At 38.5% G+C, this 144,179-nt stretch overlaps 4 protein-coding genes across 7 annotated transcripts; 1 reads left to right on the top strand and 3 right to left on the bottom strand.

Annotated features, from left to right (window-relative positions):
- Positions 1–11,184: 11,184 nt before the first annotated feature.
- LOC311093238 (uncharacterized protein) lies at positions 11,185–23,924 on the bottom strand. 3 transcript variants are annotated; one of them, XM_084130485.1, is made up of 3 exons: positions 23,746–23,924; positions 20,867–21,006; positions 11,185–16,182 (listed from the first exon to the last, which is right to left on the bottom strand). In XM_084130485.1, the coding sequence occupies exons 2-3, from the start codon at positions 20,922–20,924 to the stop codon at positions 14,396–14,398; spliced, it is 1,845 nt and encodes a 614-aa protein (XP_083986611.1). In that variant the 5' UTR covers positions 20,925–21,006; positions 23,746–23,924; the 3' UTR covers positions 11,185–14,395. The 3 variants fall into 3 exon arrangements, with proteins under 3 accessions (XP_083986611.1, XP_083986610.1, XP_083986612.1); XM_084130484.1 differs by having other exon boundaries at positions 20,867–21,211; XM_084130486.1 differs by lacking the exon at positions 20,867–21,006.
- Positions 23,925–35,409: 11,485 nt separating this feature from the next.
- On the bottom strand, positions 35,410–44,231 carry LOC311093237 (uncharacterized protein). Its single transcript, XM_084130483.1, has 4 exons — positions 44,089–44,231; positions 42,938–43,077; positions 39,503–40,815; positions 35,410–38,696 (listed from the first exon to the last, which is right to left on the bottom strand). The coding sequence occupies exons 2-4, from the start codon at positions 42,993–42,995 to the stop codon at positions 36,882–36,884; spliced, it is 3,186 nt and encodes a 1,061-aa protein (XP_083986609.1). The 5' UTR covers positions 42,996–43,077; positions 44,089–44,231; the 3' UTR covers positions 35,410–36,881.
- Positions 44,232–51,620: 7,389 nt separating this feature from the next.
- Positions 51,621–79,515, bottom strand: LOC311077814 (sucrase-isomaltase, intestinal-like). The gene is made up of 26 exons (XM_084106443.1): positions 79,466–79,515; positions 79,298–79,379; positions 76,708–76,829; positions 76,386–76,589; positions 68,345–68,499; positions 67,160–67,328; positions 66,529–66,625; positions 63,829–63,941; positions 63,562–63,687; positions 63,346–63,477; positions 63,044–63,163; positions 62,130–62,192; positions 61,614–61,730; positions 61,153–61,243; positions 60,118–60,256; positions 59,669–59,802; positions 59,514–59,548; positions 59,223–59,339; positions 58,799–58,947; positions 57,278–57,362; positions 57,018–57,074; positions 56,791–56,915; positions 55,823–55,911; positions 55,588–55,637; positions 54,278–54,439; positions 51,621–51,787 (listed from the first exon to the last, which is right to left on the bottom strand). The coding sequence occupies exons 2-26, from the start codon at positions 79,353–79,355 to the stop codon at positions 51,713–51,715; spliced, it is 2,784 nt and encodes a 927-aa protein (XP_083962569.1). The 5' UTR covers positions 79,356–79,379; positions 79,466–79,515; the 3' UTR covers positions 51,621–51,712.
- Positions 79,516–89,411: 9,896 nt separating this feature from the next.
- On the top strand, positions 89,412–110,454 carry LOC311077863 (uncharacterized protein). Of its 2 annotated transcripts, none has more exons than XM_084106500.1 (9): positions 89,412–89,451; positions 91,117–91,368; positions 101,297–102,464; positions 104,255–104,486; positions 106,447–106,542; positions 106,777–107,007; positions 107,086–107,108; positions 107,190–107,308; positions 107,648–110,454. In XM_084106500.1, exons 2-9 carry the CDS (start codon positions 91,311–91,313, stop codon positions 107,881–107,883), a joined length of 2,163 nt encoding a protein of 720 aa, XP_083962626.1. In that variant the 5' UTR covers positions 89,412–89,451; positions 91,117–91,310; the 3' UTR covers positions 107,884–110,454. The 2 variants fall into 2 exon arrangements, with proteins under 2 accessions (XP_083962626.1, XP_083962627.1); XM_084106501.1 differs by having other exon boundaries at positions 89,434–89,451; positions 91,122–91,368.
- Positions 110,455–144,179: the final 33,725 nt, after the last annotated feature.

A 144,179-nucleotide genomic window follows, 5' to 3' on the forward strand; every position in this document is an offset into this window, starting at 1 on the left:
GTCTGTACAGTTGCTTTTGAATAGCCTATGGGGGTCAAATTGACCTGTGAACATCACAAACGTAATAGTAATTTTGTTTGTATATGTCAAAAAAAAAAAACACCAGCATGTTGAAACTTTGCATGCATGTTCATGAAGATAAATGCAAAAAAAGTCACAAAATATCACGAAAAAAAAAAAGATTTAATATTATTTCAGGTAGCTTGAAAAAATAAATGATAGTTAATTTTTACCATCAGTGGCTGACAAAATATTTTTCTGTAATGAAATAAGTGTGGAAAACCTAATTTTTTAGCTTCATAAGGTAGTAAAAAAATAAAATAACAAAGTATAACCAAGACATGTTATTATTTTGGATCCGTACAGTTGCCTTAGAGCGTTAAAATATGCGGGTCAAATTGACCCGCGAACATCACGAAAGGAACAGTAATTGTGTTTGTATATGTCAAAAAACACCAGCATGTTGAAACTTTGCATGCATGTTCATGATGATAAATGAGAAAAAGTCACAAAATATCAAGAAAAAAAAACAGTATTTCCAGCAACTATAAAATCTAAACGGGTCAAATTGACCCGCAACATAACACAAGAGTTATTGTAACCTCAATTTGTAGTAAGATGTGTGTGTGTTATTACGCCTGATAGCAAGGCTTAGAAGCTTGTGTCGAGAACATCTCACACAGTAACATTTTGGTGTGACATTTGCGATTTATTTTATCAAATGTTATGTGAATCCTATCATTTTTAATTTACATAGAAATGTAATTTTTGGCTTTCATGAATGTGAAAAGAAAAATTATATTTATTTTTATAAACCATATTTTTCTGTTATCCAAATATCACAATCATTTCTATAAAATTGCTAAGGTAGTGTGTCGAATCAATAAAAAAATAGTAAAAAGTATAATACACCAATCAATCATCATCGGCACAAGAAGTTCAAATTATATTGGACAATGTGAATTAAAGCGATAATTTTCCAGTCATTCATAAATCGTTTGAAAATTACAGACAAATTTACATTTATGAAGGATCTGAATCTGCGTCGTTGAAACAATGGATGTTAATTGACTACAAAGCACTGCACAAAACCAGCAACAAATTTCACATTAATGGTAAGTAGTAGGTGAACGTGATTTCACCAAGTACCACATGTTCCTGGATCAACATCTTTGTTGATCCTGGAACAACTTTCCAATCAACCAATCAGATTTGAGGAACAAGTTTACAGTTTATGTCAAGTTTAGGCTTAAAACCAGGGTGAGGTGCTTCAACATCAGTGTCATTCACCTATCATTTCCCTCAGATTTTATGGAAAAGTTTGGGTAGGGTTAGGTTTAGGGGTAGGGATATATTTTGGGGCAGGAATGTTATTCCAGGGTGAACAAAATATGTTGATCCAGGAACATGTCTTACTTGGCAAAATCACGGTGACCATAAGTAGTATTCAAGTTACTTGTGTTTAGCCAATGTATTTTGATACACTGTTCACCATTTGAAAACTATCATAGTTGGTTCAATGCAGCCCAGGCCCCACCTATAGGCCTATTATGTGAAATGCAGGCTGACAACAGCAAAATGGTTATCAATGTTGGAAACAGTTGCTACTTAATGCTTTTTTGGAACCTCTGATACTTTATTAAGAATTCATTGATGAATAAATGGTTAAAAAGAACAGCATTTAATTAAAATAGAAATTTGTCTTTATTATATTACAATAGAAAACTATTATTTTAAATTGTAGTAATATTTCACAATATTAAGTTTTTTTCTGTGTTTTTGATCAAATAAATGGAGCATTGATGAGCATAAGAGGCTTCTTTCAAAACATTAAAAATAGATATGTTTCCAAACTATTGACTAGTTCTGTTGTGGATCCTCTCATGTCTTTTCAGATTTGATGACTGAATGAATCTCTTGTCACAGTGTGAACACTTGTAAAGTTTTTCTCCAGTGTGAATTCTTAGGTGCCGTTTTAAACTGTTCGCTGTAGTAAAAGTCTTCTCACACTCAAAGCACATGTACTCTCTCACACCAGTGTGAATTTTCTCATGTCTTTTCAGAATTTCTGTATGACTGAATCTCTTGTCACAGTGTGAACACTTGTGAGGTTTTTCTCCAGTGTGAATAATCTGGTGCCGTTTTAAATTGTTCGCTAAATTAAAAGTCTTCTCACACTCAAAGCACACGTACTCTCTCACACCAGTGTGAATTTTCTGATGTATTTGTAAAGTTTGTCGCAGTGAAAAACTCTTTCCACACACAGAACATGAATGCGGCTTCTTCTTCGTATGAACTCTCAGGTGTCTCTTCAGGTTTGATGCACAGAGAAATGTTTTGCTGCATTGATCACAAATGAACGGCTTTTCTCCAGTGTGGATCCTCATGTGAAGATTAAGAGATGATGATCGTGCAAAACTTTTTCCACACTGATCACATGCGTACGGCTTTTCTCCAGTGTGGATCCTCATGTGACCTTGAAGGTGTTGTTTTTGTGTGAAGCTCTTTCCACACTGATCACAGGTGTGCGGCTTCTCGCCTGTATGAACACTCATGTGGATCTGAAGACTTGGTTTGGTTGTGAATCTATTCTCACACCGATCACAAGCGAACGGCTTTTCTACAGTGTGGATCCTCATGTGAACATTAAGACTTTGTTTGCGTGTGAAACTCTTCCCGCAATCATCACATGTGAACGGCTTCTCTGGATTCTCAAAGGTTTTTCTTCAGGTTTGACATCTTCCTCCTTCACTTCACTCAGTTCTTCACTCTCCTCCTTCACTTCACTCAGTTCTTCTCTCTCCTCCTTCACTTCACTCAGTTCTTCACTCTCCTCCTTCACTTCACTCAGTTCTTCTCTCTCCTCCTTCACTTCACTCAGTTCTTCACTCTCCTCCTTCACTTCACTCAGTTCTTCTCTCTCCTCCTTCACTTCACTCAGTTCTTCACTCTCCTCCTTCACTTCACTCAGTTCTTCACTCTCCTCCTTCACTTCACTCAGGTCTGAAATCAAAGAGAAAAATTTATTTCATTTTCAGTACAACAAAAATAATTCAAAGAGAGGAATATGAAGTGAAAGGACATAAAAAGAGCTCTGATGTAATAGCAAAAACTACTTTCCATAAATGAGGTACATTGATCTTCTAATAATATTTGTTAAAACATTATAGACACAAATAACATGTTTCTGTAGCAAACAACTATTACATATATTTGATCAATGACACAATTATCTAATGTAATATTAGCACTACAAATTATACAATAGTTTCATAATGTTGATACCAATGTTTAGATTGATATTTAATTTATTTTACTTAAAGCTTTTTAATTATTACAGTCCAGTCACACTAGACACTTTTAATTCAAATGACTCCCATTCATTCGCATGTGAACGTGGGAAACCAGAAACACAAGCTTCGCTGCGTTCAAGTTCAAGTTGGAACGCCAATTCATTATTAGTCATTTATATCATATAGACTCTTGATTATTCTATTTAACTCTTTACATTATATTTTACTGGTTCATTTGGATTCCAGTGTTACATAGAGTTTCACCCCGGCCAATAATGCTGATCTCACGGTCACAAACTCATAAGTCTGATTATTAGTCTGAGTTTATGACTAATACTGGGCGGTAAACCGATTTCAGTTTCGAAACGATATGTATTTTTCATAAACTCATCCATCCCCTGGATTTTTCATAAACTCAACAGGAGATCATTTGGATGGAAAAAGGAAAAAGCATCTCTAAACTCCCTCACTTCTATTTCATTTTGGTCTGTTTCTCTGGAAATTAGAGCATTGTACCAGTCGAACTGAGACATTTCAAATGATACCAAACATGACTGTTAATTCACTAGCATTGACAGCGAACATTATATTCTGCTATGATCACTCTGAGTAAACTGAGTGAAGGAGAGAATGGGTAGAGGGACTGAAGGGGGAGAAGGAACAAATGAGAAGGAAGAACCGGAGGGAAAAAGCTTTCCTGCATCTTCTCTCTGTGGGCTGTGAAACAGAAGCCTGTGTGTGTTTGTGGTGTCCGTATCTCAGAAGATCAAAGTATCTGATGTTATTTCAGCCTTAAAGATGAACTGAACTGGAATTTTGAGTAAAGGTGATATAACAGATGTATTTTATTTATTCTCATTGGTACAATTATTAAAGTGGCAGAATTTATTAAAAGGGATAAAATGGTACGTTAAAAATGTTATTGTTGTTACACGGGCGCCGCCATGTTAGATTCAAACATTCGGCTACGTCACTGGCATGGTAAGCTGCTCCGTTGCTAACCAACACTAGCAGAGCAGCCATTGCATGCAGCCCCTGGATTTCGAGTCTGTAGTGAGCATTTTTTAGCGACAGACTATTTAGAGAGTTGTACTTTCAATACAACAGGTTTACTGGTGAGGGTTAAACCTGAGGCCATTTCGTCAATGTTAAACTTTTCAGGCTATAGTACAGGGCAGACCGATAGACCAATGGCAAGAACTAACACCACCGATGCTATCTATGTTACCGCAGAGACAGGGCGCTGAAACGCTCACGTCAAGCAGAGGACAGAGAAGTATGTTAACTGTTATCATGATAGCAAGTTACTAAGCAAAGTGCTGGATGTAACGTTGTCACATACACAAAACATGTACATATTCACTTACACACACATATAACGTGTAACGTTAGGCTTTATAGCATTCAACAAAACTGAGAAACTCAGCATTAATTGAAATTGAGTCACAAAACCAAGCTAGATACCAAACGATCCAACCTAGGGAAAGAGCTAGCAGCTAAACACGTTGAAAGCACTTTTGCCAAACTCCACAAGCTAGCCACCACTCCGACCATATAAACTGTATAAATCATGACTCGTCTCCGACAATATCACAGATCGATAATAATGCGTTTACTACCTGCTAATTAAACCACAGCAGGTCTGTAAACAGATTCCAATGTTCCTCTCTACTCACCCTGAAGCTAGCTGATGTTTATCGTCTCAGGGCACATTGTTGATGCAGAGGGAGTTCACGTTTTTTTGTTTGTTTGTTTTGTTTTTTTTTTACGTTTCTTCATTCGGCAATCCATTTCATTCTGAATAAACAAACAACACAGTTTACATGCTTCATCCTTGTTGCATTATTCCTTAAGATAATAATTAATAAATGCATGCACAATTATCCGGTAACTTGATAAATGTTGCAGATATGTTTTACTATGCACAAACAAATGCCTTTCAACTTATGTGTGCAGAATTCAGAAGTAAATGAATGTGCAGGAATTTGTACATATAGAGAGTCTGTAAGCCTACTATATGTGTTGTAGCCATTAAAAAGCTCATTTAGTTTCATATTTGTTAAAATCTTATAATGTTTTTTTTTTTCATCTATGTTGAATATAAAAAAAAATAACAGCATGAGTAAGATAGGATGCGCAATATATCGAGAGTTATGGAGCGGGTCAGACATGATGTTGACCACTTCATTAAGTTTTGTAGAAAGCCTTTCTTTAAAGTGAATTTCGTTTTGTATAAATTGTATCTTAATTTTTTATATTTTTTCATCAATGAATTGCCTGTATTTAATAAATAAGAAGCAAATATAACAGACAATATAATCATGGAAGGGCGGGCGCCCGCACGGTCACTTGCATTACACGTGAACTGGAGCGCATCTCATCCTAACTTAACCAAAACTAAGTGTATGCCTCACATAGACATGAGAAATATAGAAAGCTTGAAATGTCTTTAAACGAAACAATTAAAAACGAAAAGAAATAGGCTACTCTCTGATTATGTAATCCATGATGTGCATTTCTTTCTATAGGCGCGTTCACTACGGAGATGGCGATCGTCAACTTCATCTTTGCAGTCAACACTGTTTATTAATAAAAATCAATGCACGCGCATCACCGGATTTACAAATGCACATCTTGCTTGTTGCACGCACACATATTATGTACATATTACGTAATAATGAGAAATGTTGAAATAATTCATTATTAATTATCATTATTAATAATAATACATCTTTAAGAATATTTGATTGAATGCGGAATGTTGTGCTTGTTCAATTGAATAAAATTAATACTTTAATTGTGATAATTAAAATAATTGAATATTAAATATTAAGTGGCCTGTTTGCTCATTTATTAATAATAATAATAATAATAATACATTTTATTTATAATGCGCCTTTCACATACTCAAAACGATAGGTTAATACTATTTATATATAATATCTAGCACCCCCTCAGCACCTGCGTTAAAAAATTATCTGCCGCCGCCTCTGGTTATAACGGCCCACGTATTAAAAAAATGGTCGGGTTAAAATCGGGCTCGGGTTCATAATTACAGTTAATGTGTTGGGCCGGGCGTGTGGTGGTAGTCAGATACCCATGCCATTAAAATTACTCTTAATGGCATGGGTAATAATAATTACATAATGAAATTATTTTCATCTGTATATAGGACCTGCAGCTGCAGCTGCCTATATACCTTCGCAGGTCCTACCATGCCAGTGACGTCATCGGAATTGCCAGTGTTCTTATACCAACAAACGCAACTTTTGTGTTGCTTAAAAAAAAGAGCTATATTGATATTTTTAATTCAAATTTTTTGTGTAATTTACTTTTAATTGTCATAAACAACACGTTATCAACGTTGATTCTTTCAGTTCAGTCCATCTTTAAACTGTTACTTCTAACATGATTTTCCTCTTTTAAAAACAGAGCATTTCTAAAATTGTGAAACACTCAGGAAGTGACATCATCTGGCTCATGGGAGGACAAGAAAATAATCTCAGTTTTTACACAAACTGTAGCATTGACTGTATTCATCAACCCTGTTACCAAAGTTATGTTAGAAGAATGATCTCTATAACTGTAGAAATTATATAATTTATGATAAACACAACTTAAGTCAGATATTGCTTAAGTTACACTTACAACCCTGTCAGTCATTCTGGAAATGTAATTTACTTGATACAGTTTACTGTTTATTGCTTAAATATAATATTTAAAAAAGTGTAAACTATATTGAGAAATGTCCAACATTTCTGTGACATGGTTGCATAAACTTGTGAACCAAATATAAACTTATACTTTGTTTGATGTTGACAATCAATATGACAATCCAACCTCCCTCTACTGAACATTTATTGAAAATCTGTACTCATTTCATAGTTTAACTGTTTATCTAAATGTGATGAAGTGCTTGAATGTTTCTAACATGAATGTTCTTCAGCATCATGAATGAATGAAGAATAAACACCAACCTCTTTGTTCTTCAGGATCTTCAGTGTGTTTCATTCTGCAGGGTTCTGGATCACTCATGTTCTCACTGTCCTCTTTAATAAACTCAGTCTTTGCAGATTTCAGCTCTTCCTGATGCTCTGATGCTCGTCTTCACTTGTAGCTGATGGGAATTTACAGCATTTATTGGGGAAATACAATGGGCTTCGCTGATGATGTAATTGTTGTGGGAGGAGCTTCACTGATGATGTGAATTGGTGTGGGTGGAGCTTCACTGGTGATGTAATTGATATGGGAGGGGCTTAAATTGTGGTAAATTTTAGTGGGAGGAGCTGATCTGCCCAAAATAAAAAAAAGTTATTTATACTTATTGGTAAAAGAATATAAATAATGTAATGAAATTATTCCAAATATAAATAATAGTAAGAAAAATAGTTCAACGCAGAAAGACTAAATAATAAATGTAGCCTACATAGTAACCAACAAATACCCTCAGTCTGACACCAATGAAATTAACTTTAAGTGTCAATTTACAGGAGATCTGAAGACATCAGCATAATAAATGATGTGAAAACAGGAACTATTGACATGAAATAAAGAGTGTTTTCAGCAGATCTGTTAATATTGATGAGCCTCAGACTATCAACACTCATTCAACAAGTCATTCAGGATCATCAGCAGATCATCTCACTTTGAATGAATGAATGAATGAGGCATTTATATAGCGCTTTCATATGTACTACTGAAGCGCTTTACAATCATATCAGGGGATCTCTCCTCAACCAACACCACTTTATTCTGAGTGTTTGCTGTTAGAAACACATTATTTGAGTCAAGATACATGATAAAAGCCTGTAAAACTGCTCTATTGGAAAACTTGATAAAGTTTGATTTTATGATAACTACATTCATCACAATAAAGTGATTAGTTCATTAAAGTGTGCAGAAACTGAAAACGATCATAAAACTTTTACAAATAGAGAGCACCACAAGAAACATTATTCCAAGTGTAATAGATAGAATATTATTTATGTATAGATTTAAAATGTCTCATGTGAGTCATTTTAGACTCAATGTAAAGTATTTAGCAGTATCTGTTGCAGTTTATTTTAACAATTTAAAGTAACTAACAAATCCAAAACTTTAATCCAAATGTGTCAAAAGAGTAGAAATAAAATGGCAGCAGCAACACTTTAGATCAAATCAATTCCCCTCACAGATCTCAAACCAGTAACAGTTCACCGATATAAAGTTGGTTTGACGTTGGAAGTTTGACATTTGTCAATGATTCAGATCCGAATACATACATCAATAACGATTTGGCATTAAGAACAAAAAAAAGGTTGTGTTCAAACTGTTTTAAATTGTAGATGAGAACACACAGTGTAGTTTGTGTTTTAATTGGTTTAACTGTATATCTATACATTTTGTTATGTAAAACAGCAGATAGGGATCATCTATAAAGTACAAAACAAAGAGGAAAAACGCTCAATTGTTCCAACCATATGCTTTACTCTTGAAAAAAGGTACTCAAACTGTGCACACAAAGCCCTTTAAACACACACACTCAATCTCACCTGTTTCTCACCCAATCTTCGCCAAGGCGGTGCGGAAACGCTCTTTATTGGGCTCACAGATGGATCTGACAGAGGATCTCGAGACTGCTGAGGCACATTTTCGGAATTCCTCTGCCAGTTCTGATGTTCTCCCCCCGCGGCTTCTGCCCACTAAACCATGCAGGGATACATCATCCTTAGTGGTTAGAGCTTATATGGCTGCGGGTCGGGATGGCGCTTGTCTGCACACAATGGCAGTACTCTAAGCTTACCAGACCGACCTTCTTAAAGATATTGATGAGGGCGAGGGCCCAACTCCGGAAGATATTGCGGAGTTGAGAAAGGCTGCAGACCTGTCTCTCTGAGTCACCAAGGATACGACCTGTGCTATCGGCCGATCCATGGCGGCGATGGTGGTCTCGGAGAGACATCTAAGGCTACATTTATCGGGCATCAAGGAGAAAGACAGGGCTTTCCTCCTTGATGCCCCAATTTTGCCTTCTGGCCTGTTTGGCGACGCTGTAAATACCGTCGTTGACAGGTTTCAGGAGGCGAAGAAGCATTCTGCAGCCTTCAAACAATACATCCTTCACTGCACCAAATCTAAGAAGTCTGCCCCCAGTAGGCAGCCGCAGCCATCCACCAGCTCCCCCGCCTACAGACAGGCGCAAAAAGAGAGCATCGCGTCTAGAGCTTGGGGGCACAGACGGCGCTCTCAAGCGAAGCCTCAGCAGAAGCAGGGCGACCTGAGGGCCGTCCTGCAGGCTAAAAAGGCTTTGTCATAGAGATCCTAGCCAGCCTAGGTTCTCTGCAGGCGGCCCCACACATGGCGGAGCGATCAACCGAAGTTTAACGGGGTGGTCTGGACTGTTGTCGACCCAGAGCAGGGTCAGGTATTGGAACAAGAAGTAAACTCCCTGTTGGTAAAGGAAGCTATAGAACGTATTCCTCCACCAGACAGGGAATCCGGGTTTTACAGCCGATACTTCATAGTTCCCAAGAAGGATGGGGGTTTGCGTCCAATAATACATTTCAGGCACTTGAACCGGTCTCTAAGGAGGTTCAGGTTCAAGATGCTCACCATTCCTATCATCGTGAACCAAATTCAATCCGAGGATTGGTTTGTCACGATAGATCTAAAGGACACTACTAACACATTTCCATCCTTCCATCTCACAAGAAGTTCCTGAGGTTCGTTTTCAGGGGTGAAGCGTACCAATCGATCAGACATATTGGCACCAGCCTTACACATCTGACCTAAGAATGTATCAATCTCTGCTTTCTTCCTTTTCTGTTGATGTTCATGCCACAAAATCTTCATATTTCCACAACAAGATCAACAGCTCCTCCAACACACGATCACTCTTCAAGACATTCAACTCTCTCCTCTCTCCACCTCCACCACCACCCACCTTCTCTTTAACTGCTGATGATTTTGCTAACTTCTTCACCAACAAAACTACAACTATCAGCAGTCAGTTCTCAGCTCCACAGACACAGGAACCCAGACTGACCCCTTCAACAGCCAATAACCCTCTCTCCTCCTTCTTTCCGCTAACCGAGGAAGAAGTATCTAAACTTATCCTCAGTCTGTTCACACCAATGAAATGAGCTTTAAGTGTCAAAGAAAACAGTCTCAACAAAACCTATTTTTGTGAGTGTCACAAATATTTGTAACCAACAATTACCCTCAGTCTGCTGACACCAATTAAATGAACTTTAAGTGTCAATTTACAGGAGATCTGAAGACATCAGCATTATACATGAGGTGAAAACAGGAACTATTGTCATGAAATAAAGAGTGTTTTCAGCAGATCTGTTAATATTGATGAGCCTCAGACTATCAACACTCATTCAACAAGCCATTCAGGATCATCAGCAGATCATCTCACTTTATTCTGAGTGTTTGCTGTTATTCTGAGTGTTTGAAAACACATTATTTGAGTCAGGATAGACGATAAAAAAGCCTGTAAAACTGCTCTAATGAAAGACAAAACCGTTATGTATCACAAATTAACATGGATCAGTGGTTCCCAACCTTTTTTACCTTAAAGTTCATAGTAATTGTTCTGGCTTCATGAAGCCTCATGGTGTGAATGAAACATCAAACTGGCTAGAACAAACTCTTTGAAATGTATATATGATACTGCATATCAAGGGTGAAACTGTTAATAATGTAGACAGACAGCAATCTCATTCAGTGTCAGTCATGTGTGGGTGAAATATAATTTATTAGACATTTATAAGCTATTTTGAGAAAATGAAAACATGGAAAGCTCAAAAAGCAATCATATCAGGATACTTCATAACTTTCAGATCTAAAATTATTCCTGATTCAAGCAGAATCAGCAGAAAATAAAAAACAGACAATAACAATGAGGTGTTGATAAAGATTATAAAGTTTAATCAATCATTACATGAAGCAAATACAAACATTAAGTAAAAGTGAAGGAGAATGAGACAGATCTCTCTCTTTACTGACTTATAAGAGCCAAAGCATCTCAAGAGAAGAAGAGAAGTGTCCAGTTTCAAAGATACATGAAAGTATATCTTGAGTTTGCGTGGAAGAGTAGAAGTGGAAGAGAAACTAGATGTTCTGATGAAAAACAATGAAGAACGAGTTAAAATTATTTTCTGCTGTAATATTACGAATGAATCTTCTCTGTGTGAATCTTCAGGTGTTTCTTCAGGACTGACGCCCAATGAAACTGTTTACCGCACTGATCACAGTTAAATGGTCTTTCTTCAGAATGAGAAGAATGTGATTTCAGAGCGAAAGCCTGAGCCGCTTCTTCCCAGTGTGAACTCTCATGTGAACCTTCAGACTTGATTTATATGTGAAATGATATATGCGTTTTTTACACTGAGGGCAGGAGACCTGAAGCAGTGACTGATTTTTAGCTGATTTAGGTCTTGTTCACGTCCATCAGGTCAAAAAGAAACATTAAATCAAATGAGATTTCAAATGAGAGACAAACGTGAAATGAAAAGTGAAGCTCAAGATCACTGATGAGTTAAACAGTCATTTTAATCTCATCAAATCCGGTCAAAAACTGCTGTGCACGATTATGATCTATTTTACTGTCAAGAAGATGATTTGTGTTATAAGTCACTAGTTTAGTCATGAAACAATGTAAATCTGGTGAGCATCAGCATGTCATAATAATGAGATAATTTTATGTAATAATGAGATATTTTCTTATAATTATAACTCAATATTAGCCTGGGTTTGAGCACTTCTACAGTTAGTGTTATGACTTTAAGACATTCTCTTCAAATGATATCGAGCTTTAAATGATTGTGTATTTTGTATTAGCCTGGGTTTCCCCATACTGCCTTGCTCGCAGCGCGATTTTATTCACGCTGCTAGGCAGTCTGGACACCATGGCCCAGATTTTCCCCTGAAAAAGGGAACCAATCACAGAACGGGGAGGGAGCAGCAAGACGATGACGACACCGAAGCAGTTTGTTTATATCTATGGATCCAACATGGCATCAGACTCGACGTTACCTTCTACCCTCATGTTTATCTTGCACAAACGGTAATATTCACTAAACGCCATCGTGTACAAATAAATCTTTGACCCATCGTCTTTTTCCTCGAATTTCTGTCGCTCTACATACGTCATGTGGTATAATTGAAGCGATTGGCTATGAGCTACGTTCAGGCGCATTTGATAGACATTCATAGCGCCCAATAAACGGCTCTGGGCATTCGTAAACCACGCCTCAAATACGAGAAAATGAACACGTAGTTCCCAGACCAAGTCTCAAATGAGACTTGGTCTGACGTTAGCCAGGCTAACTCAATATCTCCTAATAATGTAAAAAAAATGTGAATCAGATAGCAAGCAACCACCAAGATGTCCTGTTGCTCATCATGGCTGTTAGGAAACTAACTTACACAGGAGAGACTTTATTGCTCAGCACATAAAGATGAACTTCTTACTGTGATCTCAGACTGTGATTGTTTTCCATTTGAGTGAGTCACTGAAGATACAGACTGATCTCATGAAATGGCGTATGTATGACACGCCAATTCGATTTCCATTTTTGGCGTGCTATCAACACGCATAATCGCTTTTCAGCGTGTTTATCAATGCCGTTGACTTAACGTTACATTACTGTATAAATATGACCTACCCCAACTCCGTCCCTAAACCTACCCGTCACTGGGGTTAATACCATGAGTCTTCTCCTACCATCCTAGGAAAAAAAATATCGATTCCCCGGTATCACGACAAGACGTGAAATAATCACGTTGTTGGTCCCCTTTGGAAAACGTGTAACAGTTAGATGTCACAGTTTAATGTGTCTAACCCTAACCCTCAAACGTGAATCATACACGTTTGCCATATCTTGAAGATATCTGTACAATTTCCTATACCATTGTTTAGATTATAAATGTAAGATCCCTTAACTCTACTCCCACACCTAAACATACCCATTTTATGGACAATATTAAAATGATAAAACTTAATGGACAGATATGTAGGAAAATGGCATTTTTATGAACAATATGGCATTAAAAGATAGTTTGAGCCACGAATCCTACCCCTAAACCTAACCATAACCATTTCTTAAAACTACCTAGGCAACAATTATAAAGAAAAACAACAGACAGACGAGTCTATGGTATACTCACAATAATTTATTTCTGGTTCCTATAGAACCATAATATACTAACCTTACAACACAACATCGATTCACAAAATACACAAATATTATTAGCTTGATGTAATCCAAACCTTCAGAATCCATATATTATTTGCAAGAAAAAGATCCAAACTCAGCCCTTTATCCAGTAATCGATGCCATGCACATTCACATTTAAAAAATGAAGCGCGCACTGCCGCGCAGCCCTCAGAGCGAACCGAACCGAAGAAAGATTAACATTTTCATGGATTTGAATTAATAACTTAAATTCTGCTCTGTAACCTCATACAAAACCACTGCCAGAGAGGACTGCGACTCATCGTCACGTGAACAACTTTTGGTACCGATTTTGACATTTTCTCATTAAATAAATTATTGTGATTATACTTGTCTGTCTGTTGTTTTTCTTTATAATTGTAGCCTACGTAGTTTTAAGAAATGGTTATGATTAGATTTAGGGGTAGGATTAGCAAACGTCCGGGGATAATGGTACGTGTAAGATTCACGTCTGAGGCTGTTAAACTGCGACATCTACACGTTTTCCAAAGGGGACCAACGTGATTATTTCACGTACATTTTGCTCCGTTTCGCTCGGACATTTAACGGCGTAGACATACACGTGGAAGATGACGGTTCGTTTCAGCATGAACATACACGCGGATAGCTCAAAATGCGTATGGATAACACGCCACTTTTGACTTGAAAGTGGCGTGTATGTTTACGCAAAGTCATGATGTCATGTTGGAAGATAACTGAAGGAATCTCTCTCCACATGGATCATGGTGATCCGGTTTATCCACTGCATGGATCTTCAAGTGATGCTTCAGGTGACTTTTAAAAGAGAAAATCTCTCCACACTGATCACACGTGTGCGGCTTCTCTCTGCTGTGGATCCTCTCATGGGTTTTCAGATTTGATGACTGATTGAATCTCTTGTCACAGTGTGAACACTTGTACGTTTTTTTCTCCGCTGTGGATCCTCTCATGTGATTTCAGAGATGATGACTGAATGAATCTCTTGTCACAGTGTGAACACTTGTAAGGTTTTTCTCCAGTGTGAATTCTCTGGTGCACTTTTAAATTGTTCGCTGTAATAAAAGTCTTCTCACACTCAAAGCACATGTACTCTCTCACACCAGTGTGAATTTTCTGATGTACTTTTAAATATGAAAGCGATGAAAAACTCTTTCCACACACAGAACATGAATGCGGCTTCTCCTTCGTATGAACTCTCAGGTGTGACTTCAGCTCTGATGTACAGAGAAATGTTTTCCCACACCGATCACATGTGAACGGCTTCTCTCCGGTGTGGATCCTCATGTGAACATTAAGGGATGATGATCGAGTGAAACTCTTTCCACACTGATCACACTTAAATGGCTTCTCTCCAGTGTGAACTCTCATGTGAAACTCAAGACCTTGTTTGGTTGTGAAACTCTTTCCACACTGATCACACGTGTGCGGCTTCTCTCCGCTGTGGATCCTCTCATGGGTTTTCAGATGTCCTGACTGACTGAATCTCTTGTCACAGTGTGAACACTTGTAAGGTCTGAATTCTCCAGTGTGGATCCTCTGGTGTTTTTCTAAACTATACGCTGTAATAAAAGTCTTCTCACACTCAAAGCACATGTACTCTCTCACACCAGTGTGAATTTTCTCATGTCTATGTAAATTTTGCAGCACTGAAAAACTCTTTCCACACACAGAACATGAATGCGGCTTCTCCTTCGTATGAACTCTCAGGTGTGTCTTCAGGTCTGATGCTCTAAGAAATGTTTTGCTGCATTGATCACATGTGAACGTCTTCAGTCCGGTGTGGATCATCATGTGAATCTTAAGAGAATGTTTGGTTGTGAAACTGTTTCCACACTGAACACACATATGTGACTTTTCTCCAGTGTGGATCATGATGTGAACATTAAGACTTTGTTTGCTTGGGAATCTCTTTCCACACTGATCACACGTGTGCGGCTTCTCTCCAGTGTGGATCCTCTCATGTGTTTTCAGATCTGCTGATCGACTGAATCTCTTGCCACAGTGTGAACAATTGTAAGGCTTTTCTCCAGTGTGCATCCTCTCATGTCTTTTCAGATTTGATGACTGAATGAATCTCTTGTCACAGTGTGAACACTTGTAAGGTTTTTCTCCAGTGTGGATCCTCTGGTGCAGTTTTAACTTGTCCGCTGTAAGAAAAGTCTTCTCACACTCAAAGCACATGTACTCTCTCACACCAGTGTGAGTTTTCTGATGTCTATGTAAATGTTGCCGCAGTGAAAAACTCTTTCCACACACAGAACATGAATGCGGCTTCTCCTTCATATGAACTCTCAGGTGTTTCTTCAGGAGTGATGCACTAAAAAAAGTTTTGCCGCATTGATCACATGTGAACGGCTTCTCTCCGGTGTGGATCATCATGTGTTCTTTAAGGGATGATGATCGAGTGAAACTATTTCCACACTGATCACACTTAAACGGCTTCTCTCCAGTGTGGATTCTCATGTGAAACTCAAGACCTTGTTTGGTTGTGAAACTCTTTCCACACTGAGTGCAGGTGAAAGATTTTTTGGCTCTTCTTTTCTTTAAAAATGTCTGTTTAGTCTTTGAGCGACTCAAAGGTTTTTCTCCAGGTTTGACATGATGTTCCTCCTTCACTTCACTCAGTTCTTCACTATCCTCCTTCACTTCTCTCAGTTCTTCTCTCTCCTCCTTCACGTCCATCAGGTCTGAAGTGAAAGAAAAATATTATTCATCAAAATAATACAAGAGAAAAACAATTAAGTGAAAGAACATTAAAGTAGACAACTGCTATAAAATATTACCGTTTTGCTGTTTTTATTTTTTATTTTTATTAATTACAGTTAAATAAAGCGAGTTCCCCTGTGTTCCAGTTCGAGTTTGGCGGACTCAATTCCTGCTCTTTTTGCCACAGAAACGTCACCCCGTGTCCTCTTAGTTGAATTAACACAAGCTTTTTGCAGTCCAGTGGAGCAGATTGTCTATTGTTATCATATTTTGTATTTATTATTATTTTTTATACATTAAATTTATCTTTGTAAAAAATACACAGCAGAGTGCGACCAGTGATGGGAATAACGGCGTTATAAATAAACGGCGTTACTAATGGCGTTATTTTTTTCAGTAACGAGTAATCAAACTAATTACTGTTTCCTCCGTTACAACGCCGTTACAGTTATTGTCAATAAAATGTGGCGTTACTATAAGCTCACTGAAGCGGTTTTCATCCGAGTAGGCTTTCTCTCAGCCATAGGAGCTGCAAAGTTTTTTCTCTGGTGTGTGTGTTTGAGGCAACCGGTCAAAAGCGAGGCGAACGCCGCGAGCGCGCTGACAGTGCGCGAGTGAGACCGAGTCGAGTGTGTCCGAGAAAACGCTCGACAGTGCGCGAGAGAGACGGAATGTGTCCGAGCAGTATAACAACTTTATTTATAAATAATTTACACATTTCAGCATTAGAATAATCTCTGCAGCATATTGGTATCATATGCAATGTTGTAATTAGTTTATATAACAAACTCCACCAAAATAACCTGCAGGGAACGTTCAAAGAAAACATCTTTGTTTGACCAGTTGAGAACACGACTAGAATTTGGCTAAAATAACCGCTGATGATGACGTTCTCTGTAGGATATAAAAATAAACCCCCAAAAGATTATATTTTCTTATTATTCTTTATGTACATTGTTCAGTATTAGAGAACTTTTTGTTAAACTTACTACTGTGAGGGAGAAAATACTTCAAGTAGGCTATACAGAATGTCTACCAGTTGTAAAGGTGTGTGAGTTTGATCATTTTAAATATATGCACTAGTGTATGTGTATGTATATTTTTAATATGTAATAAACTATTTATTTATTTTTGGTATATTTCTTAAGAGGTATAATTTATTTTTAGACTTATTTGTTGGCCAGTTGTGGTCTGTGCAATAAATATTAAAAGATCTAAACCATCTATTGTGTTTTGTTGTTCCACTATAGCAGGGGTCGGCAAGTAACTTTGGTCGCGGGCCAATATTTTTTTTAGCCAGTAGATGGCGGGCCAGCTACACAGAGTAGGCCTGGATACAAATTAAATACTCTTATATAGGCCTATAATCGCTGAATATGATGGGTCCGTCACGTCCGTGGATCATCCGTTCAATCGTTTTTTTTTGTTGTTTTTTTCAAATTAAAACCAAAAATAAAAAGATGAAAAACGACTTGTTTTTCCATTATTTATTTATTTATTTATTTATAAAAAAAAAAAAAAAAGAATAACGACGGGTTTTCTGATTGTGCTCAGATCAAAAATAGAAAAAATTAATTACTGGATTAGACAAATTTTAATTTTGAATTTAACACCTTAGGCATGATATATCAAGGAAATCATTTTAAACAGATCAAGTAGCCTACTATTGTGGTAACAGATTACAGCCATTTTAATAAAGGTGCATGTGAATAGCAATCATGCCTCATTCGCTTACAGTCCGACTTTTGAACTTTATTCCTTTTTTATTATTATTATTTATTCGGGACACACACCTAAGGTTTAAGAAGGTCTGCGCGGGACTGTTTTTTCCGTCCCGCTCCCACAAGGTTCTATTCAGCAACCGCTTAAAATACACTCGGTGTTCACCCGCTTTATTTCCCGACCTGACGGTCCGCAAAATTTAGATCTTGTTTCCATAATCTCACATTCAAATGTCTCTAACGGAAAGAGAGAGATTAAGTAGCCTATAACAATTATAAATGGCTATACAAAAATTGTGTTCGTGTCAACATAAAATATTATTTTAACATTGTAGCCTACTGTCAGCAGAGAAAAAAAAATGCCACAGGAAAAATGTATGAAATATAAATAACATAAATTGAATAGGACAAAGCCCACTCAAATTTCAAAGCAACATAAACGAAAATCATATTGCCCTACTGAGAAATGAAGTAGGCTATTTTCTGCCGAACTATTTCAAACATCCTTGCAAAAAAAGAATGTTGTTGACTGACAGCTCCTCAGAGGTGTACAGGTGGTCAAGAATTAAGCGCGGATACGCTGTCAAAAGATGTTGGAAGTGGGCTATTGTCAGTCAGACCGCCCGCTCCGTCCAAAGTACACCAGACTTCTGACCGCTACCGTCTTTTGACGCGCGAATGCACACAAAGTGGTCAAGCATTTAACTAGACGCGGCAGGCGCGAATTTTACGCGCTATTCGCGGCCGGTGTGAACGCACAGTTATAGCCTACTTTAAAATGTAATCCCGCTCCGCATGGCGGTGAAATCGCCGCGCGACTACGGCTTTTCTCAAGTATTGGAAGAGTTTTGTGCAGCATTTAGGACTTCCAAAATAATCCGGTGGGCCAGAAAATATTGCTGGCGGGCCAGTTTTGGCCCGCGGGCCGCCAGTTGTCGTTCCCTGCACTATAGTAATGATAATATTTTATTATTTAATTAAATAGGTGTCTCTCACACTAAGATGTTATATTTAGTGTCCATTTCATTCATTTAACATTTCACATTGGAGGTATCCAAGAAATTTCTTATATTTAAACTTTTTTTTTTTAAGTAACGCAATAGTTACTTTTCCTGGTAATTAGTTACTTTTGTAATGATGTAATTCAGTTACTAACGCAGTTACTTTTTGTAAGAAGTAACTAGTAACTAAGGGTGTCACGATTTCGATTTTAAATCGAAATCGATCGAAATTAATGCTCAATCTCGATCATCGAATCAAAAAATGGAATCGTCGATGCTGCCACGCCCCATAGGTCACGTCAGCTCGTCTTGCCTGTAATAGGTAAAACAAACTCCTTTTCTCAAGAACATTGAAGCCTTTATTTTAAAACACATTGCAGCTGCACAGCGAGAGCATCATAGCTCGTCTGAGCGAGCTGTTTGCCTGTGCTGCGGCAACTGCACGAACCTATGGCGAGTTAGCAGTGGCGTGCCGTCCAACGGGAGTGCTTGGCGCCCTGCCAGCCTCGAGCGCGCCAATTTTGGACGCGGCTGAAGTGTATAAATTCAGAGAAAACTCGCCAAAGGACTTTCGGTTTAAATCGACTGAAGCGTACCTGATATGAACGAAATAGCACGGCAAGGCAACGCAGTACTCGTTCCCTTATATCTAAGGGAACCGAGGTTACGCAAGTAACCAAGTACGTTCCCTTACGAGAATGCTCTCTCGTACTGCGTTGCAAACGCTGTGGGAACCCAATTTTAAACGCCGTGCTATTCGCCTGTGACTGCTCTGAGGAGTCCAGGGAGCCCCGGGACTATAATAGGTAATAGGTTATATTGTTTAAGTTTCCAATTGAATTAAGATATAAGTTATTGTTACATTATGTTGTTAATAAACGTTTTCAATTTGACAATGTAGTGTGTGGTACATTGCGAACAAAGGTCAGATATTATTATATTGCATAAAAGTCTAAAATAGCTTGCATAGCTTGTGCTTTCACATTTTATTTTATTTTTAAATCGAGAATCGAATCGAACCGTGACTTTAGAATCGAAAATGTAATCGAATCGAGGATTTGGAGAATCGTGACACCCTTACTAGTAACTATAACTAATTACTTTTTTAAAGGTGCATTAAGCAAGATTCTGAGTTTTTGCAGAACTATGCCCCAAGCGAAACTGCAGCCAGAGATGTGCACGCTCACTAGACAAAAGTTTTCTTTTTTTTTATCTTACGTGGAGTTTGCGTTGGTGTTTGAAATGAACTATAAGCAGGTCTCTTACAATCCATCTTCTACGGAGAATGCCGGCGAATACACAAACCTGCCAGACATAGCTATGTGAGCGTGCCGTGAACGTGCATGACGTCACGCCCAGTCTAAAATTCCGGCCCGAATCCCTCTTATTTATTTTACTTTACAGGATTATAGAGACAATCTCAGTGATCAGAGAAGGGCTCATTCAGCCCATCAGGCAATTGTTTAAGCATGTATGGGTTAGAAAACGGGTATTTTTAACATGAAAAGTTGCTTAATGCACCTTTAAAGTAACTTCCCCAACACTGAGTGCGACATATCACGACAATGTCTGTAGAAATGTCATATTCTGAAAGTCTAGACTGACCTCGGCTTTAACTAGTTTTAAATTAACTATTTTTGAGAATTATCTGTGTCCTACATGTGTCACTCAACCCTGTTACTTAGTTGATTTAAAAAAAACTTGTGAACCAGATATAAGTTAAATTAAATAAAAGCTAAAATTATATTTAGTTTGACCTGATGTTGACAATAAATATGAACAGTTCTCAAACCTCGCTTTACTGACCATTGTTTGAAAACCAAAAATTAAACTTTTGTACCCATTTCATAGTTTAACTGTTTATCTAAAAGTGATGAAGTGCTTGAATGTTTCTAACATGAATGTTCTTCAGCATCATGAATGAATGAAGAATAAACAGCAACCTCTTTGTTCTTCAGGATCTTCAGTGTGTTTCATTCTGCAGGGTTCTGGATCACTCATGTTCTCACTGTCCTCTTTAATAAACTCAGTCTTTGCAGATTTCAGCTCTTCCTGATGCTCTGATGCTCGTCTTCACTTGTAGCTGATGGGAATTTACAGCATTTATTGGAGAATTACAGTGGGAGGAGCTTCATTGGTGATGTAATTACTGTGGTGGTGGTGGGGTTCAATTATGGTAAATTTTAGTGGGAGGAACTTCTCTGCCAAATATATATACTATTTGCCCAAAATAAAAAAATAAAAATATATCTTAGTTTGTTTTATACTGGTGGTGAACAGATTGACTCCTGTAACACAGGAGAGGAATGAGGAGACAGTGTGTCAGGTTTGAGCTCTCTGCAGTAATTTAAGAATTTTCTTCAGCAAATACATCTCTATTGTTAAGAGTCATTTTATGTTTCAAACATTAATTATTCAGTGTCTTTTTAACATTACAATGAATTTCAGTGTCCATGTCAATACAAAATCCATAATAAAATAAATCTCTAAGTACCAAATGCATGCTCACTTAGATGCATGTTCACTCTCAGTGCTTGTATTTTACACTATCAAAATGAAATGTAAAGACAATGGTAATATTCACCAGATATTTTTAGGATACTTAGAAACTTTCATTCACAGTATTTTATCAGTATCACGTCAATACAGTACTGCAAATCATGCTCGGAACTAATAAAGTGCTCCAAGTGTAACTTAAAATCTCATTTTAAACTGTAACCATTCTTGTCTAAAATCATTGAGCAAAAAAAACAAACATTTTTAACCGATGGTGGGGAGTTAACATACAGTGAGCTAAACAATAGGCTACTCGTTAACATTGCAAGCTCATAAAATATCCCAGCCAACACAGCCATGTGGGGCCCAAATGGGTTTGACCTGGGCTATCTAACTGGGACCCAGCCAGTTTTGTCCTCGGTTTCCATGTAGGCCCCACATGGGTTTGCCCAGATGAAGTGAACACTGCTTAGTGTGCACAGTACAGGCTGTTTAATGTAACACTGAATCAGTGTTGGAGGTAATGAGATAATTAAGTGATTGAATAATGATTAACCTGCTGTTAACAAGCAGAATCACTGAAGGAAAGAGAAACACAAGAACTAGGCCTACTTCCAGCCACAACCTTCGATGAAATCAACTGAAGATAAAATACATTACATCTCTCAAGATCTGATTAAACAACTTCACAAACAGCATTACCAGCTTCACTTATTAGTAACTAGACTGACTTTATTTCTGTCAGACGTCTACAGAAGTTCTTATTGAGAATTAACAGAGGTTTAGATGTTGATTACTTATTTGAAAGTAATAGTTTGATTTGATGTTACCATTGTGGCGATCAGTGTGTGCTTTAGTCAGGCTCTTGACTTTTTAACATTAGTTTTTCTCAGGCAGCTGTGTCTGTTTGTTATGGCGAGAACAGCAAGAGAAAATATAATCAGATGCTGTAAGCTGATTGATGATAAGAGTATAATCATCATGTAGTGGCTTAGCTCATTGATTATGTGTGAGGTTTATACAGGTAGTATGTCATTCATTTTGTTTTATTGTTGTGATTCTACAGCAAGAGAATAATAGAATTTAATCAGAACGTCAAATGATTTTTAACACACCATTTACATATTTTGGGCTCCTGTAAGATTTACTTGCACACAGATATCAAGAATCAGCATATGAATCTCAACAATGGTGACATGCTTCATGGTGCAATGCATTCTGGCATGTCAATGCATGTCACCATTGTTGAGATTCATATGCTGATTCTTGATGTCTGTGTGCAAGTAGAACTTTCGGTAGTCTAACGTGTAAATGGGGTTTTAAAAATCATTTGATGTTCTGATTAAACTGTGCTGGATCTCTTGCTGTAGAATCACAACAATAAAACAAAATGAATGACATACTACCTGTATAAACCTCACACATAATATCAGTGAGTTAAGCCACTACATGACGATGACTATATTCTTATCATCAATCAGCTTACAGCATCTGATTATATTTTCTCTCACCATAACAAGCAGACACAGCTGCCTGAGAAAAACTAATGTTTAAAAAGTCAAGAGCCTGACTAAAGCACACACTGATCGCCACAATGGTAACATCAAATCAAACTATTACTTTCAAATAAGTAATCAACATCTAAACCTCTGTTAATTCTCAATAAGAACTTCTGTAGACGTCTGACAGAAATAAAGTCAGTCTGGTTAGTAATACATGAAGCTGGTAATGCTGTTTGTGGAGTTGTTTAATCAGATCTTGAGAGATGTAATGTATTTTATCTTCAGTTGATTTCATCCAAGGCAGTGGCTGGAAGTAGGCCTAGTTCTTGTGTTTCTCTTTCCTTCAGTGATTCTGCTTGTTAACAGCAGGTTAATCATTATTCAATCACTTAATTATCTCATTACCTCCAACACTGATTCAGTGTTACATTAAACAGCCTGTAGTGTGCACACTAAGCAGTGTTCATTTCATCTGGGCAAACCCATGTGGGGCCAACATGGAAACCGAGGACAAAACTGGCTGGGTCCCAGTTAGATAGCCCAGGTCAAACCCATTTGGGCCCCACATGGCTGTGCTGGCTGGGATCTTCGTGTGCATTTGCACGTGGGAAAGTGTGTGTGTTGAGCTGACTTGATCTCTAACGTAATGTGTGCCTTGTCAGTAAATTAGACAGTTACTCTGCCGAACTTTGCCCTCTCGTTTCAAACTGGTTACAAACAAAATCAGAAACAGACCCTAACGAAAATTACTTCACTAAAACAGTCCACTCATATCCCAAACACATTTCTGCATAGCTAAAGGTCTTTTTTGTACATTTACCCACCTGTAACACAGGAGAGGAACGATGCGTCCAAATTCGCGTCCCAATTCGCATACTATCCGTCCTAAATAGTATTCGAAAATAGAATTAGTAGTACATCCCAAATCGTAGCATGGAGCCTGTAGCACGATGACGTAGCTGGATCAGATCCGACACGTACTGGACGCGCATGCGCGGTGGTGTGTTTTGGTCTGTAAAAAAAAGTTAGTTTACTGGTATTTTAAGTTGTTTACAGACCGTATTGTACAAATTACATGACTATTTTTTGATTTTTAATCATAATTTTTTCACTCAAAAGCAAATATGACCTGAATAAAATAAAATGGCTTTATTTTAAAATGTTCTGTGTACACACATTATATCCATCACATTTAGGTTTAAAATCATGTTATTTAAAATATTGTAAAATTAACTATTTTGCATGTAGGTAGAGAGAAACTAAGAGCATCACATTTATGTAAATAATTACTTATTCATCAATAAATACTTATTACTATTTATTATTAGGCAACTACTACTACACAGGTTAGAACATCATCTCAATACAATATTGAGCACGTCACTTAAGACCAGCGCATGCGAATTATGTTCATGAAAGATCCGTTCATTGCGTTTGTCATGTGACAAATGAATGAAAGACTCGCAAGGTAAAGTAATTATTTATGTTCCCTGTAAATTATTTTTGACTGCATTATAATGATTTCTTAATTCAGAATATTATCAAGATTGCGTAGGTGGATGTGTTCAGGGAATTTACCAGTTAAAAGTAGGCTATAATAACATTTAAAACCCCTTAAATGAACAAAATGACTCGAAAAAAGATTCATTCATTTTGATGAACGAGATCGAACAAGAGAGTCAGTATATTGATCCGAACTCCAGTGTTGCCAGATTGGGCGGGTTCCGGCCCAATTGGGCAGTTTTAAATTTGATTGTGCCGGTAAAAAAGGGTTTGGGCGGGAGGACAAAATTTGGGCTGGTTTGGGGTCAGTTCGGCGGTTTTCAAACATCTACATTTTAAAGTCTAATTGGTTAAAAAACTAAACTAAAGTGTGCATGTAGTCCATAAAATCATCATGACATTACTGTACACACACGCCCATGCAGAGTCAGCTGGCGTTAGTGTTGACATCACAAACGAGCACGCACTTTTAGCCATAAGTTGTAGCTGTATATTCAAGTGATCGCTAATGCCAAAGTGATATAGCCTACTAAACAGTAAGTAGTATCTACACAGTAAAGAGTGAGATAGTGAGAAAAACGTAAACCTGGTGGGGGATATCGATGGTGAATATAACTCTGAGGAGAGCACAGTTGAAGTACTTGAAATGAAATCAAATATGGGACGTGAAATATGTCCATGGTCATGTGCACACTAGCCTAACCTTACATCGGCAACTTTTACACCATCCAGACTGCACAATACTCGACCCTGACAGCTGCTGAAAAAGGTTTGACTCAACGATGAATGAGTTTGACTGCTAAATTCTGCTTTATGTTCTGCAATGTGTACTTCCGAGGGTTAATGTCATCGGTTCATTTCTTGATTGCCGTTTTGACAGTGTCCATCTGGACATTTTAGTCATATTGGCTAATTCTCCTTAAAGGGGCATTCCACCCACTTGAACATCGTTTTTTATTTAAAGTGGGTCATATATGTAGTCGAAATGTAAAATAAATTTTGAATTTGGTGCCTTCGTGACCGAGGAAAGACAAAAAATAACTTCAGGACGCATTTGTATGAAAGACAACAACTCCCACAATGCACCACATTGCACAGCTCCGCAAGCCACTCCCACTAATCCAGAAAGCGCATATCTGCCTATAAGAGAAATCACTCTTCCGTCTACAAGGCTAGCTACCACCAGAGCTTGAAATTCATTTCACATTCACACAAAATGTCTAGTTAGTTGGCGAACTCATTAGTGCATTACTCCTCGTTTGTATTTCTTTCGAAAAGGTGAATTATTGCATGGTACCTGGATGTTCAGTCAGAACATATGCGGTGCGAAACTAGGATAGTTCTCAACACAAACGTCCGTGTCCTCGTCTGATTCAGAGATTTCGTCAAGGAGAAATTGTCATCATTAAAATTCTTTGCCGCAGACGGACTCTATCTCTGTGTTCGTAGCGGTTTGTAGTTGCATAGTGAGATCACCGGCGCCACCAGTCCGCCCTAACTCAAGCCAGTCCGGGCTCCTCGTCCGCGGCAGGCAGGTCTTCTGCCTCGGCTGCTCTTCGCTATAATGCGGCTTGTAAAGGTAGCCACAAACACCTGATTCAAGCATCAGACTTCATCTTCACCGAAATCCTCTTCTTCTATATCATATTGAGTACTCTCCTCCGCTATTGTCATAACTGTACATCTGTCTCCACAGCGCCTGTTAGCTTAGCTTCAAACAAGATGGAGGATATTGCTTTCAGTTTCAGAGAGTAATGTCCCACCCACTGATCTGTAATAGGTCTGTAGCGTGAGCGGGTCCCGCCCCCTGGGAAAGATGAGGAACGAGTGTTGTAGTCTCAACAGAAATCCCCCCCTCTTACACTTCCTCCTACAATGACGCAAAATGACGATTTTTGCGTCATTGTAGGAGGAAGTGTAAGAGGTAAATAACGGATTTCTCCCGTCTCAGGGGAAAATGAGAGAGTGTTGCACGACCATTAAACAGTATGACTGGGTTTCTAACAATGCAAAGCTTAATGCAAATGGGTGAAGTGTCCCTTTAATTATTGCCCTGTTTTGATCTGTTTTCCTGGAATTTTATTTTATTTTTTATTTTATTTTATTTTATCATTGTTATTTTGTTTTAAGGAGATACAAATTGTGCTTATCAACCTTGAATGACATGGTAATGAAATTATATCATATTATTTTGGCAGTAAAATTTTGGGCGTTTTTTTCTTGTAGTGTGCGGGTTTTGGTGAGCTTTTGGGCTGGAAATCACCGTCCCAATCTGGCAACACTGTCGAACTTCCTCATTCAGTATGTATTGGATCATCCAGCAACGTCATCGTGCTACAGGCTGCAGCGAGGGGTGTCTCAATCAATGCGCACTCTAACGGCTAATATTGCCCACAACCCATCGACACAATCCCATTGGACGAGTGTTAAAAAACTACAGACATGGAGGACGCGCGAGTCCGGCGGTTATGTAGAGAGGTTTAGATCTTTTACTGTCTATGGTTTAAAGGGGGTTGAGTGATTATTATCATTATCTAACCTAGCGAAAATGTATTTATTCAATCTTGTCTATATTATATATCTGCAGCAGCATTGTGAACTTTTGTAAAAATACATTTAGCCATTAACTTTTAAATGCATCATTATATTCAAATTGCAAACACATGAGGAGAGTCTGAAAGACCCACGGCTGGCAGATCAACGTGCAACTACATTTCTCTTCGAAACAGTAGGAAATTAAATTAGAGTGAATGGAGGATTTTAACTGTGACCAAATGATTGACAGGGCACAGTTTGCGGTGACAGGATGCATGCGACAGATCTGTCCGTTAAGATGACGAAGTAGTATGTCCCAAAAGCTTGCCTACTCTTTTGCTACACACTCAAAAGTATGTACTTTTTCTTCACAAAAAGAGTACATACTTTTAGGGTGTAATATAAGTAGGTGAATTGGGATGCAGCAAATGTGTCAGGTTCGAGCTTTCTGCACTAATGAGAAACTCACAACTCACGCAGCTAAACCCGTCACCCGACCCTGCCCCTGCTGGCCCGGAGCAAACACTACACAATTTACTTTGAAGAAGGAAAAACACATTAAAATAAAAACCCTTCGGATACCTTTTTTCCAAAATAAAATACAATAACTTGTGTTAAAATAAAATACAATAATTCTGAATATTCTTATAACACAAATACGACACTTTTGTGGTCGCCACACCTACATAGTTACCAACAAATCCCCTCAGTCTGCTGACACCAATGAAATGAACTTTAAGTGTCAATTTACAGGAGATCTGAAGACATCAGCATAATAAATGAGGTGAAAACAGGAACTATTGTCATGAAATAAAGAGTGTTTTCAGCAGATCTGTTAATATTGATGAGCCTCAGACTATCAACACTCATTCAACAAGCCATTCAGGATCATCAGCAGATCATCTCACTTTTATAGGCATTTTCACGATTATAGGCATTGCGTTAACCATGTTTGCAATTTAATGCATTGCATTTTTAGGGCTTGCATTTTTAATGGGCTGAAATTCAACATGGTTGAATATTTAAGCTGTGAATATTTCAATTAAAAACATTTCAAACACATTTTCATTATTAAAAATTCAATAATCCATATTCACCATTCATATTTCACTTCCAAAATATTCAAACTGATTAAAAATACAACCAATAATATTTAACAGGCAATTTTCTGTCCATTTTATTTCGCTTTGCAAATTCGCTTCCAGTGCCCTACCAACGCTGTTTACAGTAGCGGTGGGCAGCTGTTGACCTCGACTGGGGATATCACCGGACGGTGGAAGGAATACTTCGAGGATCTCCTCAATCCCGCCGTCACGTCTTCTAGTGAGGAAGCAGAGGCTGAGGGTTCGGAGACGGACTCGTCCATCACCCAAGCTGAAGTCACCGAGGTAGTTGAGAAACTCCTTGGTGGCAAGGCACCGGGGGTGGATGAGATCCGCCCTGAGTACCTCAAGTCTCTGGATGTTGTGGGGCTGTCTTGGCTGACACGCCTCTGCAGCATCGCGTGGCGGTCGGGGACAGTGCCTTTGGACTGGCAGACTGGGGTGGTGGTCCCTCTTTTCAAGAAGGGGGACCGGAGGGTGTGCTCCAACTATAGGGGGATCACACTTCTCAGCCTCCCTGGGAAAGTCTATGCCAGGGTACTGGAGAGGAGAATCCGGCCGATAGCAGAACCTTGAATTCAGGAGGAACAGTGTGGTTTTCGTCCCGGTCATGGAACACTGGACCAGCTCTATACCCTCTACAGGGTGCTGGAGGGTTCATGGGAGTTTGCCCAACCAATCCACATGTGCTTTGTGGATTTGGAGAAGGCATTCGACTGTGTCCCTCGCGGCATCTTGTGGAGGGTGCTCTGGGAGTATGGGGTTCGGGGCCCTTTGCTAAGGGCTATCCGGTCCCTGTACGACCGGAGCAGGAGCTTGGTTCGCATTGCCGGCAATAAGTCAGACTTGTTCCCGGTGCATGTTGGACTCCGGCAGGGCTGCCCTTTGTCGCCGGTTCTGTTCATAATTTTTATGGACAGAATTTCTAGGCACAGCCAGGGACCGGAGGGGGTCAGGTTTGGGGACCACACGATTTCATCTCTGCTCTTTGCGGATGATGTTGTCGTGCTGGCCTCATCAAACCAGGACCTCCAGCATGCACTGGGACGGTTTGCAGCCGAGTGTGAAGCGGCTGGGATGAGAATCAGCACCTCTAAATCCGAGGCCATGGTTCTCAGTCGGAAAAGGGTGGTTTGCCCGCTTCAGGTTGGTGGAGAGCTCCTGCCTCAAGTGGAGGAGTTCAAGTATCTTGGGGTCTTGTTCACGAGTGAGGGAAGGATGGAACGGGAGATTGACAGGCGGATCGGTGCAGCTTCTGCAGTAATGCGGTCCCTGTACCGGTCTGTCGTGGTGAAGAAGGAGCTGAGCCGCAAGGCGAAGCTCTCGATTTACCGGTCAATCTACGTTCCTACTCTCACCTATGGTCATGAGCTGTGGGTCATGACCGAAAGGACAAGATCCCGGATACAAGCGGCCGAAATGAGCTTTCTCCGTAGGGTGGCTGGGCGATCCCTTAGAGATAGGGTGAGAAGCTCGGTCACTCGGGAGGAGCTCAGAGTAGAGCCGCTGCTCCTCCACATCGAGAGGGGTCAGTTGAGGTGGCTCGGGCATCTTTTCCGGATGCCTCCTGGACGCCTTCCCGGGAAGGTGTTCCGGGCATGTCCCACCGGGAGGAGACCCCGGGGAAGACCTAGGACACGCTGGAGAGACTATGTCTCCCGGCTGGCCTGGGAACGCCTCGGTGTCCCCCCGGAAGAGCTGGAGGAAGTGTCTAGGGAGAGGGAAGTCTGGGCATCCCTGCTTAGACTGCTGCCACCGCGACCCGGTCCCGGATAAGCGGTAGAAGATGGATGGATGGATGGAAATTCGCTTCCACAAATTCAGTGGTTCAATTTCGACAGTAAATTCAACATTGACGTCCAGGAACTGCAGGAACTGCAGGAAAAGCAGAAGATTGCCGAGCATACTCTCCATCTGCTGTTAGTCGACCTCACCATCAGATGGTGCAAAAGCAGTTGTTGTTGACGAAGATATTCATTCATAAAATGAAAATGATTAGCTGTGTCAGTATATATATGCCGAAAAGACGATAATCACACAAAAGCTGTGTTTATGTTTCATTCAATAACTTCATTGTTACTTTCCCTGTGTAGCCTATGTAGCAGTATGAGTTAAAAGGAGACATATCATGCTTTTAAATCGTTCCTTTTAACATATAAATCATACATTTGTAGTCTATATAAAGCAGAACTGCAATGCTTGGGTCTGAATTCCTCATTATTATAGCTCCACAGGCCCCTTTTTTTACCCCTTTTCTGATGTGCGTCTGAGAGCAACTCGTTTTGGTGCGGTCTCTTTAAATACAATTGAGACACGTCATACCCCGCCCCCTCTCCAGTTTGCAGAGGTTCAACTCCACCCCGTTCGGCCATTTTTGTAGTTTGATAGCAGAGATACGATTATAGAGAAGAAACTTTTTATTCACACGTTATTAACAAAATGTCAACAACAGAAGACTTGTCCAGCCAGCCTTACATGTTCGAGCCAGAGTCGGAGCCGGAGCGAGATGAAAATGAAGACGACGAACCTGCAGAACAACGTCTTCATATAGATGTATCGCAATGGTGTGTTACTGTATTTACACATGAAACTTTGGTCTTCCGACCTTTTACCACCGTGTCAATTTATTTTGATTAATATGTGCGAGGGAGAGAGAGCAAGACAGCATCTAGTTTGGAGACGGTGTCTTGTTTACACTTTCGCCTGGCTCCGAAGAGAGAGAGAGAGCGTGCGCGTGACTGGGTCTCTCTCTCTCTGCTCGTTCTTTCAGTTAAACATGCGCCCTGTCCACAGTCTATGGCCCTGTCACAAGCGTGGCAGTTCATCTACATTAGACGGTGTAATGAAGCGTGTGGGTTACTACATCCAACAACCGAACATTTTGACTTACCCTCTCGTAAGTTCTGCATCTTTGAGCTTGGACTACAAAATTGCAGCGAGAAATAAAAATGGCGGATTGCTCGAAGTGTTGGGCTGGAAGTCAATGTCCTTATTTGGCAGTTCCGCTGCAAATACTGTGACGTATTAGTTCACAAAACGTCATAGATAACAGAAAAATCTGAACTGGTTGAAAAATAAGGCCAAAACAGAATATAAAGATATCAACGAAGCACCTGAAGAGAATAATTTCAACTTTTCTGTGCTTTTAAACACTCCAAATATACAACAAAATGCATTTAAGGGCTAAAAAAGTGGATTTAGCATGATATGTCCCCTTTAATGTGTAATGAGCTGGCGTACTTTTGACCAATCCCCGTGTGAGGTTCTGTCCTATAAATAAAGCGAGTAGTCCTTCTAACGCCCTCTCTTGCTCGTCAGTGACGGAAGTTGTGTTGTGCTTCCGGGTCGCTCTCTCCGTGTGCTCTGCTGTGCTAACAGGTAGGGTAGCGGCTTCGGTGTCTCTGCGCGAATATTATTGTTATTATTTGTAGTGATGGTTACTGTGTGTTGGATGCTCATAGATCTCCGGTGGGAGGTCCAGTCTTCCATCTTGTCGTTCAGCGCATCCAATAAACGGATTTACTGCATTATTAGTGCCGTTGGTACGCGTCGAGCCGTCTCCCTCGGGTGTACATGGATTCTGCTTGATCGGTATGTATGCCATGGCGTGGGATTCATTTTATTTTTATTAATTGGGGTTAATGGTAATATTTGTGTGTAAATAACAGGAATGAGGCCGGTTTAGCTGGAGATCGTCGCCAGCAACACAGTATTGGTTCGCTACCTGCTGTTTTGCCTGTACGGCTGTGTTACCTACGCTGTTCTGCCTGTACGGCTATGTTACCTACGCCGTTTTGCCCTGTGGCTGTCTTCCTGGACCGTTGGGTTTTCCTGAACTACTGTTTGCTTTATGTGTATGTATTGAACCTTGTAACAGCAGGGCTTCTCTTTTTATTTTAGTGACTGAGAGCCGATGGTGGTGTTGGTGTCTGGGTGGTAGTGCTGTTGATTTTCTTGTTTTCTTTTGTGTTCACTGTGGTGTGGCTGTGTGTTTACTGGGGGATTTTCCCTGGGATTTCTAACTGCCTTTGACTCCTTTCTCCTCCATCGGTAAGTCTCAGCAATTATAAATTAATTCTTGTGTTTTTTTTTGTTTTTCTTTATTTTTCTCTTCCCCGAGAGATGATTGTTAAATTATTGAAATAAAGGTGTTTATTCAAAATTGAACATCGTCTTTGGCTGTATTGTACGTGTACCTGTGTGTCCTTAATTGTATTAATATCATTGCAATAAGGGAGTAAAATCATTCCCTGGGTTAAATTCCCAGGGTGGCGTAGTCAGTGTTTTGTCTGTTCTTGTTTTGAATGCCACACCTACATGTCATCAGCTTTCTCTACCATGAACAGGATTATAATCAGTTTCCCTCAATACCTCATACTCAAGGATTCCCCTTCCGTCTCAGGACAAAACGCTTAATGTAGCTTAATGGACTAATACAGTGATATAAAAGACCAATCTTGCACCTTATTGGGGAAGTAGGCTGTAGGCTATAGGCTGTGTGTGTGGTGTGTTTGGTGTGTGTGGTGTGTGTGTGGTGTGTTTGGTGTGTGTGGTATGTGTGGTGTGTGTGGTGTGTTTGGTGTGTGTGGTATGTGTGGTGTGTGTGTGTGTGTGCGGTATGCAGGCCCGGAGTGGGTAATCGGGAGAATCGGGAGATTTCCCGGTGGGCCGCTTTACTTTTGGGCCGGTCAAGGAAATTATTATTTATTTATTTTTTCACATTTCAATGTCACATTAGTTACATTAGGCTACACACGTTCCGCATTCTGACACCACAGCGCGCAGCCTCTGCATGGGTTGTACCATGTGAGGGAGTTCTCCCCTCCCCTCCTATAGAGTTGGTTGGGTCCATAGCCCGTCTTTTCCAAAACGTTTTCTCAGGTAGGCTACCGCGGCACCGCCGGCGCATACTGATAGCTGGGCCGGCCGTAACGGTACGCGTCAGGGAGGATGGATGGGAGGAAGAGGCCAGGAGGTAGGCTATGGAAGCTTTGTTTCCGCCACAGAATAAAACATTTTAAAAGATAATTGCGACTTTTTATCTCACAAAATTGCGAATTTACATCTCGCAATTCTGACTTTATTCAGACACACACTTTGTTTGGTGTGTGTGTGGTGTGTGGTGTGTGTGTGGTGTGTGTGGTGCAGTGGTGGAAAGAGTACTAAATAATTGTACTTAAGTAAAAGTATTGCTACTTAAACGGACAGTATGGAATTTTTCTCCACTAGGGGTCGCTAACCTCTTTACAATAACAAAGGCGTAGTTTGATGACGCAACATTTGCTAAGAACTCTGGATCTTGTCGTCAACGTCAAGCCGACTGATCTAATAATGTTTATGGATGACTGAATACATCGATGCTTTTATCATGACTGTGATATGAAGCAGTTCGGGATTGCTAAGAGACAGCTATCAGCTCCACACGCGACGCGAGCTCCCGCGGATATAAAAGGAATATGGACATTTCATTCTACCGAACTACACGCAGAATTACTACTCACAGGTCAGTTTATTAGACAAATTAAACTTGTGAGGTAATGCAGCGCTGTTTCACTTGTTACACTAGCACACTAAACTGCATTTGAATGTGTTGAAATGTATGTGTTAGTTTGTCTGTATGAGACTAGCAGTAAACTAGATCAACATTAGAATAACATACAGATCATATTCTAACATTTTATCATTGCTGAACTATATAACATTGATTAGTTTTATGTAAATGTGATCACCTGTTTAATAAAGTACATGCAGGAGCGGTCGAAGTCTCGGACGTGGAGCTCTTGTTTATATACTGTCTATGGGAGCTCTCGGCATCTCGAAAAAACACCGCGCTGATATTGATTCTCGTTTTAGTTCTCCTTTTTTATCCAAAGTCTGCTTGCCATGGTCCATAATGTTTGAACGAAACAACAACAGCGTGCAAATAGACATTGCGAACTACACAGTTGTCTGCGTCTGTCGCTTTGGTTACTATAAGACAGCTCTGCTCATAGCTCTGGTTGCCATGGCAGTATGAGCGGAAACCAGAGACAACGCGGATATGACGCCATTGACTGCGACCAAACGGAAATAAAGAAACGTGCCGTGTCTTCAAATTAAATTAAAATTTCTCCTGGTTTGAAAGTTGTTGGAACCAGTCAGGATAATGTAAGTACACAACTAAAATATATATATAACATAGATATAGTGATTTTTGTTATTTTTAAAGCAAAAAAAAAAAACATATTGTGCCTTTAAGTAATAATTTAGAAGAAGTACTGAAAAATAATATGACTCAAGTAAGAGTAAATAAGTAGTTTGCTTAAAAACTACTCAAGTAACTACGTTACAAAGTACTTTAGTATTATTTTTCTATTTTTACCCAAAATGGGGAGATGATAGCGATATGGAGCGCTAAACACTCATGTCAATTCTGTTTCATTCATACTGGAAGCCCAGTACACACTGATTCATACCTCGCGCAGAAAGTCCACAAGTGAGATTCATAAAAGTGATTCACTTATGACGTTTCAGGAATAATGACAACAAGGCCAATATGGATATAATAATATGCAAATAGAGACATTTTACTGAAGAAACATGAAGACAAACACATGATAGCAATATCTTAGGTATTTTCATAAGAATGATGTATGTCTTTAAAGGGATAGTTCACCAAAAAAGGAAAATTAGCCCCTGATTTATTCACCCTCAAACCATCCTAGGTGTAAATGACATTCTTCTTTCAGATGAATACAATCAGAGTTATATTAAAAAATGTCCTGGCTCTTCCAAACTTTATAATGGCAGTGAATGGCTAGAGAAAATTTGAATCCCAAAAAAAGTGCACCCATCCATGATAAAAGTGCTCCACTTTTACTCCAGGGGGTTAATAAAAGCCTTCTGAAGTGAGGCCATGTGTTTGTGTAAGGAAAATACCCATATTTATAACTTTATAATCTAAAATAACTAGCTTCAGCCAGACGACCGACCATACGCATCGATTTACGGTGGAAGACTAACCCCTGACTCGACACACAACGTATATATATTATAGAAGAGGAGCTTCAGTTTGTTCCACAGCCCTATTTGTTTAAACCACGAGAGGCATCTAAGCTTACGATACTCCTACATTCTACATCATACATGTGTCACAGGTTACTCTTGTGGCGCAAGTCAATTTGCTGAGTATGTGTACGATCGTCTGGCAGAAGCTAGTTATTTTAGATTATAAAGTAATAAATGTGGGTATTTAAACCCATGGCTTCGCTTCCGAAGGCCTTTATTAACCCACTGGAGCAATGTGGAGTATTTTTTTTTTTATCATGAATGGATGCACTTTTTTGGGTTTTAAATTTTTTCCAGCCATTCACTGCCTTCATAAATCTTGGAGGAGCCAGGACATTTATATTAATTATGTGTGAGTAAATCATGGGCTAATTTTCATTTTTGTGTGAACTAACCCATTAATGCAATGCTAATCAACATAGCCTGTATTATAGAATTTAATAAAATAATATATTCTCACACATGAAACCACAGAAGTAATTTCAAGTCATTTTGATTTTTGAAGCAAAACATGAAACATGATATTAAACTCATAAATTGTAGTTTTGACGGTATGCTAAGCAAACATACCAGCTTTCCCTGTTGTCAAGAGAAAATGTTTTATTACTAATCTTTAAAAGTAAGTCCAGGTAAGATCATTTGAATGTTTTTATTTGAATAATTTCATAACTGAAAGCAAAGAAGGTTTAAGTGAAAGGTCCGATAAAAAAGAGAGATGTAGTATGAATAAAAAAGTGCCAGTAAAAAAAAAAAAAAAATTAAGTGGGGTATGGTTAACGTTAAATTAAATGCTCTTTTTTTTTTTTTTTTTTCGTTTTACCGAATATGTGCTGGGAGCCTACTATTGCTTTTACATGCATCTGATTGACAGACAAATCATGCGATCTTATTTCACTGTTGTTGAGGGTTTTTCAGCTTTGTACAAAGTTTGCTTCGTACATTTAGTTTAACTGTATTGTTAAAGAGGGCGAGCTTAACCTTTCAGTTGAACTGTGTTAATGTTTTCAAGACACTTACATTGTTCTTGCTCCATCCAAGCAATAACGGTGTCCATGTTATGAGCCGAGTTTTTTTATTTACTTCAACTGCTCAATGCTCTGGTAATATCAATGGGATGACCCATTTCAGGAGTTGCCACAATTACATTTTAAAATCAGAATATGAGCATAGCTCACACTTATATTCAATAAAATATTGAAACGTTAGCAATACGGATTCTAAACACGAGCGCCAGTGATTTAATGTCAAAGCGCGGTTTGAACGCCCCGCCCCCCAGCTGAACTGGAAGTTTTGATTGGTCTTGCACCCGAGTCAGAACTGTCTGTTATTGGCTGAAGTGCAGGGCTGAGGGCTCAGCCTCCACCGCACGCAGTCGTTTGAAAAGTGTTTGTGAAATGTAAGCTCGCTCTGTTGCTCCGTCGGCACCTTTTTCAAAGTACTCTGTACTTTTGGTGAAAAATAAATGTAGCGAAGTTGAATACTTTATTTTAATTCTACTCAAGTAAAAGTAAAAGTACCACATTTTAATTATACTCAAGAAAGTAGAAAAATCTAAAAATCTACTCAAGTACTGTAACGAAAGTATTTGTAATTAGTTACTTTCCACCACTGGTGTGGTGTGTGTGGTGTGTTTGACAAACTTTACTGGCCTGCTTTTAGATTTCAAACTTCTCAGGATACAAACAATTACTGAACTTTTCAACTGTCATGTGAAACTGGGTCATGTGGACCAAGTGACCATGTCACTTGAAGTGTCTTTGCATGAGACAGTCTTACTGGTGGAATTCCCGAAAACAGTCCTTGTTTTTGTTGAGGCACAGGTGAACGGTGCACTTTGCACATTTGATTACAGTCTGGCCCTTGCAATGTGGGAGTTTGCAGCGTTGTCGCTCACTTTCAACCGTTGGCCAGTGACCCACAGCATCCGAACGGACTTCCTGTGTCGGCATAACCGTAGCTGGACCTCGATGTTTCTTCTTCTCAAGCTCCCTTTCAACATCCAATGAAGGCCACCCCCTCTTCTTCTTTGACAGATCCTTGCCTTGCATGCAGAGTGCCTGTGCAATAGATGTTCTGAAAGCAAGCAAATCCTTCTGCTTCTTTCTTGGGACTGTCAGTGACTCACAATCCCGCCGATACAACAACCAGCTGTTGACAATGACCATGTCCACAAAGTGAAAAAAGAGTCTATGGTAGTACTTTTTTGACCTCACGTGGATGCGGTGATATGCAATCAGTGCATCAAGAGCATCAACGCCGCCCATGAACTTGTTGTACAGGCTGATGATGCTTGGGCATTCCACAGTCACTTTCTGTTTCAGATTTTTATCCCATCTTTCAATGTTGGAAACAGGCTGTGCACTGGCAAAAGTGCTTGCAACGATCACCCCTCTCTTGTCAAACCATTTGACTGCTCTTATTTCCACATTGTCAACAACAACCTGTTGCTCTTCAAGTGTGCCTCTTCCCTTCTTCTTCATTTCTGTGTCTGCACTGAAACTGCACCCTCGCAGGCGACACTGCCGTACAGTCCCAAGAGCTGGTATCCCGTTGTTTGCAAGAGCAACAAACAAATCCAAGGAGGAAAACCATTTGTCAAAGTACACCAGATGATTGACAGCACCATGGACAACTTGTGTAAGCTTCAGCACAATGTTTCCACTTGCCCCAATGTCTGGTAGTCCTGGTACAGGCTCAATGTTCCCTGCAAATATGTCAAATGAATGCACCAGGCCTTTTGTGTCACAAAGTACAAAGATCTTGTATCCCCATTTGTATGGCTTATTGGGGACATATTGCTTGAGACTTGATTTTCCTTTGAATGGCACAATTTGTTCATCAATAGACAACATTTGGTCTTGAGGGAGAGCCTGAAATTTGGGGAGGAGTGAATCAATAAGTGACCTGACTTTGAAAAGTCTATCACTGTTGTTGGGTGCCATGTTGTCATTGAAATGAATGAAATGTTTTATTTCTTCCCATCTGTCTCGGGACATCACATCAGCAACATGCGGTACTCGACATGCACTGGACCAGTACATTCTTGACCTCGGTAAATTGAAAACACTCATGTACACTACAGTGCCAATAAACTGCTCCAGTTCATTCTGATCCAATTTGAGGGCACCATTTGGATTTTGTTGTGTGCAATAAAGATTGCTTTGTTCCACAATAGTATCCAAAAGATCAGAATCAAAAAAGTCTCTGAAGTACTGAATGGGCAATCTGATTGCATCAGCATCTGGAAGAGCACCTTGCCAAATTGGAATGTCTTTTGCAGACTTATTTTGCTTCACTGTCTTCCATACTACTTTTTGTCTTTTTCTTTTTGTAGTGGTAGCTGATTTCCCTCTTGCAGCAGTAGCACTGGTGCTAGGATGTACATCACGATTTCCATCGGAGTCTTCATCATTGTTGCTGTTGTCAGTACTCTCACCATCGCTGCTTTCATCACCTGGTGTAGGAGTGTAGTCTTCATCACTATCCCCACTGTCACTTAGACAGCTGTCGTCACTTTCAAATGATGGAATCCTGATTTTAAGTCCGCCTGGTCGCTTCCCATAGAACGTTGTTGCATTCATTATGTTCTGTGTTAAAACAAACGACAGGAATTGCTTTTATATCCTAACATGCTATTTTTGTAATAATCTGATAAATAAAAAGCACGTGAGTGCTGAAAGCCATCTAAATACAGCATTATTATAGGTGGCCATTATAGCCGAATCGAGCCGCTATGGACGAATGTCGCGAATTCGCTACAAACATAAATCTACAAAGTACGTATAAAACATTCGTCACATGAAGTCTATTTGAATAACATAGCTATAGAAGCAATCAATAAGCTGGTACATATTTTTATCTTAGCACAACTTACCTCATTTTGGGCAATTTTTCCACATTTGCGGCCTTGATATGCGTTTTTTGCTAACCAAAATATTAGCTTCCGTGAACCGGATGTAGTTCCCACTCCGAACAGTCCTATGAGAAACCAGTGCGTGCAAAAGGTTCCTAGGTATGTATCGAATGTGCACAAACAGGCATTGGGGGAATACACACGCTATCTCGCCTGAAGTCTGAATGGAAGGAGTTTGAAGCGAATTTGCGACAGTCGGCGTTTAAATGTCATGAAGATGATTTGTGTTATAAGTCACTAGTTTGGTCATGAAACAATGTAAATCTGGTGAGCATCAGCATGTCATAATAATGAGATAATTTTACGTAATAATGAGATACTTTCTTATAATTACAACTCAATATCTCATAATAATGTAAAAAAAAAGTGAAGCAGATAGCAAGCAACCACCAAGATGTCCTTTTGCTCATCATGGCTGTTAGGAAACTAACTTACACAGGAGAGACTTTAATGCTCAGCACATAAAGATGAACTACTTACTGTGATCTCAGACTGTGATTGTTTTCCATTTGAGTGAGTAACTGAAGATAACTGAAGGAACCTCTCTCCACATGGATCATGGTGATCCGGTTTCTCCACTGTGTGGATCTTCATGTGTCGCTTCAGTTCACTTTTAAAATAGAAACTTGTTCCACACTGATCACACGTGTGCGGCTTCTCTCCAGTGTGGATCCTCTCATGGGTTTTCAGATTTGATGATCGACTGAATCTCTTGTTACAGTGTGAACACTTGTAAGGTTGTTCTCCAGTGTGGATCCTCTCATGTGATTTCAGACTTATTAAATGATTGAATCTCATGTCACAGTGTGAACACTTGTAAGGTTTTTCTCCAGTGTGAATTCTCTGGTGCCGTTTTAAACTGTCCGCTGTAATAAAAGTCTTCTCACACTCAAAGCACATGTACTCTCTCACACCAGTGTGAATTTTCTGATGTGCTTTTAAATTGCACAGCACTGAAAAACTCTTTCCACACACAGAACATGAATATGGCTTCTCCTTCGTATGAACTCTCAGATGTGACTTCAGGTCTGATGCCCTAAGAAATGTTTTGCTGCATTGATCACATGCGTAAGGCTTTTCTCCAGTGTGGATCCTCATGTGAAGATTAAGATGTTCTTTTTGTGTAAAGCTCATCCCGCACTGATCACATGTGAATGGCTTTTCTCCGGTGTGGATCCTCATGTGAATCTCAAGACTTTGTTTGCTTGGGAATCTCTTTCCACATTGATCACATGTAAACGGCTTCTCTCCAGTGTGGATCCTCATGTGGCGTTTAAGACCATCTTTGCTTGTGAAACTCTTTCCACACTGAGTGCAGGTGAAAGATTTCTTGGCTCTTCTTTTCTTTAAAAAAGTATTTTTAGTCTTTGAGCGACTCAAAGGTTTTTCTCCAGGTTTGATATGATGTTCCTCCTCCACTTCACTCAGTTCTTCACTCTCCTCCTTCACTTCACTCAGTTCTTCACTCTCCTCCTTCACTTCACTCAGTTCTTCGCTCTCCTCCTCCTTCACTTCGCTCAGTTCTTCTCTCTCCTCCTTCACTTCTCTCAGTTCTTCACTCTCCTCCTCCACTTCGCTCAGTTCTTCACTCTCCTCCTCCACTTCGCTCAGTTCTTCACTCTCCTCCTTCACTTCGCTCAGTTCTTCACTCTCCTCCTTCACTTCACTCAGTTCTTCACTCTCCTCCTTCACTTCGCTCAGTTCTTCACTCTCCTCCTTCACTTTGCTCAGTTCTTCACTCTCCTCCTTCACTTCGCTCAGTTCTTCACTCTCCTCCTTCACGTCCATCAGGTCTGAAGTGAAAGAAAAATATTATTATTCATCAAAATAATACAAGAGAAAAAAAATGAAGTGAAAGAACATTAAAGTAGACAACTGCTATAAAATATTACAGTTTTGCTATTTTTTTATTATTTTTTTATTAATTAAATAAAGTTAAATAAAGCGAGTTCCCCTGTGTTCCGGTTTGAGTTTGTGCCACAGAAACTTCACACTGTGGCCTCTTAGTTGAATTACAAGAACACAAGCTTTTTACAGTCCAGTGGAGCAGATTGCCTATTATTATCATATTTTGTATTTATTATTATTTTTTATACATTAAATTTATCTTTGTAAAAAATACACAGCAGAGTGTGACGTATCACGGCAGTGTCTGTAGAAATGTCATATAATGAAAGTCTAGACCAGGGGTCGGCAAGTAACTTTGGCCGCGGGCCAATATTTTTTTTAGCCAGTAGATGGCGGGCCAGCTACACAGAGTAGGCCTATGGATACAAATTAAATACTCTTATATAGGCCTATAATCGCGGAATATGATGTTACCAAGGCGTCACCGTCAGTGGATCATTCGTTCAATAGTTTTTTTTTTCAAATTAAAACCAAAAATAAAAAGATGAAAAACAACTTGTTTTTCCATTATTTCCTGAACTAAAATGAAAAAACGAATAACGACGGGTTTTCTGATTTTCTGATTGTGCACAGATCAAAAATAGAAAAAATGAATTACTGGATTATACAAATTTTGATTTTGATTTTGAATTTAACACCTTAGGCATGATATATCAAGGAAATCATTTTAAACAGATACTAAATTAGGTACTATTGTGGTAACAGATTACAGCCATTTTAATAAAGGTGTTAATTGAATCATGCCTCATTCGCTTACAGTCCGACTTTTGAACTTTATTCCTTTTTTTATTATTATTATTTATTCAGGACACACACATAGCCTACGCATCTAAGGTTTAAGAAGGTCTGCGCGGGACTGTTTTTTTAGGTTCTATTCAGCAACCGCTTAAAATACACTCTGTGTTCACCCGCTTTATTTCCCGACCTGAGGGGTCCGCAAAATTTAGATCTCGTTTCCATAATCTCACATTAACATGTCTCTAACGAAAAGAAGGAGATTAAGTAGCCTATAATAATTATAAATGCAATACAAAAATTGGGTTCGTATCAATATAAATATTAGGCTATTTTAACATTGTAGGCCTACTGTCAGCAGAGAAAAAAAAATGCCACAGGAAAAATTTATGAAATATAAATAACATAAATTGAATAGGACAAAGCCTATCACTCAAATTTTCAAAGCAACATAAACGAAAATCATATTGCCCTACTGACAAATGAAGTAGGCTATTTTCTGCCAAACTATTTCAAACATCCTTGCAAAAAAAGAATGTTGTTGACTGACAATGGTTTCAGTACCAAACAGCTCCTCAGAGCTAGGTGTAGCCTACAGGTGGTCAGAATTAAGTGTGGATACGCTGTCAAAAGGTGTCGGGAGAGTGCTATTGTCAGTCAGACCGCCCGCTCCGTCCAAAGTACACCAGAGTTCTGACCGCTACCGTCTTTTGACACGCGAATGGACACAAAGTGGTCAAGCGTATAACTAGACGCGGCAGGCGCGAATTTGACGCGCTATTCGCGTCCGGTGTGAACGCACAGTTATACTTTAAAATGTAATCCCACACCGCATGATTCCCTAATCCCTATGTGCGTTTCACACAGTATGCGGCGGTGAATTCTCAAGTATTGGAAGAGTTTTGTGCAGCATAGGACTTCCAAAATAATCCGGCGGGCCAGAAAATATTGCTGGCGAGCCAGTTTTTTGAGAATTATCTGTGTCCTACATGTGTCACTCAACCCTTAGTTGATTTAAAAAAAACTTGTGAACCAAATATAAATTAAATTAAATTAAATAAAAGCTAAAATTATATTTAGTTTGACCTGATGTTGACAATAAATATGAACATTTCTCAAACCTCGCTTTACTGACCATTTTTTGGAAACCAAAAATTAAACTTTTGTAGCCATTTCATAGTTTAACTGTTTATCTAAAAGTGATGAAGTGCTTGAATGTTTCTAACATGAATGTTCTTCAGCATCATGAATGAAAGAAGAATAAACACCAACCTCTTTGTTCTTCAGGATCTTCAGTGTGTTTCATTCTGCAGGGTTCTGGATCACTCATGTTCTCTCTGTCCTCTTTAATAAACTCAGTCTTTGCAGATTTCAGCTCTTCCTGATGCTCTGATGCTCGTCTTCACTTGTAGCTGATGGGAATTTACAGCATTTATTGGAGAATTACTGTGGGAGGAGCTTCATTGGTGATGTAATTACTGTGGGAGGGGCTTCAATTATGGTAAATTTTAGTGGGAGGAGCTTCTCTGCCAAATATATATATATATATATATATATATATAATATTTGCCCAAAATAATAAATAAAAATATATCAGTTACTGAGTTTGTTTTATACTGGTGGTGAACAGGAGAGGAACGAGGAGACAGTGTGTCAGGTTCAAGCTCTCTGCAGTAATTTATTTAAGAATTTTCTTCAGCAAATACATCTCTATTGTTAAGAGTCATTTTATGTTTCACACATTAATTATTCAGTGTCTTTTTAACATTACAATGAATTTCAGTGTCCGTGTCAATACAAAATCCATAATAAAATAAATCTCTAAGTACCAAATGCATGTTCACTTAGATGCATGTTCACTCTTCGTGCTTGTATTTTACACTATTTATCAAAATGAAATGTAAAGACAATGGTAATATTCACCAGATATTTTTAGGATACTTAGAAACTTTCATTCACAGTATTTTATCAGTATCACGTCAATACAGTACTGAAAATCATGCTCAGAACTAATAAAGTGCTCCAAGTGTAACTTCAAATCTCATTTTAAACTGTAACCATTCTTGTCTAAAATCATTGAGCAAAAAAAAACAAACATTTTTAACCGATGGTGGGGAGTTAACATACAGTGAGCTAAACAATACTCGTTAACATTGCAAGCTCATAAAATATCTTCATGTGCATATGCACGTGGGAAAGTGTGTGTGTTGAGCTGACCTGCTCTCTAACGTAATGTGTGCGTTGTCAGCAACGTTAGACAGTTACTCTGCCGGACTTTGCCCTCTCGTTTCAAACTCGTTACAAACAAAATCAGAAACAGACCCTGACGAAAATTACTTCACTAAAACAGTCCACTCACATCCCAAACACATTTCTGCATGGCTAAATTCTAGCTCTGAGGTCTTTTTTGTACATTTACCCACCTGTAACACAGGAGAGGAACGATGCGTCCCAATTCGCATACTATCCGTCCTAAATAGTATTCGAAAATAGAATTAGTACATCCCAAATCGTAGCATGCAGCCTGTAGCACGATGACGTAGCTGGATCAGATCCGACACGTACTGGACGCGCATGCGCGGTGGTGTGTTTTGGTCTGTACAAAAAAAAAAAAAAAAAAACTGAATTTAAGTTAAATATAAATGATCACTCCAGTGACAACTGCGTGATCTGACTGCTTTGATTAGTTTGTATATTAAACTTAAATTTAGGGGTTTTTTTGTTTTTGTTTTTATGTACATCATGGCAACAAAAACGCTCAAATGCAATCATGCAATGAGCTTCTCTACTACTTATTGTGAAATTGATATTTTTTATATTTGCTATTAGTCTTATCCATACTGCAAAATCCTTATGTTTGTATTCAACTATGTGTGGGCCTAATGAAAAATACGGGACAAATCCTGTCCCTTATTGATTTGATTCGGGACGCATCATCTTACAAATACGGGACGATTCCGTATTTTAAGGGACGGGTGGCAAGAGGAACCTTATGTACAGATCACTGTGGGAAAATTAGTATAGCCATTAAAGAAGGAACTCTTACCAGGCAACATATCATTAAGCACTTTCTTTTCTGGCAAGATTTGGTTTCTTGATGCTGTTATTATTTTTGCCTTTTCCCTTGAATGTGTACTGGTATTTTAAGTTGTTTACAGACCGTATTGTACAAATTACAGAGACAATTACCTGACTCATTTTTGCTTTCACTCAACAGCAAATATGACCTGAATAAAATAAAATGGCTTTATTTTAAAATGTTCTGTGTACACACATTAAATCCATCACATTTAGGTTTAAAATCATGTTATTTAAAATATTGTAAAATTAACTATTTTAGGTAGAGAGAAACTAGGAAAGCATCACATTTATGTAAATAATTACTTATTCATCAATAATTACTTATTACTATTTATTAGTAGGCAACTACTACTACACAGGTTAGAACATCATCTCAATACAATATTGAGCACATGTCACTTAAGACCGGCGCATGCGAATTATGTTCATGAAAGATCCGTTCATTGCGTTTGTCATGTGACAAATGAATGAAAGACTCGGAAGGTAAAGTAATTATTTATGTTCCCTGTAAATTATTTTTGACTGCATTATAATGATTTCTTAATTCAGAATATTATCAAGATTGCGTAGGTGGATGTGTTCAGGGAATTTACCAGTTAAAAGTAGGCTATAACATTTAAAACCCCTTAAATGAACAAAATGACTCGAAAAAAGATTCATTCATTTTGATGAACTAGATCAAACAAGAGAGTCAGTATATTGATCCGAACTTCCCCATCCAGTACGTATTGGATCATCCAGCTACGTCATCGTGCTACAGGCTGCAGCGAGGGGTGTCTCGATCAATGAGCACTCTAACGGCTAATATTGCCCACAACCCATCGACGCAATCCCATTGGACGAGTGTTAAAAAACTACAGACATGGAGGACGCACGAGTCCGGCGGTTATGTAGAGAGGTTTAGATCTTTTACTGTCTATGGTTTAGATAAAGGGGGTTGAGTGATTATTATCATTATCTAACCTGACGAAAATGTATAATTCAATTTTGTCTACATTATATTGCATCTGCAGCAGCATTGTGAACTTTTGTAAAAATACATTTTGCCATTAACTTTTAAATGCATCATTATATTCAAATTGCAAACACATGAGGAGAGTCTCCACATGAAAGACCCACGACTGGCAGATCAACGTGCAACTACATTTCTCTTCGAAACGGTAGGAAATTAAATTAGATTGAATGGAGGATTTTAACTGTGACCAAATGATTGACAGGGCACAGTTTGCGGTGACAGGATGCATGCGACAGATCTGTCCGTTAAGATGACGAAGTAGTATGTCCCAAAGCTTGCCTACTCTTTTGCTATACACTCAAAAGTATGTACTTTTTCTTCACAAAAAGAGTAGCCTACATACTTTTAGGGTGTAATATAAGTAGGTGAATTGGGATGCAGCAAATGTGTAAGGTTTGAGCTTTCTGCACTAATGAGAAACCCACAACTCACGCAGCTAAACCCGTCACCCGACCCTGCCCCTGCTGGCCCGGAGCAAACACTACACAATTTACTTTGAAGAAGGAAAAACACATTAAAATAAAAACCCTTCGGATACCTTTTTTCCAAAATAAAATACAATAACTTGTGTTCAAATAAAATACAATAATTCTGAATATTCTTACAAATACGACACTTTTGTGGTCGTCACACCTACATAGTTACCAACAAATCCCCTCAGTCTGTTGACACCAATGAAATTAACTTTAAGTGTCAATTTACAGGAGATCTGAAGACATCAGCATAATAAATGAGGTGAAAACAGGAATTATTGTCATGAAATAAAGAGTGTTTTCAGCAGATCTGTTAATATTGATGAGCCTCAGACTATCAACACTCATTCAACAAGCCATTCAGGATTATCAGCAGATCATCTCACTTTATTCTGAGTGTTTGCTGTTAGAAACACATTATTTGAGTCAGGATACATAATAAAAGCCTGTGAAACTGCACTATTGGAAAACTTGATAAAGTTTGATTTTATGATAACTACATTCATCACAATAAAGTAATTAGATCATTAAAGTGTGCAGAAACTGAAAACGATCATAAAAATCAATTCCCCTCACAGATCTCAAACCAGTAACAGTTCATCGATATAAAGTTGGTTTGACGTTGGAAGTTTGTCATTTGTCAAATATTCATCTCCGAAACACTTCAATATATCCATAACGATTTGGCATATGAACGAAAAACAGGTTGTGTTCGAACTGTTTTAAATTGTAGACGAGAACACACAGTGTAGTTTGTGTTTTAATTGGTTTAACTGTATATCTATACATTTTGTAATGTAAAACAGCAGATAGGGATCGTCTACAAAGTACAAAACGAAGAGGAAAAACGCTCAATTGTTCTATCCATATGCTTTACTCCTGAAAAAAGGTGCTCAAAACTATGCACACAAAGCCTTTAAACACACACACTCAATCTCACCTGTTTCTCACTCAATCTTCGCCGAGACGGTGCGGAAACGCTCTTCATGAGGCTCGCAGATGGATCTGACAGAGGATCTCAAGACTGCTGAGGCACATTCTCGGGATTCCTCTGCCAGTTCTGACATCTATGGCTTAAAGGGATAGTTCACTTTAAAATGAAAATTCTGTCATCATTTACTCACCCTCAAGTTGTTTCAAACCTGTATGAATTTCTTTCTTCTGCTGAACACAAAGGAAGATATTTTGAAGAATACAGTTAACTGGAACCTTTGACTTCCATAGTATTTTTTTTTCCTACTATGGAAGTCAATGTTTCCAGTTAACTGTTTGGTTACTGACATTCTTCAAAATATCTTCCTTTGTGTTCAGCAGAAGAAAGAAATTCATACAGGTTTGAAACAACTTGAGGGTGAGTAAATGATGACAGAATTTTCATTTTAAAGTGAACTATCCCTTTAATTTATCGGGCTCAATGAGAAAGACAGGGCTTTCCTCCTTGATGCCCGATTTCACCTTCTGGCCTGTTCGGCGATGCCGTAAATACCATCATCGACAGGTTTCAGGAGGCGAAGAAGCAGTCTGCAGCCTTCAAACAATACCTCCCTCGCCGCACCAAATCTAAGAAGTCTGCCCCCAGTAGGCAGCCGCAGCCATCCACCAGCTCCCCCGCCTACAGACAGGTGCAAAAAGAGAGTGTCGCGTCTAGAGCCCCCCCTCAAGGAGCCCCGACCTGAGGGCCGTCCTGCAGGCTAAAAAGGCTTTGTCATAGAGATCCTAGCCAGCCTAGGTTCTCTGCAGGCGGCCCCACCCATGGCGGAGCGATCCAGGTCGTCTCCTCCGCGGAGCCCGCAGGTAATCGATGTCGACTTCCTGCCGTCAAGTACGCTTCGAGACGCATCGGTTTCCAGCAAACACACGCTGCACTGTCCACCCCACAGGCCTGCGGCCAGGCAGCAATTGCTTTTGGTCGAACCCTGCCAGAGATCCGCTTCAGGGGGTCGAGAGCGAATCCCGATTGATACCTGAAGCCAGCCTCGAGAGTTCCCAAGAAGGATGGGGGGTCGCGTCCAATAATAGATCTCAGGCACTTGTACCGGTCTCTGAGGAGGCTCAGGTTCAAGATGCTCACCATTCCTATCATCATGAACCAAATTCAATCCGAGGATTGGTTTGTCACGATAGATCTAAAGGACGCATACTAACACATTTCCTTCCTTCCATCTCACAGGAAGTTCCTGAGGTTCGCTTTCGGGGGTGAAGCATACCAATATCGGGTTCTTCCGTTCAGCCTAGCTCTCTACCCTTGCACATTTAACAAATGAATGGATGCAGCTCTAGCACCGCTGAGGCTCCAGGGCATCAGGGTGCTCAACTATATCGACAACTGGCTGATTTTGGCCCAGTCACAAGAGCTGGCAGTTCGGCATCGAGATGTCGTTCTCGCCCACATCCAGAGCTTGGGGTTGAGACTCAACACGAAGAAAAGCGTGTTGGCACAAAAGCCTAGAGAACCACGTTTCTGGGAGTGGTGTGGGACTCGGTCACAATGCGGGCACAATTATCTCCTGCACGGATCGAATCCATCCTGGCCACGGTGTCCAGGATAAAGCTAGGCCAAGCCATCACTGTCAAACACTTCCAGAGAGTGTTAGGTCTCATGGCATCAGCGTCCAATTTCATTCCATTCGGCCTGCAGCACATGAGGGCCCTGCAGTGGTGGTTGAAAACCAAGGGGTTCTCCCCTAAGGGAAACCCATTCCGCATGATCAGGGTTACGCACAGATGCCTTCGTTCTCTATGTGGTTTCTGTCCCAAGGCCCCCGCGCTGGGAGCGTCATGTCGCCGGAAAGCCATTTCGACAGACGCCTCCCTCACGGGCTGGGGTGCAGTAATGGACGGCCGCTTTATGAGAGGCCTAGGGCAGGACCATCATTCCTCCTGGCACATAAATTGCCTGGAATTGTTGGTGGTGTCCCGAGCTCTGAGGAGCTTCCTGCCAGACCTTAAAGGTCCTCATGTCAGACAGTATGTCAGTGGTGGCCTATATAAACCTTCAGGGGGGTCTGAGGTCTCGCCCTTTATACAGACTGGTGCATCAGATCCTCCTGTGGTCCCAAGGGAAACTGTTGTCTCTCAGAGCAACATACGTCCCGGGGAATCAGAATCAGGGAGCAGACATCTGCTCATCTGCTCAGACATCTGCTGAGGCCCGGGGAATGGAGACTCCACCCCGACGTGGTGGAGTCAATATGTCAGAGGTTTGGCCCAGTGGAAATGGATCTATTTGCGTTTCAAAAGACTACCCACTGTCCGCTGTGGTTCTCCTTCACACATCCAGCCCCGCTGGGGTTGGATGCCATGGTACAGACGTGGCCAAGGCTGCGAGGTCTAGAGAGGGTCCGTCGCAATGGGATCAGTCTACTGTTGGTAGCCCTATTGTGGCCGGCCCGAGTATGGTTCTCAGACATAATTTCTCCTGGACGGCCCTCAATGAGGGCTCATTCGACCAGAGGCATGGCGTCCACTAGAGCCCTCCTTTCAGGTGCCCCGATCCAGGAAGTCTGTGATGCAGCAGGATGGGCAACCCCTCATACTTTCATTAGATTTTATAGCCTTGACATTCCATCTACACCTGGCACCCTTGCGCTCTCGTCCTAAGTGTGCCTGTACGCAGCTTCACACGGGGACAGGCAGGGCTCATTGTGGCATAGTGGGTACTCGTTCCCCCAAAGTGTCATTTGGCGCAGTTTTCATTCCCTTTCTCAGGGAACAAGGGTTAAAGTCGTAACCCGAGATGTTTTCTTCCAGGACAACCTTGTACGTGGCTTGATTCGTGCGTCCTTCACAAAGCCAAATCTGTTTCTGTCACTGCCCGATTCCAGCCTTGTTGAAGATCATCACCGATCCTTCACCAAATTTCACAGTGGGTGCGAAATACTGTGGCTTGTAAGCCTCTCCAAGTCTCCGTCTAACCATGAGATGACCAGGTGTTGGACAAAGCTGAAAACTGGGGGTGCTTCAGCAAGGTTGCAATCAGGCAAATTTGTCTTTGTAAAGGACGCATGAATCAAGCCTGGTACAAGGTTGTCATGGAAGAACCCTTGCTTCCTTCTGCTCTGACAATGTTCCCCAACTCTGAGGATTATTTTTTCCAGCAGGACAATGGTCCATGCCACACAGCAATCAAGTCAATCAAGCTGTGGATGGAGGAAGGATTTCTGAACTCTTCCTAAGTAAAACATTAAACAACATTGTGTTGTTTAAAAATGAATATTAACTTATTTTCGTTCCATTATTTGAGGTCTGACAACACTGCATATTTTTTTGTTATTTTGACCAGTTGTTTTCTGCATTGCAAATGCTCTAAATGAGAATATCTTTATTTGGAATTTGGGAGAAATGTTTTCAGTAGATTTTAGAATAAAACAAAAAATTTAATTTTACCCAAACACATACCTATAAAAAGTAAAACCAGAGAAAATAATCATTTTGCGTAAAATTTTTTGAATTATGTGTAAAAAATGTAATTAATGAAAGCCTGATGTCAAGTTTTGAAAGAATGACTAGGGGTATTACAGGTGTGGTGAGGTTGAGGCTATTTCATTGGCACATACTTGTATATGGGTCATTCTAACTCGAGAGGTCCAAAATTGTAAAGTGTGTTGCACAATTACCTTTATGTATTTGGTGTTGCAGAACTACCAGTGCTCTACTTGGTTTAACCACAGTGGCTGACTTTGAGTCATGACACACAACACATTTTAGGTATATCTCAATATGAGGTAAACCTCTATCGCAGCTCAGGATAGTCCAAACACAAAAAATACAGCACATCTGTACAAGAACTTGTACAATGTTGTTACTTAGACATTACATCCAAATTAATTGATCAAGAGTAACTTTTAGTGTCAATTTATAATGTGAGGGTTTCAATGTTTTTATGATGGGAAAGCCTACTAAAGTATAGTGTGCAAGCAGACCATTTCAGGACCGCTTTCATGAATGTGAAAAGAAAAATTATATTTATTTTTATAAACCGTATTTTTCTCTTAGCCAACTATCTCAATCATAACTATACATTTTCTAAATACAAACCTCTTTTTTAAATTGAAACAGAATATTGAATTTAAAAAAAAACTACAAGCCACTGTAGAGATGCATGTCTGTCCTTCACAGCATTGCTTTCATTCTCGTTAAAAATCAATAGATATGTTGTCTTATTTTTTCAAGTTGGCTCAACTTGTTTTCATTTTTTATTTGTCTTGACAAGAAGTTTTAAGTTCAAAAGATTACCTGGTACTCATCAGATGAACTAAAGTATTTAAGTTGATATTAACTGGAGTGGATTAGTTGAGTTTTTTTTTTTAGTTAGCTCAACTATTGTATTCTAAACCAGAAATTCCAATGTAGCAAAAGGTAGATAAAGACAAACCACATTCTCTTGACTTTAGATTTACTGCTTTATTACTACATTGGTAAATAAAGGTAAATAATCATGCGATTGCTCTTTCCGTAGACTGGTGTCCGAGTCTAAACCTAGTTCCAGGTGATTGTGAAAGGCTTTTCAATGGTGTGAGATTGTGATGTTGCATCAAACTGCAACTCCTGAACCTGAGGGAGAGGAAGAGACAGAGTTTATGATGAAGTTTATCAGACAGAATGAAAGCTAATCTACACACTCATGGTCAGCAGTTACTACACAAATCTGCTTTATAGGAATAGTTCACCCCAAAATGAAAATGTGCTGGAAATGTACAGGTCCTCTAAGATGAAGATGAGTTTGTTTCTTCATGGGAACAGATTTGGAGAAATGTAGCATTACATTACTTGCTCAGCAATGAATCCTGTGCAGTGAATGAGACTCCAAACTGCTGATAAAACACATCACAATAATCCACAAGTGATCCACACCACTCCAGTCCATCAGTTAAACTTGTGTGAAGAGAAAAGATGAAACAAATCCATCAAGACATTTTAACCTCAAACCACTGAGTCTGCCTAAAATATGAGTCCATAATCCATAACGATTCCTCCAGTGAAAAAGTCCATCACGTGTTGTCCTCTTACATCAACATCCAGTGGCATCATGCCCATTCAAAGTGAGGGGGCACGTGCCCCCTCAGATTTTTCCTCCCTGGTAATTTTTTTTGTCACAACTTTATTCCTATTATGCTCCATAATATACCAGAGCCTAACGACTCAAATGTATTCTTCTGGATGTGTAATAAATCGGTCAGCATCAGCCCGCCCATTTTTCCTAATATGGTGTCTGTGTATATCAAATCTAGAGCGCTACGCGCGTCTTTGCTGTGTATGTTCAAGCAACTCACTCTCGCACGTTGAGCTGGCAATGTTATACAGATGGTCTTGAAGTGGTAAGTGGGCAAAGCAACAAATCGGCATTGAATTAGTTATCGGATGATATTAAAAGGTAGTGGGATTATTTGTGGTTGACCTGGAAATTTTAACTTGATCAAAAAGTTATGGATTTGATATTAGCTGCGAATTCAGAGCATTAACTTAAGTTGTGTCAGTGTAACATTATGGATAGCTAGCCTAGTCTAACCGTAAACTAGCTGGCTAACGTTACTGCCATACAAAGCCATATGTTATCTGATCGGTTTTGAAACATAATAATGAGCAGTGTAACTACAGTATTTCAATGATTTTACTAAAGTAATGTTACATATTTACGGAAGCGTATTGCATTCACTTGAGGAAAAATAATCTACTCTGTTTTTTCTGAATTAACGAGTTAATTATCTCAGAATTACGAGATAATTTTTCATACAAAATATTTGCTCTGTTTTTCTGAATTAATGACTTAATTATCTCATAATTCTGAGATAATTAAGTCATTAATTCAGAAAAACAGAGCAAAAACTTTTTATTCATGAAAAATTTTCTCGTAATTCTGAGATAATTAAGTCATTAATTCAGAGAAACAGAGCAAAAACTTTTTATTCATGAAAAATTATCTCGTAATTCTGAGATAATTAACTTGTTAATTCAGAAAAACAGAGTCGATTATTTTCCCTCAAGTGAATGCAATACGCTTCCATACATATTACATTTGATTTGATTACTTTTTTACATTTCTGTCAAATATTAACCATTTTCAAATAAACAGGGTAGTGTTAACCTTATTCAGCACTGAAATCTGTCAAACTTCTTTCAAAGTCCTTCATCACATATTAATATTAAAATAACTTAATTTCAGAGCACCACAAAGTCAGACCTCAGCACCTTTATGTACCTTTAATGTAAGATCGTTCTTAGGTCACATACCAATTTAAAATCATAACATAAAAACTGCAATGGTACTGTTTTTAAAATCATGTGTAGTAGGCCTAAGTGTACAGTAAGTGTGTGTGTAAACATGCTTTAATGAAGCAGACTTCAAAAGCTTTTGAATTTGAGCTTACAGTTCTTTCATCAACCTGTCTTTTACATAAACTTACAAAATAGATACTTTAACTTAGTCCTCAGATAGAGGAGGGTTGCTGCTAGCTCCGTTAAGGTATTTCTGTCCCTCCCAAACTGCATTGAAATGGTATGTTTAGCAGCCAGAATTTAAAAATTTTCAGGGGGAGAAACCCCCTGACCCCTCCTATCATGATCCATATCACCCGTCAGAAAACAATTGCAACGTCTCAGATTGTGCCCCCCCAGAATTTTGGCTTGCATGACGCCCCTGTCAACATCCACACACATATTTGTTTTGGACTGTTCTGGCTTGTAAATGGTACTTGATTATTCCTCTCCTGTTATTGAGTTATCCAATTATTGAGTATTCCTCTCCTGTTTCAGACCAGACGACTTTTTCATTGGGAGAAGTGTTATTATGGACTCGTATTTTAACCAGAAGTAAGGGTTTAAAGTTAAAAAGTTTGAATGATGGATTTGTTTACTCTTTTCTCTCCACAAGACACTAATGGACTGGAGTGGTGTGGATCACGTGTGGATTATTGTGATGTGTTTAATCAGCAGATTCACCGAACAGGATTCATTGCTGAGCAAGTGATGTAATGCTACATGTCATTTGTATGAGTGTTTCTGACAGTATGAAACTGAAGTATATGTTTTCATGAAGAGTCTGACCTGAGCATTATATGTGAATGGCAGGTCGACGTCAGGCTGTCCAGTCACGCTCATGGTAACACGAGTGACGGGCGCTGTTACACCCCACACCTTCACCAGACCCAGAGTCAACCTGTCGTCCTCGGCCAGACCGTCTGTGGGAACCATGCTGGTCAGAACACCCTATACATAAACATACATCACAGCTGTTACACACATATCAACACACAGATGTTACACACATATAAACACACATCACAGCTGTTACACACATATATAAACACACAGATGTTACACACATATATAAACATACAGCGGTTACACACATATAAACACACATGACAGCTGTTACACACATATATAAACACACCGATGTTACACACATATAAACACACAGATGTTACACACACATAAACACACATCACAGCTGTTACACACATATATAAACATACAGCGGTTACACACATATATAAACATACAGCGGTTACACACATATAAACACACATGACAGCTGTTACATACATATATAAACACACCGATGTTACACACATATAAACACACAGATGTCACACACACATAAACACACATCACAGCTGTTACACACATATATAAACATACAGATGTTACACACATATATAAACACACAGCGGTTACACACATATAAACACACATCACAGCTGTTACATACATATATAAACACACCGATGTTACACACATATAAACACACAGCGGTTACACATATATAAACACACATCACAGCTGTTACATACATATATAAACACACCGATGTTACACACATATATAAACACACAGCTGTTACACACATATACACACAGATGTTACACACATATAAACACACAGGACAGCTGTTACACACATTAACACACAGGACAGCTATTACACACATATAAACACAGATGTTACACACATATAAACACAGAGAACAGCTGTTACACACATACTGTATAAACACACAGATGTTCCACACATATACACACAAATCACAGCTGTTATACACATAAACACACAGATGTTACACACATAAACACACAGGACAGTTGTTACACACATATAAACACACATCACAGCTGTCACACACATATAAACACACAGGACAGCTGTTACACATATAAACACACATCACAGCTGTTACACATATAAACACACAGCTGTTACACATATAAACACACAGCTGTTACACATAAACACACAGCTGTTACACATATAAACACACAGGACAGCTATTGCACACATATGTTACACACTTGGATTCCCTATTGGATTTAATGAACACAATCACACATGGCTTTCTTCAAAACATATGAACGTACCGAAGACGCAGTGAAAGTTGTCAAGAGGAAACGCTTGTTCTGAACAGTATCTGTAAGGAGAAAGAAGGAAAAAAAGGGTTTTAGGATGATGTACAAACAAAAATAAAGATACATATTCAGACCCCCCCCCCCCCCCCACCACCACCACCACCACCACCACCACCACCACCACACACACACACACACACACACCCACACACACTCTCTCACTCACTCACTCACAAATATAACTCACCAATTCCCTCTCCGTCATCCCAGAACAAGGATCCATGTGCCGAACCTCCATCATCAAGAGCAACAAGAAGACCCAGAGGATTCAGACGACTACAAGAAGAAAAAACACAAAACAAAACAGTGAACATTTCATTAGTGTTGTGACATCACAAGAATAAACATATTAACACCTACATTTACATATTAAACTGTCCTTATTATGATATTTGAAAGGTTCCTAGTGTTGTATTGGAGTCTCCTATAACAGGTTCACAAGCAACATCTCAGTGTCTGAAACGCTTCAATCAAGGATTCAGTCTCTCTGACAGCTGCTCTGCTCTGCTCTGATTGGTCAGATGGCCAAGCCTGCTGTGATTGGTCAGAAACCAAATGCTCATTATCATATCTGAATCTCAGATCTTGATACTCAGAGATACGAACAGAAATGATGGCGTGGGTATTACCGTATCAATCTCATCAAAGTGTATTTGCTTTGTCAGCAGAAAACAGCGTCTTCTCGACATGAATGAACCAAACTCTTCCAGTGTTTATAAACTACAGTGTCTGAGGGTGGGGCAAAGAGACGCTGTTTAACTAATGAAGATCACAGATGGCATTATGCAAATGAGTTGGAAGTAAGACTGGAATTACTGACGACTCGTTTCATGCAGTTCAGAATCGCTTCTTTCTTTCAGGAGACTAAAACTTGAAAAATGCAGACATTTTACATTCACAAACAGCTCTATTACACACTGCATGAGAGGGAATATCTGAAAAAGCATAATATGGGTTCTTTAATACTTATTCAGTGATCAGAAACTTGGTCATCTTGATGCAGCAACAATATGACCTCTTAAAGACACACAGAGAGAGTGGAATATGGATATGTAAAAGAAAATGGACTGAAAGTGGAAAATAAACTCCTATGCAACTCTAGAGAAATGTCAGAAGTCTTGGAGAAGTCATAAAGATGGCGGGCAGCTTCTTGACCTGTAGTGTGTGTTGCTCTCTGCTTTCTGCCAGGGCAGGATGTGTCCTCCTCTCACGTGCAGGTTAATTTTCCATAATGGTGTTTCCATATCCACAAACTGTCCTCGCACTCCAACAACTTCACCCTGGTGGATCAATCACACACCAGCAGAAAAGAGAGTGCCTTATGACTGATCTTTCATTGACCTGCTACAGAAATCTGGCATGCTTGCTGATGGAATGCTTACCGTGTGGTAATCGTACCAGCGAGCGTTTGGCAAGTAGCCCCTGACCACAGTAACACCCTTCACAAAACAAAACCAATGAGACAGCAATTAACAACTACACAAACAACACATGTGTGTCAGTACACATGTGTGTCAGTTTTTGTGTGTGTGAATACAGTGGAGTTGTGTTTGTGTAGCATGAACACAGTTGTTTGTGTGTGTGTGTGTGTGTGTGTGTGTGTGTGTGTGTGTGTGTGTGTGTGTGTGTGTCTGTTCAGTACCGGGTCCAGTGCAGGAGTGATCAGAAGAGCGGGACCCCAGAGGAACTGTCTGTCGATCTTCCATGTGTTTTCATCTGTGACAAACCTGCAATACAGAACATGATCTCATCAACACTGGACATGATCTCATCAACACTGGACATGATGAAGCTCATGAGAGCAAACCACAGAAAGCGAGTTTAGAGCATGAAATGAAAACATGAGTTGCTGAACAAAGTACATTCATTTATCTTGCTTTAATGACATTTAAATTAGTTTAAAACTGGGTTTAAAACAACACTTTTTAAGAAAATGATTTTTGCATATGAACATGATCATACACAGACAGAGAATATGGCCCAAGTTCTAATTAGTCATTCCCATGATGCTTTGGGGAAGATGTAATTGAAACAAGAGGGTGGACTGAAGATAATGTGATGAAGATACACAATATCGGCAAAAGTTTTTGGACGACTGCCTTTACATGCACATGAACTTTAATAATAATAATAATAATTATACACACTATACAATGGGGTGTTAGAACCCACACAGACCACAGGGTGAGCGCCACTAACACCTCTTCCAGCAGCAAACTGGTTTTCTCAGGAGGTCTCCCATCCAGGTACTAACCAGGCTCAGCCCTGCTTAGCTTCAGCAGGCAACCAGTCTTGGGCAACAGGATGATATGGCTGCTGGCCATATTAATGACATCCCATTGGCCCACCCCTTTGCAGCTAGAACAGTTTCAACTCTACTGGGAACACTTTCCACAAAGTTTAGGAGTGTGTTTATGGGAATTTTTGACCATTCTTCTGAAAGCGCATTAGTGAGGTAAGGCACTGATGGTGGACGAGAAGGCCTGGCTCTCAGTCTCCGCTCTAGTTCATCCCAAAGGTGCTCTATCAGGTTGAGGTCAGGACTCTGTGCAGGACAGTCCAGTTCCTCCACACCAAACTCACTCATCCATGTCTTTATGGACCTTGCTTTGTGCACTGGTGTGCAGTCATGTTGGAACAGGAACATCGCCAAACTGTTCCCACAAAGTTGGGAGCATGAAAGTGTCCGAAATGTCTTGGTGTGCTGCAGCATTAAGAGTTCCTTTCACTGGAACTAAGGGGCCAACCCCTGAAAAACAACCCCACACCAATGGGGTAATAATCCCCCCTCCACCAAACTTTACACTTGGCACAATGCAGTCAGGCAAGCACCGTTCTCCTGACAACCGCCAAACTCAGACTGAAGGCGACCCATTCTTTCACTAATGTTTGTAGAAGCGTCTGCATGCCTAGTGCTTGATTTTATACAACTGTGGCCATGAAGTGATTGGAACACCTGAATTCAAAAATTTGGAGGGGTGTCCCAATACTTTTGGTAATATAGTGTCGTGTATATTTTGAGGGAGAAAGAGGAGCACAAGATGAACGAAGGTCTTAAAGGGACAGTTGATGTTCTGTCAACATGAGCGTTCTGCTGAACATCTGGCTCATGGTTTTGGGTGATTTTCATGTGTGTTTGAGTGAACTCTTGAGAAACACTCACTCGTGCAGAAGGGGTCTGACCACAGTGTTTCCATGAGCGTGAGCTTCGTACATCAGTGTGTACAGGTATGGCAGGAGGGTGTAGCGAATATTCAGCACATCACGAGACATAGCAGCAAACTCCTCTCCCCAGGCCACGGGGTCCTGCCTCTGTCAAAGATCAGATCATCATCATTCAGTAATTCTGAAGAAAACATGAATGGATTCTCACACGAGCTTCATTAGCATAGTGATGAAGGATCTAAAAATGTTTGAAGTCCAAAAAATATTATAATGTGCTGAAAAACATGAGAGAGGGAAAAGTCCTCTGACACAATACATTCATACTAATGTCATACCTATAGGCTTAGAATAAGATAATCAAGTTTTTGGTCCAGAAATCCTCAATCTGTCCATAAACAGGTGCTGTGAGTGTGTGTTCTTACTGGCATGTCAATGGTGTTGTGGTTTCTGGAGAACGGGTAGAAAGCTCCGAGCTGCATCCAGCGCAGGCACATCTCGTATTCAGCATGGTTAAAGAAGCCACAGATATCAGCGCCGGTCTGGAACGAGAGTGATAGAGAGAAACACAAATATAGTTCTCTGTAAAAACAGAGCATTCATAAACAAACTCTAGAGTCAGTGTAGTGGCTGCATGCTAGTGTAACCCAAATTAACAATATTTGATAGGAAAAAAAGCACAAATGATAGATCAATAGGACGAGAGAGGCACTTACGTAAGGGATGCCAAATATGCTGAACTCCATCATGCCTGAAAGATAGAAACAGAGGGAGGGAGGTTTTGGATTTCATGCATACAGATATTAAGTTTATACACTGAACTGTACAGTAGAGACCAAGAAGCACAAAATAATAAGCATCATCACCATACCTATGATGGACTTCAGAAGCTGGTCCCACCTGGAGTAGTTGTCTCCCAGCCAATGTCCTGCCCAGCGCCCACTAGACGGGTATGTTGAACGGGTAATAACCACTCCTCTCTTTCCAGTGGTACTAAGCAAAGCACTGTGAAATACACACAGCATAATTTCAACACTGATGAACCTGGCCCTAAGTTCTGTCAGGTTCTCCTCCAGTGTGTGGAACCATTGGCGTTTTAGCCTAAATATAAATATGTGATATTGTGTGATCTTTTTGTTTGTATTTGTCTGTTATTGTTTGTGTCAGTTACTGTTTATGTTTTGGACCATGTGAGTCCTTAATAAAGCTTTGATAATAATGATGATAATGATGATGATAAACAAATAAAGCAATCAAAACTCGTATCAGAACAACCAAGAAATAAATATAGTAGTGAATATGGAGGAAGAGAAAACTCACTCATAAGTGGGTTTGGTGTGAGACCATCCGTACAAGTTGTGGACATCATAATGCTTGACGCGTGTGCCATCATCGAGGATCTGCTCGCTGTTCATGCACATAGTCTTATGGTTCGGACCTCTATGCATGGACTCCAGTGCTGGGAAAAGATCACACACATGCATTTTGGACAGAAAGTGCTAAATACTAGTGTAAATGTTAGGAATAGTCGACTAAACATTAATCGGCCAGGAGAGGCTTAGTCAACCAAAATGTTATGTGTTGGCCAGTATTGGTTGGTCGCAGAAAAAAACTCTACAGAAAGTGGTGAAGTCACACAGAGATCGTTAACAGCGGTTCTTGTGGTAATTACAGTATGTCGGTCAGGAAATCCAAATGTTCGCCTATCATCCATCGACTTCAAATATGGCTTATCATTTGAAACATTTAAGAAGCAACTTTACTTGTCCACTTGCTCTAAAGTTAACCATTACTGGGCGCATATCCAAGTGTTTGTGTGGAGTGTAGAAGCTGAGGAGAGCTTGCACAGAGACGCCGGCGCGATTACTATACTCCCTCATTTTTGGTCATACAGATAAGAGCAATACATCGCTCAAAATATTGTGCCTTTGTAAAATAAAAAAAACATCAGGATGTGCTTTCTGCCGTCTCAGTTTCCTCTCTAAATAAATGAGCTATACTGCAGAGATGATGTGTCACCGTTGTCAACTTCATCTGACTCAGAATAAACTGGTTCATTAATAAATAATCAAAATATATTCTTGCTATTTTTCTGACAATTTCACAGTCATTATTTTTGCCAGTGCTTTGCTTCAAGCTGTATTAAAGGCTCATTGTGATTTAGTTCACTCCCTGAGTATATTAAAGTAATTAAATTAATATAAGCATGCGCTTAGTCCACTAATGGTTTAAATGAACGACCACCAGTCGACTAAAAAATCTTCAGTCAGGAGCAGGCCTAGTAAATGTTGACTATGGTGTTGTAAAATCTCTGGAGCCAAGTATTCATGCCAGGATGCGCTCATAAGAACTTACGGGGCATGTATGGAGGATTTTCCAAAGTTTGATCCCCTAAACACTTCTCTCCGACGGTGCCATGCACAAAACTGGCCGGCTCATTCATGTCCTTCAGAAAAAGAAAAAAAAACACAATGACAGTATTATCATCCAATCAATCCAAAGAGGATAACTGTGATGATATGCAAATGAGTGTAGAAATGGGGCGTGGCTATGCTAAACCTTCACTTGTTCATGCACAGCTCAGCATGACTCTGACAAGATGTATTCATGAATCAACATCCTTGTTAAGATTTCAACAACATTCTTATCATTTTCCTCGATTTTGGAGGAATTTAAATATTAAGGACGTGTTGTTTTAAGAGCAACAATGGCGTGTAATAGCACAGATGTCCTCAAAGAACATCTTGTACAATTTTAATTCATAATTGCTTTACTTCTTATTCCAACATGAAAAATGACAAAAACAAAGCGCTCACGATCCAAAGTCCATCAAACTTCATGACGTTGTTGTAATAGTCTTTAATCTGCTGTCCCCACCACTCTGCTGTACTTTTCTTGAAGAAATCAGGGAACGCCACGAACGCTCGGAACAGCTGAAAGTTTAAATGAAAGAAACATTAGGTTGGACACGATGCTTTAACCATTTCTACATGCAGATTTACATTTGCTCATTTGTTTAAACAGTAATGTACTTCGTTCTTATCTGTTCTGATTGGCTGAGTTTGAGTTTGTTTACCACAGCATAGCACCAGTATGTGCTCATTGGCTGATGGTGTGTCTTCTACATGCTGACTGGTTGATAGTATCTATAATATCACACTCATATCACTTGACTCCCCATTGTACTGATGATTTCAGAATGAATAGACTTGAATATGGGGGAGCAAAAGAAAAGGTGCCCGGTTTTCTCATTAAAGAGTGATAGAAATAGAAATAAAGCGATATATATAGAAAAATAATAAAAATGGAACAAGAGAGAAATAGGCAGTTACCTTTACTTGAGTATCCCAGTCCAAGGAATTGTCCACATCCACATTGGGATAATCAGGCCACACCTATGAGAGCGAATCAACTGCTAAAATCAGGGGTTCAGGATCATTCCTGCTTTCAGTACATGTCCATGTCATACTGTATTTGACTGAAAACATCAGATGAACAGGTTCTATAATCAAAATGCTCCAAACAAATTAAAAAAAAAATCTCTTCAACTAATGTTGCGTTCCAGATGAAGTTTCCCACTTTAACCTCATTTAACCCGAAACTCTGAATCTGAATTCTTTCGCCACATTTGAAAATAATCAACAGAATTCTGCTTCATCAATCATCAAATGAAACTTCTGACTGAAGTATGGGTTGATTAATTTGCCTTTCATTGGTTATTCCCAAGTAGGAGTTGGGAAAATTCCATTTTAGGACCTGGATAATGTAGCATAACAAAACATAATAATGACATCTCAGGATAATGACATCAAGGAAGGAACAATACTTTTGAAGGAAAACGACAGCACAAACATCAGTAAGTATTAGCAAAGGATTTGATGAATTCAGTGCTGTTTTGTGCTATTATTTGATTTGTTTTACTACAAAAATTTAATCCTGTTTGAGAAAATTATGGAAATTGGTATGATAATAAAAATGTCATAAAGTAATAATAATAATAATGATTTACAAACTCAGTTTTTATGTAGGCTGACTGTCAATCCCTCACTGAGCAATGGTAAACTTTATTCCCATATCCTGTTGCATAGACAATCATATTATACTTAAATTGCAACACAAGCAAACCAATGTTTTAAAAGCTTACTTGTGCCGCAGAGCAGAGAAAACCAGACTGTCAACAAAACTATGAGGTATTGACTCAGTATACATCAATATATGCTGCTCTTTCTCTTTGCGTTTGTCATACCTTTCCCCACACAATGTCATCGCTGAGCTTAGGAGGCCATTTGATGAAAACGTCTTTTTCAATCCCGGTATCAAATGCAGGGTAGGAGCCTTTAGTCTCATTGGCTGCTATAGCCGGGTCCTGAAGCACACAAACAAATAAAGCATGTAGTTTTGCTACAGAATACATTTCACTGCATGTTTCTGGCCATACTAATGTCAGACTACATCCATCTATATTTATAAGCTCTGTTCTCATTCCGACATCTTTAACCCTTTTATGGAAACAACAGTTAATTTCCGGTAATTAAGAATTGTTGGTACCAAAATGAAGATATAGCGCATCCCCTCAGCCCTCATGCGGTCCACCAGAGCAGGCAGTCCCTTGAAGTTCTTTTTGTCCAGCGTAAAGTCCATCTGCCTCTCCATGTATTCAATGTCTGCATATTGAACATCCTATGAGGGATCAAAGGTCAAATATTATGATCATTACATTTAATGACCAAAGACATCAGAAGTTTAAAAGATGAGGTCGCTTACATAAGGAATTTTAGCAGCTTTCATGTCGTTGTAAAGATCTGCGATCTCCGCATCATTGGCGTAGCCGTAGCGACAAAGCTGGAATCCAAGTGACCAATAGGCTGGAAGAACCGGGCGGCCGATCATCTGTCAAACAAAACCAAGAGATAAATATTTTACATTTGATGCACATACATTTTGGAACATATGTTTTCAAGTGGCTTAAGATGGTGGTTCCCAACCATATTCCTTAAGGCCCCACACACACACACACACACATACACACACCTCAGTGTACTGTTGAACCACAACTTCTGGAGTGGGTCCCATCACCATGTAGAAGTCCAAGATTCCTCCAATGGTGCGGTAGGTCAGAGCTGGAGTCGGCAGGATGGTCACATCTAAGAGCAAAACAAGCAAAAAAATGAGAAAAGGATGACATCATCCATGTGACTCTGTCACGATACTAAAAGTCATGATACTAAAAGAAAACAATTGAATTTAATAAGAAAATAAACTCAGATAATCCAAGTCCACGAGACAATGTGTCTAAGCATAAGCGCTAACAGAAACAATAACTGACAGTGAACTGAGAACTCAGAGGAACTTAAATCTACACAGATAATGAACAGAAAAATTACAGGTGTGCTCAAATAAATCAGTAACCATAGTAACAAACAAGAGGAAACAAGAAACAATGCTGAGCAAACTAAAAGTCCATGAAAATGAAAGTAAGACAAGATAACTAAATAAGTGTGACTTTGCGCCCCCCTCCGAGAAGGCATGTCCTCACACCGTAGTACGGCAGAGGAGGAGGTTCACGAGGTGCACGAGGAGTTGGTGAAGGGATGGGAGCAGGCAGGCAGGCAAACGGGAGTGACAGGGGACGAGCGACGGTGGCGGAGCCGATGGAGCTGGAGACCTGGGTGCAGACGGTGCGTTGCTGGAACCGGGCGACATCTCAGGCTTTGGAGGCAGACTGCTTTTGTGCGACTGAGCTGCAACCACAACCCCCGAGGTGAAACTGGGGTACCGGAGGGCTGCAACGGAACCGGTGTGACTAAGGACTGACACTGAGCCTAAGGGAAGGCTTGTGGTGCTCAGACTCCGGGTCGATGTTAGGCTTGGGTGCATTTTGTAGCGCTGGCAGCTCCATCACAGCAGGCTCTGGCAGCTCCATCACTGGGGGCATTGCGAGTTAGGGGTCGTTGCGAGCTAGGCACTGGGTCGTGTGGCAGGATGGATCGAGGGTAGACTCTCTCCAGACATCTGATAATGGCCTCCCTTCCAGCTAGGTCCTTTGACGTCTGGGAGGTCTACAGGCAAGTGGTAATTCGCCCCGGTCCAAAACAGGGATTTTAGTGTGTAATCATCGTAATTAGTGGTGGAAGAATTCCACAGTAAAATCCAAAAAGTAAGTCCCTTTTGGGCAATGGCAGCCAACTGAGCTGCCATTTCCATTTTGAGGTCGGTTATTCTGTCACGATACTAAAAGTCCAAAGATTAAGATGAGTCAAGAGATTCCAAAACAAATAAATTTAGTAAGAAAATAAACTCAAATAATCCAAGTCCACGAGACAGTGTGTCTAAGCATTCAGAGTTTCGAGTTTTTGTTGTTTACACGGATGCCGGTTTCAAAAACTGTTTGAAACCTGTTTTCAGAACTTTGCGTTTTCAGGCACCCAAAATGGAGTTGTTGTGTAAACGAACAGCCAAAACATATCAAAAGTTTTACGTTTTTAGTGGAAAACAGTGTTGTGTAAACAGTCCCTAAATCTACACAGATAATGAACAGAATACTAACAGGTGTGATCAAATTAATTAGTAACCATAGTAAAAAACAAGTGGCAGGAAAATGAACCAAGGAAACAGGAAAGAATGCTGAGCCAACTAAAAGTCCATGCAAATGAAACTAAGACAAGATAACTAAGTATGACAGACTCAATGTGTCGCCTCAGCTCTTTTTCTATACACCTACACTTACAGTCTCTTAACGGCAATCATTAGTGGATTCCTTGTAACATTTTTATGCCAGACAACATTAGTATTCCAGAGTTTACAATAACATAAAATACATTACATAAAATAAAATTGGAGTTTTGTGGTTTTAAGTCCATGTTGATCTCATAAAAACTGGTCCAAGTTACAATTTATCCCAAAATCCAAATATATAAAAAAAATTGCAATTATATTTTGGATAAAGAAAACACTTTTTTCCCGTCATGTGTTTTAGTTTTAATATTTTTGTAATTTCCATTGTTATCAATAATAATTTTGATTAGAAGGTTTTACTGTAACAGTATATTTGCTGTAAAATATTTATATATTGACTTTTACATTTAAATTAACATAAGTTCAAATAATACCTATTGAATTGTGACTACGTCACAATTTTTATAATATATTACTATATTTACCACAAAATGGCAATAAGAATTGTTGATAGAAGTGCATTTTTTACAATTTGTAATAAAATGTAATTTATTAAATATTTCTTAAAAACACATAGGTATATGCACACATCCAAATTTAGTCTAATAAAATGCTGAAAAGAATGTGAATCACCTCCCTAAATTAAAGAGAAAATAGAAAACTACAGAAAATAATTACAATAAATTAAAAACGACTAATATAAATAGATTTTTTACTAATTAGTTGTGAAATAATAGGCTTTAATTTATTCATTTTGAAAGTGTCTTCATTGCTTTTGTCCATGAACAAGCTAGACCAGTTTAAACCAGCAAACCATCTCAGGCTGTTTTAAAGGGTAACTAAATCCTAAAACAACTTTTTTTAGTTAATGATCTGTAAGACTGTCTACTTTTCCAGCATTTTTCAAATAGTGCCAGTGGGTGGAGTCAGGCTCTGACCAAGGGTTTAGTTACCCTTTAAGATGTATTTTGGTCACTCTTACAGCACACAACACAACACATTCAGCACAGGTTGTGTCCGGTGGGTCACACATGCTTAGTGTGTGTTTGTACTCACCCATGGCATTGCTGTTGAGCAGGAGGACGCCGTGAGCGTTTTTTGATTTCTCCAGACCCATGTAGAAGGGATGGACTCCATAACTGTTCAGTTTATACTACAGATGGGCAGAAAGAGATCAGAGTTTGAGTCTGTGATGTGATTTCAGTTCTGCTCCAGACAATGTAGTGTCAATGAGAGATTTTTATTTGGCTTAAGAACCATGCAAATCCCATTTCTCTGAAGCCTACAGAAAGCAGAATGACCCTAAAATTGAAGCTATCAGGGCAAAAATACCCCTGTATGAGCAATAAGCGCAGCAATAAAATAACAAGCAATAAGCACAATATGAGACGCAATATCATTTACTTCATTCCTGAATGTACTGTTGCCTTTGGCTTGCTCAGTTGGGGATATTTTGGGGATATTTAATTTTATTCTATCAATCAATAAATTCCACTAGAAACAAACTTTGTTGTATTATCTTATTTTAATACTGTGAAGCTGCTTTGATACAATCTGTATTGTGAAAAGCGCTATACAAATATACTTGATTTGATTTGATTTGATTTGAATGAATCAGCCGTTTGTGAAGTGCAGATGACCTTATATATCAGGCTTGTAAAACATCAGCACTGGTTCGGACACTCACCCCTGGAGGCTGGTCTTTGGCAAACAGGCCGTATGTGTGAAAGTTGAGGTCATGACTGTAGCTGGGGTGCTCGGTTTCACCAACACCATAGACATAGTTTGAGGGGAGGCGTGTGGAGATCTGAAGGAACTGATCGGAGAATGTGAACCCTGGCACAGCAGAGTCCCATCTAGAGGAGAAGAGATTTAGCAGAACTTTGAGAACACTGATAAATAAGTTCCTTATTTTAAGAAGGCAAAATGTGCTTTATAGTCCTATATATTTATTTATATTTAATGCATTTTATTTAACATATAAACATTAATTCATTTTAACTCAAACATTAGATTCAGTTGAAATAATACCTTGAATGTAATGCGTCTGCCAAATACATGAATGTAAATGGCATTCAGTTATCTTTGTCTTAGTTTCACTTTCATGGACTTTTATGTTGTATTAGTTCCTGGTTTCCTTTGTTTAGTTTACTGCCACTAATGAGTTGTCATGGAGATTCATTAATTCATCACGTTGTCGTTAATTACCCTCATTTGCCTCATATTTAAGTTACAGGGCCCTATCATACACCCGGTGCAATGCAGCACAACATGCCAGATATTAAAAATAAAAGTACAACAGTGTAAAAGATTATTATTGTGTACATAAAGATATGATGGAATCCGGTGGACAACCCTTTTAGATCATGTGCTGGGCGCACAGATAATTTTTCCCGCCGTTAAACTAGTAAAAGTGGATTCAGACACCCTAAGTGCACTTGTGCCGTGCGCTTTAGACCATGAGCTTAGGGCCCACAGTCTTTTCAGTTTTCATTTGTCCAGTCACATCAATGTTAAGTTGTGTTTGCTCGCCTGCCTTTTGAATTGTTTGCTCGTATGGATTATTAAAACCTTTCTTGAATCTGAACCTTCATCTTCCTGTGCTTCCCACAACCTAAACTTGACAATGTATAAATATAAATGTATTTTATAAGGTGATTACAAACTGTAAACTCCAATAAATGGGGACAGCAGATAAAATACTCACTATTCCTTATTCATTCATATAAATTTTAATCCAAAATCTTGATTGATAATTTATATATATAAAGACATGCTCAAGTTTTTGAAATTACAGTAAAACTACTAGATTTTTGGCAAGAGAAGCTCTCTGGACTCCATGTTACCATGTTAATTGAGGTGTATTACTCACATGATTTCTCCTGAGCTCTTTCTGATGACTTGGATCCCGAATGGCTTGTTCTGGATCTGAACCCTGTACAGTCTGTTGTTTTCCTCAGTCTCTGGGGTGGCCGGCAGCTCGAGGGGAACGGGGACCTCGAAGCGAGCGTTGGCTGGGTCAAAGATCTAGATCAATAAGACCAAAATCAGTTGTACTCTTGATTTCAGTCCTAAATGTATTCATCTATTTACTTAAATCCTAATTCTTAAAATCATCATTAAAGAATGGTGCTAGTAACACCAAGGTTATGGGTTCCCAAGAGAACGCATTAACAAAGTATACCTTAAATGCAATGTAAGTCGCTTTGGATAAAAGCATCTGCCAAATGCATGAATGTAAATATATTTTATACTGTGATTATAAATGGTGACCTCCGAGAATAGTGACACCAAATAAAAATAGACACTTTCTCTGACATATTCATATCAATTTTAATCTAAAATATTGGTGTTAATTAAAAAAGAATCCCATTTAAAATGTATAAATGAACATGGCAAATTTTCACAATGAAACCTACAGTAAAACTCCCACATTAGGTTTCACTTTAAATTGATGTTCCCTTTAACACATTCTGTTGACTATTACAAGTAACGTTGAACCTACATGTCTACTTACTCTCAGAGTGTTAGTAGAGTATTAGTAGACTGGTAGGGTTAGGGTTAGAATAAGTTGACATGTAGTTGCAAAATTGTTTATAGTCAGTAGGAGGAGCATCATAATAAAAAATTATTAAGATATTAAGCAGTCTACTAATAAGTCTTGGGGAAAGTTACTTTTAAAAGTAATGCAATACAATATTGTGTTACTCCCTAAAAAAGTAACTAATTACGTTACTTTTACTTTTTCTCACCTGGGCTGGGCTTGCTTGTTTGTTTGTAGATATGGTGGAATCCGGCTTGTCTCCTAGATGTTCTGCTTGCACGCTTTAACATCGCGCTCGAGCAGATATGTTTGCTCTCTAGAGACACGTCCAGTCTTACCAAATTCCGACATGTAAATAGCGAATCCGCCATTGCGCGAGCACAGCTGGCTTTTAAAGGGAATGGTAATTGAGACTCTGATTGGTTTATTGCACGTAAAGCCAAAAACACACCCATTACTCTTTAAGAGAATAGGGACAACCCTTTTAGACGTTAAAACTAGCAAAAGTGGATTCGGACGAGACCTAAGGTCACTTTTGTCCAGTTTTGAGTTTTTTACAATGGCTACCGATCGATTACAGATTAAAATTTAGTTTTTTGTTTATAAATCATTGCATGGTATGGCTCCATTGTATTTGGTGAATTTGATTGAGAAATATGAACCAAAACGGTCTTTAAGGTCAGCTGACCAGCTGGTTTTAACGACTCCTAGAACTAAACAGAGAAGTGGAGATCGAGCTTTTGTAGCGGCAGCGCCAAAACTTTGGAATGATTCACCTCTTTCTCTCAGATCGGCACCCACATTAAGTGTTTTTAAACACAAGCTTAAGGAATACCTCCTGGCATTAGCATTTAATGGGGTATAGAAGTTGTTTGTGAATTAAAACTGAGGAGTTTATTTCGCTGTTATTTTAAGTGTGGTTTCAGTGTTGTGTTTTTATGGTCTTAAAATGTCTTTATGTGTTTTAGATATTGTACAGCACTTTATTCAATGGTCAGTTGTGTAAAAGTGCTTACTATTGCGGTTAGATCGTTAAAATAGGGCCACAAAAGTTAAATAAACAGGCTGAAGGAAATGTAAATTTACGCCTATACAGTAGAGGGCGCAGCTCAAACAAACAAACAAATCTGTGCTGCCATTCTGGATTGAAGAAGAATGGGATTTATTTGATTTTTTTTAAAGTGATATTTATCTAAAGTCATTTTCGCATACTAGTATGGTTTAATTGGATCATTGAAGATCAGCAGCAAAGACACTGGTTAAAGGGACATCATTTGTTTACCCAAAAATGAAAATTCTTTAATGTTTTACTTACCCTCAAGTTGTTCCAAACCTGTTTGAGTTTCTTTCTTCTGCTGAACACAAAAGAAGATATTTGAAAGATTGTTGGTAACCAGACAGTTGACGGTAGCCATTGACTTCCATGGTATTCCTTAGTATTTCCTACTAAGTCAATGGCTAACGTTAACTGTCTTATTACCAACATTCTTTAAAATATCTTCTTTTGTGTCCAACAGAAGAAAGGAACCCATAAATTTTTGGAACAACTCGAGGGTAAGTAAATGATGACAGAATATTCATTTTTGGGAGAACTATCCCTTTAATAAAGTGAGATTAAATACATAAAGTTTAATTGTGTAATTTAATATATTTAATTATTGCTGGTTTGCGTTATATTCGGAGTTTGCATTTCACTGTTTTTGTTCATTTTGAGGACTACTGAATCTGTTTTGTGCAAGCGAGATGAGTAAATGCATGCTCAAAATTAGTCTAGAACTACAATAAGTAACTTGTGTTACTTATTTGAAAAAGTAACAGATATTTTATTTTAAAATTAAAAGTAATGCGTTACTTTACTAGTTACTTTAAAAAGTAATCTGATTACACTACTCAAGTTACTTGTAATGCATTACCCCCTACCCTGCTAATACTATAATGAGTATTACCTGACATGTAGTTGCAAAGTAACTTAAATTCAGAACAGAATTTTCAAATGGGACATTATGGGCCCTATCTTGCACCCAGCGCAATTGACTTTGTACACGACGCATGTATCATTCCTATTTTGCACCCGCGCAAAGCGCGCTTTTCCCTCCACAGAAGCACGTCGCTAAACTAGGGAATGAACTTGCGCTCCCTGTGCGGTTCAGCGCAAAAAAGGAGGCGTGTTCCGGCGCAAACGTTCCTTCATGCTATTTTGCAGGTTTAGAAAACAATTGCGCCACTAACCAGGAAAAAATAGTTTAAAGTCAGTGGCGCGTTGCGCATGTTATTCATATGCTATTTTAAGGGCGCATGCTTGGCCATAATCAATGTAGCGTGTGCTCAACGCGCATACACTTTGATTCTCTCATCTACACAGAAGCAGCAGTTTTCATTTTTGCAAATCATACATTATTACGATAGATAGATAGATAGATAGATAGATAGATAGATAGATAGATAGATAGATAGATAGATAGATAGATAGATAGATAGATAGATAGATAGATAGATAGACAATTTATTATAAAAGCATACATCTAGCTTACACATTTACCCAAATTATCATACGCCTGTTTAACCGAAGTTAATTTGGGTGTGTTTCTCCATTTCAATGTAACTTCTCTCTTTACCCCACTAGCCGAGCCCAGGACTCTGATAGTGGGGGACTCCATAATCAGAAACATTAGCAGCAGGGATACAACTACATGCTGCCTTCCACAAGCAACAACTTCTGATGTAAACAGGGAACTTCAGAACATTCTGATGAAACATAAGACTGCAAATCGACTCATCATACATGTGGGGAAGAATGATATTCATAAAGAGCAGTCAGAACTCCTTAAGAAGGATTTCAATGAACTTTTTGAAACACTTAAAAGACTGAAAGTTCAAACATTCATCAGTGGACCTCTCCCAGCAAGAGGAACAAACAGGTTTTCACGTTTGCTTGGACTTAATACATGGCTGCAAAAAACCTGCAATATAAAAGGAGTAAACTTCATTGACAATTTCAATCTTTTCTGGAGTCAGAGACAACTTTTTCATCGGGATGGCCATCACCCAAACAAACTTGGTTCAAGAGTGTTAAAGGACAATTTCTACTTCTCCCTCAATCATCCTTCTGCAGTGTGTGCCAATCCACTCAATCTGAACGGCACACACACACCTGGACACAGTATGAACGACGACGGGACTTCACTTCAGCAGCAAAATGGACATGATAACACCACTCCGCCACAACAACCTCTGCTCACGGACACAATCTCAGCTGAGCTCTGCCAACAGAGCTCACCACAGACAGACATATCAGAACTGCTTGAAGATTCATCACCCAAGGACGACTTCCTGGAAAACAGCCAGGGAAGCCAGGACAGCATATCACAGCCTCTGAAGACACCAGACCAACAGGCCCTTTCACCAGACACTTTCTCCCTCTCCCCAGCATCAGCATCGCCACTACTGTGCTTCTCACAGAAAATGGAAGAACTAGTGCATGCTGGAACCAGACTTTCCCACTCTTTTGCTGCGAGCCCCCAGATACCAACCAAAAAAAGACAGGCACCATTACCACCCAAGCCTGCGGGCCCAGCTCGCCCTCCCCCTCCTCCTGTGAGAGCTCTTCGGCCTCTGCCACAACGCCAGGGCCCACACCCTCCTCCATCAGCTCGAGGTGAACCAAAAACAACTGATACCAGCTCTCAGTGATATGTGTCGGGTCCCCGTTTTGATAACAGTAACTTTCTCAAATGTTTACAGAACAAACGGGAACCCAGTGTGCCTGTATCTTCCTCTATTGCTGTTCTATTACAAGATAGAAAGTCTAAGGCCTTCAATAGCCGTACAGCAAACCTAACTAATCTGGTGCCTCTTACACGTCAAACTAATATTGCTGTGGGGAAAAGTAAGTCTGTTAAGTTAGCACTTCTAAACATTCGCTCACTTAAAAATAAATCACTTCTAGTCAACGACTTAATAACCACAAACAATCTGGATTTTATGCTTCTGAATGAAACCTGGCTACAAGACAGCTGCAGTGCAACAATCCTCAATGAAGCAGCCCCTCCTAACTTTACTTTTATGAGTGTCTGCAGAGCTGTTAAGAGAGGTGGGGGTCTAGCTGCTCTTTTTAAAGATATCTATCAATGTAAGCAAATATCACTTGGGAATTACTTGTCTTTTGAATATCTGGGTATTGTGTTAAAAGGTGCTCCACGCATTTTACTTATCATTATTTACAGGCCTCCAAAATACTCTCCAGCCTTTGCTGAGGATTTTACAGAACTGTTATCAACAATTATCTCAGAGTTTGACTGTTTTGCCATTGCTGGAGATTTAAACATCCACATAGATAGTGCAGAAAACAATATGGCAAAAGAAATCAATACTGTTTTAAAAACTTTTGATCTGACTCAGCATGTACATGGACCCACACACAATCGTGGACACACTCTAGATTTACTCATCAGTAAGGGTCTAAACATTTCATCGATTGTTATTAAGGATGTAGCACTGTCTGATCATTTCTGTATTTTCTTTGATATATTGATCTCTCCTGCCACTGAAGCTAGATCTGTGTCTGTCAAGAAGAGATGCTTAAATGAGAACACTAGTGTACTATTTATGAAGGCTATATCCTTAACACCAAGCATATCTGCAGACTCTGTTGATTTTCTCCTTGATTCTTTTAATTCAAAAGTTAAAGGTATAATTGATGATATTGCTCCTGTGAAAGTCAGGAAGAAGAGTGGCAGACAAAAAGCACCTTGGAGAAACTCAACAGCAGTGCAAAATATGAAAAGACAATGCAGAAAAGCAGAGCGCATGTGGCGGAAGACAAAACTTGTAGTCCATTATAACATCTATAAAGACAGCATCCATGCTTTTAATATGGAACTAGGCAAAGCTAGACAGACTTTCTTCTCAAATATTATAAACAGTAATTTAAACAACACACGCACTCTTTTTGCTACTGTAGAGAGACTGACAAACCCCCCAAGCCAGATTCCCAGTGAAATGCTCTCAGACAACAAGTGCAGTGAGTTTGCTTCTTTCTTCTCTGAGAAAATCAGTAATATCAGAAAGGTGATCAGCACATCCTTGAGTTGCCCTGGGGTCAGACAGATCAAACCACCTGAGAAATTAGTTACTATGTCTGACTTCAAAGAAATTGATGGCAAAATTTTGGAAGAAACCGTACAGCACCTTAAAACATCAACATGCGCTCTTGATACACTTCCCACATCATTTTTCAAAAGTGTGTTAAACAGTTTAGAAGCAGATCTTCTAGAATTGGTAAATGTCTCACTTCTCTCTGGGAGTTTTCCAAACTCCCTGAAAACTGCAGTTGTCAAGCCCCTCCTGAAAAAGAACAATCTGGATAAGACCATATTAAGCAACTATAGGCCAATCTCAAATCTTCCTTTCATAGGCAAGATCATTGAAAAAGTTGTTTTCAATCAGCTGAACAAATTCTTATGCTCGAATGGATACTTTGACAATTTTCAATCTGGTTTCCGACCACTCCACAGCACAGAGACAGCGCTCATAAAGATAATAAACGATATTCGCTTAAATACTGATTCAGGCAAATTATCAGTGCTGGTACTACTCGACCTCAGTGCTGCATTTGACACTGTCGATCATAACATACTTCTTGACAGGCTGGAAAACTGGGTGGGGCTTTCTGGGATAGTCCTAAAATGGTTCAGGTCATACTTAGATGGGAGAGGTTATTATGTGAGTATAGGAGATCATAAGTCTGAGTGGACATCCATGACATGCGGAGTCCCTCAAGGCTCAATTCTTGCGCCACTCCTGTTCAACCTGTATATGCTCCCAATGAGCCAAATAATGAGAAAGAACCAAATTGCTTACCACAGCTATGCAGACGACACACAGATCTACTTAGCCCTATCGCCTAACGATTACAGCCCCATTGACTCCCTGTGCCAATGCATTGATGAAGTCAACAGTTGGATGTGTCAAAACTTTCTTCAGTTAAACAAAGACAAAACTGAAGTCATTGCATTTGGAAACAAAGATGAAGTTCTCAAGGTGAACGCATACCTTCACTCTAGGGGTCTAACAACTAAACATCAAGTCAGGAATCTTGGTGTGTCTTTAGAGTCAGACCTTAGTTTCAGTAGTTATGTCAAAGCAATAACTAAATCAGCATACTATCATCTAAAAAATATTGCAAGAATTAGATGCTTTGTTTCCAGACAAGACTTAGAGAAACTTGTTCATGCTTTCATCACCAGCAGGGTGGATTATTGTAATGGACTCCTCACTGGCCTTCCCAAAAAGACCATAAGACAGTTGCAGCTCATACAGAACGCTGCCGCCAGGATTCTGAGCAGAACCAGAAAATATGAACATATCACACCAGTCCTCAGGTCTTTACACTGGCTCCCAGTTAAATTTAGGATTGATTTTAAAGTATTATTACTGGTATATAAATCATTTAATGGCCTAGGACCTCAATACATTGCAGACATGCTCACAGAATATAAACCCAACAGATCACTCAGATCATTAGGATCATATCAGCTAGAATTACCAAGGGTTCACTCTAAGCATGGCGAGGCCGCTTTTAGCTATTATGCCAGCCGCAGCTGGAACCAGCTTCCAGAGGAGATCAGATGTGCTCCTACAGTAGTCACATTCAAATCCAGACTCAAAACACTTCTGTTTAACTATGCATTTAATGAATGAGCACTGTGCCACTGTTCGTCCGAATGTTTGTACTGTACTGTATTTTATTTTTTTAACTGTTTTAATTATTCTTATTTCTTTTTATTATTTTAATTATTCTTCTTTCTTTTTATTATTTTAATTTCTTCTATGTAAAGCACTTTGAATTGCCACTGTGTATGAAATGTGCTATATAAATAAACTTGCCTTGCCTTGCCTTGCCTTTTACGGCCGTAACGAGAGCGTTGCTCTCCTCGGCTGTGAGCCGCTCCTGACGCGCGCCTGGCAAATCCGCCGTTACAATAGCAATCCGCTATGGAAAAAGCGCGTCTGCTCTTAAAGGGAATGTGAGATGACGCTCTGATTGGTTTATTTCACGTTACGCCCAAACCACACCTATGAATAATGAAGCTACTTCAGACCAACCCATTTTAGATTTGTGTCGGGCGCAAGAGTCATTTATCCCGCCGGTATAATAGCAACAGCGCCCAAGACCCGCCCACAAAGTTACTTGCGCTTTGTGCTTGACACTTGCATTTCAGATCATTAAAATAGGGCCCTATGTGTTACCCCACATTATTGCCAAAGGAAGTAACCTCCTGAACCTCTAGAAGCATCTGTAAAATGCATGAATGTAAATGGTATATTAATTCATTGTATTGGTCTAAAGCCTACATTTAGAAAAGCATACCTTCCAGCGCAGACTTTTTCCACTCAGGAATGTGATTTCCACACGGAGCTTGTTGATGTCTCGAGATTGAGAGCGTTGAATTGGGAAATCGGTATTGCGCTCTATATCTACAATGATGCCGCTTGCTGTTTCAACAATGTTGCTGGTGATGTAGCCGTGGGTCTCGGCATAATAACACCAGGGCGCGTTGGGAATACTTGAAGGCTATAAAAGATGATAAAAACATTTGGAGCAGATGTTGAATCACATTCTAACAGTAACAGGACAGACACACTTCAGCTCAAACAGTGTCTTTGAATATTGAATGTCTTCGCTCTCTGACCTCCCAGATGCAGCCGCGGGCTTCACATTTGGCCTGATCGGAACCCCCTTCAGGGAAACAGTCGAATTCCCGAGATTTTAGGGATTTGGCCTCCCAGTTGACTGTGTAGTCAGGTTCCAAACCTGAAAAATAATAATAATCTGTTAAGAACCCCTTTAAGAAAAAAGAAAAATCATCCTGAAGCCGCCACTGATGAGAAGCAAGATGACTTAAGATACTAAGGGCCCTATCTTGCACCCAGCACAATTGACTTTGTACACCGACTCATGTATCATTCCTATTTTGCACCCGTGCACAGCGGACTTTTCCCTCCACAGACGCACGTCGGTAAACTCGGAAATACACTTGCGCTCCCCGGGCGGTTCAGCGCAAAGAGGAGGCGTGTTCCGGCGCAAACGTTCCCTGATGCTATTTTACAGGTTTAGAAAACAATTCCGCCACTGACCAGGAAAAACCTAGTCTAAAATCAGTGGCGCGTTGCGCATGTTATTCAGATGCTATTTTAAGGGCGCATGCTTGGCCATAATCAATTTAGCGTGTGCGCAACGCACATACACTTTGATTCTCTCATCTACACAGAAGCAGCAGTTTTCATTTTTGCAAATCATACATTATTACGATAGATAGATAGATAGATAGATAGATAGATAGATAGATAGATAGATAGATAGATAGATAGATAGATAGATAGATAGATAGATAGATAGATAGATAGATTGATTGATTTTAATTTGGGTGGGTTTCTCCCATCCCCAATGTCACTTCTCTGTGTTTTACAGCCGTGACGAGAACGTTGGTCTCCTCGGCTGTGAAGCGCTCCTGGTGTGCGCCTGGCAAATCCGCCGTTATAATAGCAATCCGCCGTGGAACAAACGCGCCTGCTCTTAAAGGGAATGTGAGATGTCGCTCTGATTGGTTTATTTCACGTTACGCCCAAACCACACCTATGAATAATGAAGCTACTTCAGACCAACCCATTTTAGATTTGTGTCGGGCGCAAGAGTCATTTATCCCGCCGGTATAATAGCAACAGCGCCCAAGACCCGCCCACAAAGTTACTTGCGTTTCACGCTTGATACTTGCGTTTCAGATCGTTAAAATAGGGCCCTAAGTCTTGTTTCTGAAAAATGTATAAAATCGTTTTTTTTGTTGTTGTTTTTTCAGTGGGGTCAGACAAAATAAACCTTATTCAAAGAGAAAAAATATGATTTTTCTTCATATATTTTTTTATGTTTTAAACAAAAACTCACTTCCTTTCGACAAATTTGTCAGAAAAAAAGACTTAACATCTTAAGTCATTTTGCTTTTTAAGTAAATTTATCTTGATTTAAGAATGTTTAGATATTTGTACATGAAAACAAGACAAAAATATGAAGTAAGAAAATAATTTTTTGCAGTGTATTTTGAACTTTTACATCTATTTTAGAACTTTTTTTTAAAGAAGACTTGTTTGCAAAGAAATACTTTCTATTCTATTCTATTGCACTGTTAAAAATTGCAGTAAAAAACGGCCACATTTTGACAGTAGCATACTGTTTTCTTATTGGCCAGAGGAAAACAATGCATTCTGGGTAATATTTGTCATTTTCTAGAAAGTAGCCTACAGGAATTTACTGTGAATTAACAGTGCTCAAAGTCGACACTCAGAGGCTGTGTTGCAAACACACCCTATACCCTCAATTACTAATATATATTAGTTCACTAATATAGTCCACTTGACAGTGAATGAAAACAAATTAGTGAATTCAGACACTGATGAACACCTGCTGTTAACAAGCAGAATAACTGAAAAACAGAGAAACAAGAGAAAAAAAGAGAAACACGAGAACTACAACTAAATTCCAGCCACAGCCTTAGATGAACTGAAGATAAAATACATTAAATCTCTTCACTTATTACTAACTAGTTTGACTTAATTTCTGTCAAATGTCTACAGAAGTTCTTGATGAGAATTAACCGAGATTTAATGATTTATTGTTTCGTTTGACATTACCACTTTAGATTAGTTGAACAACAACATTAGTAGAAGACAAGAAAAGCCTTATCACCACAACGTTTATTTCCAACAGGATGCGTTTCCTCTTAAAAAGAAAGAAATAAATATATAAAAAATATAAAATAATATAAAATATAAAAAATATAAAATATATATTTTTATATAAAATATAAAAAATAAATAAATAAATAAAAAATAAAAACTAGTAGCAGTATAGTAAGTGGTACCACTACTACTACTACTACTACTACTACTACTAATAATAATAATAATAATAATAATGATAATAATGATAATAATAAAAATATACTACAGATTAACACACACATTTGTTGATGTAATTTATTATCAAAAATAATAATATAAATACATTCATAAGAAACATTAACTTTAGCTGATATAATTATATAATTGTTATATAATTGTTGTTGTTTTATTGTCTTAATTTACTATAATAATTAAGAAGCAAACTTAGGTTTATTTTAGTGCAAATACTGTATTAGACATTCTTCTGATTAGTCATTACAGAGTCCCAGGTGTGCTACAATTAATGTTAATATAACAATAATGTGAAACATGGATTAATGCTCTTACCTGAAGCACTCAAAGCTATGAGAAGACAGAGAGACAGGTAGACAGTCCAGACCGCCATTGTTTCTCAATGAACACTGAAACTCTGCATAGAATTTTAAAAAAAGAATTATACATAAATAATTATTACAAGGTTTACATGGTTCAATTATGTACTTTTGTGACACGAACCAGTTCAGTAGATCAATGTGAATGTCTGGGTATTGCGCTGTGGAGCTCTGGTTTATCTTTATATACTGGAGGGGAGTTTGTTTATCAGCACCTGCTCATGTTCTCACATCTCACATGTGAATTAATCCTGTTTTATGTGTGTTCTCTGTGTGTAAAGATATTTTTAACCAATTCAGTAGTGTAATTTTGTAATTGCGTCAGTGTACATGTTTTATGTGCATGGTTCATATATTTCTCACACTTTTCATAAGATGGTCTTCGGATCATCTCAAATCATTCTGGAGAACATGTTCATCAGTTTTATACAATTCTTCCATTTTATTTTCAGGCAGTTTTATGTGGATAATATAATATTGCAATGAAAATATTGTATTAAATTTGAAAGAATACAAATATATATATATATATATATATATATATATATATATATATATATATATATATATATATATACACTACTGGTCAAAAGTTTTAGATCGGTACGATTTTTTATGTTTTTAAAAGAAGTCTTTTCTGCTCACCAAGGCTGCATTTATTTTATAAAAAACAATAAAAAAAAATAAGTATCATTGTGAAATATTATGAAAATATAAAATAACTGTTTTCTACTTCAATATATTTTAAAATGTAATTTATTCCTCAGATGAAAGCTGAATTTTCAACATCATTTACTCCAGTCTTCAATGTCACATGATCCTTCAGAAATCATTCTAATATGCTGATTTTATGCTCAAAAAACATTCATTATTATTTTCAATGTTGAAAACAGTTGTGTACAATTTTTTTTCAAAATTTTTGGATGAATAGAAAGTTCAAAAGAACAGCATTTATTTAAAATAGAATATTTTCTAACATTATAAATGTCTTTCCTGTAACTTTTGATCAGTTTAACTCATTCTTGATGAATAAAAGTATTGATTTATTTTATTTCTTTCCCAAAAAAATAAAAATAAAATTCTTACTGACCCCAAACTTCTCAACGTTAGTGTTTAATGTTACAAAAGCTTTAGATTTCAGATAAATGCTGTTCTTTTGAACTTTCTATTCATCATAGCATCATGAAATAAAATTGTAAAAAACTGTTTTCAACATTGATAATAATCATAAATGTTTCTTGAGCATCAAATCATCATATTAGAATGATTTCTGAAGTATCATGTGACACTGAAGACTGGAGTAATGATGCTGAAAATTCAGCTTTGAACACAGGAATAAATTACACTTGCTGTTTTAAATTGTAATAATATTTCACAATATGACTGTTACACTAACCTGTTGTATAAGCATTTTTACAAATGTGATAGCATTGTGTAAACAGCATGCGAGCAGAGTAATCAACATTACCTTGAATATGAGTCACATGGAGGATTCAGAGGAAACTATATTAAATATATTTATTTTATTTATTTTTCCTAAGCTCAAGAGACTTAGTTGTGATTCTCATAAATCAGAAAACGAGTCATAGCTGAGAATGTGGTGGAAGGAACATTTTGTCTGGCTGTAATCTCTTTCAAGTCTTCATTATATTCATATTTTATTGCTCTGAGGTTGCTCTTTTTAAGCTCTGGAGACTTAGTTGTGATTCTCAAATATCTCTCATTTTAGTAACAGTGTATCAGATGTTTCTCCTAAGATTCTAAGATTCCTTAGGAGAGATAAAAGTAGACACAACTGAGACACAGTTCTGAGAGAACAAGTCCAACATGTCTTCTAAACTTTAGAGGAGACAAATATGAGAGTGTAAGAGATTTTCAAGTGAAAGTCTCCATTTGATGTTAAAGCAACCTCATTTTTGTTTAGGAAAGACATCTGAGATGTTAAAGAGATCTCATTTTTTTCTTTTTCTTTCTGTTTTCTTTTATTTACAGATCTTCTTTATAAATTATGTAAAAACAGATTTTTTTAAAGTGATCATTTATTTGCCATATGCAAAGCTTCCGTTATACCTTTCAGTTACAGGACATAAAAATCTATACAATATCTATACAATATTACATCATTTTTAAATTATAAATAGTTTCTTTATGTAAATATATTTTACTATTATATAGATATCTTTGAGCCCCTAACTCCCCCCTATAAACCCTAAACGTGAACACGTTTCAGCCACTTCACAAAATAAAAACGTCTATCACTGCATGTTCATCACTCCTGATCTCTTTTCTTACCTCTCACAACTCTCATCCACTATACTATATGTCTTCCCTTAATGTTTAAATGTATTACTTGAACAACTTCTTTACTAAATTAAAGAAATAAAAACAACCTTATTTTTAGTACAAGTTAACCACAGAAGGGTTTAATGTAACAACTATCTATCACTTCAAGTAACTTCACATCTTTGACCTTAGCTGGTTTCTTTACAAAACGACCCCTTCTAGTCGTGAATGGTTTCTCTACAGAAACAGTCTCTGGCAACTTCTCTTCGTTTGTAGACACGTCTTTCTTGCTCACGTTGCACTTGGTCTCTTTGCAGATGTGAGCTTATGCTCTCCTTCTCAAGCTCAGGAACAGGTGAATCCACAGACAATGATGCATGTCTCATGTGTTTGACATTACTTTTGATCAAAGATCCATCTTCTGTATTCACAAGTTCAGATGAGCTGTCTGACGTTTTGCTCAGAAGGACACACCTAGCACTTTTAAAACCCATTTTCTCCTTATATGTCACACTTGCATTGCATGTTTAAAACGTCTTTTTCAGATATCGATGGAACTGTTCAATCTTCCCGTTACTCTTAGGATAATACAGTGAAGTGCATATGTCCTTGATACCTCCATTCTTGAGAAACGTGTCAAATGCTTGAATGTCTGCTATTGTCAGTTACATCTTCTGATGGTAGCCAAAGCGAGAAAACATTTTCCTCAGTTCTGCAGTGACTGTTTATGAGGAGATGTCAGCTATCAGCACTGCCTCAGGACAGGAAAAGTAGTCAATAACAGTCAGAACGTATTCACCTTGTATTGGTCCTATACTAAGTCAATTCCCAGTTTAGTCCATGGCTTTGGGGGGCGGATCAAGTGGTTTCAGTAGTTGGTCTTCATGAAGAGGTTCATTAAACTTATTTCAAGGTTTGCGTTCTCGAGCACCAGACACTGCTGTTGTGCGGATGAGCAGGCCGGAGCACGTTAAGGGTTTTCTGTTAGAACGGTGTCGTGTTAGCGGTTCCTAAGTTAATAACTAATGATCGTTGCAACCGAAGTGAATCAATCAAGACTAACTTTAGCTGGACAATGACTTTATTCTAGAGCTGCTGTAAAGTCAAAACAACAATGTCTGTTACTTTCATTTACTATTATCACTGTGAAGCTGCTTTGAAACTGTCTATATTGTTAAAAGCGCCATATAAATGAAGATGACTTGACTTGACTTAACTATTCTTTCAACATCCAAGTCCATGTTGGGCCATTAAAGCTTACACCTCAGGAACTGTTTTGTTCTTACTACACCATGCTGTGTCTCATGAGCGAGTCCCAAATCCTTTTTTACTAAAGAAGAGGAAAGCACAGTTCTACCTTCCACAAGTCCATCATATAGTGATAATTCATACGCTGATACAGAACTGACACTTCTGGAACTGGACTTGGCCACTGGTTTGTGTGAACTGCTTGAATCAGATGCTGAAGAAGTAGTTTAATCACATCATTTGTCATTAACTGTAAGTCATGTGTCTGCACTAACTTTCTTCAATAATCCTCCACATCTTCAGTGGTTTCAGTCTTTGGCCGGAGAAGTCTGGATAGAGAATCAGCAACAGCGTGATGGAAGTGTTGCCTTTTCAGGACTGAACGTGTGAATGAGAGGTTTATGATCAGTCTGTATGTAAATTTTCCTCCCTCAGATTTGTTCTGAAATGTTCAACAGCCCAAACACAGCCGAGAGCTTCACGCTCTCCTTGGAATATCGTCTCTCTGTGGGAGTTAGGGAACCACTTGCATAAGCGACTGGTTTGTTGTGTCCATCTTCTTGCCTTTGAAGCGGTAAAGCCCCGAGGCCAACAGGGCTAGCATCGCTCATCACATGTGTTGGTGCATTAAGTTGAAAATAGGCAAGACAAGGTTCGCTTGTTAGAGCTTCTTTCATGCTGTTGGGTGACTGCATGCTTGCCAATTTAGGAATAAATGTCATTAGATATCCAGATGTACCCAGATACGATCTCAACTGACTTACATTTTGTGTCCTGGGTTCTCCACACACAGCCTCCACTTTCCTGGGATCAGGTTTAGCTAGTGTGAAGGAACACTTATCTTTGTTCACTCTTTCTTTGAATCTTTAAAACACTGCTCTCAATCTTTCCTCCAGCTTACTGTCAGTGTCAACACATACAACTGCATCATCCATGTACCAATCTACCCCTGGTGATCCACAAAGTATGGAGTCCGTTGCTTTTTGATAACCCCCGGTGCACTAGAAAGGCCAAAATAAACTTTTTGGAGACAGTAGCACCCTCTGTGTGTGATGAAGTTTGTCCGATTGCTTGACTACTCTGCTGAATCAACCAACATCCTTCCCTGGCATCCAATTTAGCAAATACTTTTGCATCTTGCATCGCTTGAAGGATGCTACTAATTGTAGGGACTGGATGTCTTTCACGAATGACTGCTTTATTGACCTCTCTTAAATCAACACACAGTCTCACCTCTGTCGAGTCTTTCTTTGGTATCAGTAAGAGGTTGAAGATCCATTATACACCTTCATTGACCTCCTCAATAGTTCCTTCTTCAGTCCTCTTATCAAGCTCTTGATTGACAGCTTCAGTCATGTGATATGGGACTCATCTTAGTCCTTGTGCCACAGCTGATATTTTCTCATCGACAGTGACTCAGTGAAAATATCCTGACACTTGTTGCAGTGTTTTGAACAGTGACTCTTTGGCCAGTCTGCTGAACCTGGAATGGTGCGTGGCAAACCTGCATCTGTGACATTTCTTATCTTTGTCTGCACACGATTCTTTTCTGTTTGCTCTGTGTTTTTGCATGCGTTCACTGCGTGCGAGTCTGCCGTTTACTGAAACGCACTGGACTGCTCCGACTATAAGAAGTATACTTCTTATAAGGACTATAGTTCATTTTATGAAGTAATGTTCAAGTATATTTTAAGTATACTATTGTCAATCTACTAGTAGTAAACTTGTAAGTGTACTATTTAAATACTGCTTGGGACTAAATTGGCCCATTTTTACTATATAAAAAGTACACGTTTAAGTGTAGTACTGCACTGCTGACAGTAGTAAACTTTAAGTGCACGACTTGTTCACAACTACGTTTCTCATTTCTACTGCATCTGTACTACAAGTTAACACCAGTATACTAGTAGTTTACTATTTGAAAGGTGCAGTCTGTAAGAATGACATCTAGTGGTGGAAATAGGCACTGCAGTCCAAATTCAAAATATCGGAAATCGTTGTTTCCCCGCCTCCTCAGACTCGACACTCAGTCGCCAGTTTGAGGACACGCAACAGAACGAGCGATGAAAGTCAAGGAGACTTACACAGTGTAAGTTGATGAGTTGATTTATCCGTGTTTTAATAAGCTCTTGTTCATAGAGATGTTTAGATGGATACCGAGGCTTTTTAGGTTGTGTAGAATCTGCGATCTCTGACCCAGTTTGTTTGATGGCTGCGATACGCTGTGTTTTCCTGATATCTGGCATCCCCGGGTGTGGGAATACTATTGGCTGAGCTGGCAGTGGGCGGAGTCACACAGACCAAAACAAAAACAGACTGAATATTAATAATAAGTAAATAACTGGCAGTAGAAGTATTTTTCAGAGAAACGAGTGTGTGAACTAAATATCATGCATGTATCATGTTTCCTAAATATCTGCAAACATATTATGATATTTCTATGATTTAGTAGAGTGAAGAAGTTACAGCACCTTTAATACTAGTAATGCATTATTTTAGTTTATGAAAGTACACTTTGAAGTATACTCTCAGTTTTATGAGAGTTTTATCCTGCAAAAATACTGGAAGTTTTCTTTAAGTAAACATAACATCATACATATACTGTAGTTTACTATTTATATATATATATATTTTGCACTTTAAGTATACTACTATGTTCCTGGATTCAGAACGATGATCGAAACACAGATGGAGTAGATCGAGTCCATCAACACCCACAAAGCTTCACAACTCTCATTCTCGTGAGAACTCCTGAAAAGAAGTATGATAAAGTTAAGAAGAACGGCTTTCATAATGTTTTGGTGCATATGTGTACATTCAGGAAATCTTATTCTGTTTGTGAAGAACACGAGATTGTCACGAGTGACACTGTCCACTACATGTTGCATACATCTTTTAGGGACTGGAGCTCATGAACAGTTGAGAGAGTGTTTGTTAAATAGGCTTTTGATGTTATCCGATTATTTTTAGCGGGATGGAAAATGTTTGAAGCTATTGTGTTTATAGCCAGTCATTAAAGGAAGTTATACAAGTGTTGATAAGTTTCAGTTATTCAAGCATTTAAGCAAAATGGAAAAACTAACATCATATGACTTTCTTTACAGATAAGAATATAGCCTTTAAATGTAAGTTATGCAATGGGAAAAACACATCTCAAGCCAGAGTAAACAACACAGCATCTGACCAGTGTCTGGGGAAAGCTGTGATAAACTGAAATCTCACATCATGCCTATTAGAAGTTACACTTGTTTGTTTTTAGCAGAACTGCCAGAAAGCATCTGGAAGGACGGAGAGAACGTCAGTGATCCAGAACCTGCAGAATGAAACATCAAGATAATGAAGAACAAAGAGGTTGGTGTTTATTCTTGATTCCTCATTCATTCTTCAAGATGAGAACATGCTGATGCTCACCAGATTTACATTGTTTCAGGTCGAGAATAAAAACATGACAAATTAAAGCAAATGAAAAACCCAAGTGAATTGATTTTTTATTATTGTTTTTATTATTATTTTGTCATTTTAAATACATTTGACACAGGAAAGGCAAATGAATGGTGCATTAAGATTTGAAATAGAAACAGGAAATAGGATTTAGATTAAACATTCACACTCTGCTCGAATATTCCCCTACTGATAAAGCAATGCTTTAATTCTTCAGCAAATCTTTGAGCAGCTTACAGCAAATATTGAAACAAACCATTTAAATATTGAGCAAGCATCTCAGTGGCTCCAATCAGCTTGTGTCGATGTGAATGATTACAGATATGTAATCTTTTATGAGTCAGTAAAGAGAGAGATCTGTCTCATTCGTTTTCACTTTTACTTAATGTGTGTTTGCTTCATGTAATTATTGAATAAACTCATTACACATTTTATCAACAACTCATTGCTATTGTCTGTTTTATGGCTAAATTATTTACCGTTTAACCCTTGATATCCAGCTCCACATATACATTACAAAAAGTCTGAAATGTAGATTAAATACAATGAATTATCATTGATGCATTTGATGTTATTATTAATACCATTATAGGCTATGTGGACTATTCTAGTTGTTTGTAGTCTGACTAATATCCCGGTAGGAATACATTTAATAAATGTGCAGACAAGCATGCTGTTGCTCCGCTTTAATAACAATAGCAGGAGGTTCCTTCAACAAATAACCCAGGAGCAGTTTCACCCAGATCTACAGCTTATTTTAACAGTAACTCACTGTCAGTAAGGGCAATAAAGCTAATGTAATGGCCAGAATAACCAACTCAACATCTTAGTTCATCACTAAGCTTCGCTACAAACTGAAATGAAATGAAATGATGGGCCGAAAAAGAAATAATAATTAATAAGGGTGATTTACAGGTTCTCGACTGGACCAAAGATTTTATGTGGGCTCATTAACCAAGGAAACCCTTACAGAAAAAAACACATGAACTTCACATGTGCAAAAACTGTTACTCTAGTACCCAAAATTAGTCAGATGCAAATGTAACAAATTTTACTTTTGTACCATCATAGTATTAAAACAGCAGGTTGATGCAATCATGACAGGTACAATTCAACTGACCATGTATTTGAAATGAATGATAATCAGCAATAAGTTAGATTAGAGAGGAATAAGACATCAACGAACATGATAATATATTCAGCACATGGTTGTTAAGGTTGTTAAATACATACATTAAATCTGTTCATGTGATCTCCTAACATGCATAATTTCAGTGCACAGCAAACCTCAAAGCCAAATATATATTATAGGTTTAGGAAGGATGGTTGGAAAACAAGCATATGTGGAGAAGTAGAAACTGTGAGCCTGAAGTAATGGACTGTTTGTCATCGTACAGAAAGAAATCTCATGTAGGCCTACTCAGAGCTGTCGGAAGCTGGAATTTCGAGTTATTTATAATCATTACTTTGTACTAAGGAGGACTATTGGCTCGTTTCCACTGAGCGGTACGGTACGGTACGGTACGGAACGGTACGCATTTATTTGCGTTTCCACTATCAAAAGTTGTGAATGGTACCAAAATGCCGAACCGTACCGTACCACTTTTTAGGTACCCTTCCATTGGGGTACCTAGCACAGTGGAACGGTACTAAAAGGTGGAGCGAGACTCACTGCAGGACGTTGATTGGTTGACAGAGAATCGTCACTTGCACGTGCTACAAGAGGAATGACAACATAAGAAGCGCCATTTTTTAATATACAGTTTAATATAATACTACTGGTACTGTATCACTAAATGTAATTTTAAGAGTTTTTCAGGCGAGAATGTAGTTGTTTAAAGCTCAAATCTGTGGTTTATTTATAAAGATGATTATTTTTTTCCCCGGTTGTGAGATCCATGCGTTCAGCGGGCGCTCGGCGCTCATGTTTCCCGGCTGGATGAGCCTTTCCTCGGCTAGTCCTCGGCGTTCGTCGCTGACTCCGACGGTAGTGGTTAAACATAAGATATAATTCGTTTTGTGTAGACCTAACGGGCGATCTTTGGTCTCGTGAATATATAATGAGTTCCCTGTCAATCGTTTTGGCTGAGGGCTAAGTTTAGTTTCATATTAACGTTATTTGTATTACTTTACTTGTTAGACTAGAGCGCTGCATTTGGATATTTGACTGAATTGTTTGCTTTATTTCTTATTGTATAGCTTCTTGTACTTTACTTAAACTTTTATATAGGCTATTATTGATAAAACTGAAATTTTACAAAAAGAAATATGGTTTCTTGTCATTTTTTATTACAAGATTATCACTGATGTTTATTGCAACATTTGTACAAATGCATATATTGCCTGGAATATGTTTATTTTATTTATTTTTTTAAACGAAAAGAGGTAACGTTAGGGTTGTGTTTTAAATTTCGTTTTGTTATAAATAGAATAACCTATAACGTGCAGTGAATAATCAATATGCGTTGCGCATGAACCACATTTGTGTCCCTATAATGTTTAATTTATTTAAACGAAAACGAAAAGAGGCAGAGTGGTGTTTTATAACATATTTCGTTTTATTGTTGCTTAAAATGTAACGTTACATACAGAGTAAGTTAACAGAGATAACCGGAGTAGCAGAGCGAGCTGAGTGACGCTTTTAAGAACGCGATGTACCATGGCAAGTAGGCCTACAAACTTTGCGTACTTGATATTGAGAAAAACCTAATGTCGGCGCTTGTCTTCTTGTGACAAACATGTCGAGGAGCAAGAACAAGATCTGCTGTAGGCTATGTCATCCATTGTAGTTTACTATGTTCTTCTTCGCGCGAAAATGACGTCGATCGAAACACCACGCCTATCAAGTAAGGGTACTGTTGGCAGTGGAAACGCTAGCCAGATCATGGTTAACAGACCCGAACCGTACCGTTCTGTCCCGTACCGTACCGTACTGCTCAGTGGAAACGAGGCATATGAGACAACAAAACTTGTTATTAACTGTTTTGCTCCGGACTGGACTATATATGTAAGGATGTTATCTGTTAAATCTATTAATTCTTCAAATGAACTGAGGAGGGCAGCAATACGCCATAGCGACTAGTCTGCCGCAAATATCAGAAGAAGAAGAGTCTTCTGAGGTGAGGAGAGCAGTTCACGGTATGTCTCATATTTACACTCCATCACACACACTTTATAGAGTTTGATTAATCGACAGGCTCATTTCTGTATTGTTTTCATCGATCACAGCGATACTTGTGCGTCTTTTCTGGCGTCTTCCTTCTGAAATAAACATTTAGTGCAGCAGCAGCGAGCATGAGGAGAATATGTTGAGTTCATTCAGACCTGAGCGATTTTGTGTTCGTTTGTGTGATTGTCTCGATGTTTGGAGTGAGAACTGTTATTGAATGTCAAGACAAAGTTTTGCTGCTGCCGTTTTATTTCTACTTTTTGACATTTTTGGCAGATCAAATGTGATTTACGTTGTTAAAATACTGGAACAGATACGACTAAAAGCTTCACATTGAGCTTATAAGTTAATTACTTTGTTAGGATCATTGTCAGTTTTGAATAATGTTAGTGCAATGAATCTAGTTACTAGAAAATCAAAATATATTTTAGATATTGACATTATGCTGCTATAGTTGATGAGATGAGGTGGTTTATTAAGATGAATGCCATTAGTGTTTGTTTTTATATATTTTTTTAAATGTTTTATCCTTGTCATGTTGTGAGAAATAACAGTAGGCCTATTGTCTTTCACTAGAGCAGTTTTACAGGTTTTTATTATGTATCCTGACTCAAATAATGTGTTTCTAACAGCAAACACTCAGAATAAAGTGAGATGATCTGCTGATGATCCTGAATGGCTTGTTGAATGAGTGTTGATAGTCTGAGGCTCATCAATATTAACAGATCTGCTGAAAACACTCTTTATTTCATGACAATAGTTCCTGTTTTCACCTCATTTATTATGCTGATGTCTGCAGATCTCCTGTAAATTGACACTTAAAGCTCATTTCATTGGTGTCAGCAGACTGAGGGGATTTGTTGACTACAAAATGGAATTTTGTTTCAGTGTTCATCTTTTTAACTGTTTTTATGGTCAATCATTTATATTTTTCAAGACAATGTTTATATTTTTTTATGTCTAGATATCTGCCTATATTTTAACGAAGAAGCAGGACAATGTTGTGGTTAGCAATACTAGAAGTTGTGAATTAGCATCAGTTATGATAGACATAAATAGGGGTGCAACAGATCGTAGTTGATCTGTGATCCGTTCGTACCAGGTCCCACGGTTTGGCGCGCATGTGGTTTGTGTATTAATTGCTAAGTTTAACCATCATAGAGTGAAAGTTTATAATTTGCGTGTTTTGTCTTGCCAACTTACACATTGAATATTTCTAATCTTTATTTAATTTCTACCGTAAACACAATAGTGTTGCTTTAAATTTAGACTAAATTATTACATTGCTGTACCTGAATACTACTGTTAGGCTTTATAACTTTGTTATATAGTATTCACCTATGCTTGAAATTTGTGTAGGGTAAGTGTAGGCTATTTGTTCTTATTTTAATATATTGAATGTTCACTTGTCTTTAATAATGTTTTAACTTTATCAGTTATGCCAGTTGTTTTTGCTGTGGTATCGATCAAAGTACTTTAAACTTCAAGTAATAAATGAAACGTTTTTTTTGCTGATCCTCTCAGTGACTCAAAAACCTTAAATGATCCGAAACGTGAGTTTTGTGATCCGTTACACCTCTAGACATAAATGCTTAAAAGAAATTCTGTAACTGATATATTTTTGATTTTGGCAGATCAGCTCCCACAGCAGTCACATCATCAGTGAAGCTCCTCCCACTGTAATCGCATCATCAGTGAAGCTCCTCCCACTGTAATTCCCCAATAAATGCTGTAAATTCCCATCAGCTACAAGTGAAGACGAGCATCAGAGCATCAGGAAGAGCTGAAATCTGCAAAGACTGAGTTTATTAAAGAGGACAGTGAGAACATGAGTGATCCAGAACCCTGCAGAATGAAACACACTGAAGATCCTGAAGAACAAAGAGGTTGGTGTTTATTCTTCATTCATTCATGATGCTGAAGAACATTCATGTTAGAAACATTCAAGCACTTCATTATATTTAGGCTAGATGGCTGAAGCAGGACAAATCTTAATTCCTTAATTTCTTACACTTAAAATCACTTCACTTTTACATGGTTTTTGAACATAAATGTATTAGCATAGACACTGCCCTGAGTGAGCTGTACACAGTTTTTTCTCCTGGCTGGAGAAGTCTCGTAAGCAACTCAGGTGTTTTGTTGTTGGATGTAAGAGTGAAGATAACAGTCTGCATGCACTCCTGACATCAGAGCCACTGAAGATGGATTTGTTTTAATTTTGAAGGGAATATACCACTTTTTTTTTGTCTGAGCGAATCATTTTACACCAGACTGCAGTTTATTAACCCCTTAAGACCTGAGGGATATTTTAGAGTTGTATTTTCTGAGTGACACACACAACAATAAAGACTCAGAACTCCAAAACTATAGCAAGGAGAGTCAAAAGGTAGAGATTGTTGTTTTTGTTTTGTTTTTTTTTATTAAAAAGAATTGACATGGAATAACTCAGGAAGGAAATAAGGTAGGATGACATTTCTCTTCTTTTTTTTTTTGTGAAGTCCCTCTACATATGAGCTGCATCTGGATAAAATTGTGTGGTGATTGCATAGAGTAATCAAAAGTTACAGCATTTGGAACCAAGATAGAGATTCATTTTGGGCTACTTTTAATTGTAATAATATGCTGTAAAAAATGATGTGCGTTTTGTCAACCATCTGTGAATGTTTCATGAGCTGTATGATGTTTTTGACACATTGCAAGTATTTTATAGATTATGAAAAGAAGAAATTCTATTTATCAGCAAATATTTCAGATTGGCTACATTCATTGTAGAGTTCAGACTCTAAGCTTTCAAATTACACATATTTTGTGTTGATTAAGGCAGTATTTTTTGAAAAATACGATAATGCATATTTTTGCAGTTTAGAGCAACTAGTCAGCACTTGTTAAGAGTTGATCAAAGTGGTTAGATGCATTAAAAAGCTGAGATTATTTAAGATGATACATATTTTGTGTTATTCCACGTTTGAAAACGAGCACGGGCGGTTCCGGAAACATTGGAAAACACATTGCATCCCGGAAAGATGAGACACATGTTTGAAAAATGAAAAATGTGATGTGCAATGTATATTCTGAGAAAATTAAACTGTTTTTTGACTTTTGAAGCACGTAAACATGTTATAGGAGACTCCAAAACGACATTATGAGCCTTTAAAATAGCATAATAATGGCACGACGTTATTCCGTTCTCCACTTTGCCTTCCTTGAGTTGAGACATGTTTTTTAGCCAAGTATGCATCACTTCGTTAGGAATATCTCGTGATCGACGCAATGGGTTATGTTGTGTTTGGGCTCTTTGTAATCACGAGAATCTGCTGTCAATAAAGATGTTCCATTTTCCACAATTCATGAATGTTTCATGGAGTTATGAGCTGAAACGTCACATCAATGCATATATACACTCACCTAAAGGATTATTAGGAACACCTGTTCAATTTCTCATTAATGCAATTATCTAATCAACCAATCACATGGCAGTTGCTTCAATGCATTTAGGGGTGTGGTCCTGGTCAAGATAATCTCCTGAACTCCAAATTGAATGTCAGAATGGGAAAGAAAAGGTGATTTAAGCAATTTTGAGCGTGGCATGGTTGTTGGTGCCAGACGGGCCGGTCTGAGTATTTCACAATCTGCTCAGTTACTGGGATTTTCACGCACAACCATTTCTAGGGTTTACAAAGAATGTTGTGAAAAGGGAAAAACATCCAGTATGCGGCAGTCCTGTGGGCGAAAATGCCTTGTTGATGCTAGAGGTCAGAGGAGAATGGGCCGACTGATTCAAGCTGATAGAAGAGCAACTTTGACTGAAATAACCACTCGTTACAACCGAGGAATGCAGCAAAGCATTTGTGAAGCCACAACACGCACAACCTTGAGGCGGTTGGGCTACAACAGCAGAAGACCCCACCGGGTACCACTCATCTCCACTACAAATAGGAAAAAGAGGCTACAATTTGCACGAGCTCACCAAAATTGGACAGTTGAAGACTGGAAAAATGTTGCCTGGTCTGATGAGTCTCAATTTCTGTTGAGACATTCAGATGGTAGAGTCAGAATTTGGCGTAAACAGAATGAGAACATGGATCCATCATGCCTTTTTACCACTGTGCAGGCTGGTGGTGGTGGTGTAATGGTGTGGGGGATGTGTTCTTGGCACACTTTAGGCCCCTTAGTGCCAATTGGGCATCGTTTAAATGCCACGGCCTACCTGAGCATTGTTTCTGACCATGTCCATCCCTTTATGACCACCATGTACCCATCCTCTGATGGCTACTTCCAGTAGGATAATGCACCATGTCACAAAGCTCAAATCATTTCAAATTGGTTTCTTGAACATGACAATGAGTTCACTGTACTAAAATGGCCCCCACAGTCACCAGATCTCAACCCAATAGAGCATCTTTGGGATGTGGTGGAACGGGAGCTTCGTGCCTTGGATGTGCATCCCACAAATCTCCATCAACTGCAAGATGCTATCCTATCAATATGGGCCAACATTTCTAAAGAATGCTTTCAGAGTATGGTGTTCCTAATAATCCTTTAGGTGAGTGTGTGTGTGTGTGTGTATATATATATATATATATATATATATATATATATATATATATATATATATATACTTCATTGGATGTGTGCCTGTGCAGCTTCATGTGTTAGAAGTCCTTGAGGAATATCTTTAGATCTGAGTGATGGATTATGGTGAGTCTGGGCTCTTTTTAATCGTAACAATCTGCTGTAAATAATGATGTGCCATTTTCCACAATCTATGCATGCTTCAGGGAGTCATGAGCAAAACCGCATCATCAGTATACAAGGCTCTATGTGCGCCTTTGTGTGTGACAACTCCATTAGGAATATCTTCCGATCTGAGAGATGAATTATGCTGAGTTTGGGCTCTTTTTAATCGTGAGAGTCTTCTGTAAATAATGTTGTGCCATTTTCTACGATATGTGCATGCTTCAAGCAGTTATAAGCTAAAATGCAACGCGAGTGCTTCATCAGAATGGCTACGTTCGTCTGTGGGATTTTTGTGTGTTAGACCTCCATGGGGAATATATTTAGTTCTGAGTGATGGATTATGTTAAACGTCACATCAATGCACCATCTATATACGTCATTGAATGTGCACCTGTGCAGCTTCATGTGTTAGAAGACCATGAGGAATATCTTTAGATCTGAGTGATGGATTATGGTGAGTTTGGACTCTTAATCGTAACAATCTGCTGTAAATAATGATGTGCCATTTTCCACAATTGTGGAATGTGTGCAATTCAGCATCTGTATATGATTTACATATGAGACTTGAAGGGCTTAATGTACAAAACCTCGCTCACGTTAGTCAAAAGCACAAAACAAGTATCCTTGTTGTATTCTACTCATTGAGACCTTTCAAATAACATATGACATGCAACAATCTGAGCTGTATGATGTATTTGATGTATTGCAGTAAGAAGCACAAAAAAAGTATTTCATACATTGATTTTTTTTTCTTCCTATTTTTCTCAGCACTACTTATTAAGAGTTTATCAAATTGATTAAATCAGACTCTAAGCTTTCAAATGACACATATTTTGAGTTGATCAAGGTAGTAGTTTTGAAAAATTATTTTTAGACTTTTTTTTTTTTTACATTTATCTCACCTAAATGTTTGCTAACCCATTGCGTTCTTACAATGGGGTAATTTTGTTGTTTAGAGTTTACACAACACATGAAAGCTTGATTTTAATCTTTGAATTAAATTGTTTTGAGAAGTTTTTTAGGTCTAACACTAGTATTCAGAAATACTACAGAAATTGTATAAAGTAATCAAATGTGACTAAATACATAAGCTATTAATCCTGATTCATTACAATGAAAAGCTATCTTTTATTGTTTTGACAACAACTTTAATGACAGACACATATGGCTGCTGTCACTTTAAGAGCTAGTGCACAGATCCATTACTGTTCTGTCACACGTGTTTTATGCTTATTTAAGACAAAATCGATTGTGTTCACAAAGAAACTCACTAAGACATGAATTTTGACATAATTTTGTGTGTTTTTGACCGTTAAAGCGATATAATCCGCCAAAAATAACTCTTGTTACTCGCGATCTGTTTGTGAGGTGGCTTTACTGTATGAATGCACGCAGAGAAAACCATCTCTCAGAGAGCGATCAAGTACTGAATGGTTTTAAATCGCTTGAATGTTTAAACTGTTAAGACTTAAAAAGACGTGAAAATGATCAACTTTAGTTATGATGCAATGCTGCGCAATTGTGCAAGTGACGATTTCGTAATGTCCCAACTCCTAAACGCGAGAGTGTAGTATCACCGGCCTCCAGCGCGCTTGACGCTTGCCTTGTGCAACCTATGTTGAGAGACGAGAGAGAGAAGACGCGGCACCGCTATTCACTCACGCTGTTTGTGAAATTGCGCCTCGGAAAATGTTTTTAACCCACATACCGTGTTTACATTACAGCCCTTAATTCCGTGTTCGTGGACAAATGTGGGCACAGAGGTCTCAGGTGTGATCCAATTTTTTATTTATTATAAATGTTATATCACTGTCTTCGATACAATTTAATCTATCAATTTATGTTGTTTTATTTATTTTTATCTTTGGGGTATTTTTGAATTTATTTACCTCTAAAAGTACCATATTTTCTATGTAAATTATGCTTATTTTTATGTTATATTTAATATTTCTTTAACTACATTAAAAATATCATTCCACTAAGTTCAGAGAGCTAAAACCTAAAGATGAAGTGACTTTGATGGCATCTGGTGTCTTATATTGGTATTAAATTAACAAAAAAACAATAATATCAATAGCCACTAGATGGCTGTAGTACTCAATGACTGCATATAGGCTGAACTAAATGAACCACTGTATAAAACGAATTTGACCTCATAAGTTTTTGACTATCCCAAGTTAAAATTCTAATTTAAAAAAAGATATATCTGTGTTAGGTGAGACTATACAAAGATGGCAAAATATGCTTAGATAAATATGACCATGTTTAAGGAAAAAGTAGTAATCATTTATCATTTATTTCAAACAAAAAACATCAAATTTCAATAACTAATTGGTACCAAACGGGTAAGAATATACATAACAATAACTAAAGTGTTAGCTAAGAATAAACAGGTAAGAACAAACAAACAGGTAATAACAAACAATAATAGTTATTTACATTATTTACATGCACTTGTGGCAGCAGGTAATTGTAGCCGAATGTTCTTTGCAGATATAATCTCTGCATTTTGCACATACAGTGCTGTTTTTTTTCCTGTTGGAAGTACAGACATGGCACCTTTTTCTCTTGGTTGGGGGAGTTGCTGTGGATGTGCCAGGGATGTTGTCTGATTTGATTCAGCATCCTCAGAGAGGCCGCTCCACGGGGAACGCTCTTCCTTCTCTGAATCTGTGGAGACACCAGAGCCTTCTCAAGCTCTTCCAGAAAGATCCGCCTTCCGAAGTTCTTTCCTGCATTCCAGGCAGGATTGATTTCCGACCACAGGACGAAGGTGTTCAGTGCAGACACGTCCAGCATATTGGAAAACACAACCATGGGCCAACGGTTGGATCTTGCTTACAAGTGTAGGCAGCGACCATCTTGAATAATACACACAGAAAAATAATAAAAATCAAACACTATACTGACAAAAGTACATTTACATTTATTCACTTAGCAATTCATACATTTGTTACAAATTATAAACCACAAGCAATTTGTTATAGGAAAATTATTAAACAATGCAAAAAAGTAGTAAAATACCTGGTCAAGGCTGTCCACTCCACCTTTAGTCTTGTTGTAATCCAGGATTACATCCAGCTTCCTCTCTTCACCTGTGCTGACTGTGGCTTCCTTGTGAACTGCTCATCAAGAGCAATTTTTTTTTTTTTGGGACATTAAGACACAAGTGTGTGTGTACTGGTAACACTGAAGAGAATTTCTCTCTGCCCCTTGTCGTCACCAGTGCTGATGGGAGCTCAGGCTTGTTCTTCCTCACCATTCCCAGCATGCCTAGTTTCCTCTTCAGGAGCTCCTGGCCAAGGTGATGGTGTGCCCTTGGAGACCTGCTGACATGTCGAGGACAACGCGCATTGCCAGGTTTTTTTCTCGCTGCCCATCAGCCGGCTTGCCAGTTTAAATTTGCATATTGTAGGCATAACTGGTCTTAGCATCACAGGCTGCCCAGATTTTGATGCCATATCTGTCTGGTTTGCTTGGCATGTACTGCTTGAAGCTACAGCGTCCTCTTAAAGGTACCAGGCATTCATCTACTGTGACTTCTTGGCCTGGGTTGTACATTAGAGCCAGACGTTCGACCCATTTGTCCCAGATTTTTCGTATCGCAGCCAGTTTGTCGTCTCTCCAACGGGCAGGTCTTGTGTCTCGGTTGTCAAACCTGATGACCCTTGTCATGATTTCAAAGGCTTGCAGAGACATTGTAGCACGAAAAATGGCTCTCCCTGTGTCTGCATTCCACAAGCTCATTGTGGCCTCGTTGTGGGAACGATAGACACCGGCCTGCAATAGCAGACCAATGTAGGCCTGCAAGTCCACCTCTTTCCATGACTCCCCATACACTCTTTTACCCTCTAGATTTGTCATGTCAACCAGTGTCTCTTGAGTTTCCAGAGGAAAAAAAAGCTCAAAAGCTGACCTTATGTTGTCCACACGCGAACAGGCAAATCGTGTTGGCCCAGGGGTCATCTTCATCACTTGCTCTGCTGGTGCTCTCCCTGGTGTCTGGGTAGGTGCAGTAGCAGTCCAGACGATTTCCCCATTTTTAGATGCATAAGTTACTTCACCAGGATCCTGTTCCTCAGAGTCTTCCCCATCGGTGTCCTCACAGTCCTGGTCAAACTCTGTCTGACTATCTGTTTCAGACCTTCATCATTTGATGACTCCAAACCACAGTCTGGCAGGCCTCCTTCCTCCCCACTGGATTCCAGGAGAATATCCTGGGTCTCTTCTGCACTAAACCTCTTAAGCCCTATTCGCACGGGATTATTATTACCTAGGGACCTCCGGTAATTTGTAATAATCGCAGAGGTCGTCTGTGATTTTTATCCCGTGCGAATCTGCCATGTCTGTAAAAATGTCTGTAAAAATTCCCCAGAAAATTACCTACCGTATTTTGGCCAACACATGGGTCCTCTGATAATACCAGTCCTGTGCGAATCCCCATGTCTGTGATTTGGGCTGTTTTTCTGTGAGCCTATCGTTTTCTAAAGAACGTAATAACCATTATGGGCCGTTTAACAGTCCATTTTACGTCTGTATTAAAACTATATTAACAATAAAATCTCTCAATATGATCTACTCCAATCCGATTATAGTTTTTCTCCAATAAAAACTATGAAGTGCTGCAAAAGAGAAAACAAACTACAGTAAAGACGTGATCCGGAAGCTCAACTCGGACCGTTGTCATGGAAACGTCAAATTAAGTATTTTGGCGCAACATGGAAGCTCTTTTGGAAAGTTTGGATGCTTTTTGTGGTAGTGTAACTTAGTAGTCTGTATCGTGGAGCATTTCTTTGTCTCACACGGCCTCTAAAGACGTCCATCCTGTAAGTAGGCTATCTCAAGAAATCAAAGTGTGAAAGAGTAAAAATGATATAAAATGAAATAAACCAAATAAAATGAATAGAAAAACAAGCCTATCGCGACGTTTTGGTATTCATAATACCTTCTTCAGGCAGGCTTGTTGTAAATATGGACAAAGAATAAAAGAAAAAGAAGATATATTATATATTTATACAATACTATGATATTCTATAATATATTTCTCTAATAAATTGGTTTTAAATAAGTTCTTTTTTTGAATAGCAATACTGCAGCGCGATCTTCGTTTCAGCACGTTCAGCTAGTGAAGTGTGAATGGGTGGGCGCACGCTGTAAAGTCCGTAAACTCGAGGGAATTACGAACATTTATTTGCCCGTGTGAATGAGCCACCAAAAACACAGACGTCAGGGGATAATTTCCTAATTACAGAGGTCCAGGGGTAATACTAATCCCGTGCGAATAGGGCTTTAGTCATTGTGCTCCTTCTGAGTGAACTGATAAAATAACTGTCACTGAGGTTTAGGTAGCATATGCTGCAGAAATGTTTTGTTTTTGACGTTTCAACAAACCTTGCAGTAGCACTTTGATCTGACTCTGAAGTGTGCCTGCGTGTGTGCGTGAGGGTGATGAGCCAGGTGGATGATTGGATCATACCAAAAAACTTGGTCAGACATTGGCTCATTTAATTCTTTGTTTTTGTATGTGTGAGTGAGTTTTTATAAAAAAAAAAAAAAAAAAAAGCCCAGCTCTGTCATAGGCTCATTGAATGCATTGTTTGTGTTTGTGTGTGTGTGTGTGTGTGTGTGTGTGTGTGTGTGAGTGTGAGTTTTCGCCATGTTGATAATGTTGTACAGGATCAGCCCTTCATTTGTGTGTATGTTAGATATACATTGTATTGGATCTTTTTTTTTTTTGACAAAAAAACAAGAATAATGCTTTGAATTACAGTTTTTCCTATTCATTCCAATGGGTGCCCATTTTTGTCCACGAACACAAGATTAAGGAGTTATTTTTTTTATTTTTTTTCACCTACTTAACATTGTAGAATCGAGTAATTTTTTTGTGTGTGTGTTCAGGTGGCAAACTTAGGAAAAGTAGCCAAGTATTGTACCGCTCAGATCAAGGGAAGTATTTAAAAAAAAAAAAAATCAAAATTATTTTGCCCACATTTGTCCCCAACAGGGTTTGAGGACTGGTTAGATTTTATAATCTGTGTAATTAATCAAAGTGTTGAGCAAAGGTACATGTACATGTGATTTTTGTTTTGTTTTATATTTTTAACAAATTTGCAAAGATTTCAAACACATTTCTTTCATGTTATCATTATGGGGTATTGTTTGTAGAATTTTGAGGAAACTAATGAATTAAATCCATTTTGGAATAAGGCTGTGAATACTTTCTGTATATTCTCTGTAGGCATCATTGTCCGACTCCGGTTCAAAAATATAAGGCTGAACTGGCTATTGACAGTTTCTGACATTTTCATTGCGTGAGATTATCTGGTTTTGTTACTGGTATGAGCTCTTGAAGCTCCAGCCTCTTCTTGAAAGGGGGCTGGGAGCACCAGCTCATTTGCATTTAAAGGGACACACACAAAAACAGTGTGTTTTTGCTCACCCCCAAAATGTGGCAATTTTAACATGCTTTATATAATGATCTGTGACGTATTTTGAGCTGAAACTTCACATACAAACTCTGAGGACATCAGACTCTTATTTCACCTATTGTAAAAAGAGGCATAATAGGTCCCAATTAAACAAAATTTTAGCTTTCAGCAAATGTTCAGGAAAAGGAGGTTTGAGAATTTCAGATTGGTTGTCAACATCAGGTTAATCTAAATATTTAAGCTCTTTTATTTTATATTTATTGTATATCTGGTGTTGAGTGAAACTTGTCGGACACAGATAATGCTTAAGAAATGGTAAATTTAACACTAGATTTTTGAGTATGTGAAATTTCAACAGAACCTGAACCAGAATGCAGCGAAATTCGCTTATTGTCCAACATTCACTTGAGTATGAATGGAAGTCATTGGAAGGATGCCATTGATACTAACGTTTTTAGTAAAAACCAATTAAACGGCAATATAAACGTTGGTGTCAAAATTACAGCTGTATTGTATTGTATATTTTTTATATTATGTTAGATAATTGTTGATCAAATGTATTTAATAGTTTACACTTTATGTCCGTTCATTTTTTCTCTCGAATTTTGATTTACTGAAAATTAAATTAACTCTTTTTCTTTCATTTCAGACCTGATGGAAGTGAAGGAGGAGAGTGAAGAACTGAGTGAAGTGAAGGAGGAACATCAAGTCAAACCTGGAGAAAAACCTTTGAGTCGCTTAAAGACTAAAAATAATATTTTAAATAAAAGAGCACCCAAGAAATCTTTAATCTGCACACGGTGTGGAAAGAGTTTCCCAAGCAAACATAAACTTGAGTGTCACATGAGGATCCACACTGGAGAGAAGCCGCACATATGTAATCAGTGCGGGAAGAGCTTCGCACAAAAACCAAATCTTAATCAACACATGAGGATCCACACCGGTGAGAGGCCGTACACATGCGCTCAATGTGGGAAGAGTTTTAATTCGTCAACACACCTTAAAGAACACATGAGAGCTCACACTGGAGAGAAGCGGTTCACATGTGACAAATGTGAAAAGAGATTCAGATACAAACAAAGTCTTAATGTTCACATGAGAATCCACAGTGTAGACAATATGTTCACGTGTGGTCAATGTGGAAAGAGCTTCACAAACAAACAACATCTTGAGCTTCACGTAAGAGTTCATACAGGAGAGAGGCCGTTCACATGCGATCAGTGCGGGAATAGTTTTGCACAATCATCACAGCTTAAGAACCACAAGAGGATCCACACTGGAGAGAAGCCATTCTCATGTGATCATTGTGAAAGGAGTTTCGCACAATCAGCACACCTTACTGCTCACATGAGGACCCACACTGGAGAGAAGCCGTTCTCATGTGATCAGTGTGGGAAAACATTTCTTGTGGCATCAAACCTGAAGAGACACCTGACAGTTCATACGAAGGAGAAGCCGCATTCATGTTCTGATTGTGGAAAGAGTTTTTCACTGCTCCTATATTTACGTGCACATCAGAAAATTCATACTGGTGTAAGAGATCATGTGTGCTTTGAGTGTGAGAAGACTTTTACTTCAGTGGGTGTTTTAAAAGTGCACCAGAAAATCCACACGGGAGAAAAACCTTACAAGTGTTCACACTGCGACAAGAGATTCTGTCAGTCAACACATCTGAAAATACATGAGAAGATCCACATCAGAGAGAACCCACACACGTGTGATCAGTGCGGAACCAGTTTCTATTTTAAAACTCACCTGAAGCGACACATGAAGATCCATGCAGTGGAGAAACCACATCACCGCAGTCTGAGATCACAGTAAGTAGTTCATCTTTATGTGCTGAGAAAGTCTCTTCCGAGTTATAATAGCTTTCAAGATCCCATGGGTACTTTACATAATATTGAAAGACTAAGTAATCCTACCCCATACCTAAACTTAAATGTTACAACAACTACCTTACTAACAATTAATAAGCAGTAAATCAGGAGTTTGAGGCAAATGTCATAGTTAATTGTGAATATGTGTTCTCCATTCTGAAGTTCTCCATTTTAACTTCTGGTTAAAAACAGCGTAGACTCTGGACAAAGATAAATGTTTTTAGAGCACATGTGTTGACCGTCTGAGTTCGCGCACACTATCAAATGGAGTATACTTTGAAAGGTTATTGTGGCGAGGGGGGCAAATTCAAACACTATGAAATGCTCCATTGTTTATGTACGGAGCTCTGTTACACAGTTCTCCTTTCTCTCAAACTAACACTCGTGTCTCGACAAAAGCAAAAATAAATCCGCGATCATTGGAGAACAAATGAAAAACAAGATATCAAGAAGGATTTTTGAGTTTCTTTCTGAACAGACAGCTGAACAAGAGTTGTCTAAAAGAACCAACTTCGGTACCAAGTCAGTACTGAAATTCAAAAAATGTGACGATACCAGCATTTCCCTCTAGCATTTTGAGCGCTGTTGAATGGATTCTTAAACCCAATGATTGGCCATTGTGTTGACGCACTCAACATGTATCTCTGTGATTGGCCACAGTGATTAACAGTGACATATTTGACACTCTTCACTGAGCACTTACAAAGATACGTACAGGAGCGTTTAAAAGCAGGTGTCTATCAGCGAAATCGACTAGCAGCGGATATATTAGCAATTTGCGTAAAGACACCGCTTTTTTAAATGCTCCCATGTGTATCTGTGTAAATGCTTGGTGAAGAGCGTCAAATACATGTTTTTGAAGCGTTGATCATTGTAGCCAATCACAGACATACAGTGGGGAGAACAAGTATTTGATATACTGCCGATTTTGCAGGTCTGTAATTTTTTTCATAGCTCTTCAACTGTGAGTGACGGAATCTAAAACAAAAATCCAGAAAATCACATTGTATGATTTTTAAGTAATTAATTTGCATTTTATTGCATGACATAAGTATTTGATACATCAGAAAAGCAGAACTTAATATTGGGTACAGAAACCTTTGTTTGCAATTACAGAGATCATACGTTTCCTGTAGTTCCAATCGAGGGAGATTGACCGTCATCTTGAACTTCTTCCATTTTCTAATAATTGTGCCAACAGCTGTTGCCTTCTCACCAAGCTGCTTGCCTATTGTCCTGTAGCCCATCTCAGCCTTGTGCAGGTCTACAAGTTTATCCCTGATGTCCTTACACAGCTCTCTGGTCTTGGCCATTGTGGAGAGGTTGGAGTCTGTTTAATTGAGTGTGTGGACAGGTGTATTTTATACAGGTAACGAGTTCAAACAGGTGCAGGTAATACAGGTAATGAATGGATAATACTCAGGTAATACTCAAAATGCTGGAGGGAAATGCTGGTATCGTCACATTTTTCTTATTTCTGTACCGAAGTCGGTACTTTTGACAACTCCAAGCTGAACTTTGTGATATACATTTTTGTAACAATCATTCAGAAAGTGAAAGCATATTATACAATGAAAATAGCTTCAGCAGGTGAAGATTATTAAATTTGTTCTGTATGTTGTGAAATCTTCAAAGGATCCTGTTATTTTATCCCTTAGTCACAGTGTCTGTAATGAGTGTCTTACATCGTTCTGGAGAACCAAGATAACTCAGGAGTGTCCTTTCTGCAGGAAACCTTCAAAAGATATTCCTCCAGGTAATCTGGCATTAAAAAAGTCGTCGCTGAAGGAGAGAAACGAGAGGCATTCATCAGGGTCTGAGGAGATCTGCATTTTACACATTGAGAAACTCAAACTCTTCTGTCTGGAGGACAAACAGCCTGTGTGTTTAGTGTGCAGAGATTCAAAAGTACACGACAATCATAAATTCAGACCCATCAGTGAAGCGGTTTCATCATATAAGGTAAGAAAGATGTCTTGTTTCACATGTAAAGATCAATAAATCGTCATAAACACAGATATTACATTCATGCACTCAATATTTACTCAACTTCATATGGCACACTGTACTGTTAAAGTATTTGGCACCATCCTGATTTCTGATTTTGTGTCTCATACTGAATAGTTCTAGATCCTCAAACAAAATACAACATAAAACCCAGAATACAGTTTAACACAGTGGTCTCAAACTCAATTCCTGGAGGGCCACAGCTCTGCAGAGTTTAGCTCCAACTCACTCTTGCTTGGAAGTTTCTAGTTATCCTGAAGCCTTGATTAGCTGGATCAGATGTGTTTGATTAGAGTTGGCGCAAAACTCCAGAGCTCAGGCCCTCCAGTAATTGAGTTTGAGACCAGCAGTTTAACACTTATCACATGTGAAAATTGCCCCCTTTAGCAGCTGAATGCTTGTGATAATGACTCAAAATGATACATCAATATTTACAGCGATTAAAGTGAGTCCAAACTCAACATAATCCATCACTCAGATCTAAAGATATTCCTCATGGACTTCTAACACAAAAAATCCCACAGATGTACGATGCCAAGTATACTGATATACTCATGAAGCATGCGCGTTGTGTTTTAGATTAAAACTGCATGAAGCATGCACAGATCAGTGAAAATGGCACATCATTATTTACAGCAGACTCTCACGATTAAAAAGAGCCAAAATAGCATAATTCATCTCTCAGATCTAAAGATATTCCTCATGGAGTTGTCACTTCACCAACAAAGAATGTTCCCCCTACCGTATTCTTTCCCGAGTTACTGCATTTTCAAACAAGAAAGATATGCAAAATTATATTAAAAATTGTATGTATATATTGTCTTTTATCAGCAGTTTCTTGGCATGAAAATGTCCAAATGTAATTTATATTTTCTAAAAATGTGACGAGTGTTCTATCAAACGATACCTACCTTTTGACTCTCTTTGTCATAGTTTTGGAGTTAGGAGTCTATTAGTGTTGTGTGTGTCACAAAAATGTCCTCAGGGCTTAAGGGGTTAAAAGTTCCTGCATGTAACTACAGCTTTAGGTAATTCCTATAAATACACTGTTGACCTTCCCTGACCCCTTAACCCATCCTTAAACCTACCCATACCACCAAACCTGTATTAACCTTACCTGTATCCCATCTCAATAGCAGCACAAATATTCTGCAATATGAAATGAACACGTAAGCACATAGTATTTAATGACACCTAATATAAAATGTGGCCATTTTTTTAAACATTCAATCTATTATTTTCTGATTAGTCAATTATACATTATCATATAACCTTACTTAACCTAGCAATAAATAATTATTTCTGTCATTAATCTTTCAAAGTTTTATTATTATTAAGTATCAAGTACTTAATCAAAACTGCAATGGAAACTGTTTTTGCGCATTTACGCAATGACGCGGTGTGTTTGGACAGAATACGATACAGAGTTCTTTATTAAATTCATAAAAGACAAAAAAATTACAGGAATACGCACAACCAAGACCTCGATGCAGAAATGAGGGAGAAATGCCCAGAAACACCTCATACAGTAGGCTATATGTGCCGCTCACAGTTTAAGTGTCTTTCCTTACCATTAATGCTTGGATAACATGCCCATCTCCTCCGATTAATAATAATGGATAGTGTGGCGGCTGCAATAAATAAATCTACCAACATTTGTTTCCATGATTTTTGGAATGACTTCTCGCGAGAGGGAAAAATTAAGTTTTAGTCGCATAATAATTTTTGTTTAGATTTATTTTTTCCACTACTAATAATTGACAATTACTTGATTACCAAAATAACCAAAATCAAGATGGGGGCAAATACTGTTTCACATCATTATGTGACCATATCACTGTATTGTCTTATCTAATTGTCTTCACTGTAATCTGTTGTTTTATGTATTTTTAATGTATTTTTTGTTCAATTCTAGGAGGAGCTCAATACAGCACTGAAGTCCTTACAAGATAAACTTCAACGCAATGAAAAAAAGAAAGGAGAGTTTGAGAAAAGAGTTAAACACATCAAGGTGATGAAACCGAAACGAGAGTCAATTTCATCACAGCTGTAGGATCACTTTATACAGTAATGATTATGACAGCAATTGATAAAATGGATTCCAGTTTATTATTTCTGTAAATGACAAGCAGCGATCTGCTTCTGGATCTGTTATATGTCGGGTATCCAAGTTTATCTTGAATATTAATGATGTGAAGGGTTGATGTGTGTTGAGATGATTGAAGTGAATGCGATGTGATTTCAGTCTCAAGCTGAGCACACAGAGCGTCAGATTAAACAGCAGTTTGAGGAGCTTCATCAGTTTCTCAGAGATGAAGAAGAAGCTACAGTCGCTGCACTGAGGGAGGAAGAGGAGCAGAAGAAGCAGATGATGAAGGAGAAGCTGGAGGAGATGAACACACACATCTCAGCTCTTTCACACACAATCAAAGACATGGAGGAGAAGATGAAAGCCAATGGCGTCTGCTTTCTGAAGGTCTGGTTTCAGATCATTGGTTGATTATTGGTTCATTGATTTGAGTTCTTGATGATAAATGGTGTGTTTGTTCTGCAGGAGTTTCCAGTCTCAATGGAAAGGTGAGTGATCTGCTCCTGTCTCTGGTCTCTCTGGTTCTGATCCAAAGCCACTGCAGTTCTGACTCCTGAATGTTCTTCCAGAGTCCAGGTCTCACAGCCGGATCCACAGATGCCTTCTGGAGCTTTGATTCATGTGCCACGATACTTGGGCAACCTACCGTTCAGAGTCTGGAAGAAGATGCAGGACATTGTCCAAAACAGTGAGTCTGACTGCAGGAGATCTAAGCTGGAAATGATGGATGGGTGGAGAGTTAAAGATTTTAGTATTATGTGTGAATTACCATATGAGCTACAGCACCAAAATGAGCTGTAAACAAGAAAATAACATGACATATACAGTTAGGGTGATACAGCAGATCTCTACAGTTCAGTTTTGATTGATTTAGTCAATATCAGTTTATCAAGCGCATCTTAACTATAACAACTGAGGAATATGTCTGATAGGTTTGAACAACAGGATGAGTGTCATAATTCATAATAATCTGTGTTGGGTTCTCTCTTGATCAGAATAAAAGCATCTGTTGATTGTGTCTCATCAGCTCCTGTGATTTTGGATCCAATCACTGCAAATCCAGATCTCGTCCTCTCTGATGATCGGACCAGTGTGAGAAACATTGAGAACAATAAACCCGTTCCTGGTAATCCAGAGAGGTTTAACTTTGGTCCCTGTGTTGTGGGTTCAGAGGGTTTTAACTCAGGAACACACTGCTGGGATGTGGAGATTAAAGAGGACTCTTGGAGTAACTACAGCATCAGACCAGAGGAAGGGACGTGACTTCTATATCACTGATGTCTGGAGTGTGTGGTATAATCAGTACGGATGGACTTTAGTTTCTATTTTTTTCTGATAATCAGAAGCTTGATCCTGTAAGAGTGTATCTGGACTATGACAGTGATTAACACACATCTACACACATTCACAACCACCAAGACTCAGTGAAATCTCTGACCGAGATCAACTAATATTGATAATCCCTCAAAGGTTTTTTTTTTTTTTTTTTTTTAATATATATATGTGATGTGATTTCAGTGACATTGGACTGCACATTCTGCAAGTCCATTGCTCGAGGGATGATGCAATCTTGAAATTACATGCTCAAAAATGTAACACATGGCTCGATGACTGGAATGTTTTGCCTCGTGAATTGCAGCCCATTATCCGAAACAACAACTTCTGGGATGCCGAATCGTGCGAGTGTTGCTTTGAGCTTGTTGAGAACTTGTTCAGTTGTTGTGTTTAAGCGTAAGTAGGATGTCCAAAATATCTGGAGTAATAGTCCGAGAGTACAATTTAGTGTTTTCTCTTTGAGCTCCCATAAATCTACACCCAGGCGCTGCCATGGTCTATCGGGTAAGGGAGTTGGACGTTTGCTGAAGAATTTGCACTTTTCAATTTTCTGTTTTTCGTTCAGAGTCCTGGCCACCATACAGGAAAATAATGCAATTAATAATACATTTAAAAATAATAAAGTTTGTTTCAACTGTACGGCACATCTGGATGAAAATAGGGTCATACTCCAGCTCAAGTAAGTTCAGTGATGGTTCATTTTTATTGTACAACCCCATTTCCGGAAAAGTTCGGACATATTGTAAAATGCAATACAATTCCCAATCTGGGATTTGGTAATTCTCTTGAACCTTTTTTTTTTTTAACTGTCAAAAGTACAAAGAAAAGTTTTCCCATTTTTTTCACTGAATAACATAATTGTATTTTGTAAATATAAACAAATTGGCTGCAACACACTACAAAAAAGTTGGCACAGAGGCAAAAAAAAAAAGTGAAAAGATTATCCAACTCTTTTCCACAATGAGCAGGTGAATTGGTACTAGTTGAGGGTATCGTGATTGGGCGTAAAAAAGCTTCTCAGTCTTTGAAAGCAAAGATGCTCGCTCACCACCTTCAAATATCATTAGAGAATTGTCAAACAATTCAAAAATCACATTTCTCAATGCAAGATTGCAAATAATTAATGTCTTTCACCAACTTCCATACATAATATTGTGAAAAGATTCAGGGAATCCAGAGAAAGGCAGGAGACCTCTGTTGAATATGCGTGAACTTTGAGTCCATGTTTCAGCTTGTTTTTGGGAAAAACAGACATCGAGTTCTCAGTCACAAAGACAAAAGGGACCATCCAGATTTTCATCAGTGAAAGTTGCAAAAGCAAACATCTGTCCTGGTTTTGGGATGCATCATTGCAAGCGATATGGGTGACTTGCATTTGTGTGAAGGTACCATAGATACCATATGGAGGCATATATATGGATTATACAGAGACATAAACTGCCATCAAGAAGACATCTTTCCTAGGAAGCAAGACAATGCCTCATTCTGTACATGCTAAAACTGAGTGGATTTTAGACATTCTGCGCCACAGAAGGGATGTGCCTGCAGTCCAGATCTGTCTCTTATTGAACATGACCCATCATGAAAAGGAGAATCAGGCAACACTGACCAAGGACTGTTGAACAGTTGTCTTATATCAGACAAGATTGGGCAAATATTCTACTTGCAAAACTGCAACAATTAGTATCCTCAATTCCCAAATGATCAAAAAGTGTGATTAAAAGGAAAGGTGAAGTGAGAGTGGTAAACATGCCTCTGTCTACCGCCAGCAGTCGATTTTGATATTCTAGGTATTATCAACTGGCCGGAATTTTGAGATCGCAATAGACGTGAAGGACTATAATGCGTTAAGAGCTCGCTCAAGTATTGCAGAGCTAAACCATTTAGTGCTTTGTAAGTAATCAGCAATATTTTAAAATGTATACAATGTTTAAAGGTGCTCTAAGCGATGTCATAGGTTTTTTAGGCAGAAACATTTTTTGTCACATACAGCAAACATCCCACTATCCACTAGCTGCCTGTCCCCTGAACACACTGTAAAAAAATACGGTCTCTGTAGACAGGGTTAGTGTGCGTGCACATGAAGGGGGGTGTGGGGAGTGGAGGAGAGAGAAGCATGAAGAGGGAAGTTAGCTAGAGGAGAGATGTCCTAGACCAGGGGTTCCCAAACTTTTCCATGACAAGGCCCCCCAAATACCACTAGTTTCTGGCCAAGGCCCCCCTTTTGCAGGATGTGTTATTGAACCCATCGACAATACTACGGCAAATGTAGAAATACATAAATAAAACATCTAGGTGAACATCAGATTATGTGATGGTGTTTGATACCAGCCAATCAGAGAGATTATAGAGATGCACCGATTACAATTTTTCATTGAGTTTGACCTGCCGATACAGACTTCAGCCGATTCCAATTTCCTTTTTTCCAACCACTTTACTGTGTATTATGTAAATAATAAATAAAACATTTATTTTAAATGTATGTAAATACATACATTCAAAGTGTAAGTACATTTTGTTTTAAATGTAAATAAAACATCTTTATTTTCTATATATATATATATTTTTTTTTTAACCCAAACTGAATAACAAAAACAAGTTTAAATGGGTAATTTTCTTTTCTGACATAGCCTATTCCAGTTCTTATTAAAACACACTAGACATGCAAATGATGTGCATTTTAGGCACTTTTTGTGTGAAATCATATTTATTTTGTCCATCAAAAGTGTGCTTTCACTTTACTTGAGCGTGAGCAGCGTAGCAAAAATAGACTAGAATAGAAAATAGGCGCCGAAACCCTCAGCTTCACTGCTGCTCACGCGCTGCTCCTGCTTGACACTCACGCGCTGCTCCTGCTTGCGGTGTGAATGCAATCATTGATTTACATGCACGCTGAAAAAAAATACACGCTGCTCACGCGCCGCTCGCGGTTGCGTCTGAAAAGGCAGTAATTCACGAGATCACGTGAAAATCTCCCAATTCCGGTCACCAGGCGATCAATCGGTGCATCTCTAAAAGATTAGCATTAAAAGTATAATGTTCACATAGGCTATGCAACAAATTATTATAATGCTATTTCATAACAATACTCATAATAATTTTTAATTTGTTTTTTTTTACGTCGCTTTTTTTTTTTTTTTTACTTGCTGTGGCCCCCCTGGCGGCCCCCACTTTAAAAATCCCGGTCCTAGACAACGACAACAACTAACATTAAAATTTTATATTCTTGAGAATGTTGATATGGCCGACACACAACCAAAGAGATGGCGCTCCGATGAACAAATAACAAAGAAGAGAGAAAAGGAGAAGGAACGCGCAAACTCCCGAATTTATTCAGAAAAGCGTTTAAAAGGTGATGAGAACTCCGCCGGCAGAAGGGTTTCCGATTTCAACATTCAGGTGGCTCTGTTTTTGCTTGACAGGTGGGTAAATCCAGTTTGTTTTTTTCTAAATGGTTCATGACCAATGCAATGTTGACAGAACAGGGCTAATATGGTCGTACTTCCTGGTTCTTGTAAGAACTACTGCGTTTTGGACCAGCTGTAGTTTTTTTATTAAGCGTGCAGGGCACCCACCCATAATCTAGCCTTGATGTCATGAACGCATGAACTAATTGTTCCACATTTTTAATTGATGTCGTAATTTAGATATATTTTTAAGATGAAAGAATGAAACTTTTCATGTAGTCCATATTATGTGTACTAGAAATACACTTGCTTATGAACACTAACCATATCATATTCCTGCTATGTAGCATCTACTAAAATGACCAGAGATACGCACCCATGTTACCAAGACTCATCTGAAGATAGTTTTTCTCCCACTTTAGCTGGTCTCTCTCTCTCGTCAGATTCTCATTGATGAATATGAGCTGGTTTCTCTCACTGATGAGGTTGTCGTTCTTGGATATGACTGTGACACACAGCACTATGACTGCGGTCAGCAGAAGAACACACAGCAGTATCAAACACACAGCAACTGCTCTGAAGCTTCTGGTCTTCACACCGTCAGCTCCTGGAGATCAACAAACATGCGCTTATACTCTTCGGTCACTTCAAATAGCGTGTAGTAAATAGTAACAGTATGTGATGAAAGGTATTCTTAATAATCTCAGTACCTGTGAGTTCAAATGACTGGATCCTCATTGCGTTACAGTCTGTGATCTCTCTTTCAAATTTACCTCTTGTAACATCAACATTTTCATAGATATTATCGATGCTTTTCTCATGTTCTCTGTACATTTTTGCATTTACACTTTCAGAGAGTTTCGGTGTCAAGATGCCTACAAGTTTCTCTCCTGCGTTGTGTTCCTCATCTGTTTGTGTGGACAGTGTTTATGCAGAAAGGAACTGTTTTTGGGGAATATGTATGCGTAAAGGAAGTTTACAACTCACCGAAGAAATGTCTGTTGGTGTTCATTTATTTCAGTTCAAATGCATGTGTTACCACACAATCACTCATTTTCACCGTGGCTGGTGTTGGGAAACATGTTGAAATGTTCAGGTTGTTATTGGTAGTGATTGGAAGATTGGGTCATTTTAATAACTCTCTCGTACTATCTTGTTCGTCAAAATGAACTAATCTTTATTCAAGTAAGTTCCTTCATTTGAGAGGTGTTAAATGCTATATTTTCAACAGCCAAATGCCCTGAAAACGTCCTCCTACGCAACCTTGATCATATTCTGAATTAGGAAATCATTATAATGTATCCAAAGATAATTTATGAGGAAAATTATTACTTTACCCCTACCGAGTTTTTCGTTCATTTGTCATGTGACAGACGCAGATCCTTAGTTATCAAAAGTCCAGACAGCGGATCTGGTTATGGTTGATGATTTTGCCAGCGCCAAAATTTACATGCTCGTACATAAATGTGCAAATTATTCAGTGATTTTCAAAAGGTTTGACTTTTTAAAAGATCTTTGAAAATTTGGGCGAAATCCGTTATAAAATCTGTTATAAAATACTAATACTATGTCTTTCGTCATCTGCAAAGCGGAGTGCATTCAAATAATTTAATGCACAGCTAGCCTTGGGTTATTTCTCTTATTTCATGGTCTTTGGCCAGCATTGACATCTTACAAGCCGTTATTGATGTTGTACAGCTAAAAAAAACTTTAAATATTTACAAATATTTTTTGATGTTATTGATATTGATGTTTTATAGCTAAAAAAACCGTAAAATATTTAAAAATATTTATCATAGAGACATTATTAAAATTGTATAGATAAATTGTAGATCCTTTAACCTAAATATAACCATTTTGAAGAGAATATATAAAAAAATAAAAAACGTAATTGACAGAAACGTGAAGAAAAATTACACTTTTAGTACAAATATACCATTAAAAATGAGCCACTAAGCCCACTCCAACATGTAAACATACCCATAATAATTTATTAAAAATATGTAGAGTTATAAAGAAAAAAACATAACAGACAAGTGTAATCACAAAAATGTATTATTACAAAAATGTCAAAGCAGTATCAAAAGCATTTCGAATGATGATGTGTTTTTATTAGACCTGTTGGATGTGAACAAGAAAGGAAAACAGAAGCCAAAAAATCTGTCACCGCTTCAGGTCTTCTGCCCTCAGTGTAAAAAACACTTCACATGTAAATCAAGTCTAAAGAGTCACATGAATGTTCACACTGGGAAGAAGCGGCTCAGGTTTCGCTCTGAAATCACTTCTGCTTCGCATTCTGAAGAAAGACCATTTAACTGTGATCAGTGCGGTAAACCGTTTCATTGGGCATCAGTCCTGAAGAAACACCTGAAGATTCACACAAAGGAGAAGATTCATTAGTAATATTACAGCAGAAAAGACACGGCGGTGTGTGTTTCAGTGCTAGAAGTCCTTTACTACAGAAGATGAACTGAAAGAATGCCAGAAAATTCACACTGAAAAAAAACAACATTAAAAATATTTAACGCATCATGCGTTTTTACTGTCATCCTTGGGCTTGCCTTACATTATATGATCTCGTTCTTATTCACGCAAATAAACCATTCAAGCGTGACAAGACAAAAGAGAATGTGCTGTCTGTGAATGTCCTGTTTAACAAGATTGTTTCATTTTAACAAGATTACATTGCAAATGACCGGAAAAAAACCTTTGGTTTTATTTTTTTCAGTTTGTTGACTGTTTTTATGGACTCTTTTTAAAAAAAAGCACCAATGCTAAATTGTTCTTTATATTCTTATTAACAACATGTACTCTTTACTTCAATGAGCTCATTGTTTCTACCTTAAATTAATACTCTGTTTAAATGAATGCATTGCTAGCTAACTGCGTCATTTGCGCATACATTTCTGAAATATATAACTTGTAGAGGTCACCTCTGATAACAGATCACTCTAAGTTTTAATGTAGACACATGCATGTTCTGTAAAGCTGCTTTAAAATCATATGTATTGTGAAAAGAACTATACAAAAAAAAAAAGCAAGTTGAAGTTAAAACGGACACTGAGAATGATATAACCAACTTTGAATAAGTTCAAATGAATCACTTAAATTTAGCACTTGTAATCTCACCAATAAGTCACAGAGAAAACATTTTCATGACTTTTAATTTGCAAAAAAGACTTTAATTCCCGAACTGATTCTTATAAGGCTCACCTATTGCTGTTACCAGAAAAGCCTTTACCCAGCGTGGACCAAACCTTGGATTGTGCTCTGTACCTGATACAAAACTATTATATACTGCTAGAGAGGACTGCGACTGCAACAGTAAAACAAGTGAGATTTCAAATAAAAGACAAACATGAAATGAAAAGTGAAGATCAAAGTTTTAATCTCATTAAAATTTTGCGAAAATGACCAAAAATGCTGGTGGCGCCTGGCAACTTTGTCAGTGACATGGAAAGATCTAAGACTGCCAAAAAAAGATTGTGACAGCTTGAGAGACATCTAGTCCAGTCTATAGGAAATACCCCCCCTCTCCGGATCTACACTGCAGATATGACACGTGTAAAGATATGCTAAACTGATATCGTCTATATTAGGTCATAGGTTTATGATCTATACTGCATCCAGCTTCCAGAGGGCGATCAAAATTTGGCCTCACTTTTTCAGGACGTGCAGCACAATTTTTCTGTACAGACGAATCGCATGTGAAAATCAGACTGAACTCTCTTGTTGGTGTGAACAGAAATAGTGGTGTTAATAGATACCAATCAACCGACAACATCTCCTGTCGCTCAACGTGGCTGTTAGCAAACTAACTTAGAAGAGATTCTGTTGCTCAGCACATAAAGATGGAATACTTACTGTGATCTCAGACTGTGGTGATGTGTTTTCTCCACTGTATGGATTTTCACGTGTCGCTTCAGGTGACTATTATAATAGAAACTCTTTCCACACTGATCACACGTGTGCAGCTTCTCTCCAGTGTGGATCCTCTCATGTGTTTTCATACGTATTAAATGATTAAATCTCTTGTCACAGTGTGAACACTTGTAAGGTTTTTCTCCAGTGTGGATCCTCTCATGTGTTTTCAGATATGATGATCGACTGAATCTCTTGTCGCAGTGTGAACATTTGTAAGGTTTTTCTCCAGTGTGAATTCTCTGGTGCAGTTTTAAATTGCCCGCTGTAGTAAAAGTCTTCTCACACTCAAAGCACATGTACTCTCTCACACCAGTGTGGATTTTTTGATGTACTTTTAAATTGCACAGCACTGAAAAACTCTTTCCACACACAGAACATGAATGCGGCTTCTCCTTCGAATGAACTGCCAGGTGTTTCTTCAGGTCTGATGCCCTAAGAAATGTTTTTCCACATTGATCACATGAGAACGGCTTCTCTCCGGTGTGGGTCATCATGTGTCGCTCAAGATGTTGTTTGTTTGTGAAACTCTTCCCACACTGATCACATGTGAACGGTCTCTCTCCGGTATGAATTCTCATGTGAATCTCAAAATATTGTTTGCGTGTGAAACTCTTTCCACACTGAGAGCAGGTGAAAGATTTCTTGGCTCTTCTTTTCTTTAAAAATGTCTGTTTAGTCTTTGAGCGACTCAAAGGTTTTTCTCCAGGTTTGACATGATGTTCCTCCTTCACTTCACTCAGTTCTTCACTCTCCTCCTTCACTTCACTCAATTCTTCTCTCTCCTCCTTCACTTCACTCAGTTCTTCACTCTCCTCCTTCACTTCACTCAGTTCTTCACTCTCCTCCTTCACTTCACTCAGTTCTTCACTCTCCTCCTTCACTTCATTCAGTTCTTCTCTCTCCTCCTTCACTTCACTCAGTTCTTCACTCTCCTCCTTCACTTCACTCAGTTCTTCACTCTCCTCCTTCACTTCACTCAGTTCTTCTCTCTCCTCCTTCACTTCACTCAGTTCTTCACTCTCCTCCTTCACTTCACTCAGTTCTTCTCTCTCCTCCTTCACTTCACTCAGTTCTTCTCTCTCCTCCTTCACTTCACTCAGTTCTTCACTCTCCTCCTTCACTTCACTCAGTTCTTCTCTCTCCTCCTTCACTTCACTCAGTTCTTCTCTCTCCTCCTTCACTTCACTCAGTTCTTCACTCTCCTCCTTCACTTCACTCAGTTCTTCACTCTCCTCCTTCACTTCACTCAGGTCTGAAATGAAAGAAAAAAAAGTGTAATTTCATTTTCAGTACATCAAAATAATTCAAAGAGAGAAATATGAAGTGAAAGGACATAAAAATGAGCCCTGATGTAATAGAAGAAGGTAGACTAATTTTAAATGCAAGGTCCACCCAAATGGCCCAACGTCTGAATCCAATGGTGTGGTAGAAGGTTTTCTGCATGCTTTGACTTTTCGGTGTGCAAAGTAATTTAAGTCCAATAAGGTATGTATTACTCTATTTTTCACATACTTAAATTTAGGTTGTAAAGCCAATCATTTAAGTAAACATTTGATTATTCTTTTTAACTCTTTATATTTTACTCGTTCGTTCAGAGGTTAAAGGGATAGTTCACCCAAAAATGAAAATTCTGTGATCATTTACTCTCCCTCAAGTTGTTCCAAACCTGTATGACTTTCTTTCTTCTGCTATACACAAAAGAAGATATTTTAAAGAAGGTTGGTAATTAAACAGTTGCTCACCCCATTGACTTCCATAGTATTTTTTTTTTCCTACTATGGAAGTCAATGGGGTTCATCAGTCGTTTGGTTACCGACTTTCTTCAAAATATCTTATTTTGTGTTCAGCAGAAGAAAGAAAGTCATACAGGTTTGGAACAACTTGAGGAAGAGTAAATGATCACAGAATTTTCATTTTTGGGTGAACTATCCCTTTAATGTCACTTAGAGTTTCCCACCGGCCATTAACGCGGATCTCACGGTCACACTCATCAGTCTGATTATTAGTCGGAGGTTAGGACAGCTTGATTATGGCAAAAATCATAATCACGATTATTTTGGTCAATATTGAAATCACGGTTGTTTAACGCAATTATTGGTGGGTGATATGATCAAAGCCTTATTTCATGATATGGGTCATTTTAAATGTCAGTGAAATTTGTACAATTATTGATACATCAGCAAAAACTTGTGGTCGACCGATATTGGTTTTGTGATGGCCGATGCCGATATCTTGGAGAGCAGGGTGGCCGATCGCGATATATACAGTATATACTGCATGATGGGAAGACAAGAAAATAATCTCAATCCATTGTCTCAGTTTTTACACACACTGTGCAGTGCTTATTTATCAACCCTGTTACCAAAGTTATTGTAAGAATAGTAATCTATATAACTGTATACATTTCTATCAATAACTTCTATAATTTATGAGAAAAACAACTTTATTAGTAACAATAAAAAAATAAAAATTAAAAAGCTTTTGCTTAAAGGTGCAATGCGCAACATTTCATGTCAAAAATACCCGTTTTTCTAACCCATACATGCTTAAACAATTGCCTGATGGGCTGAATGAGCCCTTCTCTGATCACTGCGATTGCCTCTATAATCCTGTACAGTAAAATAAATTAGAGGGATTCGGGACGGAATTTGAGACTGGGCGTGACGTCATGCGCGTACACGCTCACCTAGTAATGTCTGGCAGGTTTGTGTATTCGCCGCCATTCTCCGTATCAGCGAAGACAACTCGAGCGACAAAACTTTAGTCAACTTTCGACAAAAGTAGAAGATGGATTCAAAGAGACCGTGTGGTCCATGAGCGTGCACACTTCTGGTTGCAGTTTCGCTTGTCACCAGAGGGGGGCATAGTTCTGCAAAAACTCAGAGACTTGCGCATTGCACCTTTAAATTATGATTACAATCCAGTCAGCCAAATTTCATTTACTTGATAGTTTGCTGTTTACTGCTTTGCTTAAATGTTTTTTTTTTTTTTTAAACACGTTGTAAACTATATTGAAAAATGTCCTACATTTTGGTGACATGGTTGCAAAAAATGTCAAACCAGATATATAATACGTGTAAAAGAAAGGAGCTAATTTGACCTGATTTTTAGTTTGACCTGATATTGACAATCAATATGAAAGTTTCTCCAACCTCCCTTTACTGAACATTTGTTGAAAATCTGTACCATTTCGTAGTATCTAAAAGTGATGAAGTGCTTGAATGTTTCTAACATGAATGTTCTTCAGCATCATGAATGAATGAATGGATAAACACCAACCTCTTTGTTCTTCAGGATCTTCAGTGTGTTTCATTCTGCAGGGTTCTGGATCACTCATGTTCTCACTGTCCTCTTTAATAAACTCAGTCTTTGCAGATTTCAGCTCTTCCTGATGCTCGTCTTCACTTGTAGCTGGTGGGAATATACAGCATTTATTGGAGAATTACAGTGGGAGGAGCTTCACTGATGATGTGACTGATGTGGGAGGAGCTGATCTGCCAAAATCAAAAATATATATCAGTTACTGAGTTTGTTTTTATACTAATTGACACTTCTAAGCATTTATGTCTATCTATCATAAATTATGGTAACTGATGCTCATTCAAGTGGAGTCTGTCACTTCTTTAAAAATCCCTCTTGAAATCTTGAAAATAAATTTTATTATCCAAGTAACAAAGCCAAGCGCTTTATATATATGTGTGTTTTAAGCAGTGAACATGAGACTAAGGGCTTCACCATATTTGAGCATTTCCATCCCTGAAATAGGCAGCCGGAAATGTTATACGTATAACCAGCAGGATAGCAGTGATGTGTGACCTGAATTTGGTGTGTTACAGTGAAGTTATTGAATATTTTTCATAGTTTGATAAAATGTGCTTTTGCATATTTTATACTAAGTGTTGTAGTATGACCAGAAGGAGACCATTGATGTCTAAACTAAATTTGGTGACTCTACAGTGTTTAACATTGAAGTTAATGACTATTTTGGGGTTTTGCACTTTGTAGACTTTCCCTAAGGACGTGTCTCTCCGCTGCTCATAGAGATAATTTGGAAATAGCTGGCATTTGTGTTTGAACAAAGTTTAGCTCAAGAGTTATTGATCCGGGAAGTTCAGATCTGTGAATATATTGCCAACTTTACTGAACTCCATGAACGGTGCATTGTTAACATACGGATCTCTGAAACACTGCCAGCGGGACATTAAACAGGACGTGTTTGTCAGAGCTCACAACAGGTGTTGTGAGGGAACGCAAATATCTTTGCGAAGGAACATAAAAGTTTTGCGAGGGAATGCAAAAGACTTTACTTTTTTTCTCTCCCATGCCAAATATTTTTCACCATGTCCCTTTAGGTACTCTGTAGAAATGAACTTTAAGTGTCAATTCACAGGAGATCTGAAGACATCAGCATAATAAATGAGGTGAAAACAGGAACTATTGTCATGAAATAAAGAGTGTTTTCAGCAGATCTGTTAATATTGATGAGCCTCAGACTATCAACACTCATTCAACAAGCCATTCAGGATCATCAGCAGATCATCTCACTTTATTCTGAGTGTTTGCTGTTAGAAACACATTATTTGAGTCAGGATACATGATAAAAGCCTGTTAAACTGCTCTATTGAAAGACAACTGTAATTTCTCACAAAATGACATGGATAAAACATCAATGATACAAAAACATGAATGACACTTTTTCTCAAAGCTGCATTAATTGCAATACAATTATTAGATCGTCATTAGATCAGTTCTCATTAAAGGGTTAATATTAAGTATTTAGAAGTATCTATTCAATATATTTAAATTTTAACAATATAATATGCCAAAGATAAATGTCAACAGAGATAAGGTAAAAATAAAAAATGGCAACAAATCGATTCTCATCAATTCCCCTCACAGATCTCAAACTTTAACTCTTGTCTTAACATTCAGTAACAGTTCTCACTGCAAACATCGAGACAATCACACAAACGAACACAAAATCGCTCAGGTCTGAATGAACTCAAGTTATACTACAGGGCCGTTGAATGCTTGTATCTGATTGGTTGACGAACGTTTTAAGGTGTGCAATTATTTTCAGGGAAACAACGTTTTATCTGGAAAGCGGCCCAGACCTCCTCCTGAAGTGGTTTGAGTGCGATCGGATTCAAATCCGCCTCGAATGCGTTTCGGAGGGCATTTACCCCTGGTCTTTTCACGGATAGCTATCCGGTCTGAGAAAACACATGAAGTGGCCAGGTGTAAACAGCCCCTTAAAAGTGTTATGGCCTTCTTCTCCAGTGTGAATTTTCTGACACTCTTTCAGTTCATCTTCTGTAGTAAAGGACTTCAGCACTGAAACACACCGTATCTTTTCTGGTGTAATATTACGAATTAATCTTCTCCTTTGTGTGAATCTTCAGGTGTTTCTTCAGGACTGATGCCCAATGAAACTGTTTACCGCACTGATCACAGTTAAATGGTCTTTCTCCAGAATGAGAAGCAGAAGTGATTTCAGAGTGAAAGCCTGAGCCGCTTCTTCCCAGTGTGAACTCTCATGATGTGACGCTTAAGAGATGATTTGTGTCTGAAACTAGTTCTGCAGTGAACACACATGTGTGGCTTTTCTCCTGTGTGGATCCTGTCATGTGTTTTCAGATGTGATGAGTGACTGAATCTCTTGTCACAGTGTGAACACTTGTAAGGTTTTTCTCCAGTGTGGATTCTCTGGTGCTCTTTTAAACTGTCCGTTCTAGTAAAAGTCTTCTCACACTCAAAGCACATGTACTCTCTCACACCAGTATGAATTTTCTGATGTGCATGTAAATATTGCAGCAGTGAAAAACTCTTTCCACACACAGAACATGAATGCGGCTTCTCCTTTGTATGAACTGTCAGGTGTGTCTTCAGGTGTGATGCCCTAAGAAAAGTTTTGCCACATTGATCACATGTGAACGGCTTCTCTCCGGTGTGGATCCTCATGTGAATCTTAAGAGAATGTTTGGATGTGAAACTGTTTCCACACTGAACACACATATGTGACTTTTCTCCAGTGTGGATCCTCTTGTGTTCGGTCAGATGGTGATTTTGTGTGAAACTCGTCCCGCATTGATCACATGTGAACGGCTTCTCTCCAGTGTGAACTCTAATGTGAATCTCAAGACGCTGTTTGGTTGTGAAACTCTTTCCACACTGATCACATCTGAACAGTTCTCCGGTGTGGATTCTCATGTGATGCTCAAGACTTTGTTTGCGTGAGAAACTCTTTCCACACTGAGTGCAGGTGACATATTTATTGGCTTTTCTTTTCTTTAAAAGAGTCTTTTTAGTCTTTGAGCGACTCAAAGGTTTTTCTCCAGGTTTGACATGATGTTCCTCCTTCACTTCACTCAGTTCTTCACTCTCCTCCTTCACTTCACTCAGTTCTTCACTCTCCTCCTTCACTTCCATCGGGTCTGATATGAAAGAAAAAGGTTTAATTTAATTTTCAGCACATCAATAATTCAAAGAGAGAAATATGAAAGTGAGCCCTGATGTAATGGCACAAAGTACTAGTAGACAATTGCTATAAAATATTATGATAAATCTGGTGTTGGTTTCATTAACTAATTGCATGAATGAGGTACATTGATATTTCAATTATTATTTTCAAGACATTATAGGCACAAATCACATTTCTGAAGTGAGAAATATTAAATGTATTTGATTAATGACACAATTACTTCATGTAATATTAACATTTATACAATAGTGCCTAGTGGTGTGCAAATAAAATTATCTCCCAGTATTTGTTAGGATTTTTTAACAAGGTAAAACAATTGTCCCAACGTCTGAATCCAATGGTGTAAACTATATTAGAAGATGTCCGACATTTTGCTAAAATAAGCGAACCAGATATAAAATAAGTGTAAATAAGGGAGATAATTTGACCTGATGTTGACAATCAATATGAAAGTTTCTCCAACCTCCCTCTACTGACCATTTGTTGAAAATCTGTACCATTTCATAGTTTAACTAAATAAAAGTGATGAATGCTTGAAAGTTTCTAACATGAATGTTCTTCAGCATCAAGAATGAATGAAGAATAAACACCAACCTCTTTGTTCTTCAGGATCTTCAGTGTGTTTCGTTCTGCAGGGTTCTGGATCACTCATGTTCTCACTGTCCTCTTTAATAAAGTCTTTGCAGATTTCAGCTCTTCCTGATGCTCTGATGCCCGTCTTCACTTGTAGCTGATGGGAATTTACAGCATTTATTGGAGAATTACTGTGGGAGGAGCTTCACTGATGATGTGACTGTTGTGGGAGGAGCTTATCTGCCAAAATAAAAAAATATATCAGTTAGTGAGTGTTTTTAAACTAAATGACACATCTGTAAAAATGAACATCTGTAAAAAATCTGTACATCATGTCTTTCTGTCTATCATAAAGTGATGCTCATTCAGTTCATAACCCTAAAATGATTCTCCTTCTTCATTCAAATATAGGCATATTGTTGTGGAGTCTGTCACTTCATTAAAAATCAATCTTGACGTATTGATGCCAGAAAATAAACTTTACTATCCAAGAAATTATTTTATCTAATAAAGTCGAGTGCTTTTGCAAAAGCAACTCCATAGTCCAGTATCAAACATACACCTCAAAGGTAATCAATACATTTGTTTTTCTTAAGCTTCTGCCCTGAGCCAGATATAATAGTATAAAGTCTTTGATCATATTCTCATAGATTTCACTTAATCCAGTTACTAATCAATAAAAAATATTCTACAATATGCAGAAATAAAGAAAAACATTAATATCTTAATGTAACTTCTTCCAAATAAAAAACAAATGATAAGAAAAACAGTTAAACTCAGAAATGATTGTACATATAGTAGCCAACAAATCCCCTCAGTCTGCTGACACCAATGAAATTAGCTTTAAGTGTCAATTTACAGGAGATCTGAAGACATCAGTATAATAAATGAGGTGAAAACAGGAACTATTGTCATGAAATAAAGAGTGTTTTCAGCAGATCTGTTAATATCGATGAGCCTCAGACTATCAACACTCATTCAACAAGCCATTCAGGATCATCAGCAGATCATCTCACTTTATTCTGAGTGTTTGCTGTTAGAAACACATTATTTGAGTCAGGAGAGATGATAAAAGCCTGTAAAACTGCTCTATTGAAAGACAATACTGTTATTGCTCACACTATGACATGGATAAAACGTCAATAATACAAAAACATGAATGACACTCAGGTAAATAACTACACCATTATATGTCCATATGAATCTAAACATTGTTTGATTTTCTCAAAGCTGCATTAATTGCAATAAAATTATTAGATCATCATTAGATCAGTTCTCATTAAAGGGTTAATATTAAAGGTGCTATAAGCGATGCCAGGAGTCGTAACTTCTTGATGACATTCAAAGTCAAAGTAGTCACTAGTACAAACAAAGTTAAGTTTTACTGATACTTCATTCAATGTGTAATGTCGCCAAGTTAGATAAAGGGTTTTATATATTGCAGAAAAAGAGAAACATTATCTTAAAATTGTTTCGCCACCTGAGGTTATAACTATAGCCCCCATACAAGGACGCAATAATAACAAGATAACGTTAGCTTTGCGTTTCCCAGTGAGCATAAACAACGGCGGCATCGTAAACAAATTTAGTCAAAGTTGTTAATAGCCTATAAATGAACATTCAAATTCATAACAAACAGTGGATGAAAACAATCATTCACACAAATTGTCGCCCTACTGTGAATTTGCTTGATCATTTACAGAGATTGATTGGTAGCTGCTAGAAACATATAAGTTATATGTTGTATTCACCAAAGTTAACGCTGACTGCATAGTCCTAGCTAATTACATCCTTGTGTTGATTTGGCGAACATGAACGTCAGTTTAGAAAGAAATATGGATTTACCTGTTCAGCAAAAACAGAGCAACTCAATGTCGGACTGGAAGCCCTTCTGCCGCCGGAGTTCTCGCCACCTTTCAAAGGGTTTTTCCGATGTAAATTCGGTATTTCGCGCGTTCCTTATCCTCGTCCCTCTTCTTTGCAATTTGTTCATCGGAACGTCGTCTCTTTGGTCGTGTGTCGGCCATTATTCAAACTTCCCTCTTCATGCTTCTCTCTCCTCCACACGCTCCACACCCACTTTATGTGCACGCGCACTAACCCCCCAAACCCCACCCTCAAATACTTCTTGTCGGTGATTGGCTGGAGCACTGTTTGCTGTGTTTCATGGTACGGGTGAGCCCAGTTTGTTTTTCTTGCTGTTTGTGGAGCCTGTGGTGTCTACAGAGACTGCGTTTTTTTTACAGTGTGTTCAGGGAACAGGCAGCTAGCGGATAGTGAGGAGATGTTTGCTGTATGTGACAAAAATGTTTTGGCCTAAAAAACGCGTGGCATCGCTTAGAGCACCTTGTGTGTAAGAGGTCAACCAGGCGCACAGGTAAAGTTATAAAGTCCGTGATAGGTGCTCTTGGGGTAGGGAAAAAATCCAAAGAAACGAAAAACAGGTCCCAGGCACTCAGTCAAATTTTCAATGAGGAGAAGGATAAAGTTAAAAAGCCTTTATTTAGTATGGCTTAAGTCATTTTAAAAATACACGAGCCAACATGTTTCGACCAACAAGTAGTCTTCTTCAGGGCAAAGTAACACAGAGAATGTAAATGACACCAAATTATAAGTTAAGTCCCACCCATAATCTGAGAAAATTCAATTAACCTAATAAGGCAATCAGGTCTACAGGATAGGGGAAACCAACATAATGAGCAACACAGCAAGTGAAAATAACAAAGAAACAATAAAGAAAAATATCTCCAAAGAAATCTCCCTCAATGTAGGTTATCTGGAGAGGAAATTAAGATAAATATCATGAATTAAACATAAACAAAAAAATAAGTACAAGGCAAAACCAACATACGAGCATAGAAAACATATCATAAAAAACACTTAAACTCTATGTCCTCGTTCAGACCTGGATATCGAAGCACATCCAGCTGATGGATCCAAAATGACTCGCGCCGGTTGAGTCTACGGATCCTATCACCACCTCTATCCAAAGGTCTCACATGCTCCAAGACCTCTATTTTTTAGTAGGGAATCATTCTTGTTGTGCATATGTAAGAAGTGCTGGGTCATCTGATAGTCGGGGCTACTGATACGAATAGCATATTTATGCTCTGCCAAACGATCACTTAGAAGTATTTTAGTGCGACCTACCCTGGGCGACCCATTATCTTGGGTAATGGTACACTTACTGAACCAGCATCCAAGTTTGTTGATTTTTTTATTAAGCCTTTTGTTAGGACTCTTCCTTCTTTCATTGAGGATACTGTGGATGTCTTAAACAGTTTATATAATTTAGGTAATGTTGGGTCCCAATATTTAATTAGCATGGATGTTGAGTCTTTATATACCAACATTGACCACGAGGAGGGTCTACACGCCTTGAAACACTTTATTTCTGATAGAAATGACACCAGACCTCCTTCTCATTTTATTGTACAACTCACTGAGTTTATTATTCACAACAATGTTTTTGTGTTTATTGACAAGCTGTACAAACAGAAGATTGGTGTTCCAATGGGTTGTTGTTTCTCACCCAATTATGCTTGTCTGTATTTGGGGTTATGAGAGAAGTTGCATGTCCTCAACTCGGTTAATCCTTTTTATCATTGTATAACATGGTATGGTCGTTACATTGATGATTTATTATTTATTTTTAAGGGTACTGACACTCAGGTTTGTGAGTTTCACCAATACCTTAATTCCATAAATAGGAATATTAAATTGTCTTTAGAATATTCCAAAACCAGTATTGATTTTTTAGACCTAACCATTTCTATTGATCCAGAAGGGAAGTTACACACCACGATTTTCAGAAAAAAGACCTCCAGAAACACCATCCTTAGGGCTGACTCTTTTCGTCCTCCATATCTCATTGATAATGTACCTTTCGGGACGCAAGATACTCAATCCCACCCATTTTTTGTCACACAAAATAGTAGGGAGGCTGGACAGATAAAACGGATAATTCAGGATAACTGGGCCATTATTAATTCTGACCCTCCTGCCCTCCAACAGGTCTTTCCTTAACCGCCTTTGTTTTCTTACAGAAGGGCCACGACTCTTCAAGATAAGTTGGTACATAGTTATCTTCCCCCTGAGAAGAAGGAAAGTTGGTTTAAGAGACCTATTGGGTTATACCGTTGTATGAACTGCCCCCATTGTAGTAATTTTATTCCCTCGAAAACTTTTGTGGATTTTAAATCTAAGAGAACATTCAAGATAAAAGATTTTATAAACTGTAACACTACATTTATTATTTACCCTTTATCTTGCCCATGTGAGAATGTGTTTTATGTAGGTCGCACTAAAAGATGTCTACGTTTGGCGGAGCATAAATATGCTATTCGTATTAGTAGCCCGTGTGTTAAGCGCCCTCAAAAAAAAGCAATGCTGTCTATATAGATGCGGCGTCGCGCACGCTACACAACAAATTACCAACAACTGATCGCGCGCGCGCTCTGTTTCTGACGTGTAGTGTGGTTAAAATCAATATGATTTATAGAGAAAAATGAAGTGTAATTGAGGAAATAAAATGAAGTGTAATTGAGGAAATGTCCACTAGGGGGAAACCAAAGGCTGCAGGCAGTAGCTGACACGCTCTATGTTTTGCGTCACAGTCAATACAGCTGGCGCACAGACAACAAGGAGTTTGTGTCGTCTCATTTTATTTATGTCTATTTTCCCCTGTTCCAGGTATAGACTATTTATAAATTCATTTCTGTTGTGAGCTATACAGTGGTTGTAAAGCTCATTATTTCTCCTGAACATATATGAAAATGTGAGATATGATGGTTTAATTATCGTGTGTTTGACATGCTAACCACGAGGAAACTGTGGGCTAAACTGAATGTATTATGTTCTTATATACCATTTATTGTCTGAAATGGTTAGGAGTAAATGTTATGTGGAATATAGTCTATGTTGTTTTTCTGTGTTTCGTGGTTGGTCTGTCTGTTGATGGGTGACTGCTGAAATAGTGTTTCATTTTATTTTATTATTAGAGAAGTTGTAAAAAGTGTATTTGAATCACAGTTGTGATGACTGTTGTGATACATTGTTTTACATTGTTGATTTGTCCGCATATTGATGTGAACTAGTGTGTTCATGAATACATTCAATTCTTTTTTTATGTTGTTTTGAAAAAGAAAGAAATGAGTTCACACAGTCAATACAGCTGGCGCACAGACAACAAGGAGTTTGTGTCGTCTCATTTTATTTATGTCTATTTTCCCCTGTTCCAGGGGTGCAACAGACGCACTTCAAGCACTCGCTGGGCGGGGAAAGATTGCATCTCTCTGCCATCTGTAACCATGTTGACGTGCCGCCCGGTGTGGCCGCGATTCGCGGCGATTGTGGTTCCGTCCCGGGTTACCATGTTACCGGGTTACCCGAGGTCAGCTTGTCTACTGTTAGTCGCATCATCCTAACATGGACAAGCTACCTTTACCAGGTTCTTAGCTCGCTAACATTGTGGATGACGCAAGAGCAAGTGCAGGCCACAATGCCTGACAAGTTCAAGCTCTACTGCCCTCAGGTGAGAGAGTGATAATAGACTGCACCGAGATCCGTTGTGGAACAGCATCTTCTCTCTTACTACAGTCGGAAACATTTTCCAACTATAAAAAACACACCATCTTTAAAGGTCTAATTGGCGTTGTCCCATGTGGGGTTATCACACTTCAACCAGAAGATGGAGTAATGGCTGACAAGGGGTTCCAAATTGAGAAGATGCTGTCACAGGTGGGGACAACCCTCCTCATCCCTCCACTGAAAACATCGAATCAGCTCAGCACAGAGGACACCTAGAAAACACAGGCTATTGCCCGCCTGAGAATTTCAGTTGAGAGGGCGATACGCAGGGTGAAGGAGTACCACATTTGGGATGGGCTTGTTCCTCTTTCTATGGCAGGTTCAGTCAATCAGCTGTGGGCCATCTGTTGCCTACTCTCAAACTATCAGGGACCTCTTGATATCAAAGGGGACAAACCCGTCTGAAGTGTTTCCTTTCTTGGGTGAGACTAATTCTTCAGTTCATTTAGCTGTTTGACACTGTGTAGATATACTGTAAATACAAGTGCTATGTAATGTATTTTTAAATTGGTTACATTTTCTATCTTTTGTATGAACGTAGGGGTTAGTATATTTTCATGGTTATTAATAAACAATGTTGTGAAGCATTCTGTAAAAAGTTTATCCAGAGTAAAATGCATTTACACCTTAACCATTAAAAGAACAATAATATTTTTTTAACTTGCCAATTTTTTATTTACATATTTGGTAATAGCATATGACTTTGACAGACTTTATTGTCATTCAACTGCACATTTTACAATATACAGTTGAGCGAAATTTCGTTGCAAGGCTCCGAGCATAAAAAAAGACAGTATGAACAATATAAAAATATATGCAATATAAAATTAACTATTATGAAACAATTATGACTAGTACAAATATCTATATCAGCAGGATGTATTGCAGTAAAAAAGACAGATAAATGGACAATATAACATTAAAATTACTTTTTATTTTGTTCATTAATTACCTCTGCGAAGTGTCTAAAGTATTACAGTTTTTGATGTTGGCCGATGATACCAACATTTTTTATTCTGGAAATAAACTGTCAGAAATTACAGAAAATATAAGTTCAGAATTGGGAAAGGTTAAGAAATGGATTGACAAAAACAAATTATGTTTAAATTGGAAGAAAACAAAATACATGATTTTTGGTCATTGTAAAAAGAATGAAAATGTAAGAATAGCAATTGAAGGAACTGATATTGAAAGAGTCAATGAGCTAAAATATGTAGGTGTTATTTTGGATGATGAATTGAATTGGAAAGATCACATTGTTTATATTAAGAGTAAAGTTTGTAAAAGTATTGGGGTCTTGTATAAAGTTAAAGATGTTTTAGACTATTCTTCGTTGCATATGTTGTACAATTCCCTAATACTCCCATATTTTGGATGCTGCACAGAAGTCTGGGGTAATACATACCTCTGTTTTTGTTACAGAAAAAAGCATTAAGGATTATCAACAAGACAGGCTACAGAGAACACACTAATAGTTTATTTGTAAATTCTGCACTTCTAAAATTCAAAGATATGGTTGATTTGAAGATTTTGATTTTTATGTGGAAAAGCTAAGCAGAGAGTTCTGCCTGTGGTTTTACAAAATTTATTTACTCTTGTATCAGAGGAAGATGGCCATAAAAGGCAATATCATTTTCAACCCCAATCATAAAGCAGCTGTTTTTTTTTTGTTGTTTTTTTTGATGTGCACAAATAAGCGACAGGTACCATAAGATTTTCTTCTTCCTGTTCTTTTTTTTTTTCGTTCATGCACGTTATGAATGAATAAACATTTATGTATGACTTGTGCAATAAATAAATAAATTGTCTCATTGTATTGTTCTGGTTCATGGCATGATTTATTCTGGTTTATTTGTTCTGGTTCATGGTGCCAAATACTGTTCATAACGACAAAACCTCACCATACATCAACATAATCACACACAAATAAAAAATAACTTATCTTTATTCCAGCTGCTCTCTTTCTGCTGATTGTGTAAAGCTGTGGTGAGATGGAGATCATTTCAGTTTATTTTGTAAAAACAGTGTTGTTTAAAGTTCATAGTAACTGTTCTGACTTCATGAAGCCTCATGGTGTGAATGAAACATCAAACTGACTCTATGAAATGTGTATATGATACTAGATATCAAGGGTGAAACTGTTAATAATTTAGACAGACAGCAATCTCATTCAGTGTCAGTCGTGTAGGTGAAATATAATTTATTAGTCATTTAAACGCATATTGAGAAAATTAAAACATGGAAAGCTCAATAAGCAAAAAATGCTTCACGATTTTCAGAAATAAAATTATTCTTGATTCAAACAGAATCAGCAGAAAATAAAAAAGGACAATAGAATTTTGATAAAATGAGTAAAGAGTTTAATCAATAATTACATGAAGCAAACACAAACATTAAGTAAAAGTGAAGGAGAATGAGACAGATCTCTCTCTTTACTGACTTATAAGAGCCAAAGCACTCAAGAGAAGAAGAGAAGAAGAGTGTCCAGTGTCAAAGATACATGAAAGCATATCTTGAGTTTGCATGGAAGAGTGGAAGTGGAAGATAAACTAGATGTTCTGATAAAAAACAATGAAGAATGAGTTAAACATTAATATCAGATTCAGGTCTCTCTTAGGGGCTGTTTACACCTGGCCACTTCATGCGTTGTCTCAGATCGGACAGCTATCTGATTTATCAAAACGATTCCATTTACACCTGGTCACATAAATGTGTTTTTGCGAAACGGATATAAATCCGATCTTCAATGCCCGCGCTATATGCAGATTTAATGGAGTGCACGTCACGAAAGCAACAGATATGAGCTGCATTTTATTGATCATCAGCTAAAATTTCTAAATCAAAGCCCGCAATAAGAGAGAGCAGCAACAGCCCTGGTAAGATCATTTCATTTCTTTACTTTTAATAATGATTGTGTGTTAAGCGTCTGCGACTTTCCCTTTGATTTGCGATAGTTTGCACGTTGGCTTGATGAATAGATGCTCAGCTGCTCACCTGCAGTGATGCGTGTTGCAGTAGCGTCATCATATCTGGCCTTAACATGACATATAGCCTATCACACGCTCTCACACGTTTATTTTTTTTTTAGCATTTTTGGGAGGAGTACAATTTACATATGTGGTTTCAACAAACAGATGCATTTACACTTTTGTCTGGAATGCGGCCCAGATCTCCTCCTGAAGTGGTTTGAGTGATCGGATTCAAATCCACCTCAAATGCGTTTCGGAGGGCATTTACACCTGGTCTTTTCACGGATAGCTATCCGATCTGACAAAACACATGAAGGGGCCAAGTGTAAACAGCCCCTTAAAAGTGTTATGGCCTTCTTTTCCAGTGTGAATTTTCTGGCACTCTTTCAGTTCATCTTCTGTAGTAAAGGACTTCAGCACTGAAACACACACCGCCGTGTCTTTTCTGCTGTAATATTACTAATGAATCTTCTCCTTTGTGTGAATCTTCAGGTGTTTCTTCAGGACTGAAGCCCAATAAAACTGTTTACCGCACTGATCACAGTTAAATGGTCTTTCTCCAGTGTGAACTCTCATGTGAAGCTTAAGAGATGATTTGTGTCTGAAACTAGTTCTGCAGTGAACACACATGTATGGCTTTTCTCCAGTGTGGATCCTCTCATGTATTTTCAGATGTGATGAGTGACTGAATCTCTTGTCACAGTGTGAACACTTGTAAGGTTTTTCTCCAGTGTGGATCCTCTCATGTGTTTTCAGACCTGTTAAATTATTAAATCTTGTGTCACAGTGTGAACAATTGTAAGGCTTTTCTCCAGTGTGGATCCTCTCGTGTGTTTTCAAACTTTCTGATCGACTGAATCTCTTGTCGCAGTGTGAACACTTGAAAGGTTTTTCTCCAGTGTGAATTCTCTGGTGCAGTTTTAAATAGTTCGCTGTAGTAAAAGTCTTCTCACACTCAAAGCACACGTACTCTCTCATATCAGTATGTATTTTCTCATGTCTTTGTAAATGTTGCAGCAGTGAAAACCTCTTTCCACACACAGAACATGAATGTGGCTTCTCCTTCGTATGAACTGTCAGGTGTTTCTTCAGGTCTGATGCACTAAAAAAAGTGTTGCCGCATTGATCACATGTGAACGGCTTCTCTCCGGTGTGGATCCTCATGTGACGCTCAAGAATTTGTTTGGTTGTGAAACTGTTTCCACACTGAACACACATATGTGGCTTTTCTCCAGTGTGGATCCTCTTGTGTTTGGTCAGATGTTGTTTTTGTGCAAAACTCGTCCCGCATTGATCACATGTGAACGGCTTCTCTCCAGTGTGGATTCTCATATGAACATCAAGACGCTGTTTGGTTGCGAAACTCTTCCCGCATTGATCACATGTGAAAAGCTCTCCGGTGTGGATTCTCATGTGAATCTCAAGACTTGCTTTGCCAGAAAAACTCTTTCCACACTGAGTGCAGGTGAAAGATGTATTGGCTCTTCTTTTCTTTAAAAATGTATTTTTACTCATTGAGCGACTCAAAGGTTTTTCTCCAGGTTTGACATGATGTTCCTCCTTCTCTTCACTCAGTTCTTCACTCTCCTCCTTCACTTCACTCAGTTCTTCACTCTCCTCCTTCACTTCACTCAGTTCTTCTCTCTCCTCCTTCACTTCACTCAGTTCTTCACTCTCCTCCTTCACTTCACTCAGTTCTTCACTCTCCTCCTTCACTTCACTCAGTTCTTCTCTCTCCTCCTTCACTTCACTCAGTTCTTCACTCTCCTCCTTCACTTCACTCAGATCTTCACTCTCCTCCTTCACTTCACTCAGTTCTTCACTCTCCTCCTTCACTTCACTCAGTTCTTCACTCTCCTCCTTCACTTCCATTGGGTCTGACATAAAAGAAAAAGGTTTAATTTAATTTTCACATTTCTGAAGTGAGAAATATTATATATATTTGATTAATAACACAATTACTTAATGTAATATTAACATTTATACAATACTGCCTAGTGGTGTGCAAATAAAATTATCTCTCAGTATTTGTTAGGATTTTTTAACAAGGTAAAACAATTGTCCCAACGTCTGAATCCAATGGTGTGGAAGAAGGTTTTCTGCATGCTCTGTCTTATCTGTGCACAAAGTAATTTAATTACAATTCTGTTAGCCAAATAATAATCTAAAATATATACACTGTATTTAAACACAACGTTGTAAACTATATTAGAAGATGTCCGACATTTTGCTAAAATAGTAGCAAAAAAATTGAACCAGATATAAAATAAGTGTAAACAAGGGAGATAATTTGACCTGATGTTGACAATCAATATGAAAGTTTCTCCACCCTCCCTCTACTGACCATTTGTTGAAAATCTGTACCATTTCATAGTTGAACTAAATAAAAGTGATGAAGTGCTTGAATGTTTCTAACATGAATGTTCTCCAGCATCATGAATGAATGAAGAATAAACACCAACCTCTTTGTTCTTCAGGATCTTCAGTGTGTTTCATTCTGCAGGGTTCTGGATCACTCATGTTCTCACTGTCCTCTTTAATAAACTCAGTCTTTGCAGATTTCAGCTCTTCCTGATGCTCTGATGCTCGTCTTCACTTGTAGCTGATGGGAGTTTACAGCATTTATTGGAGAATTACAGTGGGAGGAGCTTCACTGATGATGTAATTGTTGTGGGAGGAGCTTCAGTGATGATGTGATTGCTGTGGGAGGAGCTTCACTGATGATGTGATTGCTGTGGGAGGAGCTTATCTGCAAAAATCAAAAATATATCAGTTAGTGAGTGTTTTTTAACTAAATGACACATCTGTAAAACATCGTACATCATGTATTTCTGTCTATCATAAAATAACTGATGCTCTTTCAATTCATAACCCAAAAATTATGCTCCTTCTTCATTCAAATATAGGAATATTGTTGTGGAGTCTGTCACTTCATTAAAAATCAATCTTGAAGTCTTGATGCCAGAAAATAAACTTCACTATCCAAGAAATTATTTTATCTAACAAAGTCGAGCAACTCCAATGTCCAGTATCAAACATATATACACCTCAAAGGTAATCAATACATTTGTTTTTCTTATGGTTCTGCCCTGAGCCAGATATAATAGTATAATGTCTTTGACAATATTCTCCTAGATTTCACTTAATCCAGTTAATAATAAAAATATTCTACAATATGCAGAAATAAAGAAAAAAAAAATATCTTAATGTAAATTCTTCCAAATAAAAAATGATAAGAAAAACAGTTAAACTCAGAAATAATCATACATACTGTATAGCAATCATCAATTACTAGGGGTGTCACGAGATCTCGTGTTACGAGATCTCGCGAGATTAAAACGCGACGAGATTTCTCGTCGAGGTGAAACTTTGTCTCGTGAGTTGTTGTGATGTCAGCGTGATGGAGCGTGAGGGTGAAATTAGTATTGAAGATGCCCCTGCCACTTTTAAATCATTTGTGTGCTGGGCCAATCACACACACACTCCGCTCACACACACACTCCGCGCACACACACACACTCACTGTCCCTCGCTCACTCACTCACTCGCGCGCACATACACACACGCTCACTCGCGCGCGCACTCGCGCGCGCACACACGCACACTCACTGTTGCTCGCACTCTCACTCACTCGCGCACACTCACTCTCGCTCACACTCAACCCGTCGTGGAGGACCGTTAAAATTAAACATGCTAGTCTTTCTGTAGTGATGTCCTGAAGCATCGCAGACGCGTAGGTTGTCGCCCACTATGACACACTATACGAAATGAAACGATCGAATCTTGCGCCGCCTAACACCCGTTGTCCTTTACGAATCTCCACGAAACGGATCGTGCCAAAATCGCGCTAAAATAGTGTAATCTGAACCAGGCAGGTAATAAACATTTGACCTATCGCGCAAATAACCTATTAAAGCACTAAGACATGGGAACAGTATAGCTAACATTCACATATCACAAGTCATATCGACATCGCAATATTAAACAATGTTATCGCACATCGCAGCTTTTCCTCATATCGTGCAGCCCTAGTTACTGCCCAAATGTCTCAACTGCTGCCAGAAATCGTCGACATGCTTATATTCTTGAAAAAGAACATGACCATAATCTTAGGCTGTTCTGTGTAGTTAATTTATCTCTTTTTCATGCTTGAAGAATTTTTTTTTTCTGTTTTAACTTTTAGTTTTGAGAGAGCAGTAGGCTACTTTGATTATGGATACACACTTACTGTTTGCATTTAAAGTGTTATTTCAGTTATTTATATTAATTTTATTTATACTGTTTTATTTTTTTTTATGTTCGATTTGTGGAAAGGAGTTAGATTTCTCATGTGAAATCGTACAGGGGAGAAGCCAGACGGTAGAGTTTATAGCAAAACATTTTGCAGTGTTTGCATGTCCTTTACTGCATAGAATTCATTAAAATAGAAGTAAAATAACATTCATTACAAGTTGATTTCAAAATGCACCTAAATTGTTTTGCATTTTGTGATTTTCAGTTGAATAAAATACTATTTTCCATTCATACATTTCATCATTGAGCATTTCTTAAAAATTGTGTAAAAATCTCGTCTTGTCTCGTTCTCGTGAACCCAATCTCGTGTCTCGTCTCGTCTCGTGGAGTAAGCGTCTCGTCACACCCCTATCAATTACCCTCAGTCTGTTGACACCAATGAAATGAGCTTTAAGTGTCAATTTACAGGAGATCTGAAGACATCAGCATAATAAATGAGGTGAAAACAGGAACTATTGTCATGCAATAAAGAGTGTTTTCAGCAGATCTGTTAATATTGATGAGCCTCAGACTATCAACACTCATTCAACAAGCCATTCAGGATCATCAGCATATCATCTCACTTTATTCTGAGTGTTTGCTGTTAGAAACACATTATTTGAGTCAGGATACATAATAAAAACCTATAAAACTGCTCTATTGGAAGACAATACTGTTATTGCTCACAATTGTCACGTGATGCACTCACAAAAGGTAAGATCCAAGTGAAGCTTTAATGGATTAATCCGTAATCATAAACAGCCAGGCAAATGGTCAGAATCCATACAGAGACAGTCCAAAAACAAGAAACAAACCAGGAAACGAACTCAGAAGTGCTAACCGACATTAAGCAAGGACTTCATGACAAACACTGAAACAGACAGGGTATAAATAGACAGATACAATGTAAGTGGGAACCATAGATATCATATATAAACGCTAGATGTCTTATGGCGCAGTCACTTCCGGCATCACCGTTCGGCCATCTTGTAACAGTGAAGCTGTGCATTAAGGTGAATGATCAGCACGCACACAAATCCTCATATCTCGCTGAAATCTTGACGGATTTACAAACGGTTTGGTTTCTTACAAACGTTATTAACGTGGCTATAATTCCGAATGCTTGAACATGTATGTTATAATTATTCATATGTATGCAGTGTATGTATGCAGTGTCATAACTACATCTCTGACGTTTATAACAAGCCAAACCGTTTGAAAATCGGTAGAAAATTGAGCAAGTTATGGTTATTTAAAAGTACATGCACCATTAAACGAGTGAGCGAGCACACTGTGGCAAGATGGCTGCCACGTGCGGACGTCGACCTCCATTGGCCAGCAGCGCGCACGAGACATCTAGCGTTTATATATGATATCTATGGTGGGAACAGCTTCTTCTTCTTCTTCTTCTTTTAGAGTTTAACTGGCGGTTGGCAAACCAACTTAAGGTGCATTTACCACCAACTACCGGACAGGAGTGTGTTCGTCGAGAATAGTCAGAGGAAATTATTCACCTATGCGCATCTATACCTATGATATAAATATGTACATATTAAATACGGTAAAACAACCCCGTATTTTTGAGAAACCTCATAACTTGATTTTTTAACACTTTTAGATACATCTCCTAAGAGATTAACTAAAGTAAGCACTTTCCCTTCTTTATATAGGACTGATGTTAAACAACTACGCTCTTCCATGTAATTATTACACTCTATTAGGACATGTTCAACTGTTTCTGGCTGACCGCAATAATCACAGACTCCTGTCTGATGTTTCCCTATACAAAACAAAGATCTATTGAGACCTGAATGGCCAATCCTTAAACGTGTCAGCACTGCCTCTTCTCTCCGACTTCCATCCCTAGACCTACCCCCTCCCACATTTCTTTGCACACAGTAAAGATGTCTGCCAGTGTCATTACTATCCCACTGCTCTTGCCACATCCCAATCACTTTATTCTGAATAATAGATTTCCCTTCAGCTTTGCACAGAGGGACATTGATGTTAACCACATTCAATTTCAAGGCCTGTTTAGCTAGAATATCCACCTCTTAATTTCCATCAACACCTACATGGGCAGGGACCCAGACAAACTGAACACAAACATCTTTACTATGCAGCTGAAACAATATATGGTAAATTTTGTACAATAGATCTAGTCTGCATGACTTTCCTGTTTTAATGCTCAATAATGCAGCTTGACTGTCTGAGGCAACTACCGCTCTGTTTATGCCCCCAATGCAATTCATAAGCAGCCAATTAAGAGCTAAAGCAATGACAGTGAGTTCAACAGTATACACTGCAAGATAATCAGAAGTTCTTCTTTTAATTTTGATGTTATATTGTGGAATACTCACTGCCGCTCCTGTTCTGCCATTGTTGGGATCTTTAGACCCATAAGTATACAGTACAAGGTGCTCTTTAAACTGCTCAAGATAATTTTGAACAACAAGCCATTCTGGGGTACCCCTACTTTCCTTTTTCAATGCCAGTTGTAGCTGCAGGTCCACTACTGGCATAACAAACAACCATGGAGGTATGGATGAACATGGTACAGTCGAACTGAACTTAAATTGTGTCAGGCCTACATTCTGGGCTTTAATATCCCCAATCCACCCAAAGCTATAGTAGTTAGACTCCTGATGTTCCCAACAATCCTGCAACACAGCTTTTGCTGGGTGAACACAGCTATGACCCTGGAGATTGACCCAGTACACATACATTAGCTTAACTCTCCTTAACCGAATCGGAAGTTCTCCAGACTCAACCTGCAAAGCAGCAACAGGAGACGATCTAAAAGCTCCACAACAAATACGCAACCCTTGTGATTGTTCTCTGTCCAACCTAATCAAATGACTTTCAGTTGCTCCCATATATGATAAACAGCCATAATCAAGGGAAGACCTCATGAGACCTCAACAATGCTCCTCTTGCAGCTCCCCAGTCCTGACCAGACAAACATCTCAACAAATTATTAACTTTTTTACACTTGATTTGAACATACTCTATATGCTAGTGGGAACAGCTGTGTGCAATGATCAGTGATGAGTTCAGACAAAGGATTATGGGAAATGCAGTTCATGATGTGGTGGTGAGGTTATGGGGAAGAGACCTCTAGTGGACACCCAGGGAACACCAACCAGACACTGTTACAACAATATGACATGGATGATGTCAGGCTTGATGAGCAGAAGAAACTTTTTTCAAAAACATTAAAAATAGTAATGTGTCCAAACTTTTGGACTTTTTGTACTGTATAAATTGCCATATTTTTTTTTCTATTTCCATACATGGGTGTTTGTGTGTATGGGATGTCACAATTATAGATTTGTGTGTTAGATAATGTTGAGAACCTTGTGAACTGGTGAAATGCTTTCTTATCAAAGTAACTTATGGTGTGTTTCCACCGCAGGAACTTTACCCAGGAACTAGGAATTTTGGGATGGTACTCTGTGTGTTTACACCGCAGGAACCAGGGTCTAAATGAAGTTCCAGGTAAATATTTCCCCCTCAGAAAGTCCCTGCTGGCGAGGTAGTACTTTTTTAAAGTTCCAGAACTTTCGGGGGTGGGACTTGTGCACTGAACATGCTGATTGGTTGAATTCATGCCGCATTGTGATTGGTTGACTCCACGCAGCAGACTGAGAGGAGTAGTCACGCGTAGTTCAACGTCACCAGACAATTTGCATAATCTGCCCGGTACTTTAGACCGCGGTGTAAACGCAATTGCAATAAGCAACCGGTCTGGGGTAAAAAAAGTTCCTGGGACAAATTGTTCCGGGTAAGTTTGGTGTAAACGCGGCATTACACATGTCTTGATGGACCCATGTAATGCCATAATGTTATTGGGTTGGGCTTGGACTAAAAAAGGGAAATCGTAATGCTTTAATATAATAAGACATTATGGATGGTTTTGTACAATGCTAATCTTTTTTCTTTTTTTCCTCAGGTAATCTTGCTTTTGCTTTTGATTTAAATAAACACCGCTCTAAGGTAAGAATGTCTGATCAAATGCATTCTTTCAAATCTAATCTGAGACGCAAGGCAGTTAAATCAGTGTGTAATTTGCTGCAAGGTATTGAGAACGACAGTAAGCTTGTTGACGATGATCTGACTGATGACCAAACTGTACATGACTTAGATCTTGTTGTAAACTGTGCCAACAGTAATGACTTGATGTGTGACTGGAACTTTGACAGTGACTGTGATGATAGAGAGGGCCCTTCTGAGCATAGACCTGACCTGGCTGATGATTTGGTCAATTGGGCTTTGGAGTTTAATATCACCATGGTTGCACTCAGTGTTGGGGAGTAACGGAATACATGTACCGGCGTTACGTATTTAGAATACAAATTATGAGTAACTGTATTCCGTTACAGTTACAGTTTAAATAGTTGGTATTTAGAATACAGTTACATTGTTGAAATCAATGGATTACATGACGATACTTATCTGTTTCACGAGTTTATTCACTTTCTAAATAAATTAAGGCAACTCCATGCATTTCCCAGAAGCCCCAATATGAAAACGAAAAAATGCGCGGTTTGCGTGATCAGTCACAATGGAGTCGTAAGAGGAGCAACAAGAGCTAGAGATGGAGCTGGAACAACAGAGCCAGGGCAAGAATGTGTTTATATCTTGGAAATTCAAACAGCATTTCACAAGAGAAGGGAGATATAAACGAAATGTTCAGTGCAACTTCTGCTTGCCAGCAACCAACCTCGACCAGCGTCCAAGACTCCACCTCAAACCTGAAGATGCATAAAGCTTAGAAGTACGTTTTTTTTCAAATACGTAGACCTACACCACAAAACTAGTTGAAGATATATATATATATATATATATATATATATATATATATTTTTTTTTTTTTTTTTTTTAAATTGGTCAATTCCAGCGTTATGGACGTGACATTTGCATGCATTAGTGAAACGTCTGTTTATATACTCCCTTAATAAAGGAGTCGAGACATTAGAAAAATATCGGTCTACAAATCTACATGCGTTTTGAATATGAGGGAAATAAGGGCGAGTGAACTGGAGCTGGTCTCATAAATGAACGCCCGTTTCACACTTACTCCGTTTGCAGTGCGTATGCAGTGTGTATTTTTTTCTGTACTTAACAGGTTAGAGCTTTCACACTGCACGCGGTTGCAGTCCGTCGATCCGTCCCAGTTGCAGTGCGTACAGCAGTGCAGAGATCGTTTCCGCACCGAGTCTATTTCTGCTGTGCTGCAAACTCTGAATTAAAGTGACAGCGCATGTTTCATGGTCAAAATGAACACAGATTGAGCTGAAAATGTAGTAATTTCACCATAAATGCATTTAATTAAATAAAATGTAGTAATACCACAATAAATGTAATTAAATACTGCTTTTTTTCACAGTAATCTTTTTACTTTAAGACCGGGGTAAAGCAATGAAAACTGCTCTCTGCATATGTAATCCGTATGAAATGTGCATTTCTCTCTGGCGCGTTCACTAGGATCGCGAGTCAACTTAATCTTTGTAGTCGACACTGACAAAGAAAACACTTGTTTATTAATAAACAATTAAAATATCTCCTTTCTATGTTTGACATATTCATAATTATTACTTTTGCCGGTTCTTTGTGACAGCTTTTAGGTGCTTTATTGGCATATACGCGTCACCACCGCATCACCGCACTCCCACCCCACAAGAATAGGCCTGTTTATTAAGCAGGATTTGATGGCCGACACTTATAAAATGCAATTCAATGTGGAAGTAATCCAAGTATTCAGAATACAATACTCAGATTGAGTAACGTAACGGAATACGTTACAAATTACATTTTTGGGAATGCATTCTGTATTCTGTAACGGAATACATTTTGAAAGTATCCTTCCCAACACTGGTTGCACTTACTGCCTTGTTGTCTATCCTACATTTTCACCACCCCAATTTGCCAAGAGATGGGAGGACTCTCCTCAAAACATTCACCTACTACAAAATCCTACCTGTAGCAGGAGGTGCCTTCTTTTGCTTTGGTGTATTGAATGCTATAACAGGCCTTCTTGAAAATGTGTGGATGAAACTCCCTAGCAACCATTGCCTGCAGTTACAGTTAAGCTTTGACGGGCTCCCATTGTTTAAGAGTAATAACCAGCAGCTGTGGCCCATTCTAGGTTTATTGAAGGAAGTAGGTAAATGTCCCTACATGATTGGCGTTTTTGGAGGGGATTGCAAACCCAAATCACTCACTGAGTACTTGAGGGACCTGGTGAGTGAGTTGAGTAGTCTTCAGTCTGGGTTTTGGTTCAAAGGAAAGCTGTTTTTTCTGCGAGTCTGTTCTGTTGTGTGTGACGCTCCAGCCCGGGCTTTTGTTAAAGGCATAAAGAGTCAATCATGCTATTCAGCTTGTGATAAATGTGTACAGACGGGTGTATATATAAGAAATCGCAAGACTTTTCCACAGACTGACTGCACCTTAAGAACGGATGCTAGTTTCAGGCAAATGTTGGATGAAGATCATCATGCAGCACAGTCTCCTCTGACTGGATTTGGTATCGACATGGTACTTGATTTTCCTCACGATTACATGCATTTGGTGTGTCTTGGGGTTGTATGTCGGTTGTTTGACCTGTGGTGTAGTGGGCCTTTGCCAACTCGCTTGTCCGCGCGAGTTTGCTAGAAAGCCTAGAGCTTTTGAGAAAAGAGGGAGATGGAAGGCTACGGAGCTACGACAGTTCTTGTTTAATACAGGCCCTGTCTTTCTTGTAGATGTTCTGGCTGCTCCAGTCTACCACAACTTTATGTTGCTGTCGGTTGCTATGCTGGCTAATCCTGAGGTGGATGTAGGGATATGTGACTGTGCAAAGACACTACTTGTGTCATTTGTTGAACATTTTGGCAGACTTTATGGTGAGGACTTTCTGGTGTACAATTTGCATGGCCTTGTTCATTTGAGCGATGATGTTAAGAGACATGTCTTGATGTAATATCTGGGTTCCCTTTTGAGAATTTTCTTGGTGAGGTAAAGCGCATGGTGAGGGGGGGCAAATTTCCCAGTTGCCCAGATTATCCGTCGCTTGTCTGAACGTACCAATAACAGAAGGGTCAATGTGAAAGCTGGAACTGTATTAAGGAAAGAGCATGTTGGTGGCCCCTTACCACAGGGTGTTCGAGGAATAATACAGGAGTTTAAAGAGTTGCACACGGATCAATTTTGTGTTAAAGTTACAGAGGGGGATAACTGTATTAAAATAGGTAATAACATTGGCTTGCTTCAGAATATAATCTTGCTTGAAGGTAATATGCACTTGGTGTACTATCAGTTCCATGCTGTTGAGCCATTTTACACATATCCCCTCAGTTCATCTAGCCTGGGTGTGTTTCTTCTCTCACAGTTGTCAGAGAGTTTGAAGTGCGTTAAAGTTGATGATAGCCTTCGTAAATATGTCCCTTCAAAGACAAACATGTGGGAATGCCTTTGTTGCATTTACATTAGGCTTAATTGTTGTGTTGAGAGATTAAATGTAATTTTTAGAGATATTGTTCTGGCTCGTTATTTATGCCACTGATTACCACTCAGTTAGGAAGGTTTTTCACCTAATTTGTGACTTTGTGTTTTGTGTTAGTGTTACAACCCTGCACTTTTTTCTTGCCTGCTGGAGGTGGGATGACCTGGGAGGGTGTGGTTGATTGTACACCCCTGCAGACTGATTTCACTGATGGTTTTGTTAGTCTTAATCAACATTCCTCACCTTTTGGATTATTATTTCTCCTTTATTGTTTAAACTAGACATTGTTATATTCTTTTGTAATGGATAATTTTTCACTTTAATAAATAATCTTGCAAGTCAAACAATCTGCGCAAGTGTGATCCTACTTTGTTACGGTTGAAAACGAGCTGACCGTGACATAAATTAGGTGTCTCGTCCGCGATCCTTTGGTGTAGGAATGTTGGTGAGTATGTGATTATTTTTGTGAATGGTTACCTTTATGAATGAGAACTCCGGTTAGTCAGAGTGTATCCAGCTGGGTTGTGTATACAATCCTTCCGACGGAACACTCTTTGTTGTTTTGTTTATTATTTTGCATTTTTGGTTTTTAAGGGTTATCCTGGGTGGATGCAGACGACAGTCAGATCTATGTCCCTCTTAGAAAGTCAGACTCCTACTGTGTTAAGCCATTGCTAGAGTGTTTACATGACATTAAGGCCTGGATGCCTCTTTAAATTTTAATGAAAAAAAGACAGAAGTCATGGTCCTTAGTGGTAGTGGCACTTCTGTGACCCCCCTGGTTGATCTGGGTTCATTAGCACAGTATCACAAGCAAATCATTACTAATCTGGGGGTAAAGGTGGACACTGACCTTAAGTTTGACACCCAGATTAAAGCCGTAGTGAAGTCCAGCTTTTTCCAGTTAAGGCAGCTGGCAAACATTTAACCAGTCCTTCAGAGACAGCACTTTGAGACAGTAATCCATGCCTTTGTGACCACTCGGATGGATTACGGCAATGCACTTTATTTGGGGGTTAGTGGGTCCTCCATTGCCCGTCTGCAACTGGTTCAAAATGCTGCTGCTCGTCTTTTAACTGGCACAAGAAAGTATGAGCACATTTCACCTATTTTAGCTTCACTCCACTGGCTGCCTGTTCATTTAAGGATTCATTTTAAACTCCTTTTATTTGCTTTTAAAGCCTTGAATGGCCTTGCCCCACCATACCTCGCCGAGTTGCTGCACCCCTACATTCCCAGCCGCTCTCTCAGGTCAGCTGACCAGCTGCTCCTGACAGTGCCTAGAACTAGGCTAAAACTCAGAGGAGAACAAGCTTTTGCTGTTGCAGCTCCAAAACTATGGAATGTATTGCCACTACACACCAGACAAGCCTCCTCACTGATTCATTTAAAATCTCTGCTTAAATCCCATCTTTTTACTCTGGCTTTTAACACCAGGTAATCGTGATTGATGTGATTTAAATGTGTTGTGTGGGCAGTGCAGTTTATTTATTTGATTTGATTTTTCTCATTTAATTTTTATGTTA

Source organism: Abramis brama (genome assembly GCF_963993115.1).
Source record: "Abramis brama genome assembly, chromosome: 1".
Lineage (NCBI taxonomy): Eukaryota > Metazoa > Chordata > Actinopteri > Cypriniformes > Leuciscidae > Abramis > Abramis brama.

Coding starts and splice junctions, on each gene's coding strand:
- LOC311093238 (XM_084130485.1), bottom strand. CDS start 20,924: ATGAGTGATCCAGAACCCTGCAGAATGAAACACACTGAAGATCCTGAA. Junction 16,183..20,866: donor AGATCCTGAAGAACAAAGAG/GTTGCTGTTTAT, acceptor CTTTCACTTCAG/ACCTGATGGACGTGAAGGAG.
- LOC311093237 (XM_084130483.1), bottom strand. CDS start 42,995: ATGAGTGATCCAGAACCCTGCAGAATGAAACACACTGAAGATCCTGAA. Junction 40,816..42,937: donor AGATCCTGAAGAACAAAGAG/GTTGGTGTTTAT, acceptor CTTTCACTTCAG/ACCTGATGGACGTGAAGGAG. Junction 38,697..39,502: donor AATCACAGTCTGAGATCACA/GTAAGTAGTTCA, acceptor GTTTTAACACAG/AACATAATGAATGCAACAAC.
- LOC311077814 (XM_084106443.1), bottom strand. CDS start 79,355: ATGGCGGTCTGGACTGTCTACCTGTCTCTCTGTCTTCTCATAGCTTTG. Junction 63,688..63,828: donor TGGTTCAACAGTACACTGAG/GTGTGTGTATGT, acceptor TTTGTTTGACAG/ATGATCGGCCGCCCGGTTCT. Junction 59,803..60,117: donor CACACCAAACCCACTTATGA/GTGAGTTTTCTC, acceptor TGTATTTCACAG/TGCTTTGCTTAGTACCACTG.
- LOC311077863 (XM_084106500.1), top strand. CDS start 91,311: ATGAGTGATCCAGAACCCTGCAGAATGAAACACACTGAAGATCCTGAA. Junction 107,109..107,189: donor TTTCCAGTCTCAATGGAAAG/GTGAGTGATCTG, acceptor ATGTTCTTCCAG/AGTCCAGGTCTCACAGCCGG. Junction 107,309..107,647: donor GCAGGACATTGTCCAAAACA/GTGAGTCTGACT, acceptor GTGTCTCATCAG/CTCCTGTGATTTTGGATCCA.